Source organism: Mobula hypostoma, chromosome 3 (assembly GCF_963921235.1).
Source record: "Mobula hypostoma chromosome 3, sMobHyp1.1, whole genome shotgun sequence".
Lineage (NCBI taxonomy): Eukaryota > Metazoa > Chordata > Chondrichthyes > Myliobatiformes > Myliobatidae > Mobula > Mobula hypostoma.
Genome location: NC_086099.1, coordinates 17,722,413 through 17,866,591, shown reverse-complemented (window position 1 = coordinate 17,866,591; position 144,179 = coordinate 17,722,413). Strand labels below are relative to the sequence as shown.

The window sequence follows — 144,179 nt, the reverse complement described above, 5'->3', positions numbered from 1 at the left end:
CAGCAACGGGCTGAGCACACAGCCTTGGGGAGCGCCAGTTCTCAGCATAACGGGACAAGGGACGTTGCTGCCCACACGGACTGACTGTGGCCTTCCTGTTGAGAAGTCTAGTATCCAATTGGAGAGGAAGGTGTTGTGAGGGAGACCTCATTTTCCAGATGGAACTGGACAGTGTGAGGGCAGAGGCTGTTTTCTTTGTTTTGTGTCTGCTTGTGGGATGATGGATTTCAGGGTTGTATATTGCATACGTACTTTGACAACAAATGCACTCTGAATCTTTGAATCTTGAATCTTTAGAGAGTGAGCAGGAGAGAAAACAAACAAAAACTACAGAAATAAAACCAGTTAACCAGGGAGAATACAAACAGAAAGTAAAAAGGCACACAGATGACCTAAAAATGGAGGCCTACGGAGGAAGGTAGGGTTAGATTGATCTTCGAGAAGGTCAGCATAACATTGTGGGTCAAAGGGATGGATCTTGTCTTGTGTGCTCTATCTTCTTTGTTCATGTATGAAATATTGCAGATTCCACGGCAGCAGGATATTTCCACCTGGTCATTGTACTAGAGGGGACGGAAACTCTGAGACAATCTGACAGCAAGATGAATAACAACAAAAACGGTGCATGAAGAAAGTGATCGCCGACAGCCCCCTTGTCCTGAGCTACTGCAGGAATTTTGTGTTCTTATATTTGTTTTTCCCCCCTTTCTTCTGCTTCTCTCTTTCCCATCTGATTATCTTTGTGAAGTTTTCTTTTTGTCATTTTTCTGTGACTCTGCAAATGCTTCTTCTCAGATAATGCTATGAGCGGATGAAAAGTACAACTTTCAGCGGGGAAGTAAATGTAATCTCAACATTATGGGTTGATCAGCTGCTACAAATGTCATTTTCTGTGAATGCCACAGGCCAACTAAGATATTAAAAATGACGAATGATAAATGATAAATCCTGTAAGGAGCCAAACTTTAATAAATTGCTTCTATAACAATGTAAATACCGAATTGTCTGTAAGACCACAGACACAGGAGCAGAAATAGGCCATTCAGCCGACTGAACTTTACTGATGTATTATCCTTCTCAACCCCATTCTCCTGGCTTCTCTCCATAATCTTGGATACCCTTACCAGTCAAAAACCTATTAATCTCTGCTTTAAACAAATGTACTCAATGACTTGACTTCCACAGTCACCTGGGTCGATGAATTCCACAGAATTCACCACACTCCGGCTCAAAATTCTTTCTCATCTCTGTTCTAAAACAACATCCTTCTATCCTGAGGTTGTGCCCTCTGGTACTAGACTCTCCCACTATTGGAAACAGCTTCTCCACATCCTCTCTATCTAGACCTTTCAATATTCAGTAGGTTCCCCTTATTCTTCTGAACTCCAGTGAGTACAGGTCCAGAGCCATCAAATGCTCCTCATACAATAAATTTTTCATTTCAGGATCATTCTCATAAACTTCCTCAGGACTCTGTCCAATGCTAGCACATCCTTTCCTAGATATTGGGCCTAAAACTCCAAGTGTGTTCTGACCAATGCTTGATAAAGCTTCAGCATTGCTCCCTTGCTTTTATATTCTAGTCCTTTTGAAATGAATGCTTTCATTGCATTTCCCTTCCTCACCATTGACCCAACCTGCAAGTTAACCTTTAGAGAATCCTACACTGGGACTCCCAAGTAAATCTGTATCTTCAATTTCTGAATTTGTTCCCCATTCAGAAATGCACGACCATATACTTTTCTAAAATTGACTCCTTCTACCTTATGCCACAAACTTATCAAGCACCCCTTGTATATGTGCTTAAGAGCTTTGCACAGTACTATATAAGGAAGCTAGCTGTGCTGGTTGGAGGTCAATCAGTCACGTTCCAGGACATCACTGCAGGATGTCCTTAGGCCCGACTACCTTCATCTGCTTCTTCAATGACCCTCCTTCCATTGTAAGGTCAGCTTTGCTGATAGTCACTAAAACTAGACGTCTGTGGTGCCTGCACACTGCAGGACCTGGACGTCAGAGGCTGGAAAATGGCAAGTAACATTTACATCATCAAATAGCAGCTAATGACCGCTAAAACAGAATACAGACACTTAACAGCACCTGCCACATTTAATGGTAATACCATCACAGTGACTACTTGCTGGTGGCAAACAAAACACAGCAAACAATTAAATACTTTATTAATCACTCTTTTTCTGGTAAACAATCACTGCAAACAATAGCCTGTAACTTTCATTTCAGAGCTGAGCTTTTGTACCGCCTGTACCACCTGGCATTTTTGTGGTGTGTACTGAAGCCTTGGAGGAGCAGAATGGTTGTGGTGTGGTGTGACCAGGCCGAATCGAGGCGGCTTGGCCCAGGGAAGCGGGGAGTTGCTGGAGCAGGTTTGGAGGCTATTCGGTGCGGCAGAACTGAGACGAGGTGAGCACAGGTGAGACAGAGTTGAATTGGAGCCTGAGCCCGAGGCTGAGGTAGACCGAGATTTGATCACTTTGCACATCGGGGTGATTTGGAAAGGTTGGGTACAGGCTGGAGAGCCTATCGAGGCAGCAAGAGCCTGGGTCCGAGAGCAGGGCACGACTCGAGGTTTGGACGATTAAACGCAGGGGGCAGATTGAAAAAGTCGGGTTTTAGGGCCGGAGGCGATGGACAGCTTGCTCCTGCATGAAGTTTACTCACCCCCCCCATCCTGAACTGAGGCTGTGGCCTGCAACTAACAGGCTCCTGAATCAGCTGTGATGCCTGGCTTCATGTCTCAGTTTTGACTCACTGTGGCTCACTGTGGACTCACTTTCACGAACGTCAGTTCTGAATGCTATTTGTTTACTTTTATTATTTGCATGATTTATTTTTTTCTCTCTGCACACTGGTGTTTGTTTTTTTAATGGTTTCTATTGGGTTTTTTGTTTTGTGGCTGTCTGTAAGGAGATGAATCTCAAGGTTGTATAAAATATACATACTTTGATAACAAATGTACTTTGAACTTTGAACTTTGAGTCCTGGACAGTCAATTCTATGAAGGCCACTGTAGAGCAGCAATTCAGCTGGATCAGCTACCTAAGTACTGTTGCTATGAGAGCAGATCAAAGGTTGGGTATGTGCTGTGGGTGATTCATTTCTTGAAAGCCTGAGGTATTTCCACTATCTGCAAAGCATAAGTGAGGAGTATGACTCACGTCTATATATGCAGAGTGGACGGCATTCTAATTGGCTGCATCATGGCCTAGTACGGAAACACCAATGCCCAGGATCAGAAAAGCTGACAGAAAGTGGTGGATACAGTCGAGTCCATCATATAAGAACCCCCCCCACCCCCACCAATGTCCAGGCTATGCTCTCTTCTCCCTGCTACCATCAGGCAGGAGGTTATTCTTTGTTTGTAATACACGTAATGTTCTAGAGAAGCTCAGCAGGTCTACTCGTTGTTTGTGTTTAGTTTTTCAATGATTCTATTTCACTTCTTTGCTCTACTGTGAATGCCTGCAAGAAAATGAATCTCTATGTGGTGACATATAAGTTCAAAAGTTTGGAAGTTTGAAGTAAGTTTCTTATCATAGAATATATATGTTACCATATACAACCGTGAGATTCATTTTCTTGTGGATATTCACAGTAAATACAAAGAAACACAATAGAATCAATGAAAGACCATGCACAATAAGACGGGCAAACAACCAATGTGCAAAAGACAACAAACTGTGCAAATACAAAAATAATAATAATAAATAAATAAATAATATTGACAACATGGGATTGTCATGGTCATTGAAAGTGAGTTCATACATAGGTTATGTTCAGTTCAATGTTGGGATGAGTGAAGTTGAGTGAACATGTACATACTTGGATAATAAACTTACTTTGAACTTTGAAAAAAAACTAACGTAATATGCGAAATATTGAGAGAACTGAGGAACATTTGTGGTATTAGCATGTTCCTTGCTCGAGAAAGCAAAAATTGAAGATAAAAATACTCCGAATGCTACAGATTAATAAACTATTTCTCCCTGCCATAGACCCACTTTTGGGACAGGTTGTTGCCTAAGTTTCTTTCTAGTGTATTTCAAAATTCAGATTCAAGATTTATCATAATTAAGGAGATGCTTTGTTTAATATTGTACATTTGCAGCTCTTACTGGTTTCATCACTACCTGGTATGAAGGCTCCAAGAAAGAAGATACAGAGGGTTGTAGTGTGGTGACCCACTTTCTACACAAGCGAACCGGCTCACAAAATAGCCCGCACGTGGGGAAAGACTTTTGTAATGCACCTCTGACGTCATTTCTGCCCAGAGAGGGCTGGAAGGGAACTGCTTAAAAGTCAGTGCCGTGAAGTTTGAATGAACTAGTCTCGAGTGCGACTTACAGACTGTGTGTTGTTATTTCTAGCTCTGTGTGTAGCACATCACTACATTGGTGACCTCGACGGTCCAAACGGGATTTGGACCAAAGATGATTGACTCACACAGTTTCGCTAAAACTGCCAAGTTTCTGGACGCTGCGACCACTCGTGTGGTTTGACCAAGCAGAAGCCCAGTTCCGGATTCGGCAGATATCTTCGGATTGCACACGGTACTATTACATGGTGAGCTCCCTTGACCAGGAGACAGCCACACGTGTTGGGGATTTCATACAGGCACCCCCCCCCGCCGAAGAAGGCAAATACGCAGCATTCAAAGCGCTGCTCGTAGAGACCTTTGGCCTCTCACGGTGTGAGCGAGGTGCCCGCTTGCTGCACCTGGACGGTTTGGGAGACAGGCCGCCATCAGCATTAATGAACGAGATGCTGGCCCTGGCTGAAGGACATGAGCCCTGCCTCATGTTTGAGCAGGCGTTCCTAGAACAACTGCCCGGGGACATACATCTGCTGCTGGCCGACGCAGATTTCAGTGACCCCCGGAAGGTGGCAGCCCGGGCAGATGTGCTGCGGAAAGCCAAGAGGGAGAGTGGGGCGTCCGTCGGACAGATTACTAAGCCATGCGCCCAACAGCAGGCCAGACCAGGCCCGTCAACAGAGCGCACACAACCCAGAGGAAGGAGTGAGGAGGCCAATGAACAGTGGTGTTTCTACCACCAGTGGTGGGGCACAGAAGCCCGCCATTGTCGCGCGCCCTGCAAGTTCCCGGGAAACAACCAGGGCCAGCTGCTGCTAATGGCTACGGCAGCTGGCCACTAGGACAGCCTCCTGTACATTTGGGACAAACAGTTGAGACGACACTTCTTGGTCGACACTGGAGCGGAGATCAGCGTCTTACCCCCGACAGGGTATGACACCCGCAACAGGGTGACGGGACCCACCCTGAGGACCGCAAACGGCAGCCGATTTGGACCAATGGCACCCGCACAGTGCAGCTACAGCTCGGCGCCAGCTGGTTCACATGGGACTTCACACTAGCCGCCGTGGCCCAACCACTCCTGGGGGCGGACTTCTTGTGAGCCCACAGCCTGCTGGTCGACTTGCAAGGGAAAAGACTGGTCCATGCCAAGAGTTTCCAGACGTTCTCCCTGGGTGAAGCCAAGTTGCCAGCCCCACACCTGGACTCCATCACGCTGTCTGACAACGAATTCACCAGAATCCTGGCGGACTTTCCATCGGTTCTGGCACCGCAGTTCCCAGCAGCCATGCCCAGACACAGAGTACAGCACCATATTCCGACCCAGCGACCACCCCTCCATGCCCGCGCACGAAGGCTCCCCCCGGACAAGCTCCGCCTGGTGAAGGAGGAGTTCAAGAGGATGGAGGAATTGGGGATCGCACAGCGGTCCGACAGCCCATGGGCCTCCCCCTTGCACATGGTGCCCAAAGCAGCTGGGGGCTGGAGACCATGCGGCGACTACCGCAGACTGAATGAGGCTACAACTCCAGACCGCTACCCCGTGCCGCACATACAGGACTTTGCAGCAAACTTGCATGGGGCTAGCATCTTTTCCAAAGTAGACCTCATTCGAGGGTACTATCAAATTCCGGTACACCCTGAAGACATCCCCAAAACAGCACTCATCACCCTGTTCGGCCTGTTCGAATTCCTCCGTATACCGTTCGGCCTGAAGAATGTCACACAGACGTTCCAGCGACTAATGGATGTGGTGGGACGCCACCTGGACTTTGTGTTCATCTATTTGGACGACATCCTCATAGCCAGCAGTAGTCGGCAGGAGCATCTGTGCCACCTCCGCCAGCTCTACTCCCGCCTGAGTGATTTCGGCCTCACAATCAACCCGGCCAAATGCCAGTTCGGACTTGACACCATCGACTTCCTGGGCCACAGGATTACCAAAGACGGGGCAACACCTCTGCCCGCCAAGGTAGACGTGGTCCGCCATTTCACCCGGCCCAACACGATCAAAGGCCTGCGGGAGTTCGTGGGTATGGTGAACTTCTACCACCGCTTCCTCCCCTCAGCAGCCCGTATCATGCACCCTTTGTTCACCCTGATGTCAGGTAAAGGCAAGGACATTACTTGGGATGAAGAGGCTGCGACCGCTTTAGTTAAAGCCAAGGAAGCCTTGACAGACGCCGCAATGCCGGTGCACCCCAGAACGGACATTCCAACTGCCCTCACAGTGGACGCATCGAACACAGCAGTCGGTGGGGTGCTGGAGCAACTCATCGAGGGACACTGGCAACCCCTGGCGTTCTTCAGCAGGCACCTACGGCCACCCGAACTCAAGTACAGTGCCTTCGACGGGGAGCTATTGGCACTATGCCTGGCAATCCGGCATTTCAGGTACTTCTTAGAAGGCAAGCCATTCACCGCATTCACGGACCACAAACCGTTGACCTTCGCGTTCACGAAGGTGTCTGATCCCTGGTTGGCCCGTCAGCAGCGACATCTGTCCTACATCTCCGAGTACACGACGGACATCCAGCATGTCTTGGGAAAGGACAACGTCGTGGCGGAGGCACTCTCCAGACCAGCTATCCAGGCCCTGTCCCAGGGGGTGGACTATGCTGCACTGGCGGAGGTGCAGCAGGCAGACGACCAGATGCCCAGCTACAGGACCACAGTCTCGGGTTTGCAGCTGCAAGACTTCCCGGTAGGCCCAGGTGAGAGGACCCTCCTGTGTGACGTGGCTACCAGTCAACTTCGCCCCATCGTCCCAGCAGCTTGGCGGCAGCAAGTTTTCGACTCCATATACGGCTTGGCGCACCCATCTATCAGGACCACCGTCCGGATGGTCTTCAGCAAGTTCGTGTGGCACGGACTTCGCAAACAGGTCAGCGAATGGGCCAAAACGTGCGCACAGTGCCAAACGGCCAAGGTGCAGCGGCACACCAAAGCCCCACTGCAGCGGTTCGAACCGACCCGCCGGAGGTTTGACCACATTCATGTGGATATCGTGGGGCCCCTGCCAGTGTCATGAGGAGCGCGGTACCTCCTAACTATGGTAGACTGGTTCATGAGATGGCCAGAGGCGGTCCCGCTCAACGACACCACCTCCGAATCCTGCGCCCGAGCACTGATCGCAACCTGGGTAGCCCACTTCGGGATACCGGCCCACATTACCTCCGACAGGGGCGCCCAGTTCACCTCCAGCCTGTTGGGAACACAATAACACCACACAACTGCCTACCACCCACAGTCGAACGGACTAGTGGAATGCTTCCACCGTCACTTAAAGTCGGCTCTCATGGCCCACCTGAAAGGGGCGAACTGGGTGGACGAGCTTCCCTGGGTCCTGCTTGGAAACCGCACAGGGCCCAAAGAGGATCTGCACATCTCGTCGGCCGAGCTGGTGTACGGCGCACCCCTGGTCGTCCCAGGAGAGTTCATACCAGCCTCAAGGGGGCAAGAGGAAGAACCCACAGCAGTCCTGGACAGACTACGCGAAAGGCTTGGCAACCTGGCCCCCGTACCAATTTCAGAGCATGGACAGATCCTGACCTGCGTACCCAAAGACCTGCAGAACTGTGCCTGTATTTGTACGAAGGGGCGCACACCGAGCACTGCTACAGCGGCCGTATGAGGGGCCGTTCAAGGTGATCAGTAACAACGGGTCCACGTACGTTCTGGACATTGGGGGGAAAGAGAAGGGTTTCACGGTGGACCGACTCAAACCGGCCCATGTGGACTTGGCACAGCCGGTCGAGGCTTAGGCACCGCGGCGCAGGGGCAGACCGCCCAGACAGACACTGATCCAGACTGTGGACATTGGAGGTTGGGGGTGTATCGCCAGTTCTGGGGGGGGGGGCGGGTTATGTGGCGACCCACTTTCTACACAAGCGAACCGGCTCACAAAATAGCCCGCGTGTGGCGAGAGACTTTTGTAATGCACCTCTGACCGGAGAGGGCTGTAAGGGAACTGCTTGAAAGCCAGTGCCGCGAAGTTTGAATAAACTAGTCTCGAGTGTGACTTACAGACTGCGTGTCATTATTTCTAGCTCCGTGTGTAGCACATCGCTGCAGTAGACCCAGCCTGGACCTGATGAAATTTCAGTGGAAATGATACAAGCCCTGGAAGATCTGGGCATAGATATTCTTTCTGAACTGTTTAATGGCATATATGAGTCTGGTGTATTGCCTGATGATCTCTTGAAATCAGTATTTATAACTCTGCCAAAAATTCCTGGAACAATTGACTGCGAACATTATAAAACAATCAGTCTTATGAATCACATAATAAAGATTTTGTTGAGAGTTGTTCTGAGTTGAATTAAAACAAGTTAAGACCAGAAACTTCTAAACTGCAATATGGGTTCATTGAGGATAGAGGAACTAGGAACGCAGTTTTCATACTATGAATGCTTTCAGAAAGGGCAATTGAATATCAAAATGATGTTTTTTTATGTTTTATTGATTTCACTAAAGCATTCAACAAAGTGCATCATGAAAGATAATTTCAAATTCTTGCTAAACTAAACATTCAGGGAAGGGACCAACAACTGCTTCAAAATTTATATTGGAATCAAATGGCGGTGGTAAAAATTGATGATAATATAAGCAGTTGGACTAAAATTCAAAGAGGAGTTAGACAGGGATGCGTTGCCTCACTGGAATTGTTTAATATCTATAGTGAAATGATTCTCAGAGAAATAGAAGACCTAGATAGGATAAAAATTGGAGGTGTTAACATGAAACAATATAAGATATACAGACGATACCACCCTAATAGCAAGTGCTGCAGAAGACCTACAAATTCTCCTAGACAAAGTAGTACAAACAAGTGCAGATTTTGGTCTCACCGTCAACTGTAAAAAAACCATATGTATGGTAATATCAAAACAGCAGGATACTCCCAACTGCCAATTGTACATCGGTAACCAAGAGATTGAACAAAAGACCAGCTTTAATTACCTCGGTAGCTTTATATCACAAGATGCTAGAAGTAAAGTAGAAATATAAAGAAGAATTGCCATTGCCAACTTCCAAAAAATGGAACCCATTTTTACCAACAGACACATTTCTATAACAACAAGGCTTAGGTTACTAAAATGTTACATCCGGTCAATCTTGCTGTATGCTTCCGAAACATGAACTATAACACCAGAACTCCAAAGAAACTTAGAAGCAACAGAAATGTGGTTTCTTAGAAGAATGCTGAAAATATCATATAGAGATAGGGTAACTAATGAGACAGTACTCCAATGTGCCCATACAAAAAGATCTTTAATGAGAACATTAAATGAGAAGAAACTTAAATTCCTGGGCCATGTCATCAGAAAGGGAGAAATAGAATGCCTTACATTACAAGGCCGTATGCCTGGGAAACGCAGAAGAGGAAGGCAAAAAAGAAAATATATGGACACTGTGAAAGAACTAACAGATCTAAGTGTGTGAGATATCATTGACGCTGTGTGGGATCATTCGGTGTGGAAAGCCATGATCGCCCAAGTGTGTAACGCGCAAGCACGTGAAGAAGACGTAGACCCAGCCAGCTCCTTCACGGACGCAAGCTTCCCAACTATTGAGGATATCTTCAAGAGGCGGAGCCTCAAGAAGTCAGAATCCATCATTCAGGATCCTCAGTGTCCAGTATATGCCCTCTTCTTATTACTACCAGCAGGGAGGGGAACAGCAGCCTGGAGATCCACACTCAATGCTTCTTCCCCTCCACCATCAGATTTCTTAATGGTCCATGAACCCATGTACATTACCTCACCATTCTTCTTGAGCAATATTTATTTATTTATCTATTTACTCATTTATCAATCTATTTGTTTTTTATTGTAAATTATGGTAATTTTTATGTCATGCACTCTGGTGTTACCACAAAACTACAAATATCACACCATATTCAGTGTTAGTATTCCTCATTCTGACTTATTGTACATATACTGTATGCAGCAGACAGCACAGAAACAGGCCCTTCAACCCATTTGGTCCATGTTGAACCATTAAATTGCTGAGTCCCATCGACCTGCACCTGAACCATACCCTTCCATACCCCTACTATTCATGTACCTATCCAAATTTCTCTTAAATGTTGAAATCAAGCTCGCATTCATCACTTGCACTGGCAGCTCGTTCCACAGTCTCACAATCCTCATGCTCCTCTTACACTTTTCACCTTTCATCAGTAACCCATGACCCACTATGACCCATGATGTAGTTCCACCCAAACTCAGGGAAAAAGCCTGCTTGTGTTTTCTTTATTTATATCCCTCTAACATTTTGTATACCTTTTTCAAGTCTCCCCTCAATCTTTTATGTTCCAAGGAATAAAGTCCTAACCCACTCAATCTTTCCTTCTAACTCAGGTCCTCCAGTCCCAGCAACATGCTCGGAATTTTTCTCTGTACTCTTTCAAACTTATCTATATCTTTCTTGTATGTGGGTGACCAAAACCTGCATACTATACTCCACCAGGCCTCACCAATGTCTTATACAACATCAAAGTAACGTTCCATCTCCTGCACTCAATACTTTGGTTTATGAAGGCCAATATAGCTTATAAAGCTTTCTTTATGACCCTATCAAACTGTACCAGCACTTTCAATAAATTATGGACCTGTATTACCAGACCCCTTTGTTCTACCACACTCCTCAGTGCCCTACGGCTCACTGTGTAAGGCCTACCCTAGTTGGTCCTATCAAAGTGCAACACTACACATTTATATGTATTAAATTCCATCTGCCGTTTCTCTGTCTATTTTTCCAGCTGCTCCAGATGCCGCTGCAAGCTCTGATAGTCTTCCTCACTGTCCACCACATCTCCAATCTTGGTGTCGTCCGCAAATTTGCTGACCCAGTTAACCACATTATCACCCAGATCATTGATATAGGGAGTCTTCGATTGAAGTACTGTGCAGACGCAACAGAAGCGTACCCGTGTAGGTCCGATGAGGAGTTTTAAAATCCCTATCTCTATAAAAGAGAGGTACCGTCCAGCGGAGTGGTCATCATGGGAGCGATTGTCATTGGAGTAGTCTGAGTCAGAGTAGTAAGGCTTTGGCTCAACAGGGCTTCATTGAGATCGGGCGGTGGCAAGTTAAGTAGATAAGTATTTCTTATTTCTTTTTTTCTGAATTAACTCATGAGAGAATAGGGGGTACATCTGCAGAGGCAGTGTTCTGTTCTGAGTGACAGATGTGGGATTTCCAAGGGACTACTAGCTTGCTCGATGGCCACATCTGCACCAGGTGCACCAAGATGCAGTTCCTTAGAGACCATGTTGAGGAACTGGAGCTGCAGCTCGATGACCTTTGGCTTGTTAGGAAAAGTGAAGCAGTGATAGACAGGTGCCACAGGGAGGTAGTCACCACAAGGCTACAGGAGACAGATAAATGGGTAACTGTCCGGAAAGGGAAGGGGAACATCAGTGGAGAGCAACCCTGTGGCTGACCCCTCAACAATAAGTACTCCACTTCGAGTACTATTGGTGGGGGGAGAGACGTACTTAGGGAAGCAACAGTGACCTTGCCTCCGGCACTGAGTCTGGCCCTGTGGCTCAGAGGGTAAGGAATTGAAGAGGAGGGCAACAGTAATAGGGGACTCAATAGTTAGGGGGACAGACAGGCGATTCTGTGGATGCAAAAGGGAAACACAGATGGTAGTTTGCCTCCCAGGTGCCAGAGTCCGCGATGTTTCTAAATGCATTCACAATATTTGGAAAAGAAAGATTGAGCAGCCAGAAGTCGTGGTACATATTGGTAGCAACAACATGGGTAGAAAAAGGGAGGAGGTCCTGAAAATAGAATGCAGGGAGCTAGGAAGGAAGCTGAGAAGCACGACATCAAGGGTAGTAACCTCAGGATTGCTACCTGTGCCATACGACAGTGAGGACAGGAGTAGAATGAGGAGGCGGATAAATATGCGGCTGAAGGAATGGAGGAGGGGGAAGGGATTCAGATTTCTTGATCATTGAGACTTCTTCTGGGGCAGTTATGACGCGCACAGAAGAGACAGGTTGCACATAAATCTGAGCAGGACCAATATGCCTGCAGGCAAGTTTGCTAGAGACGCTGGGAGTGGTTTAAAATAATATGGCTTTGGGATGGGAACCAGTATGACAGAGCTGAGGATGATCCAGCAGGTTTACAAGTAGATGATGTAATATGTAATATGAATGTAAGGAAGGAGAAGCCAACGATTGGGTACAACTGCAGACAGAGCCAAGAGTTAAGTTGTACCACAGAGGTAAAATTCATAAAGGCGAAGAAGGTGGTGTTGTATTTAAGTGTGTGTAGCACTTGGGAAAAGGTGGACAATCTCACGGTGCAATTAGAGATGGGTCTGTATGATATTGTGGGCATCACTGAATTGTGGCAGAAAGTATGTCATAGTTGGGAGTTTAATATCAAAGGATATACTGTACTTTGTATCGAAAGGACAGGCAGAAAGGTGTAGGCGGTGGTGTGGCTCTGTTGATAAGAGATGGAGTTACACCTTTAGAAAGAGGTGACATAGGGTCAGAGAACGTTGAATCTTTGTGGGTGGAGTTAAGAAACTGCAAGGGTAAAAAAACCATCATCAGAATCATATATAGGTCTCCAAATAGTAGCCAGGATGTGGGGTTGAAATTGCAAAGGGAGCTGGAAAAGACATGTAATAAGTCTAATGACACAATTCTTTTTTTTTTTAACTTTACTTTTACTATTTTGCCAATAACAGAACAAACAGGATCAAAACAAACAGACAGACAGGGTCATCATAGGTGAAGTAAAATCCGTATCTTTAATAGAAAAAAATGAATAGCGAAATGGGTTACATTGCTGCATCAAGGTTAACCAAACTCTTATGTCCATAATTGTCCTTCAAAGTCTAGGGGACCTTAAGATCCATGATTTTAAAGTCCATTCTGCAGGTTCCCTCATAGGAAGAAATAAAACAAAATTCTTCAAACCAAATAAATGTACAGTGAAGAAGTCATTTCAGGTTCAAATAAAATTTTCCCAGTATCTTTCAGATTTTTTAGTGGCATGTCTCAGAGAGAAAGTCAAATTCCATAACATAAATTTCTTGAACTATTTCTATCCATTCCAGGACTGTAGGAGACTCTTTGCTTAGCCACTTCCTGGTAATCACTTTTTTACAGGCTGCTAGTAGTATTTGTAACAAGTATCTTTCATGCTTTTTGAGCCCATTTGGTACATTACCCAAATAAATAATGTTAAAGTCGAAATTAATCTCTGGGCTGATTTTTGACCTTATCTCTGTTGCCACATCTAACCAATAAGACAAAATCTTTGGACACTCCCAGAAAATATGAAAATGATCAGGCAACACATTCTCCAACATTGACCTTGTTCAGGTCTGTTACTTTGTAACTTCTTTATTTTTGGCATTATAAAAAATCTTAAGGTATTCTTCCAGGTGAATTCCCTCCACAGACCTGAACTGAGGGGCGGCGCTAAGGTGGTGCTAGCTGGTGCTATAGCCCAGCAGAAATTGCAATAGCACCAGCGTAGCACCACCAAGAAATTAACTGAAATTTCACATACAAGTTGCAGCTGCTTTGCTTTCTCTGTATAGTTTTGAATACAGCTTGTTTCTCCAGTTGATCTGGTGAAACAGCACCCCCAATTACCATAGCACCCATGCAGCAATAAAGTTATAAACTCTGTCAGGTCCACTCTACACTTCTGCTTATTCGTTCGTTGTTGCCGTTTCTGTCCTCTGATCGGTTAAGCTGATCTAAGATCACTTCAGGTGGTGATGTCACTCACTCTCATTCATGCGAGCGATTGATAGTATACATCCAGGCGCAGATCCATGGTCTCGCAAGACTAACAGATGACACACACACACACATATATTGTGCTTTTACAAGCTAGTGTGGGCCTGGCACGTGCATTATTTTGGCTGGCGTGAAAAATGGATCGATTTTTAATGAGAAAATGACCTCATCCAGGGGAATCAGTGGTGTCTCAGCCTGAGCCTGTCTTAGTTGAAAGTGACATGCAGAAAGGAGTAAGTGGGGATGAGGATGACATCAGATCATCGAAGGAGTGTGAGGGCGAAGTAGAGGAACAAGAAATAGAAGTAGAGGATTTGGAAGAGAACGTGGATGAAGCCGCTCTTAGTGCGAGTGGGAATACTGTTAGCGATGTTAGCCAGCAGCCTCAGGAAGGACCCCTTCAGCCAGCATTGAAAAAGTACCCTTCGCTGCTTGCAACAGGTTGGCAATCAGCAAAGGAGTTTTATTCGTGGCTGGTTTGACCTGTACTCCTGGCTGGGATATTCGATCACAAAAAATACTACATTCTGCTTCGCATGCGGGCATTTCCTGTGTGGAGGACATGGGCTCCATTCTGAGTCTACCTTCACTGTCACCGGTTACCGCAACTGGTGGAAAGCTACAACAGCTTTCAAAACCCACCATGTAAGTGCAGCTCATAAGTTTGCTATGGAGGCATGGGCCGAATTCAGATTGAGAAAGCAAGACAGTTCAAGATTGGGAGATATGCTTGACAAAGGACATGCAAAGGTTGTCCAAGAAAATCGTGAGTATATGAGAGCTGTGGTTGAGTCTCTGGCAAGGACAGACAGTGAATGACACAGTGGAATTTCTAGCTCTAATGAGACCCTACCGCGATGCATTTATAGATTTATACAAACTAATCTGCATATCAGTGACTCTACCTGTGACATCTGCCTCATGCGAACGGAGTTTCTCTTGCCTCAGACGCGTCAAAAACTACCTAAGGAATAGCAGCGGTGATGCTCAGAACAGCAACTTGGCTCTGTTGGCCATAAACAGCCGGAGGATCAAGGCACTTGACATCCAGAAAATCATTGATGCTTTTACCACCAATCACAACAAGAGACGGATTGTGTTTCTCTGAAAACATCAATGGTGAGTGCAGTTGATTTTTAAAAAAAATTTGGTCCAAGACTAATGCTGATTATTATTATTATTTTGTGGTAGATACCCCATAGTCCTTATGTTTCCTGCAAATCCTAAACTATTACATTTACTGCTACTAAACCTACTGGTTTTGCTTAGACTTCCAAGCGGTGATTCTGTTGATTTTTGTTTTAAATTCAGTAACCAAATTAATTGAGGTATTGCATGGTCAGAGTACGATTTGTCCAACTCCTGGTAAAGCCTTGCATCTGTTGTTTGCCTGATTTGACTTTAATAACGGTGTATCTTTTGGCATTGTCTGTCTATGTAATGCGAATAGCAGTAGAGATTGTGGGTTAGTGTTGTGTTTTTCAGTTGAAAAGCATGCATTTGACACTGATTGCGGGATTGGTGCGTGATTCTCGTTGTGCACTGTGGATTGGATGCTCTGTTGGTTTGTTTGTTTATGCTCTGTGTAGCCCGGGTTGTCTCTGATGCTGTTGACACTGTCACAGTTCACTTCTATGTTATATTTATCAATTGTTGTTGCTTGTGAATCAACAGAGGTGTTTATAGTAGGCACATAATGCTTGAAACTGACTTTTGAACGCCACGTGTTTGGCCTTGTGAATACATATTACCGTAGAGTACATCCCTCAGCACCATCACTGAATAATTCAGCCCCACTGTAGCACCAGCAAGAAAAAATCTCTGGCACTGCCACTGCCTGAACTTGAAGTAGTCGAATGTGTTCTGCATATGTTTAACCAATCATCTTCTGTCAATTTTATGTTGGCTTCTTTCTCCCATTTTGATTTGACATATATTGTGGAGAGACACCTGTTAGATTGTAAAATTGAGTAAATCCTGGTTACCAGCTTCTTCTTAATATTACCTTTATACACAACAATGAATATATATAGAACATAGAACATAGAATAGTACAGCACAGTACAGGCCCTTCAGCCCACAATGTTGTGCCGACCCTCGAACCCTGCCTCCCATATAAGCCCCCACCTTAAATTCCTCCATATACCTGTCTAGTAGTCTCTTAAACTTCACTAGTGTATCTGCCTCCACCACTGACTCAGGCAGTGCATTCCACACACCAACCACTCAGAGTAAAAAACCTTCCTCTAATATCCCCCTTGAACTTCCCACCCCTTACCTTAAAGCCATGTCCTCTTGTATTGAGCAGTGGTGCCCTGGGGAAGAGGCACTGGCTATCCCCTCTATCTATTCCTCTTATTATCTTGTACACCTCTATCATGTCTCCTCTCATCCTCCTTCTCTCCAAAGAGTAAAGCCCTAGCTCCCTTAATCTCTGATCATAATGCATACTTTCTAAACCAGGTAGCATCCTGGTAAATCTCCTCTGTACCCTTTCCAATGCTTCCACATCCTTCCTATAGTGAGGTGACCAGAACTGGACACAGTACTCCAAGTGTGGCCTAACCAGAGTTTTATAGTTTCATATTAATCAGACTTAATCCTTTCTCTCCAATAGTTTTAATATTTTTATTAAAATATTGTCTCAGTTGAAGATATCTAAAGAAATCTTGTTTCTCTAAGTGATACGTTTCTGTGAGTTGTTGAAAGGACTCCAAACCCTTAATGGAGGATATTGTACAGAATGAGGTGATTCCCTTGCTTGTCCAATGTGTAAATCTACCCTCCAATTGTGCTGGGAGGAATTCTGTGTCATGTGCCACCCAACATAGTATTCTTACATTTCTTTCAAATTTTGGGTCTTTAAATTCTTTATACCAGATGTTTAGAGGGACCGTTGTCCACTGAATCAGTTTATTGAAATGCTTCTTTTGGAGTGTTTTATCCCCCAGTGAAGATTGGAGAGGGACATTTATTAGACTTTGTTCTAAATCCTTCCACTTTGCCTCACAATTAGGGTCACACCAACAGACCAGACTGCGCAGCTGTGCTGTTCTATAATAGTCTTCAAAGCAAGGCACAGCAAATCCTCCTTTATCCTTATGCAGCTGTAATGTCTGAAATCTAATTCTTGGTTTCTGTTTTCCCCAAACAAATGCTGAAATCAATCTTTTCCATTCATTAAATTGCTTAAAAGGTACTTCAGCAGGCAATGATTGAAAAAGAAAGAACAATCTAGGTAATACATTCATCTTTATGGCTTCTATTCGATTATACATATTCATTGGCAGCAATGACCATCTATTTAAGTCTGCCTTAATGTCAGCTGTTATGGGAATATGATTATGTTCGTAGATAGTAGACAAGTCTTCAGGTATTTGCACTGCTAGGTATTTAATAATATTACTTTTCCATTTGAATTTACTCATTCTGTAAATGTTTTCTTATGGTTCATAATTAAAATTTAAAGTTTGGGTTTTATGTAAATTTAATTTAGAGCCAGAGTAGGAACCAAATTCTTTCAGCAGGGATAATAACTTGGGCAAACCTGCACTGGGACTGCTAAGAGTCATGAGAATGTCTTCCGCGTACAGTCAATTCTTATATTCTGTATCTCTGATCAGTACACCTGTTATAATCTTGTCTTCTCTAATTGCCAAACCAATGGCTCCAAAAAAAGAGTGGAAAGCATGGGGCTTAAGGGGCACCTTTGTTGACATCCCCTTTCAAGAAATATTGTTTTAGATAAATTCCCATTTATTTTAATTCTGGCTGTAGGGGAAGGATATAAAGATTTCAGACATCCAACTACCTGATTATTAAAGCCAAACCACTTAAGTACCAAGTAGAGATATTCCCATTGTACCCAGTCAAAGGCTTTTTCAGCATCAAGGCTAAGAACTACAGATTCCAGGTTATTTTTGCTTATATGGTCAATGAGATGGAGGGGCTGTCTCACATTGTCCTGGATTTGCCTACTTTTTACAAAACCTGTTTGATCTTTATCAATTAGATCTGGAATTATATTTTCCAATCTTGTTACTAATATTGATGCAAATAATCTATAATTATGTCTAGAACAGATATGGGCCTATACGAACTACGTTCTGTCCGATCATTACGAGGGGTCACAGTTTAAGGATAAAGGGGAAGCCTTTTAGGACCAAGATGAGGAAAAATTTCTTCACACAGAGAGTGGTGAACCTATGGAATTCTCTGCCACAGGAAACAGTTGAGGCCAGTTCATTGGCTATATTGAAGAGGGAGTTAGATATGGCCCTTGCGGCTAAAGGGATCATTGGGGTATGGAGAGAAGGCAGACACAGGGTTCTGAGTTGGATGATCAGCCATGATCATACTGAATGGTGGTGCAGGCTCGAAGGGCCAAATGGCCTACTCCTGCACCTATTTTCTATGTTTCTATAACCACTTTTAGGAACTACTGAAATTATTGCTTGATTCCAGGACAATGGAGTCTCCCCTCCTCCAAGAACATAATTAAAACATATTTAAAGTTTTGGTATTATTATCTCTCTGAAAGTTTTGTACCATTCTGCTGGATAGCTACCAGCACCTGAGATTTTATTTGTTTTTAATGCTGATATAGCCTTACCTATTTCTTCTTCTTTTATCTCCTGAGTTATTAGTTTATCTTGCTGCATTCCTACAGATGGTAGATCTAAGGACGTTAAGAATTTAGACACGTCTGCTAACTCTGCAGCTTTGGGTTGAGTGTATAACATTGTGTAGCGCGTTTTGAAAGATTTTTGGATGTGTTCCAATTTGTGAAGCATCTTATTAGAAACATAGAAACATAGAAAGATAGAAAATAGGTGCAGGAGTAGGCCATTCGGCCCCTCGAGCCTGCACCGCCATTTATTATGATCATGGCTGATCATCCAACTCAGAACCCAGCCTTCCCTCCATACCCCCTGACCCCTGTAGCCACAAGGGCCATATCTAACTCCCTCTTAAACATAGCCAATGAACTGGCCTCAACAGTTTGCTGTGGCAGAGAATTCCACAGATTCACCACTCTCTGTGTGAAGAAGTTTTTCCTAATCTCGGTCCTAAAAGGCTTCCCCTCTATCCTCAAACTGTGACCCCTCGTTCTGGACCTCCCCAAAATCGGGAACAATCTTCCCGCATCTAGCCTGTCCAATCCCTTTAGGATCTTATACGTTTCAATCAGATCCCCCCTCAATCTTCTAAATTCCAACGAGTACAAGCCCAGTTCATCCAGTCTTTCTTCATATGAAAGACCTGCCATCCCAGGAATCAATCTGGTGAACCTTCTTTGTACTCCCTCTATGGCAAAGATGTCTTTCCTCAGATTAGGAGACCAAAACTGCACACAATACTCCAGGTGTGGTCTCACCAAGGCCTTGTACAACTGCAGTAGTACCTCCCTGCTCCTGTACTCGAATCCTCTCGCTATAAATGCCAGCATACCATTCGCCTTTTTCACCGCCTGCTGTACCTGCATGCCCACTTTCAATGACTGGTGTATAATGACACCCAGGTCTCATTGCACCTCCCCTTTTCCTAATCGGCCACCATTCAGATAATAATTTGTTTTCCTATTTTTGCCACCAAAGTGGATAACTTCACATTTATCCACATTAAATTGCATCTGCCATGAGTTTGCCCACTCACCCAACCTATCCAAGTCACCCTGCATCCTCTTAGCATCCTCCTCACTGCTAACACTGCCACCCAGCTTCGTGTCATCTGCAAACTTGGAGATGCTGCATTTAATTCCCTCATCCAAGTCATTAATATATATTGTAAACAACTGGGGTCCCAGCACTGAGCCTTGCGGTACCCCACTAGTCACCGCCTGCCATTCTGAAAAGGTCCCGTTTATTCCCACTCTTTGCTTCCTGTCTGCTAACCAATTCTCCACCCACACCAATACCTTACCCCCAATACCGTGTGCTTTAAGTTTGCACACTAATCTCCTGTGTGGGACCTTGTCAAAAGCCTTTTGAAAATCCAAATATACCACATCCACTGGTTCTCCCCTATCCACTCTACTAGTTACATCCTCAAAAAATTCTATGAGATTCGTCAGACATGATTTTCCTTTCACAAATCCATGCTGACTTTGTCCGATCATTTCACCGCTTTCCAAATGTGCTGTTATCACATCCTTGATAACTGACTCCAGCAGTTTCCCCACCACCGACGTTAGGCTAACTGGCCTATAATTCCCCGGTTTCTCTCTCCCTCCTTTTTTAAAAAGTGGGGTTACATTAGCCACCCTCCAATCCTCAGGAACCAGTCCAGAATCTAACGAGTTTTGAAAAATTATCACTAATGCATCCACTATTTCTTGGGCTACTTCCTTAAGCACTCTGGGATGCAGACCATCTGGCCCTGGGGATTTATCTGCCTTCAATCCCTTCAATTTACCTAACACCACTTCCCTACTAACATGTATTTCACTCAGTTCCTCCATCTCACTGGACCCTCTGTCCCTTACTATTTCTGGAAGATTATTTATGTCCTCCTTAGTGAAGACAGAACCATTAGTCTGGGAGTCTTTCACCCTATGTATAGATCTCTCAGCCCGTTGTTTACAAATTCTCCATGCAAGTAATTTCTTAGATTTGGGACCATTCTCACAGAAATTTTGGTTAACAAACTTAGCTCTCTTTTCAACTTCACTTTCATAAATATTATTTAGTGTTCATTTTGTATCCAAAATTTGATTCAAGACATTACTGTCATTATACTCCATATGCTTACTCTCCAAAAATCGTAATTTTTCAATAACCATATAACCATATAACAATTACAGCATGGAAAAAGGCCATCTTGGCCCTTCTAGTCCGTGCCGAATCCTTGATTTGTTTCTCTTTTTCCTTTTTCTTCTGAGCTGACCACCTTATGAGTTTACCCCTAATAACAGCTTTTGCAGCATCCCACAGAGTGCTGGGGGACACCGTTCCATTATCATTATATATCATTTAATCTTCAAACTCTTTCCTTAGGTATTTTAAACATAAGGGATCATTCAAAAGACTAGTATTAAGTCTCCACAAGATATCTTGGGTTTGTTGTCTAAATGTAATGTTAAGTTTACCCCTGCGTGGTCAGAGATGTTTCTTACCCCCATATAACATTTTATAATCCTGGGTCATAAAAAAAATCTATTCTCGGGTACACGGAGTGGGGGTGAGAAAAAAAGGTGATCCGTCTATCAAGTGGATGTAACTCTCTGCATATATCTATCATGTCTATTTCTTTGAGCAGTTTCTTGACATGTAATGTTTCCGGGTTTATCTTTTTTGTTCTATTTGAGGAGTCCAGGGAAGGATGTAATTGAATATTCCAGTCCCCTCCCCCCCATGTATTACCACACCAGATGTTTCCATAGATATCATATGTCATGATTTTGTAATGAACCAGCAGCAAGACTTGACAAATTGAGTCAGGTTTTAATATTAAAACCACTATATTTATTTACATTTAATCAAAAATATAGAAAATTAAATAAACTATTTTCTTAAACAGAAGTTAACAGAGTTATGCGTCTATAGCTCCCTTACAGTCAATTTAACAAATCTTACTCAAGCACAGTCTTAAAGTGGCAGCCCAGAGCGTCCCAGTAATTCACAAAATAGGTGAAAGGAGAGACTTGTGGATTCACAATGCAGTGACGAGGCGATCACGGCGAATTTCAAAGATTCCACAGCTAGCGAACGAAGAAATTGTTACTGAAGATCCCCGCCGAGGAATATTGTTCCGAAGTCCACGAAGAGCAATCTTACAAACTGACTGTCACGAAATCCACAACCGTGGATCATACGAGGGACAGACCCGTCTCCACAATGCACAGTGTACTGCTGATTAACCCAATCCTTTGGGTTTGGGTAAGCATTAGATCCCTTCTTGACTCCTTCTCAGCACAGTGCCTACATTACTTTTATACCGTCGGCATATGTCATAAGGTAACGCTCACAGAAACGAAACTGTGGACCCTCAGTAAAACGAATCTGGGTACACATGATGCCCACAGTAAACGAAACTATGGACTCCCAGGAAAAGGAAACTGTGGACATCTAACACATATTAAAAACCTTCCTAATCAGCTGTTTATCATTTCCTGGTGGTCTGTAAACATTCAGTAGTGTAACTTCTTTATGATCAATAAAACCCTTCACCAGTAAATAACGCCCTTCTTTGTCTGTAATCTGCGAGGAAAACCGGAAATTTACTTTATTTGAGATTAATATTGCAACTCCCCTTCTGTTTCTCCTCTCAAAAGAAGAGTAATAAGGATTTTTAAATCCCATTTTGTGTAACTTCTCAAGTTCAATCTTTGAAAGATGAGTTTCTTGCCAAAAAAATTATATCTTGCTTTTCTCTCTTCATTTTAGCTATAACCTTACTCCTTTTGATTGGATTCTGTAACCCATTCACATTAAGGGTGATTACTCTGTATTTTTGATGCGGCATTCCACGCCAATAAAAAGGTTTATATAAATAGTTAAATATCCCTAGATGACCTAAACAAATGAACTTCAACAAACTAACATTTAACATATAAACAACACATACAACATCTGTGACTTCCATCTTTGAAGTTTAAACTAAACTTCTAAGTCAGGGGGGAAGCCCTTAAACCCGAAGGGGCCCCTCCTAGTGCAGGTTGATGCCTCTGAATAATTGAAATCAGGACAGTGCTCAAATAAAATACAAAATCAAACATCAGCTCCCAGGTTTGTGGTCAGTTATAGTAATAAAAGCTTACAGAGGGAAAATCGTTTGTTATATTTTTAAGTTCTTAGTACAAAGTTAATTACAGTTTGGTGTTAGGGTACATGTGCTTTTACCGACCTGACTGAAGGATATTTTATCACTATACTTTTGAGAACTCTCGTGCAGTATCTTTGTTGCTCCGACATTCCTTTAGCTTGTCCTGGATGCGTTTCAGACGTGTCTCTCGGTCCCGGCGGGATTTTGCACCACTTGTCTCCCAGGAAAGATGTCTTAGTTTTGCCATAGCTGTGCCTTCCGCAGGGGCCACGATTCCGGGACAGTCTGGGAAAAATCCCCCGTTCTTCAGGTCTTCCGTCGCCTCTGATGCGTTACTGTAGATGACTTGCCCAGTGTCAAAAAACACTCGAAGTTTCTCCGGGTAAAGAGTCTGGAACCAGAGCCCCTCTTCTTTAATCATCTTTCTGATGGTGGAGTAAGCCTTTCTTTTCATAAGTATTTTGGTCGGGTAGTCTTGATCAAAAAATAACCTTTTCCCATCGTAATAAATCTCTTGTTTTTTCCAAGCAGAGCGAAGCACCAACTCTTTAATTTTATACTCCAGAAAGTAGATGACCACGGACCTTGGGTCGGAACCTTGTGGTGGTTTGGATCCAAGAGATCAATGGCAGCGTTGTATACCGTGGGCGGCATTGGGAACGGACATCAGTGTTTTAATAAATTTTTCCAGACATTCCTGTATGTTGTCTCCTTCCGCCTCCTCGGAAATTCCATGGATACATATGTTATTCCTGCCTGAATGCGCCTCCAGGTCTGTTAGTCGAACTTGAATGATCTCCTGAAGTTCCAGTGTGTGGGAAAGAACCTCCCTGGCTTCGGCATTCCATTCCTTCACTTCTGCCGCCCTTTGCTCCATATCCTCAACTCTGCCCGTTATATCTTTTAAATCACCAACAATAGCATTCAGCTTCTGGTTAATTTCTTCTCTGAAATCCGCCAGTTCCTTCTTTAGAAAACCCAAGGTATCACTCAGTTATTTTTTCATATCTGAATGAAGCGTCTGTACTTTGGCCATGATGTTAGCATGAACAGCCTCCACATCCTCGTGTTCAGCTCGGTTGCTAGTGCTGTCGTCAGTGTCCTCATCGTCAGTCAGTATTTTATCGCTTGTCTTCAGGTTTTGTTGTGGTTTTCCTCTTGTCTTTCTTTTGTTTCCCCCTTTCATGCTACAAGACCCACTTTTCTATTTAAATAACCGTTCCTTATTTAGGGGGAAATAAGACCATCCGGGAGCCCTTACTGATTATGTTGCTGGCTGTATCTACGCCATACCGAAAGTCCCCGGGTAATGACACAACTCTAATGGGGAACTTCAATACACAAGGGGATTGGGAAAATCGGGTTGGTGTTGGATCGCAAGAGTGGGAACCTGTTGAATGCCTATGAGGTGGCTTTTCAAAGCAGCTTATGCTCAAGCCTACTAGAGGAAAGGCTATCTTAGATTGAGTATTGCAAAATTACCCAGATCTTATTCGTCAGCTTAATGTAAAGGAAACCTTAGGAGTCAATGATCACAATATGATTGAATTCATACTGCAGTTTGAGAGGGAGAAGCATAAGTCACATGTATCAGTATCACAATGGAATAAAGGGAGTTATAGAGGCATGAGAGAGGAGATCCCCCAGGTGGATTGGAGGGGATACTGGTGGGGTGATGGCCAGTAGAGGTGGCTGAAGTTTCTGGGAATAGTTCACAAGGCGTAGGATAGATATGTCCCATAGAAGAAGTTCTCAAACAGCAGGTTATTCAACTGTTGCTAGCAAGGGAAGTTAAGGACTGTATAAAAGCTAAGGAAAGGGCATATAAGGTAGCAAAAGTGAGTGGGAAGTTGGATGATTGGGAAGCTTTTAAAATCCAACAAAAAATAACTAAAAAGCTATAAGAAGGGAAAAGATGAAATATGGCAGCAAGCTAGTCAATAATATAAAGCAGGATACTGAAAGTTTTTTCAGTTATATAAAGAATAAAACAGAGGTGAGAGTTGGTATTGGACCACTGAAAATGATAGTGAGGTAGTAATGGGGGACAAAGAAATGGCAGATGAACTTAAGTACTTCGCTTCAGTCTTCACTGTAGAAGATACCAGCAGTGTGCCAGAGGTCTGTGAATGTCAGGGAGCAGGAATGAGTGCTATTGCTATTACAAAAAAAAAGTGTTAGGCAAACTGAAAGGGGGATAAATCATCTGAACCAGATGGACTACATCCCAGAGTACTGAAAGAGGTTGCTGAAGGGATAACAGATGCATTGGTCATGCTCTTTCCAGTATCACTTGATTCTGGCATGGTTCCGGAGAACTGGAAAATTGAAAATGTCACTCAATTCTTTAAGAAGGGAGGAAAACAAAAAAGAAGAAATTATAGGCCAGTTAGCCTAATTGGTTGGGAAAGTGTTGGAGTCCATTATTAAGGATGAAGTTTCAGGGTACTTGGAGACTAATGATAAAATCAGTCTAGTGGTTTCTGTGAAGAGAAATTTTGCCTGACAAATCTGTTAGAATTCTTTGATGAAGTAACAAGCTCAGTGGAGAAATTGTGGATATCACTTACTTAGATTTTCAGAAGTCTTTTGATAAAGTGCTTTACATAAGGCTGCTTAACAAGTTAAAATCCTATGGTGTTACAGGAAAGATACTGGCATGGTAGAGGAATGGCTGACAGGCAGGAGGCAGCAAGTGGGAATAAAAGGGGCCTTTTCTGGTTGGCTACCAGTCTCTAGTGGTTCTCCTCAGGGAGCCAGTATTGGGACCACTACTTTTCACATTGCTTTTCAATGATTTAGATAGTGGAATTGATGGCTTTGGAAGCAATGCCATTGCAGCAGGGCTTAAACAAATTGGAAGAATGGGCAAAAATGTGATAAATGGAATACAGTGTTGGGAAATGTATGATAATGCATTTTGGTAAAAGGAACAATGGTATGGACTATTACCTAAATGGGAAGAATGTTCAAACATCAGAGGTACAAGTGGACTTGTGCAAGACTCCCAGAAGGTTAATTCATAGGTTGAGTCTGTGGTAAAGAAGGCAAGTGCAATGTTGGCATTTATTTCAAGGGGAAATAGAACATAAAAACACAGAGATAATACTGAACCTTTATAAGACACTAGTCTGGCTGCACTTGGAGTATTGTCAACAATTTTGCGCTCCTTATCTCAGAAAGGAGGTTCACGAGGATGATTCCAGGAATGAAGTGGTTAATATATGAGGAGCCATTGGCAGCTTAGGTCTGTACTTATTGGAGTTTAGAAGAATGAGTGGGGGTCTCATTGAAACCCTCCGATGTTGAAAAAAAACACCTGTTGAATTTTGAAAGGGCTTGATAAGGTGGATGTGGAGAGGATGCTCCCTCTGTAGGGGATATCCAGAAGTAGGGGGCACAGCCTCAAAATGGAGGTGCGATCTTTTAGAACAGAAGTAAGGAGGAATTATTTTAGCCAAAGAATGGTGAATCTGTGGAATGCTGTGCCGCAGACTGTGGTGGAGGCCAAGTCCATGGGTATACCTAAAGCAGAAGTTGATAGTTTTCTGATTTGTTGGGGTATCAAGGGATATGGTGGTATGTGGTTGAATGGGATCCTGGATCAGCCGTGATGAAATGGCAGAACAGACTCAATGGGCTGAATTGCCTTATTCTGCTCCTGTGTCTTATGATCTTATGGCCTAATGACAAATACCAATGGACCCAGCACCTATCCCTGTGGCACTCCACTAGTCACAGGCTTCCAGTCAGAGAGGCAACTATCTACTACCACTCCTGCTTCTCCCGCAAAGCCAATCTCTAATCCAATTTACTTATCCAAGTCTTAATTACCAGTCATTTCCTTAGCATTTCTCCCAGTTGTCTACTATAAATTTGATGAATACTGTGGATAAACTCCAAGGCAATTTTCAACAAACTCTTCGCAACTACGGGTGTTAGTGGCATTGCTGTAATGATGCCTTGTTTTTACAGCTGTTCTGTGACCTCACAGTCAAAAAGGGAAAGAATAAAATGTCCTTCCTAGCTTGCGATGAAAATGTGATCTTTCTCCCAGCGTGTTGATTTCCAGATTTCCGCAGGCCAGCTGATTACATCATGATTTGCCGCCGGATTGTGTTTGAAGCATTGCATGTGGATTCAATTAAAGAACATCTGTTTTGTATTTCCCTTACAATTTCTGTTAGCGAATCTCAGTGGCCACTTTATTAGGTACCCCTGTACTTAATAAAATGGTTATTGAATGTATACTCATGGTCTTCTGCTGCTGTAGCCCATCTACTTCAAGGTCTGACGGGTGTGTGTTCAGAGATGTTCCACTGCACATCACTGTTGTAACACGTGGTTACTTGAGTTACTGTTGCCTTCCTGTCAGCTTGAATCAGTCTGGCTATTCTCATCTGACCTATCTCATCAAGTTTTTGCTGACAGAACTTCCACTCACTGGATGATTTTTTAAATTTTTTGCACCAATCTCTGTAAACTCCAGAGACTGTTGTGCATGAAAATCATAGAAGATCAGCAGTTTCTAATATATTCAAACCACCCCATCTGGCACCAATAATGATTCCACAGTCAAAGTTACTTAAATCTCATTCCTTCCCCATTTTGATGTTTGGTCTGAACAACAATTGAACTGCTTGACCATGTCTGCATGCTTTTATGCATTTTAAAACCATATAGTTGGCGGATGAGATATTTGCATTAATGAGGTGTACAGGTTCTATACCTAATAATGTGGCCACTGAGTGTATGCACTTTTTAAAATCTTGCACAAGAAGGCACTATCATAAAACTTAGTGTACTTTAGATTTGAAAATGTTGATAATGAATTATATTTTCTCAAGGCTAGTAATTTTCCAGCTACTTAGCAGGTAATTGCCAATTTGTGCTAAATCTTGGCTTGATGCTTCTTTGTCAGTTTTGTAAAATGAGATTTAATTCAGTTGAAAGTACTGTACTTCTTCCAACAGACTGCAAATTTTCTCAAAGTGTTCTTTAACAAAGGTCAACCCCACCACCTTCCATAATGAAAATCAGGCCAAGTGGTGTAGGGACTCAATGGGTCAGTCAGCATCTACGGAGGGAACACAGAACATATAACGCTAGAGCCTACAAGGTTGGGCTGACCTTTTAACCTATCGCAAGATCAATCTTTCCTCCCACTTAGCCATCCATTTTTCTTTTATCCATGTCCCTATCTAAGAGTCTCTTAAATGTCCTCAAAGTGTAAAAAATCTGCCTTTGACATCCACCCTATACTTTCCGCCAGTCATCTTAAAATGATGTCCTCTCTAATTAGCCATTTTCACCCTGGGTAAAAGACGCTGGCTGTCCACTTTATCTATGCCTCTTTATCATCTTGTACACCTACTACTACGTTGACTCAGGTCTAAGGGGCTGGCGTTGGGAATGACGACGGAATCTTCACTTCTCCCTCTCCCTCATCTGTGTATTCATCTTGTACACCCCAATCAAATTATCTCTCCTCCTCATTCACTCCAAAGAGTTAAGACCTGGCTTGCTCAACCTGTCCTCAATGTTCTCCAATCTGGGCACCATCCCGGTGAATCTGTTTTGCACCCTTTCTAAAGCTTCCACATCCTTCCTGTTATAAGCTTAGCAGACTCTCCCTTGAACTGAATCATCGACTGTGCATTTCCATCCACAGATGCTGCCTGACCCACTGAGTTCTTCCAGCATCTTGTTTCAGATTCCAGCATCCACATTCCATTGTGTCCCTGTCTATCATGAATCTCCTTTATTTCCTTTAGATGGAAGCAAGGGCACCAACTCCAGTAATGCTGTGGAACTGGCATCTCTCCAGCAATATCAGAAGTTGCCCAGTTCTGCCCATGAAGAACACACAGCAAAACCAATCCATCCAACTTCTGCAGTCTATAAATCATCAGCAGAGAAATGATGGAAGTGTTCATCAGTAGTGCATTTTAAAGGGACTTGTTTGTCAAGATTGTGCATGCCAATATTTCATTTGGGTTTTCGATGATTAGTTGGCTCATAAACAGTTTTCACCATTGGACAAAACATTGATAAAAGTGATAAATTCCTGGAATGAGGAGATGGAAGATAATGATGATGAAGGGATATAATGATGGAAGATGGAACATGCGAAAATAAATGTTGTGCCTTTAGAGCAAGAGTCCCCAACCCTTTTTATATCATGGAGCCTTACCATTAACTGAAGGGGCCATGCTCTGCATATTGGGAACCCCTGCTCCAGAGGATGAAAATGGGGAATTAGTAATGGCAAACAAGGAAATGGAAAAATCATTGAACAGGTGTTTTTTGTCTGTCTTCATGGCATAAGACTGAGACGACTTCCCAGGGCAGAAATGGCTAATATGAGAGGGAATAATTTTAATGAAAGGAAGTGCAGTGGGGGAGGAAGTCAGAGGTAGTTTTGTTTTGCACAGGGAGCAGTGGTAGCGGGAGGTACTTTAGGGACATTTCAGAGAATCTTAGGGGGTCACATGGATGCAAGAAAAATGGAGGCCTATGTGGGAAGGGAAGGTTTCAGCAGTAGGTGAATTGCAGTGGATTGCGGTTGTCCAGAAGACTGAAGTTGGTGTACGCCATGACCGTCCTCTCGAAGAACTTTGTGATAATGGATGTCAGTGCCATAGGGTTGTCGTCATTAGGCACATTAACTTGTTATTCTTAGGTAGCAGGAAGGTAGTGTTTTTCTTAATGCAGCTGGGAACAAGAGATTGAAGCAGGGAGAGATTAAAATTTCTGCAAATACCCTCAATAGCTGATCTGTGCAGGATGTAAGGACATGGCCAGGAACCTCCAAGTCAGATGCTTTCCAAATATTCACTCTCCGGAAGATTGACCTGACTTTTGTGATGGTGACTGTGGGTTCAGAGGCACTGGAGGATATTAGGGAGGGTGGTGACATTTTAATCCCCTTCTGCTCAAAACATGCATAAAATGTGTTAAGTTCGTTAGGAAGGGATGTATTGTACTGACCTTTGTAAAACACCATCTCATGAAGATGTCCTCAGTGGTGGGGAGGGTTGTCCCTGTAATGAAGTAGGCTAAATCTAGCTTGTGCTTTAGAGAGTCCACACCTGGCTCTGATGCTCTCCAGCGCACATATGTAGAAATGTTCAAGAGCCTTTTATGACATACCAAATCTCCTCAAACTTCTAATAACATACAGCTCTTCTTCTCCTCCCCCACCTTGCTCCATCTGCCCATCGTTCTTCACCCGTCCTCAGTCCATCTACTGATTCCTATCTCACGCCTCCCCTCCCCTCGTTTATTTTCCATCTCCACTCTCATGCAAGGTTTCAAACTGATACTTCGACCCCCATGCAGGATTTTGGTCTGCATTGCAGACAGCTCCTTTCCCCACCCCAGATGCTGCTGGACCCCCGAGTTCCTCCAGCTGCTCCCTTTGTGCAGATGTTCCCTACCAGGGGTCCACGGACCGTTCAGGCCCATGGCATGAAAAGGTTGGGAACTCCTGCTTTAGTGCAACATCTGACCTGATTCTTTATTGATGCAGTGATTTCAATTGACCTGCAGTTTATTCACATGTCCAAATAGAATTTCATTAACACATTGTTGAGACTAAAGTAACTGAATAAAAACGGTGTTAAATTATCATTTGTTAAAATTTTAAATTTTATGTATTGTCTTAATTTTGTAAGGTATTCTTCTGCAGAAATTACATCAATTGCAAATATTGTCAAATGTAATCTTTTACTGTGTATGAAGACATAACAGTGGCCACTTTATTAGGTACACCTGCTCATTAATGCAAATATCTAATCGGCCAATCTTGTGGCAACAACTCAATGCATAAAAGCATGCAGGCATGGTCAAAAGGTTCAGTTGTTGTGCAGACAAAACATCAGAATGGGGAAGATATGTGATCTACGCAAACATGAGGAAATCTGCAGATGCTGGAATTTCAAGCAACACACATCAAAATTGCTGTTGAACGCAGCAGGCCAGGCAGCATCTATAGGAAGAGGTACAGTCGACGTTTCAGGTCGAGACCCTTCGTCAGGACTAACAGAAAGACCTTTAAAGAGGTTGCAATGGGAACAAGGTGCGGTGAAGTCGAGACGGATGATGTCCCGTCCGCAGTTAGCAATAAAGAGATCCACAGCAGGCAGTAGATCAGAGCGGGGTGTCCATGAAGAGGAGGACGGTTGAAGGCAGGAGAAGGAGTCATTGGTGGGGGTGGGAGAGTCCTTGCCTAAGAAGTAGGCTCAAAGACGGAGCCGGCGGACTTTGAGCATGAAAATGATTGTTGATGCCAGATAGGGTGGTTTGAGTATCACAAAAACTGCTGATCTCCTGAGTTTTTCCTAAGAAGTCTCTAGAGCTTCCAGAGAATGGTGAGGAAAACAAAACAAAAACTTGAGTAAGTGGCAGTTCAGTGGGTGAAAACACTTGTTGATGAGAAAGTTTAGAGGAGAATGGTCAGACTGGGTCAGGCTGACAGGAAAGCGACAATAACTCAAATAACCATGTGCTACAACAGCAGTGTTCGGTAGAGCATCTCCAAATACATGAATAGTTGAACTTTGAAGTGGGTGGGGTACAGCAGCAGAAAGCCACAAGCATACACTCAGTGGCTGCTTTATTAAGTCCCCCTTGTACTTAACAAAGTGACTATAGAGTGCACGCTGGATGCCAGATTTAAGTTTTGAACTTTCCATGTGGATTTAAATTGTTGTCACACAAAATCAATCCAATACTTAGAACATAGAACAGTACAGCAAAGAACAGACCATTCGGCCCACAACGTAGTGCTGAAACAGTGAAAAAGCAAATCAAAACCACCCAAACACTAATCCCTCCTACCTACACAACGTCTATATGCTTCCATCTTCCCTACATCCATGTGCCTATCCAAACATCTCTAATGTATTTGCCTCTACCACCATATCAGGCAGCACATTCCAAGTATCCACCACCCTCTGAGTAAAAACCTTACCCCTCAAATCCCCCTTCAACTTACCCCTTCCCCACCTTCAATGCATGCCCTCTGAGTAGTAGACATTTCAACCCTGCGAAACAGATTTTCTCTGTCTACTCTATCTATGCTTCTGATACTCTTGTAAACCTCTATCAGATCTTGTGGCATGCAAGCCAAGCTATGAATTATGTTGATCATAAAAATACATTGGTCGTATGTCTGGCGAGTAATCAGAAACTGTCTTGTTAAAGACACATCGTAAAAAATGATACTCTGAAGACCAAATACTTCAAGGTTGGAGCACTGAAACTTTGAAAGCACTGCATCCATTGCTGAAAGAAAAGAATTGCTAGTTTAAGACAGAAATAATCCGAAAATTTATGTTTTGTGATCATGAGTCTTTGGGCTGCTCTTCCTCGAAGAACTTTGGAAGTTTTGGATGTTTTTTTTAAGATGAAGTAGATGGCTTCTTGATAGGTAATCAGAATCAGGTTTAATATCATTGGCTTTATGTTATGAAATTTGTTAACTTTGCCGCAGCAGTACATTGCAATACACGTTAATAGAGAGAAAAAGAAAACTGAATTAGAGTTTTTATATAATCATTAAATTAAATAAGTAGGGCAAAGAGTAGGAAATTAAAGAAGTAGTGAGGTAGTGTTAATGGGATTAATGTCCTTTCAGAAATCGGATAGCAGATGTTCCTGAAACACAGAGTGTATACCTTCAGGCTTCTCTGCTTCCTTCCTGAAGGTAGCAATGAGAAGAGGGCATGTCATGTTTAGTGGAGGTCCTTAATGATGGACGCTGCCTTTCTGAGGCACCATTCCTTGAAGATGTGCTAAATGCTACGGAGGCTGGAGCCCATGATGGAGCTGACTAAGTTTACAACGCTCTGCTGCTTACGTCAATCCTGTACAGTAACCGCATCCACCCCCCCCCCCCACCGGCACCTGCCCGTACTAGACACTGATGCAGCCAATTGGAATGCTCTCCACGGTACATCTGTAAAGTGTGATCAGTGACATACCAAACATACCAAATCTTGTCAAACTCTGAATGAAATCTAACCACTGTCTTGTCTTGTTTATAGCAGCATTGGTAAACTGGGTCCAGGTTCAGTCCTCAGAGATATTGACAGCAAGGAAGTTGAAACTGCTCACTCTCTCTGCTTTTGATCCCTCTAATGGTGCATGGAATACACTGCCTGAGTCAGTGGTGGAGGCAGATACACTAGTGAAATGTAAGAGACTACTAGACAGGTATATGGAGGAATTTAAGGTGGGGGGTTATATGGGAGGCAGGGTTTAAGGGTCAGCACAACATTGTGGGCCCAAGGGTCTGTACTGTTCTATGTTCTAATGCGGTGATAGATTACTGTGAGTGGGCAGGCGTGCAGAGTTGTGGCTACAGTCAGATTGGCTGTGATCTTGTATGGCTGAGCAGATATTCGGGCTGAGTGCCTACTCCTACTGTTTATTTGTAAGATTGTCTGCCCAAAGTACATGAGAACAGGACATTATAAGATTTATTGCTCTCTAATCCTTCAAGCATGTTACATTGAACACAGAATAAAGAACAGGATCAGACCCTTTTGGTCCATGATGTGTGTGCCAGACAATTTGGATCACATCTGTCTGTACTTGATCCATATTCCCTTGATCAGATGCCCGTTCATAAGTCTGGCTAAGTGCCTTTTAAATGCCATTGTCATGTCTCTTCAAACACTATCTCTGGCAGTGTGTTCCACGCAGGGTAGAACCAACCACAGGAATTCACCTCAGCTATCCTGATGGTAGTCTACACCCCACCTCAGGCAGATGAGAAGCCTTCACTTCACGTACTATATTCAGAGTATCATGTTGAGGTCTGGTCACCTCATTAAAGGATGGATCTGTGGAATCTTCAGAGAGACTGCAGAGGAGATTTACCAGGATGCTGCCTGGATTAGAGAACCTGTCCAATGAGGATAGACTGAGCAAGCTGGGGTTTTTCTTTTTGAAGTGAAAGAGGATCAGGTGACTTGACAGAGGTCTAATCTCTAATCTCTAGACCCACAGCTCTAATCTGCTAATTAAATTTGCCAATACACTACATTGATTGGCCTAAACTCAAACAATAATGAGGCAGCCTACAGAGAGGAAGTCATCACCCTGACACAGTGGTGTCAAGAAAACAACCTCTCCCTCAATGTCGCGAAAACAAAGGAGCTGGTTGTCGACTACAGGAGGAATGGAGACAGGCTAGCCCCTATTGACATCAATGGATCTGGGGTTGAGAGGGTGAACAGCTTCAAGTTCCACACCATAAACATCACCGTAGACCTCACGTAGTCTGTACATACTGGCTGCGTGGTGAAAAAAAGAACAACAGCACCTCTTTCACCTCAGACGGTTGAAGAAATTTGGTACGGGCCCCCAAATCCTAAGAACTTTCTACAGGGGCACAATTGAGAGTATCCTGACTGGCTGCATCACTGCCTGGTATGGGAACTGTACCTCCCTTAATCGCAGGACTCTGCAGAGAGTGATGCCCAGCGCATCTGCAGATATGAACTTCCCATGATTCAGGACATTTACAGACAGGTGTGAAAAAAGGGCCCAAAGGATCATTGTGGACCCGAGTCACCCCAACCACAAACTATTCCAGTTGCTACCATCCAGGAAATGGTACCGCAGCATAAAAGCCAGGACCAACAGGCTCCGGGACAGCTTCTTCCACCAGGCCATCAGACCGATTAACTCACGCTGATTTGAGTGTATTTCTATGCTACATTGACTGTTCTATTTATTATAAATTATTTTAAATTACTATGATTGCACATTACACATTTAGATGAAGACATAATGTAAAGATCTTTACTTCTCATGTATGTGAAAGATGTAAGAAATAAAGTCAATTCAATTCAGGGTATACAAGATGATAAGAGGCATAAATAGAGTTGTCAACCAGATACTTTTTCTCACAGTCTATGAGAGGGCGTCATTTTAAGATGATTGGTGGAAAATTATAGAGGGGAATGTCAGATGTAGGTTTATTACACAGAGAGATGCACAGGTATGTCCGAAATGTATCACCAGGGGTGGTGGTAGAGGCAGATACATTGGGGATATTTAAGAGGCTCTTGGATAGGCACATGGATGAAAGAAAAATGGACTATGTGGGAAAGAAAAATGGACTATGATGGCCTAGTGGAAGAAGCTGTCCTGGAGCCTGTTGGTCCTGGCTTTTATGTTGCAGTACCATTTCCCAGGTGGTAGCAACTGGAATAGATTGTGGTTGGGGTGACTTGGGTCCACAATAATCCTTCAGGCCCTTTTTACACACCTGTCCTTGTAAACATCCTGAATCATGGGAAGTTCACATCTACAGATGTGCTGGGCTAGTTTGATCTTGGAGTAGGTTAAAAGGTTGGCACAATATTATGGGCCAAAGGACCTGTAGTGTACTGTCCTGTTCTATATTCTGTTATATCTTCTGTTTTCCGCAGTTATTAGCTTTGAAGCAGAGTTAAGGTGGTGCCAAGCTGCTGCCTCTTCGAGCTCATTGGCAGAAACAGCTTAAATTTTCCTCTTTTTTCCTTTTCAAGACGGTTTGGGTTCTATCGAGGTCCTGTCGAACTGTTGGGTAAACGATAGTTTTTTTGACTGCAGGTCATGGTCTGTCTTTGGGTGATTTGTCAGTGCTTGGTGGTTGGTGGGCACTGAGGCTTTTTGCTGAAATGGGCCGGCAGGGGGAGGTTGATGATTTGATGCGTGTTGCTGCTTGTGTAGGGGAGGGGAGGGAGGGAGGGCGTTTGGGGTTCTAACATTCTTATGTTGCTCATTCTTCTGGGGTTCTTCCGTTTTTCGTGGTTGCTTGCGAAGACAAATATTTCAGGTTGTATATTGAACATCAGAACATAGGAACATAAGAAATAGAAGCAGGAGTAGGCTATTGTATACATTCTTTGATAATAAACGGGAACCATTTGAAATGGGATACACTTTATCATAGCTGATGACTTCAACCAGGCCAAGAGTGCATAACAAATTACTACCTGCATGTTGCCTGACTATGGAGCGAAATAAACAGTTGATATTTCAGGCTGAAACCTTTCATCAGGACTGGAAAAGAAGTCTAACCCTTGTTCTCCATATATTTGATTTTATTTATTGAGATACAGTGTGGAATAGGCCCTTCTGGCCCTTCGAGCCGAAACTTTAATCCGAGCCTAATCATGGGACAATTTACAATGACCAATTAACCTACCAACTGCTTTGTCTTTAAAAACCGAGCGTCTAGAGGAAACCCATGTGGTCATGGGGAGAACATACAAACTCCTTATAGGCAGTGGTGGGAATTGAACCTGGGCCGCTGGAATTACAGAGCATTGTGCTAACCACCATGTTACCATGCTGCTTGGCCTAACGAATTCCTCCAGCATTTTGTTTGTGTTGTTCATGACTAGAAGTTTTGGCAATAAATTTAAAAGCAGGGGCTGGAAGTCTGAAATTAAAACAAACTGTGCTGGAAGTCATCAGCAGTTAAGTGCCTTCTGTTAGAGAAAAGTAGGTTTTAAGGTTGATAATCTTTCACACAAACTGGGGAGGTGAGAAAATGAGTGAGTTTTAAATTGCAGTGTCTGTGAGAGGGTGAAATTGAAGGTTGCCCAGGTGACACATGACTGTTGCTGTAAGAAATGGCAGTGAAAGAAAAAAATATAAGCTAAAGATAAAACCACATGGTCACGGGAGAATGTACGAACTTCTTATAGACAGTGGTGGGAATTGAACCTCGATCATGATCAAAGAATCAAAGTACATTTATTATCAAAGTATGTTTGCAGTATACAACCCTGAAATTTGTCTTCCCCGCAGACAGACATGAAACAAAGAAAACCCTGGAACCCATTCAAAGAATAAACATCAAATGTCCCACATGCACAAAAAAAAGCAAATTGCGACAAAAAAACAAGTGAAAAACACGATATAAAACTCAAAATTGAAAGAGTCCAGGCATATTCAGTTCAACTCGGTGTTCATTATCTGCAGGCTGCCCCAATTCAAACTCGCTCAAAGTAGCAAGAACAAAAAGGAGTAGAAACCAGAAACACATCATTATGTGAACTACAGAGTCAAATCCACAAACCTTATTGATTAAACCTTGCCCAGAGCTCTGGCACCATACTCCGACGTAATCGTGGGAGAGAGAGACCATTCGAACACAGGGACCTTCCTTTGAAAGCAATCAGTGAGAGAGAGTGAGGGAAAGTCCCCTGCAGGCTCGTTCCACTGGCAGCAGTGAGCAAGAGGCTCTGAACCCCCTGCTTGCCTTCCACACTTACCTCGATGATTTTAATCTTCCTCGGCACTTTAGACCATAAGACATAGGAGGAGAATTAGGCCATTCAATCTGTCAGTCCGCTCCACCATTTCACCATGGCTGATCCCGGATCCTATTGAACCTCGTACACTTGCCTTCTCACTATATCCCTTGATACCCTGACCAATCAGGAATCTGTCAAATTCCACTTTGAATATACCGACAGACTTAGCCTCCACTGCAATCTGTGGTGGAGCACTCCACAGATTCACACTCTTTGACTACAAAAGATCCTCCTTACTTATGATCTAAAAGGTTGCCCCTCAATTTTAAGGCTGTGCCCTCTAATTCTGGTACCTCCGCCAGAGGAAACATCCTCTCCACATCTACCTTATCTAGCCCTTTCAACATTTGGTAGATTTCAATGAGATCTCCACACATTCTTCTAAATTCCAGTGAGTACAGGCCCGAAGCTGCCAAACACTCCTCATATGTTAACCCCTTCATTCCCGGAATCATCCTCATAACATTCCTCTGGACTTACCCCAATGACAACACATCCTTTCTGCTATGTGGGCCCAAATCTGTCGTCAATACTTCAAGTGCAGCCTGACAAGTGTCTTATAAAGCTTCAACATTATCTCCTTGTTTTTAACTTCTATTCTTATTGAAATAAATGCCAACATTGCAATTGTCTTCTTTACCACAGACTTGAACTGTGAACTAACCTCATGGGAGTCTTGCACGGGGACTCCTAAATCCCTTTGTACTTCTGATATTTGAATTTTCTCCCCATTTATACAATAGCCTGTACTATTGTTGCTTTTACCAAAATAAATTATCATACATTTCTCAGCACTGTATTCCATCTGCCACTTTTTTGGCCAATCTTCCAATTTATTTAAGTCCTGCTGTAATCGCATTGTTTCCTCAGCACTATCTGACCCCTCTGCCTATCTTTGTATCATTTTGCGTTACACTTTTTCCTTTGTAATAGCAATGGCATTCACTCCTGCTCCCAGATACTCACGGACCTCTGGCACACAGCTTGCTTCTTTCACAGTGAATACAGAAGCAAAGTACTTATTAAGTTCTTCTGCTATTTCTTTGTCCCCCATTACTACTTCACCAGCATTATTTTCCAATGGTCCAATATTAGCTCCCTTTTATTCTTTATATAACTGAAAAAGTATTTAGTATCCTGCTTTATATTATCAGTTAGTTTGCCCTCATATTTCACCTTTTCCCTTCTTAAAGCTTCTTTAGTTGCCTTTTGTTAAATTTTAAAAGCTTCCCAATGGACCAAATTCTCACTCACTTTTGCTACCTTATATGCCCTTTCCTTGGCTTTTATACAGTTTTTAACTTCCCTTGTCAGTCACGGTTGCCTAGCCCTGCTATTTGCAAATTCTGTGGTACGTATCTATCCTGCGCCTTGTGAACTATTCCCAGAAACTTCAGCCATCTCTGATCTGCTGTCATTCCTGCCAGTATCCCCCTCCAATCCAGCTGGGCAATCTCCCCTATAACATCTCTGTAACTCCCTTTATTCCATTGCAATACTGATACATGTGACTTAAGCTCCTCTTTCTCAAATTGAAGTAGGAATTCAATCATATTATGATCACTGCCTCCTAATGGTTCCTTCACATTAAGTTGACTAATAAAATCTGGGTTGTTACACAACACTCAATCTAATATAGCATTTCCCCGAGTAGGCTCAAGCACAATCTGCTCTAAAAAGCCATGTTGTAGGCATTGAATAAATTACCTCTCTTGCGATCCAACACCAAACTGATTTTCTCTTGCATATTGAAGTCTCCCATTACAATTGTGACATTACCTTTATTACATGCCCTTTCCAGCTGCTTTGCAAACTCAACCCCACATCTTGGCTACTATTTGGAGGCCTACATATGATTCTCATAATTTTTTTAACCCTTGTAGTTTCTTAACTTCACCCACAAAGAATGTACATTCTCTGACCCTAAGTCACCTCTTTCTAAAGATGTAATTCCATCTCTTACCAATAGAGCCACACCACCACCAATGCCTTTCTGCCTGTTCTTTTGATACAAAGTATATACTTTGATGTTAAACTCCTAACTATGACCTTCTTTCAGCCACGACTCAGTGATGCCGACAAATCTTAAATTGCGACGCGAGTTAGTTCACCTTATTCCAAAAGCTACATGCATTTAAATAGAGCACCTTCAGTCCAGTGTTCTTCACCATTATGAATTTTGCCTCTATGGTACAATTTAACTCTTTGCTCTGTCTGCAATTGTACCCAATCAGTCCGAGAAATACATCACCAAAATGTCGATCTCAGGAGCGGAACCACATTTGAAAGAAAAAGAAGGTGTAAAAGAAGTGAAAGAACTGGTTTCACGAACTGCCTGGAGGATGTTGCCTTTGGTGGCGTTGTTCGCCTGAGTCAACTCTTCTGTCAGTTTATCACCATTTTGTAAGGATTTCCTCAGCAGGGTAACAACTGCTCGTCTTTCACAAACACGATTAGAAACATAGAAACATAGTAAGCCTACAGCACAATACAGGCCCTTTGGTCCACCAAGTTGTGCCGAACATGTCCTTACCTTAGAAATTACCTAGGGTTACCCATAGCCCTCTAGTTTTCTAAGCTCCATGTACCTATCCAGGAGTCTCTTAAAAGACCCTATCATATCCGCCTCCACCACCGTCGCCGGCAGCCCGTTCCATACACTCACCACTCTCTGCGTAAAAAACTTACCCCTCACATTTCCTCTGTATCTACTTCCAAGCGCCTTAAAACTGTGCCCTCTCGTGTTAGCCATTTCAGACCTGGGAAACAGCTGACTATCCACACGATCAATGCCTCTCATCATCTTATACACTTCTATTAGATCACCTCTCATCCTCCGTCGCTCCAAGGAAAAAAGTCGAGTTCAATCAACCTATTCTCATAAGGCATGCTCCCCAATCCAGGCAACATCCTTGTAAAACTCCTCTGCACCCTTTCTATGGCTTCCACATCTTTCCTGTAGCGATGTGACCAGAACTGAGCACAGTACTCTAAGTGGGGTCTGACCAGGGTCCTATATAGCTGTAACATTACCTCTCGGCTCCTAAACTCAATCCCATGATTGATGAAGGCCAATGCACCGTATGCCTTTTTAACCACAGAGTCAACCTGCGTAGCAGCTTTGAGTGTCCTATGGACTTGGACCCCAAGATCCCTCTGATCCTCCACACTGACAAGAGTCTTACCATCAAAGCTATATTCTGCCATCATATTTGTCCAACCAAAACGAACCACCTCACACTTATCTGCATTGAACTCCATCTGCCACTTCTCAGCCCAGTTTTGCATCCTATCAATGTCCCACTGTAACCTCTGACAGTCCTCCACTGTATCCACAACACCCCTAACCTTTGTGTCATCAGCAAATTTACTAAACCATCCCTTCACTTCCTCATCCAGGTCATTTATAAAAATCATGAAGAAATCAGAACAGATCCCTGAGGCACACCACTTGTCACTCACCTCCATGCAGAATATGACCCTTCTACAACCACTCTTTGCCTTCTGTGGGGAAGCCAGTTCTGGATCCACAAAGCAATGTCCCCTTGGATCCCATACCTCCTTACTTTCTCAATAAGCCTTGCATGGCGTACCTTATCAAACGCTTGGTTAAATCCATATACACTACATCTACGGCTCTACCTTCAATGTGTTTAGTCACATCCTCAAAAAATTCAATCAGGCTCGTAAGGCACGACCTGCATTTGACAAAGCCATGCTGACAATTTCTAATCATATTATCTCCCTCCAAATGTTCATAAATCCTGCCTCTCAGGATCTTTTCCATTAACTTACCAAGCTGATCTTTCCAAATATTTTGTTAAATGTCATTTTTTTAAAACTCTGGAATGTATGCTGCATGTCAGATTTATCTCTGAGCCTTTCTGAATTATCTTCAGCAGATACAAATTGTTACGGCAGAATATCAGTCTAATGGTGATTGCATGCGAGTTGAGGAATCAAATATGTGTGTGTAGTAATCAATTGATCATACTGTATAATGCCATAAAATCACACCCAGTGACTTATAGTCCACAGCCTTCATGGGTCGGGAATTTTAAACATTGTCTGCTCTCAGGGTGAAGTTTCTTCTCATCTTTGCTCTGACTGGCCAAGGTATAATTTTTGTACTTGAGCCCCTTGTTCTAGACAGGTCAGACAGGATTAAAGATCAAAGGATGTAATGTTGAGACTTCATAAAGTACTGTTGAAGCCTCACTTGGAGTATTGTGGGCAGCTTTGGGCCCCTTATCTTAGAAGGGATGAGCTGAAACTGGAGAGGGTTTAAAGAAGTTCACAAATGTAGCCCCCTTCAGGGTCGCTCGGCTCGCTGTCGTCTAGGGAAACAGCCCTCGGCCCCAGCAAACTGGGTAATAGTTTGTGTCGATGCTGTGTGATGTACCCCACCCCGCCCAAATAACAGCCAATACACCAGATACAATTAAATGATTTACAGTTTATAGATATTACTGGAACTATATAATTAACAGAGAATAAAATATAAAAGGAAAATAAAAGGCGCCACACTTATTAAGTTCAATCTCTCGGTGCACAAAAATGTTGGAGCTCGGGACCCTTCTTCTTCACCCTGCGACCCCCTCGGACCACCTCAACTGGCCGCCTAGGACCAACAACGGTGGTCGACCAGACGCTCCAAATGAGTCCGTCTCCGTCTCCTCGCCGAACGCCCTCCTCGGGGTCCGACTCCGTTAGCGGACATCACAGCATCTGGTCCATTCTCTGTCTCGCTCTCCCGCCTTCTGCCCCAAAACTCCGCACATACACATCTCCCAGATACACCAAAATCATAACAACTATCCCAATTGGTTAATAGCACCCTGCTGTCTGCAGTAACCCAAACAAATGTCTAGCTGGAGACTTTCTCAGCATTTAACATAACAAAGAAGCATTTCCCAGTATAACATAACAAAGAAGCCATTTTAATTAGCCTACGCAGTAAAAGACGAAACCCCCTTATACAAAAATGATTCCAGGACTGAACGGCTTGTCGTATGAAGAGCGTTTGATGGCTCCGGGCCTATATTCACTAGAATTCAGAAGAACGATGGGTGACCTCATTGAAACCTGTCAGGTGGGGAAAGGCCTTGTTGAAGTGGATGTGGAGAGGATGCTTCCTATGGTTTTCTAGGACCAGAGGACACAGCCTCAGAATAGAGGGGAGAATGGAGATTTTAGAATGGAGATGAGGAGAAATTTCTTTAGCCAGAGCACAGTGAATCTGTGGAATTTGTTGCCACAGGCCGCTGTGGAGGCCAAGTCATTGGGTAGATCTAAGGTAGAAATTGATAGATTCTTGATTAGTCAGGGCATGAAGGAATATGGGGAGAAGGCAGGAGGTTGGGGTTGAGAGGAAAATTGGATCAGCTATGATAAAAAGGTGGAGCAGACTTAATAGGCCAAATGGCTTAATTTTGCTCTCATATTTTATGGTCTTATGGACTTAAAGATTTGTAATATGCACATTGAAAAACACAGTGAAATGAAGTGCTTTTTCGTCAAGTATCACCTAAGTCTGAACAGCCCACAAGTGCAGCTACAGAGTCACAGGGAGAATGGACAAATCCTTACCTACACTGGCGGGAATTATACCCAGATTGCTGGCACTATGAAACATCACGCTAGCCGCTATGCCAATATGCCATTTAAAACCAAATATCGTTGCTGCTTCTACCCTCTGAAGGTCCATAAAAATCCTGCGTGCATCAGTGACACCACCTGTTCTTCTCATTGGTACCATCAGGAAGGAGGTACAGAGTCCTAAAGGCACCACACAGTAATTCAGCAATGGCTTCTCTCAGTGTAGAGTGCCCTCCTGCTTCAAAACATCCACCACTGTTCCTGTACCTAAAAAGACCAACGTAATATGCCTAAACGACTGGCGTCCTGTCGCATTCCCCCCAATAATAAGCAAATGCTTTGAGAGGCTGGTCAAGGACTACATCTACAGCATGCTTCCACCCACTCTGGACCCCCTACAATTTGCCTACCGACACAACTGATCGACAGATGACACAATAGCCACAGCTCTACACATTGTCGTTAAACACCTGGAGAAGAGGGATGCTTATGTGAGAATGCTGTTCTTGGACTACAGTTCCGCATTCAACACCATAATTCCCTCCAGACTCGACAAGAAGCTCAGAGACCTCGGCCTTGACCCTGCTTTGTGCAGCTGGGTCCTGGACTTCCTGTCAGATCGCCGGCGGGAGTTAAGAGTGGGCTCCCTCACCTCTACCCCTCTGACCCTCAACACAGGAGCCCCTCAGGGCTGTGTCCTAGGTCCCCTCCTTTACTCTCTGTATACCCAAGGCTGTGTCACCACCCACAGCTCCAATCTGCTAATTAAATTTGCTGATGACACTACACTGATTGGCCTTATCTCAAATAATAATGAGACAGCCTACACAGAAGAAGTCAGCACCCTGACACAGTGGTGACAAGCAAACAACCTCTCCTCCAATGTCGCAAAAACAAAGGAGCTGGTTGTGGATTACAGGAGGAATGGAGACAGGATAACTCATATTGACATCAACAGATCTGGGGTTGAGAGGGTGAACAGCAGGATAGGCATGTCCCATAGAAGAATTTGCAAACAGCAGCTCTAGGCAACCGTGACTGACAAGGGAAGTTAAGAACTGCATAAAAGCCAAGCAAAGGGCATATAAGGTAGCAAAAGTGAGTGGGAAGTTGGACAATTGGGAAGCTTTTAAAATCCACAAAAGCAAATAAAAAAGCTACAAAAAGGAAAAGATGAAATATGAGGGCAAACTAGCCGATAATATAAAGCAGGATACTAAATATTTTTTCAGTTATATAAAGAATAAAAGGGAGCTAATACTGGACCACTGGAAAATAATTCTGGTGAGGTAGTAATGGGGGACAAAGAAATAGCAGAAGAACTTAATAAGTACTTTGCTTCTGTATTCACTGTGGAAGATGCAAGCTGTATGCCAGAGGTCCGTGAGTGTCAGGGAGCAGGAGTGAGTGCCATTGCTATTACAAAGGAAAAAATGCAAGGAAAACTGAATATCTTAAGGTGGATAAGTCACCTGGACCAGATGAACTACATCCAAGAGCCCTAAAAGGGGTTGCAAAGAGATAACATGCATTGGTCATGATCTTTCAAGTGGGAATAAAAGGGGTCTTTTCTGTTTGGCTGCCAGTGAGTAATGATGTTCCTCGGGATCAGTCATGATCCTTTTCACTTTGGTTAACAATGATTTAAATAGTGGAACTGATGTTTTGTGGCAATGTTTGTGAATGATATCAAAATAGGTGGAGGGTTAGGTAGTGCTGAGGAAGCAATGCGATTACAGCAGGACTTAGATAAATTGGAAGAATGGGCACAACAGCGCCTCTTTCACCTCAGATGGATGAAGAAGTTTGGTATCGGCCCCCGAATCCTAAGAACTTTCTGGAGGGCACAATTGAGAGCATCCTGACTGGCCGCATCACTACCTGGTATGGGAACTGTACTTCCCTCAATCGCAGGACTCTGCGGAGAGTGGTGTGGACAGCCCAGCACATCTGTAGATGTGAACTTCCCATGATTCAGGACATTTACAAAGGCAAGTGTGTAAAAAGGGCCTGGAGGCTCATTGGAGACCGGGTCACCCCAATCACAAACTGTTCCAGCTGCTACCATCCGGGAAACGGTACCGCAGCATAAAAGCCAGGACCAACAGGCTCCGGGACAGCTTCTTCCACCAGGCCATCAGACTGATTAATTCATGCTAACGCAACTGTATTTCTATGTTATATTGACTGTCCTGTTGTACATACTATTTATTATAAATTACTATAAATTGCACATTGCACATTTAGATGGAGATGTGACATAAAGATTTTTACTCCTCATGTATATGAAGGATGTAGGTAATAAAGTCAGTTCAATTCAATTCAATTCTTTACAGACTGTGGTGGAGACTAAGTCCATGGGTATATTTAAGGCAGAAGTTGATTGTTTCCTGATCGGTCAGGGCATCAAAGGATATGGCGAGAAGGCAGGTGTGTGGAGTTGAGTGGGATCTGGGATCAGCCATGATGGAATAGCAGAGCAGACTCAATGGGCTGAATGGCCTAATTCTGCTCCTATGTCTTATTGTCTCATGGTCTTATGATCTTCCCCTCTGCCATCCTATTTCTGAAAGAACATTAAATCCATGAACACTACCTCACTACTTTTGTATTTTTATTTTTGCACTTCTTATTTAATTTAACTATTTAAAATATATATTCTTACTGTAATTCACATTTTTCTCTATTATTATGTATTTCATTGTATTTCTGCCGCAAAGACAACAATCTTCTTGACATCTGCTGGAGATATTAAACCTGATTCTGATTCTTATTCATCTAAACTTAAGACGCCAGAGCCAGAGGACATATATTCAGGTCTGTTTCTCTTTCCACTGACATTGTCTGATCAGCAGCGTGTTCACAGAATTTTCAGCTTTTATTTGAAGTTTCTGGCATCTGCTACTTTTTGATTTTCATTTAAAATCTCTGAAAATGATGAAAAGATGGGTCCCAGAGAGCAGTATTTAACTCCTAACATAGAGTTACAATGTTTTGAGAGCATCCTTGAAGGTAAGGAACAAGTAATCATTTGTTATTGTTGATGGTAGAAAGGATGATAACTTACTGATTGCAGTCTTCTTACTCTACCCACATATAATTGCAATATTGCCACTTTTGATAAAGAGGAAACAAACCACACAATTGTTGTTGCTGTACTGAATTCATATGCTAATCTTAAGATATTATTGTCACCAGTAACCTCAGTCCTTTTATTCCCGAACAAGGCGGTATGAATTAGGATAGAAAATAAATTAACTGCATCAGCCTTCAAGGGTTTTGCAACTTGTGTGCTTCAATGATCCGGAGAACTATGCTGGCTGGAGTCAGGGTCTTGTACTTTGATTCTTGGTAGAGTCACCCATGCCAAACAGGTCAAGGTGTAGAGGCTGGGCCAAGGGTGGTCCACTCGTCCTCCAGGTTCAGGGGGTTCAGCTCAGGGCTAACAACTCTGACTGGTAAACCAAAACTGTTAAAGAAACAGCAAAGAAGAATCCTTCTACATCTGTGTGTGACACTGTTTCTGAGTCTCCACCCAGACTTTGCATGACTGACAGTAAATCAAGAGGAAGTTACTGACATGATGAAGAAAGCCATGAATGCTGCCAGAGATGGATGACTTTTATTGCTGCCCTAAATGCCAGAGGCATAACAGGAAAAAGAAGTCTCCAGCTAGGTCACAGCTCAGGGTGAGATAGTTTTCAGGGATTTTTTCTTAAATTCTTAGCTTAGGGACGGTTTTGGGGTTCAGAGAAGAGAGTTAGGGGTCATGTTAGGATTTAGCAGCATTGTTACAAATGTGGGGGATAGGAGAACAGGCCGGAATCCTAAGTCTAAATCCAAGCCTCTGCTCCGTGTTCAAATGACAGCAGCAAGAACTATGTGGAAGGCCTGGAGTTCAGGCCCACATCCAGGGTCCTCATTTGTCATTATCTGCGGGCCCTGGGCCAAAGATCGAAGGCTGAAGGTCGTTTGGAGGTCCTGGAGGTCGATGCAGCCTGCAAGTGGCACTATGCTTCCAGTGCCAACACACAATGTCCGCAACTTTTATTTAGAGATACAGAATGGTTACAGGCCCCTCTGGCCCAACAAGCTCACACTGCCCAATTACACCCATGTGACCAATTAGCCTGTATGCCTTTGGTATGTGGGAGGAAACCAGAGCACCTGAAGCAAACCCATGCAGTCACAATGAGAATTAAAAACTCCTACAGACAACAAAGGGAATTGAACTCTGATTGCTGATCAGTGGTGCTGAAAAGTGTTATGCTGCTACGTTGCCATGGCACCCACTTAGTAACTGAGCAACATATTAAAATTTACAGAAGGTGAACATTCAGTTTCTAATGGCAAATTATTTGTACTTGGTTAACCACTATCAAGTATCCCTGCAATGAGAAGTTCGAATAAATTCTTACTTATAATTTTTGGAGGACCAGAAGATGTTAATTGGTCATGGGTGTAGTAAAGAGAGATTTAAGATAAAAGTATTTATAATAAATATGGCATGTTGAATATTTTCACACTGTATTTCCAGCAGTGATTCAATTCTCCGTTCTCCGTTCTTCTGTTGTAAGTGTTTGGGAAAATCCTGGAGTTATGTGAATGTAGCAGATAATGATTCAAACAAGAACCAGGCTTCTTACTGCAAATGTAACTAAGTTCAGGAAGCTTGCAATTTAGTCTTCAGTCTTTTTCTGGTGGTTGCAAGCAGTAAATTGAAGTTAAAAGCACAGGTTGCTCCACAGACAAAAAGATTGCATATTTAAGAGCCAAACGTTAAAACAATGGGATTGTGTCAAGTGGATTGCATCAAACCAGGCAACATGGCCAAATTATTTGCACCATTATGACTTAACTAAAAGCTGGCAGACCAAATGAATATTGTCACTTAGCATATCAAACATGGTCACAGGTATAGGCAATCAATAGGTTTTGAGTACTTTCCATACTTGTGTACTCAGAGACAGCCCTGACAACATTAATTTTGGGTGTGTGTCTCTCTGTTGTCAAAAGGATTTTAATTCCACGTCCCATTCCCATTCTGATATGTCTATCCACGGCCTCTTCTACTGTAAAGATGAAGCCACATTCAGGTTGGAAGAACAACACCTTATATTCCGTCTGGGTAGCCTCCAACCTGATGGCATGAACATTGACTTCTCAAACTTCCGCTACTGCCCCACCTCCCCCTCATACCCCATTCATTATTTATTTATTTATATACACCCATTCTTTTTCTCTCTCTCCTTTTTCTCCCCCTGTCCCTCTCACTATACCCCTTGCCCATCCTCTGGGCTTCCCCCCTCCCCCTTTTCTTTCTCCCTGGGCCTCCTGTCCCATGATCCTCTCATATTCCTTTTGCCAACCAACTGTCCAGCTCTTGGCTCCATCCCTCCCCCTCCTGTCTTCTCCTATCATTTCAGATCTCCCCCTCCCCCTCCCACTTTCAAATCTCTTACTATCTCTTCTTTCAGTTAGTCCTGTCGAACGGTCTTGGCCCGAAATGTTGACTGTACCTCTTCCTAGAGATGCTGCCTGGCCTGCTGCGTTCACCAGCAACTTTGATGTGTGTTGTTCAGAATATTTGTGCTAACTAGTTTTTTCCAAAGGTGCTTGGACCTTCGGAAGCATTTTATCAAATTACAATGTACTTCCACTATGTATCTCAAAGGAACCATTTTCAACCCAAAGTATTGAAGTAAATAATGTCATTGTAACATTTGAAATTGTATTGAATCACCTACTGTTACCTTTGATCTTCAGAGTATAAAAATGTGATGAACCTTTAGGTTTGCGGGCCTAATGGAGGAATGGAGACAGGCTCGGCCTGATCAACATCAATGGGTCTGCAGCTGAGAGGGTGAGTAGTTTCAGGTTCCTCGGTATATACATCACTGATGATCTCACCTGGACTGTACGCACTGGCTACGTGGCAAAAAAAGCACAACAGAGTCTCTTCCACCTCAGGCGGCTGAAGAAGTTCCGTATGGGCCCCCAAATCCTCAAGACCTTCTACAGGGGCACCATAGAGAGCATCCTGACTGGCTATATCACTGCCTGGTGCAGGAACTGCACCAACCTTGATCGCTGGGCATAGCAGAGAGTGGTACAGACAGCCCAGCGCATATGTGAAGTTCCCTCCATTGAGGACATTTATAGCAACAGGTGCAGATCGTAGGCCTGGAAGATCATCGGGGACACCAGTCACCTCAGCTGCTCCCATCTGGCGAATGCTACCGCAGCATTAAAGCCAGTACCAACAGGCTATGGGACAGCTTTTCTCTACAAGCTATTAGTCTTTTACATTCATATGTCTGCACATCGCAATAGAGTCATAACACAAAGATTTTTACTCCCTCACATTGTGGGATGGATGTAAGATTTAAATAAATTCTAAATTCTCTACCGAGAGTGTCTCCAGAATGAATCCTGCTTGTTGTGATGAAAAAAGATTCCTATGTCACCAACTTTCGTGTCTCTCAAGTAATTTCAATTACAGTCCCAACAGTTAGGTAGTGGACATCAGGAAGTCCAAGAAATCGATTGTGGGCTTCATGAAGGAAACACCCATTGTGGTGGTGGGGGGTGGGGTCTGTGATGGAAAGAGTGAGCAGCATTAAGTTCCTTGGTGTCAAATTCTCAGAAGTTCTATTCTGGGCCTAAAGCATCGTGCAATCATGAAGAAAGCACACTAGTGGCTTTACTTCATGAGGAGCTTGAGGAGATTTGGTATGTTACCGAAGTCTCTGACAAATTTCTACAGCAGTAGGCTGGAGATCATTCTGGACTATTTGTATATCCCGTGGTGTTGAGGCCCCAATGTGCAGAGGGTTGTAGACTTAACTAGCACCATCAGGAGTACAATCCTCCCCTTCCTTGAGGACATCTTCAAGGAGAGGTGTCTCAGGAAGCCAGCATCCATCATTAAAGACCCCCATTATCCAGGACATGTCCTTTTCACATTGCTATCACCAAGGAGAAGGTACAGAAGCCTAAAGACTCACACTGAATGTTTAAGAAACTGCTTCTTTCCCTCTGCCATCAGATTTCTGAATGATCTATGAACACTACCTCAATATTCTTCTTTTGAACGGTATACTTGTTTCATAACATATTACAGTTTTTTATATTTTGCACTGATACTGCTAAAGTCAACACATTACATGATATATGTTGGAGATAATAAATCTGATTCTGATCAAACGTAATCCTCCAGGAGGACCACAATCTTGTCGTAGGGTTTCGGAGGCTTGCGTGCCTCAATGACTCGGAGAGCTGCATTGGCTGGAGTCAGGGCCTTGTGGCTTTGATTCTTGGTAGAGTCACCCATGCCAAACTGGTCAAAGAGTAGAGGCCAGACCAAGAGTGGTCTACTGGTCCTCCAGGTTCAAGGGTCAGTTCAGGGCTAGCAACCCTGACTGTTTAAAAAACTTTTTTTACAAAAGCCGCAATGAGGATGGAAGATCTTCATTGCTGCCCGAGGCACAGGGCGTAACGGGTAGTAAGTATGTAAGTGATTAAACATAACAGAATGGCAATGGAAAACTTATCCCTGGATTTGTTAGCTCCATCTGATTTCTGTTTCTTGATCGGGTATCTCCTCAATGAGTTGGAAGGATACAACTCAAAGGTTCCACTGTTCATTCTACATACTTGAAATTAATGTGGTTAGAAAATTCAATGGTATTGTTTCTTTTGGAAGCACGAGAGCCTGACTCTTAATAATGTCTTGCTGTTGCTCTGAAAGCTTGGATCTGGTTATTATATATGACTATTGTTATGTCCATAATATAATACCTATAATAAAAGGTTACCACAGATAGTGAGGAAAATTTATCCTACCACTCTCCAGCTGAAATTCTTTTCTGTTCCAGAGATCCATTAAAACCTTTAATGCACTTTCAGTATGTGGGAACTATTTCACAATTATTTCCCTTAATCATTTCTCATCTGGATTTTGCGTTTTGAATTTAAACATTGGACACCTGATATCTTTAAATTAGGTGATGAACTTGTCCAGCGTAGATAACTTCGCTCATCTCTACACTGAACTGACTCCACAGCCTATTAACTCACTTTCAAGGAGTCTACAACTCACGTGCTTGATATACATTTTTTTTATTAGTTGCACGCTTTGTCGTCTTTTGCACGTTGGATGTGTATTGTGCAGAGTTTTTAATTGACTCTAATGCATTTCTTTATTTTTCTGTAAATGCCTGAAAAAAATGAATATCATGGCATATACAGTGCCTACTTCAATAATAAATTTACTTTCAACTTTGAACTTTCACTTTTAGGCCTATATCTCTATTTTGCAATGCTCTAGACTTATTTTTCAATTGCCTTTCCATCTCTTTACAAAGATATTTCAGCTACACATAATAGCTTGTGCATTATACAGTCACCTTAGCAAAAGACTTATTAATGTGATTAATAATTGGAGAGTTATTGTCAATGCGCACTGACACAGACCAGATAGCCTATTTTGTTTGTGTTGGTCATTAAGTAACTATTAGTTCCATTTTCCAGCACTCAGCTTGTACTCATCTATACCATACTATTCAGTTTTACATCTATTTACTTCTGAAATATCTTGGAAGTATCCGCCTTCACCACTGTTGCAGACAGCACATTCCAGATTGTTAATACCCTCGGGAGCAGGAGTTCAACGTTCAAATTTCAAAGTTCACTTATTATTGAAGTGTGTATACATTATACAATCTTGACATTCACCTTCTAACAGGCAGCCACAAGACAAAGAAAGCCAAAAGAACCCAATGAGAAAAAAGACCATTCAACGCCCAATGTACAGAGAAAAGAAAAACAAATCATGCAAACGATAAGCGTAAGTAAATAGCATTCTAAGCTGAAGTCCACAAAGAGAGTCTGTTCACAGACCTTTCATTCAGAGCGTACCCAAGTGATCATTGTGCAGCAGCGAGCTGAACCAACCCATACCTCGCCTCGGGTCCCGACACCCTGATATTTTCAATTTGGCCCGGTGCCTAACTCGTCATCCAAGCATTGGGTTCAGTTGTTTCGATATGCTCCGGGGCCTGGACCTTGCAGCCTAGATTTGGCCTGTACTGGCCCATAGGTCAATTGAACCAGGGGTCTTCCTCGCTCTCGGCAAGGAAGGTTCCCAGTCTTTTTTATGCCATGGACAAATAACCATTAGGCAAGGGGACTGTGAATCCCAGGTTGCGAACCCCTGCTCTATATAATTTTTTTTCTCAAATTTCCTAGAAGTCCCCTACTCCTTACCTTACAGTCCAAAATATCATCTGCTCATTCCCCTCTATAGATGCTTCCTGAACCGTTGAGCTCCTCCAGCATTTTGTGTACGTTACTCTGGATTTCAGCATCTGCAGTACCTCTTCTGTTTATGACTTCTTACAGCGTCACCTTCAGACTGCACACAGTAATTAATTTGTAAACAACTTCATTTTACTAATCATTTGCCTTCGTTCAGTGAGGCATAAAGCTGTGAAAATCAGTGGATAACCTGAATAAATGGGTGAAGGGTGCTATGATGGTGTAGCGGTTAGCGTGGCGCTATTACAGCTTTGGGCATTGGAGTTCGGAGTTCAATTCCTATGTCATCTGTAAGGAGTTTGTATGTTCCTTGCTGTGAACGCATTTCCTGTGGGTGCTCTAGCTCTTTCTACATTCCAAAGACATACCAGTTAGTAGGTTAATTAATCATTGTAAATTGTCCTGTGATTAGGCTGGGATTGGTGCGTGGTCAAGTAGTTAAGACGTCGGTCGAGTGATCTGAAGGTCGCTAGTTCGCGCCTCAGCTGAGACAGCATGTTGTGTCCTTGAGCAAGGCACTTAACCACACATTGCTCTGCGACGACACCGGTGCCAAGCTGTATCGGCCCTAGTGCCCTTCCCTTGGACAACATCGGTGGTGTGGAGAGGGGAGACTTGCAGCATGGGTTACTGCCGGTCTTCCATACAACCTTGCCCAGGCCTGTGCCCTGGAAACCTTCCAAGGCGCAGATCCATGGTCTCACGAGACTAGCGGATGCCTATTATTAAGTCTGGGATTAAATTCATGGATTGCTGGTGCAGCTCGCAGGGCTGGCAGGGCCTGTCCATGCTGTATCTCGGAATAACTAAATATATAAGAGGCTTTATTACACCATAGCAGACCCATGACCACCAGGTAAATGTTTAGATGTCTTTGTTCTTCCAAGACATAGCTAGTAAAGAGAGCATTATGATTATCTCCTGATTGCTTTTGAGAGGGTGGAAATGAGCTGCTTTCTAGTTGGTTCCCAGGTTTTGTAGGCAGCCATCGATCCTAGGGGATCATGGGTTTGTGCCTCTGGTGGACTGTGTCCTCTCCAGGGTGGGAAGAGTTGAAGAACCAGATGTTGCTCATGCAACGGGATCTCCCTCTCCACATCACTGATGTAGTCCAAGGGAAGGGCAAGCGCCGATACAGCTTGGCACCGGTGTCGTCACAGAGGTTGCCAGAGTGAAGTTGTAAACAACATCAAACTGCCTCAGGGACCCCGGCTCCGGATTTCTTCCTCGGGGTTTACTCCCAAAGCCTTTCCCAAGTGGGGGTATGGCCGCAAGGCAGCGGAGGTTTAAAATCAGAGTTCTCCCTCTCCTAGGCAGGCTGCCAAGGCTGATGAGCCCCAGCTACCCGAAGCAACTGGTTTTGAGGTGCCAGTGCCCCTTCTCTTGTCAGTAGAAACAGTTCCTCCCAGCCTAGTAGCTAAGCCACACACGAAGGCCAAGAGTTGGACTTGGTTGTCAGAGGCTGTTAGTGATGCTCGCCATTTGGAGCACTTTATAGGAAGTGGGAGCTTATCCGCACCACCAGCCCCGGCTATGACAACCTTAGGAATCTTAGGTTTTGACACGGTGATGAAGAACAGACAGCAGCAGGAGGTCACGGTAGCATAACACTCTTACAGCGCCAGTGACCTGGGTTCAATTCCTGTCGCTGTCTGTAAGGAATTTGTATGCTCTCCTTGTGACCATGTGGATGTCCTCCTGACACCCCAGTTTCCTCCCACATTCCAAAGAAGTACGGGTTAGTAGGTTGATTACCCTTGGGTATACTTTGTCAGTGCAGGCTCATGTGTTGGAAGGGTCTGTTTCTGTGCTGTAACTTTAAATAAAAGTAGACAAATAAATAAATAAATTGCGAGTCTGACTGGTTAGAGGTTCAAGGAGGAATTTGTAGGAGATGCCATTTCTACATGCCTGCAGCCAAGGTCTTTTTAAATAATGCAGATAATAGAGTATAGAGCATAGAACACTAAGTTCTCAAAAGCCCTGCTTGTGTTTCAAGTCCTATGCTCTGCTCTCTCACCTCCAAAAAAAGGGGCTGCTCATGATTTTTGAAGCTCGCAGTGGTATCTCAAGCCTCCTCTGGGAGTTTATGATAATTGGTCTGAGGAGCCATTACCTTTGATAGTTTCTTCAACAACTGCTCCCAAGTGGAAAGACCATGAGACATAGGAGCAGAATTAGACCATTCAGCCCATCGAGTCTTCTCTGCTGTTCCATCATGGTTAATCCATTTCTCTCTCAACTCCATTCCTCTGCCTTCTCCCCATAACCTTTCACACCCTGACTATCCACCTCTGCCTTAAACTCACCCAATGATTTGGCCTCCAAAGATGGCGGTGGCAATGAATTCCACAGACTCACCACTCTCTGGCTAAAGAAATTCCATCTCATCTCCATTCTAAATTCTATCCTGAGGCTGTGCCCTCCAGTTCTCGACTCTCCCACCATAGGAAACATCCTCTCTACATCCACTCTATCTAGGCCTTCCAACATTCGATATGTTTCAATGTAATTCGCCTACAGCTCTCACAGCATCTGACAGGAAACATTTCACGATTCATTCATTATTGCTCCGTCAAAATCTCGGAACTCTCAACCGACAACACAATAAATCTTAACTATCACCTTCACAACATTGACTCCAATGGGATTAAAGGTTAAGTGGACACTTAGTGCTCACTCTGCCAATGGCAACCACTGGCAATGTGTGAACAAAAGAAAAACAAATACTTACTGTTTGAGTGGTAATTTGACAGTAATTAGAAGATTATAAAGCTAACAGGAAGGATCTTAAAAAGGAAATTAGGAGAGCCAGAAGGGGCCATGAAAAGGCCTTGGCAGACAGGATGAAGGAAAATCCCAAGGCATTCTATAAGTATGTGAAGAGCAAGAGGATAAGACGTGAAAGAATAGGACCTATCTATCAAGTGTGACAGTGGGAAAGTGTGTCTGGAACCGGAGGAAATAGCAGAGGTACTTAATGAATACTTTACTTCAGTATTCACTATGGAAAAGGATCTTGGTGATTGTAGTGATGACTTGCAGCAGACTGAAAAGCTTGAGCATGTAGATATTAAGAAAGAGGATGTGCTGGAACTTTTGGAAAGCATCAAGTTGGATAAGTTGCCGGGACTGGATGAGATGTGCCCCAGACGAGGGAGGAGATTGCTGAGCCTCTGGCAATGATCTTTGCATCATCAGTGGGGATAGGTGAGGTTCCAGAGGATTAGAGGGTTGCGGATGTTGTTCCTTTATTCAAGAAAGGGAGTAGAGATAGCCCAAGAAATTATAGACCAGTGAGTCTTACTTCAGTGGTTGGTAAGTTGATGGAGAAGATCCTGAGAGGCAGGATTTAAGAACATTTGGAGAGGTATAATATGACTAGGAATAGTCAGCATGGCTTTGTCAAAGGCAGGTCCTACTTTATGAGAGGTCTCGGCCCGAAACGTCGACTGTACTTCTTCCTAGAGATGCTGCCTGGCCTGTTGAATTCACCAGCAACTTTGATGTGTGTTGCTCCTGCCTTATGAGCCTGATTGAATTTTTTGAGAATGTGACTAAACACATTGATGAAGGAAGAGCAGTAGATGTAGTGTATATGGATTTCAGCAAGGCATTTGATAAGGTACCACATGCAAGGCTTATTGAGAAAGTAAGGAGGCATGGGATCCAAGGGAACATTGCTTTGTGGATCCAGAACTGGCTTGCCCACAGAAGGCAAAGAGTGGTTGTAGAAGGGTCATATTCTGCACGGAGGTCGGTGACCAGTGGTATGTCTTAGGGATCTGTTCTGGGACCCTTACTCTTCATGATTTTTATAAATGACCTGGATGAGGAAGTAGAGGGATGGGTTAGTAAATTTGCTGATGACACAAAGGTTGGAGGTGTTGTGGATAGTGTGGAGGGCTGTCAGAGGTTACAGCGGGACATTGATAGGATGCAAAACTGGGCTGAGAAGTGGCAGATGGAGTTCAACCCAGGTAAGTGTGAAGTGGTTCATTTTGGTAGGTCAATTATGATGACAGAATATAGTATTAATGGTAAGACTCTTGTCAGTGTGGAGGATCAGAGGGTTCTTGTGGTCCGAGTCCATAGGACGCTTAAAGCAGCTGCGCAGGTAGACTCTGTGGTTAAGAAGGCGTACAGTGTATTGGCCTTCATCAATCATGAAATTGAATTTAGGACTTGAGAGGTAATGTTGCAGCTATATAGGACCCTGGTAAGACCCCACTTGGAGTACTGTGCTCAGTTCTGGTTGCCTCACTACAGGAAGGATGTGGAAGCCATAGAAAGGGTGCACAGGAGATTTACAAGGATGTTGCCTGGATTGGGGGGCATGCCTTATGAGAATAGGTTGAGTGAACTCAGTCTTTTCTCCTTGGAGCGATGGAGGATGAGAGGTGACCTAGAGGTGTATAAGATGATGAGAGGCATTGACCGTGTGGATAGTCAGAGGCTTTTTCCCAGGGTCGAAATGGTTGCCACAAGAGGACACAGGTTTAAGGTGCTGGGGATCAGGTCCAGAGGAGGTGTCAGGGGTAAGTTTTTTACACAGAGAGTGGTGAGTGTGTGGAATGGGCTGCCGGCAACGGTGGTGGAGGCGGATACGATAGGGTCTTTTAAGAGACTTTTGGATAGGTACATGGAGCTTAGTAAAATAGAGGGCTATGGGTAAGCCTAGTAATTTCTAAGGTAGGGACATGTTTGGCACAACTTTGTGGGCCGAAGGGCCCGTATTGTGCTGTAGGTTGTCTATGTAACTAAGAGTTATTATGCTGTTAAGCAGATACTTTAGCTTGAATAGACAAGCTGTGATGAATTTTGAAGTGCTAGTTGTTTATCCATCTGCAAGTTTTGAAACGTTTCCCATAGTACCAGAGTTTAGGACCAGAGGACGCAGCCTCGGGATGCCCATATAGAACAGAAATAGCAGGGATTTCGGGATTTCTTTAGCCAGAGCCAAATCATTGGTTATACTTATAGCAGGGGCTGACAGATTGTTACATAGTAAGATTGTCAAAGCTTACGGGGAGAAGGCAGGAGAATGAGGTTGAGAAGGATAGTAAATCAACCGTAATGGAACAGTGGAGTATACTCAATGGGCTGTATTGCCTAATTATGTTCCTTTGTCTTATGGTCTTATGATCTAGCATAGAAAATTATTCTCCCCTCCAATGAAAACACAGACTGCAACATCTCTCTATTTCTAGATAAGTGTCACTTTGCTTAAAGCATTTTGATCTCGTCACAAAATGCATCTTCACAGATGAACTCCCATGCAAGAGTCAATCGTGTTCGCACTTTGCTTGCTATTCAACATTCGTGATTGCAAAACACTCAATTTTCCAGAACAGAATGCAATGCACATTGCAAGTTGGTATATTGCACCAACTTGGGCATTCAACTAATGTGCAAAAGACAACAAACTGTGCAAATTCTAAAGATAAATAATAATGATAAATAAAAAGCAATAAATATCGAGAACATGAGGTGAAGAGTCCATCAAAGTTTCAATGATGAGGCAAGTAATGTTGAGTGAAGTTATCTCCTTTGGTTCAAGAGCCTGATGGTTGAGGGGTAATAACTGCTTCTGAACCTGGTGGTGTGAGTCAGGAGGCTCCTTTACCTTCTACCTGATGGCAGCAGTGAGAAGAGAGCATGGCCTTGGTGCCGGGGGGTCCCTGATGATGGATGTTGTTTTCCTGCGACAAAGTTTTATGTAGTTGTGCTCGTTAGTGGGGGAGACTTTATCCATGATGGACTGGGCCGCTTCCATGAGTTTTTTTCAGGATTTTCCATTCAAGGGCATTGATGTTTCCATACCAGGCCATGATGCAGCCAGTCAGTATACTCTCCACCACACATCTATAGAAGTTTGTCAAACCTATAGATGTCATGCTGAATCTTTGCAAACTCCTGAGGAAGTAGAGGCACTGCTGTGCTTCCCTCATAATTGCATGTGTGTGCTGGGCCCAGGACAGATCTAGTGAAATAATAACACTGAAGAATTTAAAATTGCTGACTCGCTCCACCTTTGATTCTCTGATAAGGATAGGTTTCCTCCTCCTGAATTCAATAATCAGCTCCTTGGTCTTGCTGACATTGACTGAGAGGTTGTTGTTGTGGCTCCACTCAGACAGATTTCCAATCTCACTCCTATATGCTAATTCGTTACCACCTTTGATTGGGCCTACAACAGTGGAGTCATCGGCAAACTTGAATATGGTATTGGAGCTGGTGCTTAGCCACACAATCTTAAGTATAAAGCGAGTACAGCAGGGCGGTAAGCACGCAGCCTTGTAGTACACCTGTGCTGATGGAGACCTTACAGGAGATGTTTTTGCCAATCCTAACCAACTGGGGTCTGCAGGTGAAGAAATAAGGGGTACCATTGCATAAGGAGGTATTGAGGACAAAGTCTTGAAGCTTGTTGATTAGTTCTGAGGGGATGATAGTATTGAATACTGAGCTGTAGTCAATAAAGAACTTCCTGATGTATACCCCTTTGCTGTTCACATGTTCATGGTTGAATGAAGAGCCAATGAGATGGCATCTGCTGTGGACCTGGTGCACCAATGGGCAAATTGGTCTCAGACAGGAATTGATGTGTTTCATCACCAGCCTCTCAAAACGTTTCTCACTGGGGATGTATGTGATGCAGGACAATAATCACTGAGGCAGGTCACCATGTTTTTCTTAGGTATGGGTATAATTGAGCCCTGATAGATACCTCAGACTGCCGAAGTAAGAGGTTAAAGGTCTTAGTGAACACTCCAGCCAGTTGATCAGCATGGGTCTTTAGTACTTGGCCAAGTACCCCATTCTGGCTGAATGCTTTGCCTGGGTTCATCCTCCTGAAGGCTGTTCGCACGTCGGCCTCAGAAACTGAAATCACAGGATTGTCGGCGGCTGTGGGAGTTCGTGATGGTTCCTCCATGTTCTGACAGTCAAAGTGAGCATAGAAGGCATTGAGCTCCTCTGGAAGCGAAGCCCTGTTGTCGCCTTTGTAAGTTACTCAGTGAATGCTCGTTGGCGGAGAAATCGAAGAAGCTGGACTTGGTGCGGACCGTGTTGCTGCCTGCTACAAAGCGATGTCGGAGTTGGTGTGCAAAGCTGGTGTGCAGTCTAACAGTGAGTGATTGCCTTGGTCAATTTTCTTTGTGATCGCTGGACACTGTTGAACATTCATAGTGCGGAATTCTGTGATTCCGGTCTGATTTATTGGGGGAATTGTTGGTGGGAGAGCTGCGTGGCCCCGACTGTAGTGAGGACAAGACCTCAAGCAGTGGTGTTGCTTGTTTACAGCCGCCCTGGAGAGAAGTGTCAGAGTCAGTGCTGGAGGCAGTGTTCATTCAGCAGAAGACAAGCTGTATTGTGTTAGACCGCAGACTGCTGCAACATTCATGGACTCAGGGACTTGGATTATATTTTTTTGTGTGACTGTATTTTACTGCTATCTTATATGTGCTATGTGTGACCTGTGCAGTGTATGACTGTTGGTACTGTGCTTTGTACCTTGACCCCTGAGCAACACTATTTCTTCTGGCTATATTCATGGGCATTCGTGTATAGTTGAACGACAATTAAACTTGACAGCATGAATGGCACCTCCCAGATTTTACAGGTGAGCAGTTCCTGAGGAGAATCAGTTACTGCTGCTGGCCAAAATTAAATTGCCACTGACAAAGTAAAGAAGGGATTCCATTCACAGTGGGTTGGCAGGATTTATCACAGCTGACTTGTACTGTAACAAAATTGATAATATCAACTGCTTTTAATAATTTCAAGGTGAATTTTGATGAAAATGCAAATAGGATCGATTATTTGTCAAGTTCTTTTCTTCCTAAAAATTTGTTTCTATTGCTCTTTTCTCAAAATGTTCCTGTACCTTCCTGTACCTTATTTTAGAGGCACAGAATGGTAGGAGGCCCTTCCATCTCAAAGAGTCTGCATCACCTAACAAGACCAATGTGACCAATTAACTTACCAAGCTGTATGACTGGAATGTAGGAGGAAACCGGAACACCTGGGGGAAACCCAAACAGTCATGGGCAGATCAGACAGAGATAGAATTGAACCCAGGTCACTGGCACTGCAATAGCATTACAGTACCATAAAAACTACCAAAACCCAGGAGTGAACAAAAAATCTTTAGTTCGTCAGTTCAATGCTCTCCCAACTGATCTATTTCAGCTCCAGATTATGATGATTTTTCCCAGTCTGGACCAGGCACGATAAATGATTAATCAAAGGACAGTCAGTCTTATTTCCGCAAGGCTTGGTATTTTACTATTTGACCACTGAAGAACTGCAGAAATATTGGAAATGTTAATGCTGGATATTGCCCCATTTCTCCTGATCAAAATGTCTGCAAATCTGAAAATGTAGATCTGTTTTGCAATGCACAATACCTACATGGTCATATGTAGATAAGAGAGTGCATGTAATCATTCATATGTATTGTCACATGACTGGCAACAATTAATATAGAATTGAGTCAAGTTTTATAAACAAACATAAACATTTATTAATTCTGCTCAACAATAGCGAAAAGTATTCAAATGACTAACTTAACTGGAAGTTAACTGCTATACGGCAACTCTGGAACAGTTCTTAAAATGGTAAATTTGAAAACAGTCTTAAAGTGGTCAATTTGAACACAGTCTTAAAATGGTAAATTCGAAAGTCCAAGTGATTTACACAGTCAATAAGGAGAGACTTCTCTGGAAATGGATTTCTTCAAAGACGTGATGTTACTGCTGATTCTGTCCAAAGGATTTCACGATGAAGGAGATAAAACGGCTTAAAGGAACTGACCTTTTTCTGGTGAGTTAACACTGCACAAACTTCCCTGCTCTTGCAGGAGTTATCTCAGATGCAGGTCATTATTTCTGAAAGAAGATTCCATGAGGTTGATCCTTTATAAAACCGGTGAACGACACCAACTTTATTCGGTCCTTCAGGTTCCCATACTTTAGTAAGGTCTTCACTCTCCAATACTACTGTAAAGGTAAATCAAAGAAACCAAACAAAACTGACACCGATTGGTGAAACTGCCGGCACAACGATTTTACCTTACAATAGAAAGTAGAACTCCATTTTAAAACTGAACTGCGTCATGAGACGAATACGCAGCATAACAGAGTAACTGACAAACTCAACTAAACTAAACTGCTTAACAACGGGTTTCCCGGTTTATACCTGTTGAGAACATGTCATCACGTGACCTCACATCGGTGGGAAAATTACATCATGTGACCTCACACTGGTGGGAAATTACCTCACCATCACAAGACCATTACATCATGCTCACAAGATACTCAATTACATCATGGTCATAAGACAGTCACAAGATACCCACGAGGTATGTAACAGTATGCGTGTGTGTTTGCTTAATTACATGTCATGGGAATGCATAAATGCATTATGAAAGGTCTATGCAACAGCGATGAGTCTCCAGTTTTTTTCTGCATTCCCTTACCAGTAGAGCAGAATTTCAACATTAACAGTAGCTATACTCTAAAGCTGCCAGAACAGAATACACATCATAATATATCAATCACTCCTTCAAGCTCTATGTCCAGAGCTGGACAGACCAGTAGAAGCTCTCCAAACACATGGGAGCGGCAAGTCACCACCACTCTACTTGAAAAGAATTCATGCACAGGCATCTTCCACTCAGTACCTAGTAAGTCATCCTCACCCCGGGTGATTACCTGAGAAGCAGCAGCAGAGATGATGAAAAAGACAGTAAGCAGATAGGCTCTGAAACAGAAGCCTATTTCCATTTTGTTCCTGCTCTGAGCCAGGCCTGGCTAAGAAGTGTGGAATCGAAACCTGGCAAATTCCAATAGGAAGGAAAGATATTTGGCTCGAACTGAAATAATTCTGCAGCTCTTAGCAGCCTCTACCAGCTGGCCAGAGGGAAAAAACCTGGAAGCTCCCAAAAGGAACAAATCTCCCATCTTGCATGTGTCCAGGACAGAGGAGACGGTAGAAAAATGTCATTGCAGACTCCATCCACCCAGCAAGCTGCCTTTTCCAAAAGCTCCCTCCTGGAAAGCATGACAGGGTTATTAAAACAAAAACTTCACACCATCTTAAAAGCTTCTTCCCCCGGGCAGTTAATCTGATCAACCATTCTAGTTAGCACCCCTCTTTCTATTACCCCTATCACTGCACTACATGTAAACACTTTAAACCACTTTTTATAATGCTGGTTACATTGCAAATGCATGCTAGTAATTATGTATTTATGCACATTCATACTTCAACCTTTAACTTTATTTTCATAATTCTTCATAAATGTTTAATGTTGTTGATTGTTGCAAGTTGTGCCAAGACACCAAAGCAAATTCCTAATAGATATAAGTGGCGAATAAAGATGATCCTAAGGTCCCAAGATGAATTATTGACTGTGAGATTCAGAAGGAGGGAACTAATAAAAGATGGAATCATACTAATTTATTCTCAAAATTCAAAGTACATTTATTATCGAAGTTTGTATACAGTATACAGCCTTGAAGGGAGCCACGAAACAAAGAAACACCATAGAATCTGAATAAACTCTTCTCGGGCTTTCAGGCGGGTACAGGCATTGATTTTAATGACATTCGATGACAAACTCTGCCATCTTCATCAGGGATGATGCCTGGGCATGTCCAGTCTGGTGCTATTTATACTTCTGCCATCGATCCCTCCTGATTGGTTAGTCCTCATCCAATCAGATTTCTGCTGTCTCACCTTGTTCACAATTGAATTCCAGTTCTGACTCAGAGCAAGACCGTCAACTTTGTTAAAATTCTTTCCCTCTAGTTTTATTGCAATGGCTTACTTCGCCAGGTGGTCCCAAAAGCCATTGGCACGGCACAGTAGTTTTATGCCGTCGAAGTCAGTCCTATAGCTGTTGTGCATGTAATGTTCTGCTACTGTTGTTTTCTCCGGGTAACCAAAACAGAAACACCTCCTGTGCTCCTTGATGCAGGCTTCCACCGTGCATCCTGTCTGGCAATATACCCACTGCTCCGCATTCACAGGAAGTCCTGTCAACGCCAGCCGTCCTGAGTTGCAGGTCATCTTTGACCCTGCATAAGCTGTGATTTGAGCTCCTTTATGGTTTGTGGATGGTATTAATTCAGTACTTCTTCAGGATGCTGGCGATCCTTCCAGAAACTGTGGAAATGTAAGGGAGACAGGCGGTGGTGGCAGGTTCCTCCTCATTGTTAGGTTTCCTTGTTTTTCCATCGGCCCTTTTCACAAAGGTGAAGGTTTCACTCCAAGTATGATCTGGAATTTGATTGTAAACAAGGGGGTACAGCAGAAACCTGATTGGATGAGGACTAACCAATCAGGAGGGATAGACGATGGGAGAATAAATCCCATCAGATGAGGCATGCGAAGGCATCATCCATGATGAAGATGGCAGATTTTGTCATTGAAACATCAAATAAAATCGATACCTTTACCTGGTTGGAAGCTCAAGAAGAGTTTATTCATCATTTATGCCAGGAAAGTACTAGATCCATTTTCGCCATATAACCTGTTTAAAGAAACCTCCCCAGACGACAAGACCATCAAATGTGCAGAAAAATGAACAAATCATGCAAACAACAAAAAGTGAACAAGTAACCCACAGAACATTAAACATCAAACTGCAGAATCCCCAGAAGTGAGTACACAGTCAGGAGCTGCCAAGGTGAGTGAAGCTGGTCCAGGAGCCGATGGCCTCAGTCACAGCCACTGGGTGACTCAGTTCAGCACTGTGTCAATGGTCACAAACTTCAGCTGCAAATCCAGCTCTGCGCCGAAGCGAAGGCACCAAAATAGATTGAGAAAATATGTGTCACCATTTAAAATAGGAAAGAGGGTCACAAATTTTGGGGTGTCCTGTTCAGTGAGAATTCGATGGAATGGTTGTTACACCACTCGGTGTTATCAAAATGATGACAAACCCTTTGGCTCTCGTTTGCATCTTTTCAGAAAATAACAAGTGATCAATAAATGCTAGTAGTCAGCTTGTCAGGTACAGTGAGTATCTTGACAGACACCTCAAAGACTTAGCGACAAATGTTTTCTTAAATTGGGGCATCATTGGGAAATGGAATTGCTAAGGTAATAAGTAACTGGAACCAGTTAGGGGCATAGAGTCTTAGAAGAGTACAGCACAGAAACAGGCCCCTTGGCCCATCCAGTGTGTGCTAAGCTACTTAAATTGCGTACTCCCATCAACCCTGTATCAGGACCAAAGCCCTCCATACCCCTACCATCCATGTACCTATTCAAACTTCTCTTCAATATTGAAATAGAACTCACACCTGCTCGTTAATGCAAATATCTAATTAGACAAACATGTGGCAGCAACTTAATGCATAAAAGCATGTAGACATAGTCAAGAGGTTCAGTTATTGCTCAGACCAAACATCAGAATGGGGAAGAAATGTGATTGAAATGACTTTGATTGTTGGTGCCAGATGGGGTGGTTTGAGTATCTCAAAAATTGCTGATCTCTTGGGATTTTCATGCACTACAGTCTCCAGAATATTCAGAGAGTGGTGCGAAAAGCAAATAAAAATCTTGTGAGCAGCAGTTCTGTGGGCAAACATGCCTTGGTAATGAGAGAGGCCAGAGGAAGAATAGTTGGTTCAAACTGACAGGAAGGTGATAGTAACTCAAATAATCGCACCTTACAACAGTGACATGCAGAAGTGTATCTCTGAACACACATCTTGTTGAACCTTGAAGTGGATGGACTACAGCAGCAGAAGACCACGAACACACACTTAGTGGCATCCAATAAAGTGGCCACTAAGTGTATTTTCTATGTTTTTTTGATTGACACAAGAAAAACTAGGAGCTTCACTTCATGATTGTTTGCAAGTTGCTTTGCAAGCACTTACTTCTGCATGAAAAGATGAATTTTAAACACAAAGGATAACATTATGTAGCTTTTATTGGAGCAGTTTAGAAAACATGTTTTTAAAAAGGGAGTGCCTTTTCATCAGACAATTTGTTGTGAAAAGCATTGATGAAATGACAAAAAGGAAGAAGAGGTAACAAATCATACCCTTATGAGAAACATCTTACAAAATGACAGTTTTAAAGTTCATCTATTCCATATTGACATGCCTAGTAAGAATTTATTTCACACTATGCATTAAGAACCACACCAGGACTGGAGTCAGCTACCAGTGTTAATTATTTAGTATTAGAGTCACAGATTCATAGAAAAGTACAGCACAGAAACAGGCCCTTCAGCCCATATACAGTAGTCCCACCTGAACCATTTAAACTGTCTGCTCCTATTGACCTGCACCAAGACCACAGCCCTCCATCCATGTACCTCTCCAAACTTCTCTTAAGCATTGAAATCGAACTCACATGCACCACTTGCACTGGTAGCTCACCCCTCATTCTCATGACCCTCTGAGTGAAGAAGTTTCCCCTCATGTTCTCCTTAAACTTCTCACCTTTCACCCTTAAACCATGACCTCTAGTTGTAGTCCCACCCAAACTCAGTGGAAAAAGCCTGCTTGCATTTACCTGATCTATACCCCTCATAATTTTGTATAGCCTATCAATTCTGCTCTCAATCTTCTACATTCCAGGGAATAAAGTTAGAGTATATATAAAGATTAAATAACCTGTTTAATCTTTCCATAAAATTCAGGTCCTTCTGACCGGGCAATATCATTGTAAATTTTTTCTGCACTCCTTCATCCTTATTTACACCTTTCCTGCAGGTAGGTGACCAAAATTGCACACAGTACTCCAAATTGGGCCTCACCAATGTCTTATATCTATCAAATGGTGAAAGGCCTTGTTAGAGTGGATGTGGAAAGGATGATTCCTTTGATAGGAGAGTCTAAGACCAAAGGACACAGCCTCAGAATGGAGATGAGGAGGAATTTCTTTAGCTAGAGAGTGGTGCATGTGTGGAATTATTTGCCACAGACAGCTGTGGAGGCCAAGTCTTCATGTATAATTAAGGCAGTGGTTGATAGATTCTTCATTGGTCAGGGCAAGAAGGGATACGGTGAGAAGGCAAGAGATTGTGGCTGAGAGGGAAACTGGATCAGCCGTGATGGAATGGTGGAGCAGAATCAAAGGGCCATAGATAGACATCCTGACACCAGATCTATGGTGGGAAGTGTAGAATAAACAGTTCAGCCAGTTGCCAAGTGAAGCAGCAGGGAGCTTCGAGCTGGGACTGGAAATCCTTGTGTGTGATTACTGAGAAGACAAGTGGACAGCTGGTAGGATGGCTACAAGAACTGGACCACTGATGTACACAGTGGATGTTGGAGATCAGACATGGAAACATTACGTGGACGAGATACTGGATGCTCAACTGAAGAGCATACTCGAGTTGACTCCATCCAACAAGACACTTTACAGTTACTGGACTTACCTCCCAATGATGATGTTACTGATGGCAACAGGCCACCAGAAACCAAAAATGTTGTCTTAGACAAGACACTCACCAAACCTGGTGCCACTCCACAGCTCCAGAAAGAAACAGAGCTCCACCCAACAGACTGAACTTTTAGAGCTGTGATGTTAGTTATGGACTGTTATTGTGAAAGCATGTTTATTTGGAATATGGGTTTATGAAAGGGAAGTTGAATGCTTTGTGCATATACAGTTTATGTTGCATTAGTCTAAAGGGGGAGGAATGTAATGTATGGATCTATTTCTTTTACAACAATGATTCCACCCCCACCCCCAGCACTACATATTGATCTGTTGTCTGCACATACACTATTGTATACACATGTGCATTGTTCTCTCTCTCACGGAAATATAATTATACTAGTTAAAGCCATCTCTCGTGTGCATCACACATCAAAGTTGCTGGTGAAAGCAGCAGGCCAGGCAGCATCTGTAGGAAGAGGTGCAGTCGACGTTTCAGGCCGAGACCCTTCGTCAGGACTAACTGAAGGAAGAGTGAGTAAGGGATTTGAAAGTTGGAGGGGGAGGGGGAGATCCAAAATGATAGGAGAAGGCAGGAGGGGGAGGGATAGAGCCAAGAGCTGGACAGGTGATAGGCAAAAGGGGATACGAGAGGATCATGGGACAGGAGGTCCGGGAAGAAAGACAAAGGGGGGGGAACCCAGAGGATGGGCAAGAGGTATATTCAGAGGGACAGAGGGAGAAAAAGGAGAGTGAGAGAAAGAATGTGTGCATAAAAATAAGTAACAGATGGGGTACGAGGGGGAGGTGGGGCCTTAGCGGAAGTTAGAGAAGTCGATGTTCATGCCATCAGGTTGGAGGCTGTTAGAGAAGTCGATGTTCATGCCTTTATTTAATTGACATGTAGCTGTGCACAGACACAATATACAGAACTGTGTAAAACTCTAAGTCACATATATATAGCTAGAGAGTGTAAGACTTTTGCACAGTACTGTGGTAATTTTATATGTGGCATTGAACTTCTGTACTTTTCATGACAGATGTGAGTGATGATAAACCTGATTCTAATATGGGTCTCTACTGTGGACTGAGAGTGGGAAGGTGAATCATACCTGGGAAAAGGGGAAGGGAGAAGGGAAAAAGCGGGAAGCACCAGAGAACCATTCGGTAATGATCAATAAACCAATTGTTTGGAACTAAATAACCTTGTCTGGTGTCTCAGGACTGGGTGTGTCTGCACCTGTGCCAACCCCCTGCCCTGGCACTTCTTCTCCGCCACCTGTCCCACACCCCTCCCACTGCTTTCCACTTGCACCAGTCCCAATAGCTTTTGCTCCCACCAGATTAACAAACTTACTCTCCTCTTCACTTTGACAAATACAGTAAGTTGCATAAATCTTAGGCCCCCTAGCTATATATATGTATGTGATAATAAATATACTTTGAACTTTGACTCTAGTAAATAAAAATGAGGCCACTTGCACAAAAGTGGGCGGAAAGAGACAATGAAAATGTTTTCAGTTCTTATCTGACAGGATCTGGATTCAAAATTCCAGAGTCATTGTCACCTTACGAGCCGGTAGAAATATTCTCTTCCTTTTCCTGTGAAGTTGTATAAGTGTCTGCACCTGAACGCAAATCTCAATCGTTATTGAGGAGCAGACATATCCTAATATAGCTCCCAAACATTTCCAAAATTAAACTTTATAGGTGCAAGGAATTCAAATTGCAATTTAGTTCTCATTGACTAAAAATGTTCTGTCTTTTTCTATATATAACATAATGTCTGGTTTTGTAATGAGTCACTGACTGGCAAAGGTCTCTGAATTCCACACCAGTTCAATGTCATTAATTATATGAAATGAAGTGAAAACAGGAATTGAATATTTCTTCTCTCCATTATACAAGCCATTTTAATGCAAAGCCTTTTCAGAAAAGTCAAGATTTCTAACAATCAATTAGAGGATTGAATATTATAGGTTATTGCAAATTTCATCATTTACCTTTGAAATACGTAATTTGGTTGATAAATTTCCTGTACATTTAATAGCTGCTAAAAAGTCAACCATGCATTTCCCACTTTGGGAATTGCCTGATATGATTACCACATGCTTCCATTTAGGAAAGTTCCACATTAGTCACAACTTCTTACTCTTGACAGAATTTTTCATACTTGAACAGAAACAGACTTATTCCAAGAGTTATATGAAAAACTAACACCGAAGAAGTGACACAAGGGAGCTATCAATTATGGATTGACATAATCCATGAAAGTTTACCTCCTTGTTTGAATCTGTTATACTAATGAAGAAGTCACACTTCATTTGAGTAATGTGAACCATTTTTCTACATACTTTTTACTGATCACAGCTGAGAGATTATATCACTGGCCAGTCTCAGCTTCCTGTACCAGGGGCTGACAGGAGTATAAAGCTGTGTGCCTGGTGCGGAACTCATAGGGATTGTATTTGTCTGGAGGATAGAACTGGCACCTTGCTGCTGGTTCCAACCTATAGAATATGCCACTGAAGTCTTTTGAATGCTGGTCCCTGCTCTTTTTCCTCTTCCTTCCATTTTGCCTATGCCAAGAAGAATACTCGGAGGTGAGCGTGAACGTTATTGCAAACTTGACAAAAGTAGTTGAGAACAATGACACTTCCAGGTATTTAAAGAGCCAACAGACCGAAGCTAAGAACCACCCAAATCGGGTAGATTCCAGACCATCAGCAGCTGCCAAGACAGAAAAAAAACAAAAAAAGCCGAAAAGAAAAAAAATTCAAACTAAGGTGATAGAACAGCCAACTTCTGTTAGCATCCAGGTACTCAGATATAATTTTATGTGCAAAGATAGTTGCAAGCCTGAGGCCATTTGATTTTGCCTTGCTTAAACTGAAATGCATTGAATTTTAGGATAACAAATGTTAGTCGAAATTTTGTTAACACTTGCCTTTCCTGTATCCTGAATTTCCACAAAGACTTTTGCTCAGAAAAAAAGCATTATCTTTGTATATTACTTGCTTTATGGCTGCTTGCTAGATTGCTTATAAAGTCAAATAAAATAATTAATGAAATAAAATACTGATTAGATTGAATAGTCATTTAAACTTTAATTAATTCTTTATAGTAGTACAATTTGAGTGCATACTTTTCCTATTTGGGGCAGTGAAATATTAAAGATATTTTTACTCCTAACTACTCTGTTAAATATGTTATGCTTGCTCATGAGGTCAATTTCTGAAATTTTGCTAAATGTTTGAATTAAAATTAATTATCTATTCCCATCTTCAGTTTGAAACAGTTTATATGATGAAGTGTAATATTTGTTTAATCAAATCAAACTATAATCAGACAATGAATACTTCAAAAAATGGTACAGGTATCAAACGCTGCTATACCAGTTCTTAAAGGGTTCAGCTATGTTGCTGTCTAATATTTTTTCTTATTTAAGTTGTTTTAACCGCATTTTTAAAAGATAATAATGCAATGATTTAGCGCACAAGGGTCTCTGTTGAGCGGTGATTCCTGCAAACACTGTTTAATTGTTAAGATGTAAAATATGCAAATTGTATAGCTGACAAATTACACAGATATATTACCATTGGCCAACATGATCTTGTCTTAGTAAAATATAATAGCACTTCATTAAATAAAATATTATTCCAATCCTAGTCTTCAGCATGAACCTACATATAAAATATTGAATTGAATCAATATGCTACTTTGCCCAAGAAGGTCAAACAATTCTGAGAAAGGCCATTCTGCTGCTTTTAAATGTATTGGAGCTATTTCTATTTCATGTTACAATGTAACATTTTGATGTTGCTTCGTATTCTTTGACACTTATCCTCTTGAAGTCAATATAATTCCCACTAAAGGAGTGTAATTCAATTGGCTATATCATTTAATCAAGGTAATATTTTTCCTATGAGTATTATCGTCACAATGATTGCAGAATTTTAATTACTCCCTAAATGCAACGAAGATAACATTAAATATGGCGTCACTGATGTTGTCTTCTTATTTGTAAATAAAAATTGGTTTAAATATCTGTCATAAGTTTATCCGATGTGAGATGACAATGAAGAGAAACTAATGTAATTGTGAACCCTTAATGCATTCAATTGATTTGTCAGATGTCTCTTACACTGACAGATATATTGATAGAGTCATAGAGTTTTACACCATTGAATTGGGCCACTTGGCCCATCACATAGTTGTTGACTATCACACTTACCTATAAGACCATAAAGCCATAAGACATAGGAGCAGAATTAGGTCATTTGGCACATCGAGTCTCCTCTGTCATTTGATCATGGCTAATCTATGCATTATCCCTTTCAACCCTATTCTCCTGCTTTCTCCCCATAACCTTTGACACCTTTACTAATCAAGAACCTATTAACCTTTGGTTTAAATATACCCAATGACTTGGCCTCCACCACTGTACTTGGCAATGAAGTCCACAGATTCACCACTCTCTGGCTAAAGAAATTCTTTTTCATCTCTGTTCTAAAGAGATGTCCTTCCACCATGAGGCTATGCCTTCTGCTTCTAAACTCTGCCACTATTGGGACATCCTCTGCATGTCCAGTCCACTGATCCCACTGCCCTACATTAATTCCATATCCCTCTATGCCCTGTTCGTCTGAGTAGTGGTCCATAAACCTTGCTTGGGGAAAGTAACTGCTTTTAGGCCTGGTGGTCCTGGTGTAGATGTTACGCAGCCTCCTCCCTGATGGGAATTAAATGTCAAACAATGTACAGAAAGGGAAACAGCGGGAAAACAAGTTTGGATTAAGACCCAGACAAAGAATGAAAAAAAAAGATTAAATCAAGGACATCTCCAAGGCACAACCCCTGACAAAATAGTGACGTTCATCATTAAGAACCCTCTTCACCGAGGACTCTCTCACGGTGGTGTCTGAAAAGAGGATGCTGTCTAAGTTGCATGCCATCTTGGTCAATGTCTCCCATCCACTACCTAATGTACTGGGTGGGCACAGGAGTACATTCAGCCAGAGACTCATTCCACCGAGATGCAGCACATAGGAAGTCATTCCTGCCTGTGGCCATCAAACTTTACAACTCCTCCCTTGGAGGGTCAGACACCCTGAGCCAATAGTCTGGTCCTGGACTTATTCCATAATTTACTGGCATAATTTACATATTACTATTTAACTATTTATGGTTCTATTACTATTTATTATTTATGGTGCAACTGTGATGAAAACCAATTTCCCCCGGGATCAATAAAGTATGATTATGGCTATGACTATGACTATGCCCTCTTCTCATTGCTACTAACAGGTAAGGAGCTACAGGAACCTGAAGGTGCACATTCACCAATTTAGGAACAGCTTCTTCCCCTTTGCCATCAGTTTTCTGAATGGATATTGGACACGTGAACACTATCTTGCTACTTTTTTTTCTCTCTTTCTGCACTAACTTAATTTAGTATTTGAAAATATATACCTACATATATTCTTCTTATGGTAATTTACAATTTTTATTATTGTGTATTGCAATGTACTGCTGCCACATAACAACAAATTTCATGACATATTCGGTGATATTAAACCTTGATTCTGAGTCAGATTTATGATTTTTTAATTTCATTCACAGCAGAATGAAAATTCACACTTTGAACTGTTCACATTCTGAGGCTCTGTGGTTAAATGAACATTGACTTTGAAAGGGCACTTACAGAATTATCTACAGGTGTTAACTGTTTTTGTGGCAAACTGAAGGTGTAAACGTAGTAAAGTGCTAAAACAAATGAAGTCAGCAAATGTTTGAAATGCTTAGATCAGAGAGCACCTGAGAGAAATTGAGTCAATGTTGAGGTCAATGACCTTTGAAATTCCTGGGAAGGCATAAAGGCAAGTTGGCATTAATATAACACAAGCAGCAAGCCAATAGCAGGGCAGTATCCTTTTACTTGTCACAAGTTGCTGGCCAACTTATACATTCACACAAGCAAATATTGCTCCTACACTGTTTTTGCAGCAAATTCTGGCAATGTGCATTAACACACCGACATACACTCAGTTTATAGTCAACTTTTCCACTTTATTTTACTCATAATGTCACAGCAGCTGTGGCTCGATGCTGTCATCCATAACTGGAGCAAATATCAATTACAATATTTTTTAACATTGAACAGTCAAGTACATGAACATAGCTCAGGTTTAAATCTGCATTCTCCCAGCCATTTAGTCAGCTTAATTTAATAAATAAATCTGGCAGCTTCTGCACTCAGCTTTTTATGGCAGAATACTGACAGAATTTCAGTGAATTAAATATATTTCATGCCTTGGCAGGGTGAGGGAAAAAACAAGTCATCATTGCTTGTCATGTCATACATTTGTCATAGCTGGGACTAAGCATTTGCTCCTTTCTGTTATCACTGGAACTGCACACTGTTCTAAGAGGAGCAAAGAAAATACCCCACACACTTCTGCTGCTGTAGTCCGTCCCCTTCAAGCTTTGACAAGTTGTGCGTTCAGAGATGCTCTTTTGCACGCCGTTGTTGTAAGGTGTGGTTATTTGAGTTACTGTCACCTTCCTGCCTGCTTGACCAAGTCTGGCCATTCCCTTCTGACATCTCTGAATACTGAGACATTTTGGCCCACAGAAATGCATCTCACTGGATGTTTTCTTTTTGTCTTTCATACCATTCTCTGCAAACTCTAGAGACTATTGGGTGTGAAAATCCCAGGAGATCAGCAGTTTTTGAGATAATTAAACCACCCCATCCGGGATCAACAATCATTTCACGGTCAAAGCCAGTTAGATCACATTTCTTCCCCATTCTGATGTTTAGTCTGAACAATATCATAACCATCTGCCAATGTCTGCATGCTTGTATGCAATGAGTGGCTGCCACATGATTGGCCGATTAGCTACTTGCACTAACGAGCAGTTGTACAGGTGCATCTAATACAGTGGCTGCTGAGAGTTGATACAAATTAGGAGGAGGCTACTCAGCCCCTCAGCCCTGTTCCAGCATTTAATAAAACCATAGAATGCTAGTAATATCAACTCTTCATTCCTGCCAGTAATCTTTCTCCCCTTCACTTCTTAACAATTTATCAACTTTTCCTTAAAATATTGAAAAACTCTGCTTCCACTGCCCTCTGATGAATTGTTCCAAGAGTCTTCTGAGAGAAAAGAATTCACTTTAACTCTATCTTCACAGAACACCCTGCATTTTGAATTGTGTCATAAGACCATATGACATAGAAGCAGAAGTAGACCATTCCGTCCACTGAGTTTTCTCCACCATTCTATCATGGCTGATTTATTTCCCCTCTCAACCCCATTCTCCTTCCTGCCTTCTCCCCATAACCTATAACACCCTTACTAATCAAGGGCTTATCTACCTTTGCTTTAAATGACTTGACCTCCACAGTTATTTGTGGTAATGAATTCCACAGATTCACCACCTTCTGGCGAAAGAGATTCCTCCTTATCTCTATTCTAACAGGCAACCTACTGTTCTGAGGCTGTGCCCTCTGGTCCTAGGTCACTATAAGAAACATCCTCTCCACATCCACTCTATTCTATATTTCAATATTCGATGGGTTTCAATGCGAACTCCTCTCATTCTTCTGAACTCCAGCAAGTACTGACCCAGAATTATCAAACACTTCATCTAATTCTAGACTTGGTCTTTGTCAGTATAACATAGTGTTGATGCAACTCACCAGCATGATCAATCACCAAGAGATATAATGCACTTCCTCGAGAAACACAATAAAACAAATCATAATACAGAAACTTGTTATCCTAAAATAAGATCAGTTGTCTAGTGTGATGCTTGTACCATTAATTTAAGCTGTTGCTGAAGTAAACTTGCAAATTAAAAATGAATTTTCTCTTTTTGAGGAACAACATGAGGTTGTGGATAGGCCTTCTCATTTAGAATGTAGCCATTGCTGTTACCGAGGAGAGCCTGGTCCTCGGGGTTGGCCTGGTCCCCCTGGTCAGTCTGGAATTCCAGGTGAGTTCTTCGCTCCACCTTATTCAGTAGTTACTTCCATTTCTTTGACTTGCTTTTCTTTTGAAGTTAATTATTCTTGGGAGTGTGAGTTGGGCATCATCTTCCTGGAGACACTTGACCTGGAGTTTTAAACCAAGTGATTATTCTTTATAACATAGAATATTGAGGCATGGAGTTGGTAGTGTAATGTTAGATAATGTAAGATGCTGCAGGCCTGTTTCCCTTGTCTGGTGGTGAGACAGATGCTGTGAGAGCTGTGTAGCCTCAGTTGGGGTGAGGACTAGGCCTCAAGCTGCGAGCTTGCCTGCTGCTGCAGTCCGGGCGAGGAGACGCCGGAAGCGATGTATCGTGGCATCTGTGCTCAGTTGGGGGCTGACTGGTCCCATCAGTGCTGCCCTCCAGTGCTCTATTGGTCGAATGACAGGCTGGATTGCTGGGAACTGCCCCATCAATTTGTTGGTCATGTCACTCAGGCTCTTGGACTACATACATATTTTGAATGTACTGAGTATGTTTTGCACCTTGGCCCCAGAAAAATGCTGTTTTGTTTGGCTGTATCCATGTATGGTTGAATGATAATTAAACTTGATTTGATTTGATTTGAGCAGACCATCACAGGAACAGTCCCTTCAGCTATAGACTTATTTAATGTCCTCAGATTCCTAACTAAACTAATCCCTCTTGCCCACACAATGTCCATATCCTTCCATATCCAGAGGGAGACATAAGTAACTTTGAATTACTTGGCATTACCATATCAGAGGATATGTCTTTGGACAAGCATGTAAGTATCATCAGAAAGAAGGCATGGCAAAGCCTCTACTTTTTTATAAGTCTGCATAGATTCTGCACATCATCTAAAACTTTCACAGACTTCTATAGGTGCACAGTGCAAAGTGTCCTGACTGGTTGCATCATGGCCTGGTATAGCAACACTAATGTCCAAAAGTGGAAAATTCTACTGAAAGGGGTGGACAAACCCCAACCTATCACAGGCAACACTGAGCAAATTTACAAGCAACGAGAAAGCAGCATCCACTACCATGGACCCTCATCATCCAGCTTAGAAGGCACATGGAGTTTAGAAAAAAAGGTGGTTCAAAAAATAGAGGGCTATGCGGAAGGGAAATCCCAGGCAGATTCTCTTACAGGGTCGGCACAACATTGTGGGCCGAAGAGCCTGTAATGTGCTGTAGATTTCTATGTTTCTAAGTTTCTATGTTTTATTCCTACTATCTTTGAGCAGGAGGTACAGGAGCCTTAGTATGCTCACCACCAAGTTCGGGGACAGTTATTACCTTACAGCCTGAGCTGGCATGCATAACTTAATTCACCTCAAGTCTGAACTGATTCCACAATGTACAGACTTGTTTTCGAGGACTCTACAAGACATGTTCTCACTACTTATCTGTCGATCGATCTATTTATTTATCTATCTATTTATTTGCTTATTTATTTTTATTTATGGCACAATTTGTCTTCTTTTTCACTTTGCTTTCTTTGTCAGTCTTTCTTAGTATATAGTTTTCATAAATTTTATTGTATTTCTTTAATTCCCTGTAAATGCCTACAAGAAAATGGATCTCAAGGTATTGTATGGTGATGTATAGATACTTCGACAATAAGCTTACTTTGACTTTGATAAATCTACTTTGACTTTGAGATCCTGCATATTCATATGTCTATCCAAAAGCTTCTTGAACAGCTCCATCGTATTTGCTCCAGGTTCTTAAACACCCCTATTGGCAGTCACCATTCAAACTGAACGTTCAACTACTACAAGAATGCTTGTAGTGGTTGAACAAGATGGAGCAGCCTCATAATCTTACAAGCATTCAAGGAAGGACAACACATACCGGCCTTGCCAGCAATACCCACAACCTAAAAGTGAATAAAAATTTTAAAAGGAAATAAAGTTACACAGTGTCAGCTGAGTATTTGACTGAGAGAATTTGATTGCATTTGTTAGCTTGTAGGTAGGTCAATGTGAAGTAAGAATTATACTTTATTTCTTTCTTTAGACAAGATGGAGAGTCTGATATATGCAATTTGTTTTAACAAATATTTTCAAGGTAATATTCACGCCTATCGTCTTTCTGTCCAATTTAAAGAAACTGCGCAGTGGCATTGAAATTAATCAGATATTTTAAAAAATAATAACAGGTACCATGTATTTACAGAATGCAAACATTATTGAAAACATGCACAACTTCTGACATTTGTTAAAAAAGTAGACTGAACCTTTTGCATTTTAGTACTTACATGACTAGACAGATAATCCATAGACCTAGGCTAATAGTCTAGACATAGCATGAAATTGAATCTTGCAAAGCTTGCAATGGTAAATTGAGGATCTGAACTTAGTTTACAAAATTGGGAGGAAAAGCTAGTACAGGTAAAAGTAACCACAAAGCTGTCAAATACAATGTAAAATCCTGTAGGATTATGAAAGTTCTTCCAGAATGTAAACTTCCACTCTTACCCACTCTGAATTGTCTGTATTAACACTTCCTTACCAAATGTAGCTGACTTTTAACTGCCTTATGAAATGGCTAAGTGGCTTAGTAAATGCCTTCTGAAATGACCGGGTAGATGTAGAAAGAAGATTTGCTCAACCACGGATGGACATAAAACACTTGTCCTGTCAGCAACACCATCCATGAATTGAATTTCTACTTTAATTAGCACTAATTTATCCTGCTTGAATTAACTTTTATCTTAACGTATACAAGTTGGAAGTATTTGACAACTGTTATTACTGGTAATCTGACCTTTGATTATCAAAACAGATTGGAGTGGGCTGTTCTCTTAAACAAAGTAATACACAGTTTGGTGTTCTATGTTCCCTTCACATTGGGTGATAAAGAAATGAAGAGTTATGTAGGAGGGAAGAATTAGGTTGATCTTGTAGTGAGTTAACAAGTCAGCAGAACACCATGGGCCAAAAGGCCTGTAATGTTCTATGTTTTATGTTCTCATAATTTTATGGTCAATGTTCCTGCATTTTTCATACTGGACTGCACAAGGATAAATGGAATTGGAATTAATTTATTATTGTCACATGTACTGAGATACAGTGAAAAGCTGGACTTGCATACTGTTTATACAGATCAATTCGTTACACAGTGCATCGAGCTGGAACAAGGTAAACCAATAACAGAGTGCAGAATAAAGTGCAACAACTACAGAGAAGGTGCAGTGCAGGAAAACAATAAGTTGCAATATTATTGTGAGGTAAAATGTGAGGTCAACAGTCTGTCTTATCGTACGAGGAAACCATTTAATACTCTTATAAAAACAGGTAGGAGCTGCCCTTGAGCCCGATGGTATGTGCTTTCAGGTTTTTGTATCTTTTCTGCTTGATGGAAAGGGGAGAAGGGAAAATGTCCACAGTGGGTAGGGTTAAAGTTCAGGGTCTGTGAGTCTTCGAGTCTACTGGGGAAGTCGGAGGCCTGGTGTCTGCGCGTCCACATGCTCAGTGGGGTTGGGGGTTGGATGTGAAGGAGGAAAGGGGCTTGTTTTGCTGTTGTTGTTCATTGTTGTTCTGCCAAGCATTTATTCAACAGTACAGCGCACAGTAGGCCCTTCTGGCCCTTTGAGCCACACCACCCAGCAGCCCCACAACTCCGATTAACCCAAACCTAATCATGCGTCAATTTACAACGACCAATTAACCTACCTGGTATGTCTTTGGGCTGTCGGAGAAAACCAGAGCACCCGGGGAAAACCCATGCATTCCACAGAGAGGACATATAGGGACTCCTTACAGAACAGTGCTGGAATTGAATTCCGAATTCCACAACACCCCGAGCTGGAATAACGTTGTACTAATCACTATGCTACCATGGCGCAGCGTGGCATGCTACATGTTATGTTCTGTAGCTCCAAAACATAAAACTAACTGAAAGAAAGCACAGAGCCAGGAATAACAACAGTTCACTTCAGTTTTTCTGTTTAGTGAGGCACTCACTTACGATGTGGTGGCGTGATAATGTATGCCATTCACGTATCTTTACATATAAACTGTAAAGAATTATTTTTACAAAGAATGCTTTATCAAACAACATATTTACAATATTACTGAAATATTAAACACACAACACTATGTTGGCAACGGAATGTGTGGCGACACTTGCAGGGATGTAGGACCATAAGACATAGGAACAGAATTAGGCCATTCAGTCCATCGAGTCTGCGCTGACATTCCATCATGGCTGATCCCAGATCCCCCTCAATCTCATACACCTGCCTTCTCGCCATATCCTATGATGCCCTGACTGATCGGGAAATGATTAATTTCCACCTTAAATATACCCATGGACTTGGCCTCCTCTGCAGTCTGTGGCAGAGCATTCCACAGATTCACTGCTCTCTGGCTAAAAAAAGTTCTTCCTTACCTCTGTTCTAAAAGGTTACCCCTCAATTTTGAGGCTGTGCCCTTTAGTTCTGGATATCCCCACCACAGGAAACATCCTCCACACACCCACCCTACCTAGTCCTTTCAACATTCAGGAGGTTTCAATGAGATCCCTCCTGCATTCTTCTAAACTCTAGTGAGTACAGGCCCAAAGCTGCCAAACGCTCCTCATATATTAACCCCTTCATTCCTGGAATCATCCTCGTGTATCTCCTCTGGACTCTCTCCAATGACAACACATCCTTTCTGAGATATGGTGCCCAAAACTGTTGACAATACTCCAAGTGCAGCCTGACTTGTGTCATATAAAGGCTCAACATTATCTCCTTGATGTTATATTTTATTCCCCTTGAAATAAATGCCAACATTGAATTTGCCTTCTTTACCACAGTCTCAACCGGTAGATTAACCTTTTGTGAGTCTTGTACGAGGACGCCTAAGTCCCTCTGCACCTCTGATGTTTGAAACCTCTCCCCATTATAATAGTCCACTCCATTGTTCCTTTACCAAAGTGCATTATCATACATTTCCCAACACTGTATTCCATCTGCCACTTTTTTGCCCATTCTTCCAATTTGCCTAAGTCCTGCTGCAATTGCATTGCTTCATCAGCAATACCTACCCCTCCATCTATCATTGTATCACCCACAAACTTTGACACAAGGCTATCAATTTTATTACCTAAATCATTGACAAGCAATGAGAAAAGTAGTGGTCCTAATACTAACCCCCAAGGAACACCACTACTCACTGGCAGCCAATCAGAAAAAGCCCCTTTTATTCCCACTTGCTGCCTCCTGCCTGTCAGCCATTCCGCTATCCATGCCAGTATATTTCCTGTAACACCATAGGATTTTATCTTGTTAAGCAGTCTCATGTGTGGCACCTTATCACATGCCTTCTGAAAATCCAAGTAAATGGCAACCACTGCCTCTCCTTTGTCCACCCTGCTTAGTATTTCCTCAAAGGCAAGATTTCCCTTTACAGAAACCAAGCTGATGTGACTTATTTTATCATTAGTTTCGAAGTACCCTCAAAACCTCATCCTTAATAATAGACTCCAACTCTTTCCCAACATTGATGTTAGGCTAATTAGCCATTAATTTCCTTTCTTTTGCTGTCCTCCCTTCTCAAAGTGTGGAGTGACATCTGAAATCCTCCAGTTCTCTGGGGCCATGCCAGAATCTAGTGATACTTGAAAGGTCATGACAAATGCATCTGTTATCTCTTCAGCAACCTCTCTTAGGACTCTGGGATGTAGTCCACCTGGCCCACCTGACTTATCCACCTGAAGATCTTTGGAGTTTGCCTAGCACATTTTCCTTTGTAATAGCAATGGCACTTACTCTTGCTCCCTGACACTCTTGGAGCACTGGCATACTGCTATTATCTTCCACAGTGAAGACAGATGCAAAGTACCCATTAAGTTCATTTGACATTTCTTTGTCCCCCATACTACCTCACCGGCATCATTTTCCAGTGGTCCAATATCAGCTCTCGCCTCCTTTTTACTCTTTATATAACTAAAAACTTTTGGTATCCTGCTTGATATTATTGGCTAGTCTGCCCTCATATTTCATCTTTTCCCTTCTTATAGCTTTTTAGTTGCCTTTTTTTTTGGATTTTAAAAGCTTCCCAATCATCCAACTTTCCACTCACTTTTGCTACCTTATATGCCCTTTCCTTGGCTTTTATACAGTTCTTAGCTTCCCTTGTCAGCCATGGTTGCCTACTCCTGCCATTTGAGAACTTCTTCTGTGAGGCAAATCTATCCTGCACTTGTGAACGATTTCCAGAAACTTCAGCATCTCTGCTCTGCTGTCATCCCAGCCAATATCCTCCTCCAATCCACCTGGGCAAGCTCCTCTCTCATGTCTCTGTAATTCACTTTATTCCATTGTGATACTGATACATCCTGAGGCTGTGTTGGCTGTCAACGCAAACACTTCATTTCCGTATATGCTTTGATGTACATGTGATAAGTAAATGAATCTGAACCTGAGTCACCAACTTTGGAAATTGTGTTCAAGCATCTGAAGAAAATCTGTAACCAAAACGATGATCATGATACAAAATCAATACTATAAAGGCTAGAAACTTGAAATATGCAGAAAATACTCAGCTTAATACTCAGGTGAATTGATTATGGGGAGCAAGGACATGGCAGACCAATTGAATAATTACTTTGGTTCTGTCTTCACTAAGGAGGACATAAATAATCTTCCAGAAATAGTAGGGGACAGAGGGTCCAGTGAGATGGAGGAACTGAGCGAAATACATGTTAGTAGGGAAGTGGTGTTAGGTAAATTGAAGGGATTGAAGGCAGATAAATCCCCAGGGCCAGATGGTCTGCATCCTAGAGTGCTTAAGGAAGTAGCCTAAGAAATAGTGGATGCATTAGTGATAATTTTTCAAAACTCGTTAGATTGTGGACTAGTTCCTGAGGATTGGAGGGTGGCTAATGTAACTCCACTTTTTAAAAAAGGAAGGAGAGAGAAACCGGGAAATTATAGACCGGTTAGCCTAACGTCGGTGGTGGGGAAACTGCTGGAGTCAGTTATCAAGGATGTGATAACAGCACATTTGGAAAGCGGTGAAATGATTGGACAAAGTCAGCATGGATTTGTGAAAGGAAAATCATGTCTGACGAATCTCATAGAATTTTTTGAGGATGTAACTAGTAGAGTGGATAGGGGAGAACCAGTGGATGTGGTATATTTGGATTTTCAAAAGGCTTTTGACAAGGTCCCACACAGGAGATTAGTGTGCAAACTTAAAGCACACGGTATTGGGGGTAAGGTATTGGTGTGGGTGGAGAATTGGTTAGCAGACAGGAAGCAAAGAGTGGGAATAAACGGGACCTTTTCAGAATGGCAGGCGGTGACTAGTGGGGTACCGCAAGGCTCAGTGCTGGGACCCCAGTTGTTTACAATATATATTAATGACTTGGATGAGGGAATTAAATGCAGCATCTCCAAGTTTGCGGATGACACGAAGCTGGGTGGCAGTGTTAGCTGTGAGGAGGATGCAGGGTGACTTGGATAGGTTGGGTGAGTGGGCAAATTCATGGCAGATGCAATTTAATGTGGATAAATGTGAAGTTATCCACTTTGGTGGCAAAAATAGGAAAACAGATTATTATCTGAATGGTGGCCGATTAGGAAAAGGGGAGGTGCAACGAGACCTGGGTGTCATTATACACCAGTCATTGAAAGTGGGCATGCAGGTACAGCAGGCGGTGAAAAAGGCGAATGGTATGCTGGCATTTATAGCGAGAGGATTCGAGTACAGGAGCAGGGAGGTACTACTGCAGTTGTACAAGGCCTTGGTGAACCACACCTGGAGTATTGTGTGCAGTTTTGGTCCCCTAATCTGAGGAAAGACATCTTTGCCATAGAGGGAGTACAAAGAAGGTTCACCAGATTGATTCCTGGGATGGCAGGACTTTCATATGAAGAAAGACTGGATGAACTGGGCTTGTACTCGTTGGAATTTAGAAGATTGAGGGGGGATCTGATTGAAACATATAAGATCCTAAAGGGATTGGACAGGCTAGATGCAGGAAGATTGTTCCCGATGTTGGGGAAGTCCAGAACGAGGGGCCACAGTTTGAGGATAGAGGGGAAGCCTTTTAGGACCGAGATTAGGAAAAACTTCTTCACACAGAGAGTGGTGAATCTGTGGAATTCTCTGCCACAGGAAACAGTTGAGGCCAGTTCATTGGCTATATTTAAGAGGGAGTTAGATATGGCCCTTGTGGCTACGGGGATCAGGGGGTATGGAGGGAAGGCTGGGGCGGGGTTCTGAGTTGGATGATGAGCCATGATCATAATAAATGACGGTGCAGGCTCGAAGGGCCGAATGGCCTACTCCTGCACCTATTTTCTATGTTTCTATGTTAACAGGCCGCGTCAGCAGAGAGAGAAAAACAGGGTAACTTTTTCAGGTTGGAGAGTAAATGGTTAAATTCAAATGATAATTCACTGAAGATGACTAAGTAACCATTGGACTATTGCAAAAAATCAGCTATCTGTAAAGAACCAATTGCAGCCCGTTGCTCGTTTCCGTTCCTGTTGACTGCAACACAGGAGATGTGTGTAAATCTGGCCTCGTGCTCTTCTCTTGGACTCACCATTGAATCCAAGGGGTATTTAATAGCTTGCAGAGTGGTGGAACCTTTTGGTTTTCTAGCACACACAACTGGCATGTCCAAGCAAGATCCCATTGATCTGAAAACGGAGTCCAACTTTTAATTAATAAGCACGTAAGATATTGAAAAATGCTTTACTGTTTTATAATGAGCTTAAAATGTTTTGATCACCAGCAGTTTTGTGTGATTTTAAATAAATACATCATTTTAAAAGTTTGTTATCAACACTTCAAAATATTTTAAGTATGTCTGGTCTGCGGAGATATTTGGAAGCATTGAAAAGACCCTTTAAAACCAGGGCTGGGTCGGGAGCTTCTGCAGAGACAGCACAAGGTGTGGCTTGAGATCTCAGAAGGATATTGGCTAATTTCTTTTGGTCTGGCCCAAGTGTGATCCCAGACTTACTCATAATTGACCTATAGTATGGCCTGGTAAACTATTTTTCTCATGGATCTGTTAGGGATGGACAATAAAACTGAAAGTGCCAGCAATTTATGCATTTTGTAATGAGTAAACTAAAGTAATAATGTAGGAAGAGCCATTTGCAGCATTCCATTTATGTGTAATAACCCAGACACAGATGCTCTCGAGAAAATGACAGTGTTGTTGAGTTGGAGTACTATCTGTGTGAATGGGAGGGAGGGAGGGAGGAAAGGGGCTTGTTCTGCTACTGTTGTTTTATTGTTTGTTGCATTCTGTTTTATTGTGGTCTGTGTTGTTCTGTGGAGCACTGTGCACATGCTACGTTGGCAACCCTCGTGGGTTTTCCTCGGTACTACATTAGGTGCGTTGGTTATTAATGCAAACGATGCATTTCACTGTATGTTAACGTACACGTGATAAATAAATCTGAATCTAAATCTGAACCGGAAGGCTTTGAAGCCTCTGACAGAATCAGAGCAGGAAGCCCAAGGCACATTTTCAAAGGAATTTTAAAGATTACCTATCAAAAAAATGTCTTTGCAGGTTTCCTATTAAGAATTCTGTAATTACAGATTCCAGCATTTTGTAGTATGATCTGTAAAACATGGATCGCTCAAAAAGGATTTCGACAAACACTTTCAATTTTGAACTTGATGGAAAATAATGTGCAGGGCATGAGGAAAAGAAATACAAACTTAAAATTATGGGAAAATTCAGCAGATCAGTCATTATCTGTAAAAAGTGTAACAGTCAACTGTCGAAGGTGGGGACACTCACCAAAGATAATAAGTGGTTCTCTTTTCTTTGATTCTGGTCAACTTGCTGAATTTTTTTCCCCCCAGCCGTTTCTGTTTTAGCTTCAGAATTCCAACATCTGAGTTTCTGTTTTTATTTTGAAAAATAATGCTCTTCTAATGTAATCAAGTTACTTTGTTGTGAAGGTGATCGAAATTGTACATGATACCTCAGATATGGTCTCATTGGAGAGACACGGTAGCATAGATGTTAACATAGCATCATTATAGTGACTCGGGTACAATACCGGCCGTTGTTTATAAGGAGTTTGTATGTTCTCCCTGTGACCAGGTTGGTGTCCTCCGAGTGCTCCAACCAACCCTATGTCTTAAAGATGTACAGATTACAAGGTTATTTGGTCACCTGGATGTAATTAGGTGGTGTGGACTCCTTGGGTCGAAGGGCTTCTTGCTGTGCTGCATCTCTAAATAAAAAATAAAATCTAGAGCCAATATAAAGATGGTAAGGAACACACATAAAAGTTGCTGGTGAACGCAGCAGGCCAGGTAGCATCTCTAGGAAGAGGTACAGTCGACGTTTCAGGCCGAGACCCTTCATCAGGACTAACTGAAGGAAGAGCTAGTAAGAGATTTGAAAGTGGGAGGGGGAGGGGGAGATCCAAAATGATAGGAGAAGACAGGAGGGGGAGGGATGGAGTCAAGAGCTGGACAGTTGATTAGCAAAAGGGATATGAGAGGATCATGGGACAGGAGGCCCAGGGAAAAGGAAAAAGGGGAGGGGGGAAAACCCAGAGGATGGGCAAGGGGTATAGTCAGAGGGACAGAGGGAGAAAAAGGAGAGAGAGAGAAAGAACATGTGTATATAAATAAATAAAGGGTGGGGTACGAGGGGGAGGTGGGGCATTAGCGGAAGTTAGAGAAGTCAATGTTCATGCAAGGATGGTAAGGCACATTTTTTGGTTGGTGGGGTGGAGATATGTCTTTACCAAAGGAGGTGTAAGGTGCTCCTTCCTTTTGTCAGCCTGTAGGTCACAGGTCATCCTTAGGCAAGGTGCCTTACCTGCGTAGTGCCCCCCCACCCCCCAAACCCGGTCAGAGTCACGTGAAGCCGTGGGAGCTGGTGCATGTCGCAAGTCCTGGTTATGTGACCACTGATGCCAGGCAGACAAACTCTGAAGAGTATTGATAATGGCTGGGGACACCCATCTTGTAAAGTCACCGCCCCAGAAGAAGGCAATGGCAAACCGCTTCTGTAGAAAAATTTGTCAAGACTGTCATGGTCATGGCAAGTGAAAAGAGTAAGAACAGCCGTGTGAGGAGGGCCTTCTCCACAAGCAACGATCAGATTAAAGACAAATGGACGACCATGATCACCCACGTCAGACGACACAGCACATAATGATGATGATGATGAGGGCACTTTTTTTACACAGGAGTTCAAATCCTCCGGGAACATGCTATTTTCTTCACTATATTAAATCTATCACACGTAGTGAGTTACAGTGAAAAACTTGTCTGGCATACCCTCCAAGCAGATCAATTCATTACAACAGTGCATTGAAGTATACGAGGTAAAACAATAATTGAGTGTGGAATAGAGTGGTACAGTGTAGAGAAAGTATAGTGCACATGGACAATAAGTTACAAGGTCACAACAAGGTAGATTGTGAGGTCAAGAATCCATGCTATCGTACTAGGGAACCATTTCGTAAGACTGGAACTGAATTTGGGACTGAATTTGGCTAGCTGGCTCATCAAATATTCTCCACTATTCAATCATTATCCCTTGCAAACCCACGCTTCTGGCTTCTCCCCCTAACTTCTGACACCAACCACCAAGTAACCTTGTATCCAGTTGGCTTGTTCACCCTGGATCCCATGTGATCTCACCCACCAGACCAGCCCGTTGCGTGGGACATTGTCAGAGGCCTTGCTAATGTCGTGTGGACTATGTCTACTGCCTTGCTTTCGTCAATCCTCTTGGTCACCTCTTCAAAAGAGTCAATCAAATTCATGAGGCGTGGTTTTCCATATTGATGAACCTTTCTTGGTTCTTGTGGTTCATTTCCACAACGGGTGATTATCAATGAAATCATACATAGTTTAGTATTTCAATCTTGTGGGATACTTACACCAGTGTCATTTTTCATTACTATTCTACAAATTCACGAATAAGTAAAACAATGATTACTGGAGCACAATTTCCTGAATTAATAGGAAACCATGGAAACAATGGAAATAATGGTCTCCCAGGACGAGAAGGAACAAAAGGAGACCAAGGAAACAAAGGTGACATGGGACCCCGAGGAGAGCGAGGAATTCAAGGAATTAAAGGAGAGAAGGGACAAGCTGGAATTCCTTCCGAACTCAAGGTAAGAATATTAATAGTGTGTTTGCAACAGCAAACTGTTTTACAATGCATTGTGTAAAACATATGCAAAATAAATCAGTCCATAAACAGCTTTAAAGGGCTCTACTATCAGAAAAGGAGCATCTGGTTCACAAATAAAAGTTCTCAGTTAAATTGCTCAAACCCCTGGTAATAATAGTCATTTATGTGAACGAAGGTTTGGGAGCTGAAACCTTTTACAAGGTATTGTACAAGCAATCCTTCTTTTCATAGTCATAGAATCATAGAACAGTACAGCACAGGAAAAGGGCCGTTGACCCTTCTAGTCCATGCTGAACTCTTAATCTGCACCCAGACAATAGCCCTCCATACCCTTCCCATCTATGTACCCATACGAATTTCTCTTAAATGTTGAGATCGACCCTGCATCCATCACTTGCACTAACAGCTCATTTCACACGCTCACCATTCTCTGAGTGAAGACATTCTCCACATGTTCCCTTTAAACATTTCCCCTCTCACCCTTAGTTCATGACCTCTAGTTTTAGTCTCACCCAATCTCAACAGAAAAAGATTGCTTGCATTTACCCTATCTATACCCCTCATAATCTTATATATCTCTGTCATATCTCGCCTAATTCTCCTGTGCTCTAGGGAATTAAGTTCTAACCTATTCAACTTTTCCTGTAGCTCAGGCCCTCAAGTCCTGGCAACATCTTTGTGAATTTCCTCTGCACTTTTTCAATTTTATTGACTTCTTTCCTGTGGATAGGTGACCGGAACTGCACACAATACTCCAAATTAAGCCTCACCAATGTCTATAAGACCATAAGACATAGGAGCAGAATTAGGCCATTCAGTTTGCTGCACCATGACTGATCCACTCAGCCCCACACTCACGCCTTCTCGCCATGTCCTTTGATGCCCTGACCAATCAAGAAATGATCAACTTCTGCCTTAAGTATACGCACGGCCTTAGCCTCCACCACAGTCTGTGGCAGAGCATTCCACAGATTTACTACGTTCTGGCTAAAAAAATCCCTGCCTACCTCTGTTCTAAAAGGTCGCCACTCAGTTTTGAGGTTGTGCCTTCTAGTTCTGGATACACCCTCCATCGGAACCATCCTCCCAACATCCACCTTATCTAGTCCTTTCAACATTCAGTAGGATTCAATGAGATCCCCACGCATTTTTCTGAATTTCCGTGAGTACAGGCCCAAAGCTGCCAAATGCTCCTCATATGTTAACTCCTTCATTCCCGGAATCATCTCGTGAATCTCCTCTGGACTCTCTCCAATGACAACACATCCTTTCTGAGATGGGGGGCCCAAAGCTGTTGCCAATACTCCAAGTGCAGCCTGACTAGTATCTTATAAAGGCTCAGCATTATCTCCTTGAAATAAATGCCAACATTGCATTTGCCTTCTTCACCACAGACTCAATATGTGAATTAACCTTCTGGAAGTCTTGCACAAGGACTCACAAGTCCCTCTGCATCTCTGATGTTTGAACTTTCTCCTCATTTAGATAATAGTCTGCCTGTTGTTCCTTTTACCAAAATGTATTATCTGACATTTCCCAACACTGTATTCCATCTGCCACTTTTTTCCCCATTCTTCCAATTTGTCTAAGTTCTGCTGCAATTGCATTGCTTCCTCAGCACTACCTACCCCTCCTCCTATCTTTGTATCATCTGCAAACTTTGCCATAAGGCCATCAATTCTATTATCTAGATAATCGTCAAACAATGTGAAAAGTAATGGTCCCAATACTGACCCCTGAGGTAGACCACTAGTCGCTGGCAGCCAATCAGAAAAGGCCCCTTCTAATCTCATTTGTTGCCTCCTGCCTGTCAGCCAGTCTGCTATCCATGCCAGTATCTTTCCTATAACACCATAGGATTTTATCTTGTTAAGCAGCCTTATGTGAGGCACCTTATCAAATGCCTTCTGAAAATCCAAGTAAATGGTACCCATTGCCTCTCCTATGTCCACCCTGCTTGTTAATCCCTCAACGAATTCTAACAGATTTGTCAGGCAAGTTTTTCCTTTACAGAAATCATGCTGACTTTGATTTATCTTATCATTAGTCTTCATGTACCCTGAAACCTCATTCTTAATTATAGACTCCAACACTTTCCCAGCCTCTGAGGTTAGGCTAACTGGTCTATAATTAACTCTTTTTTGTCTTCCTCCCTTCTTAAATAATGTCTGACATCTGTAAACTTCCAGCCCTCCGGGACCATGCCAGAATCAAGTGAGTCCTGAAAGACCATGACCAATGCATGTGTTATCTCTTCAGCAACCTCTCTCGGGACTCTGGGATGTAGTCGATCTGGTCCAGGTGACTTATCCACCTTAAGACCTTTGGAGTTTCCTTTGTAATAGCAATGGCACTCACTCCTGCTCCCTGACACTCATGGACCACTGGCACACTGCTTGTGTCTTTCATGTGAAGACAGATGCAAAGTGTCCATTAAGTTCATCTGACATTTCTTTGTCCCCCATGCTACCTCACCAGCATCATTTTCCAGTGGTTCAATATCAATTTTCACTTCGCTTTTACTGTTTATATAACTGAAAAAACTTCTGGTATTTTGCTTTATATTATTGGCTAGTCTGCTCTCATATTTCCTCCTTTCCCTTCTTATAGCTTTTTTAGTTGTCTTTTGTTGTATTTTAAAAGCTTCCCAATCATCCAACTTCCCACTCAATTTTGCTACCTTATAGAAACATAGAAACATAGAAAATAGGTGCAGGAGTAGGCCATTCGGCCCTTCGAGCCTGCACCGCCATTTATTATGATCATGGCTGATCATCCAACTCAGAACCCAGCCTTCCCTCCATACCCCCTGACCCCTGTAGCCACAAGGGCCATATCTAACTTCCTTTTAAACATAGCTAATGAACTGGCCTCAACAGTTTGCTGTGGCAGAGAATTCCACAGATTCACCACTCTCTGTGTGAAGAAGTTTTTCCTAACCTCGGTCCTAAAAGGCTTCCCCTCTATCCTCAAACTGTGACCCCTCGTTCTAGACCTCCCCAACATCGGGAACAATCTTCCTGCATCTAGCCTGTCCAATCCCTTTAGGATCTTATACGTTTCAATCAGATCCCCCCTCAATCTTCTAAATTCCAACGAGTACAAGCCCAGTTCATCCAGTCTTTCTTCATATGAAAGACCTGCCATCCCAGGAATCAATCTGGTGAACCTTCTTTGTACTCCCTCTATGGCAAAGATGTCTTTCCTCAGATTAGGGGACCAAAACTGCACACAATACTCCAGGTGTGGTCTCACCAAGGCCTTGTACAACTGCAGTAGTACCTCCCTGCTCCTGTACTCGAATCCTCTCGCTATAAATGCCAGCATACCGTTCGCCTTTTTCACCGCCTGCTGTACCTGCATGCCCACTTTCAATGACTGGTGTATAATGACACCCAGGTCTCGTTGCACCTCCCCTTTTCCTAATCGGCCACCATTCAGATAATAATCTGTTTTCCTATTTTTGCCACCAAAGTGGATAACTTCACATTTATCCACATTAAATTGCATCTGCCATGAGTTTGCCCACTCACCCAACCTATCCAAGTCACCCTGCATCCTCTTAGCATCCTCCTCACTGCTAACACTGCCACCCAGCTTCGTGTCATCCGCAAACTTGGAGATGCTGCATTTAATTCCCTCATCCAAGTCATTAATATATATTGTAAACAACTGGGGTCCCAGCACTGAGCCTTGCGGTACCCCACTAGTCACCGCCTGCCATTCTGAAAAGGTCCCGTTTATTCCCACTCTTTGCTTCCTGTCTGCTAACCAATTCTCCACCCACACCAATACCTTACCCCCAATACCGTGTGCTTTAAGTTTGCACACTAATCTCCTATGTGGGACCTTGTCAAAAGCCTTTTGAAAATCCAAATATACCACATCCACTGGTTCTCCCCTATCCACTCTACTAGTTACATCCTCAAAAAATTCTATGAGATTCGTCAGACATGATTTTCCTTTCACAAATCCATGCTGACTTTGTCCGATCATTTCACCGCTTTCCAAATGTGCTGTTATCACATCCTTGATAACTGACTCCAGCAGTTTCCCCACCACCGACGTTAGGCTAACCGGCCTATAATTCCCCGGTTTCTCTCTCCCTCCTTTTTTAAAAAGTGGGGTTACATTAGCCACCCTCCAATCCTCAGGAACTAGTCCAGAATCTAACGAGTTTTGAAAAATTATCACTAATGCATCCACTATTTCTTGGGCCACTTCCTTAAGCACTCTGGGATGCAGACCATCTGGCCCTGGGGATTTATCTGCCTTCAATCCCTTCAATTTACCTAACACCACTTCCCTACTAACATGTATTTCGCTCAGTTCCTCCATCTCACTGGACCCTCTGTCCCTTACTATTTCTGGAAGATTATTTATGTCCTCCTTAGTGAAGACAGAACCAAAGTAATTATTCAATTGGTCTGCCATGTCCTTGCTCCCCATAATCAATTCACCTGTTTCTGTTTGCAGGGGACCTACATTTGTCTTTATCAGTCTTTTCCTTTTTACATATCTATAAAAGCTTTTACAGTCCGTTTTTATGTTCTCTGCCAGTTTTCTCTCATAATCTTTTTTCCCCTTCCTAATTAAGCCCTTTGTCCTCCTCTGCTGAACTCTGAATTTCTCCCAGTCCTCAGGTGAGCCACTTTCTCTGGCTAATTTGTATGCTACTTCTTTGGAATTGATACTATCCCTAATTTCTCTTGTCAGCCACGGGTGCACTACCTTCCTTGATTTATTCTTTTGCCAAACTGGGATGAACAATTGTTGTAGTTCATCCATGCAACCTTTAAATGCCTGCCATTGCATATCCACCGTCAATCCTTGAAGTGTCATTTGCCAGTCTATCTTAGCTAATTCATGTCTCATACCTTCAAAGTTACCCCTCTTTAAGTTCAGAACCTTTGTTTCTGAATTAACTACGTCACTCTCCATGTTAATGAAGAATTCCACCATATTATGGTCACTCTTACCCAAGGGGCCTCTCACGACAAGATCGCTAATTAACCCTTCCTCATTGCTCAAAACCCAGTCCAGAATAGCCTGCTCTCTAGTCGGTTCCTCGACATGTTGGTTCAAAAAACCATCCCGCATACATTCCAAGAAATCCTCTTCCTCAGCACCTTTACCAATTTGGTTCACCCAGTCTACATGTAGATTGAAGTCACCCATTATAACTGCTGTTCCTTTATTGCACACATTTCTAATTTCCTGTTTAATACCATCTCCGACCTCACTACTACTGTTAGGTGGCCTGTACACAACTCCCACCAGCGTCTTCTGCCCCTTAGTGTTACGCAGCTCTACCCATATCGATTCCACATCTTCCCGGCTTATGTCCTTCCTTTCTATTGCGTTAATCTCTTTTTTAACCAGCAACGCCACCCCAGCTCCCCTTCCTTCGTGTCTATCCCTCCTGAATATTGAATATCCCTGAACGTTGAGCTCCCATCCCTGGTCACCCTGGAGCCATGTCTCTGTGATCCCAACTATATCATAATCATTAATAACAATCTGCACTTTCAATTCATCCACCTTATTACGAATGCTCCTTGCATTGACACATAAAGCCTTCAGGCACTCTTTTACAACTCTCTTAGCCCTTTTTAATGCTTGCCCTGGATTTGTCGGCCTGCCACTTTTACTTTTCCCCTTTGTACTTTTTGCTTCTACGCTCACTTTACACCCCTCTGTCTCTCTGCACTGGTTCCCATCCCTCTGTTGTGAACTAACCTCCTCACACCTAGCCGCTTTAATTTGATTCCCACCCCCCAACCATTCTAGTTTAAAGTCACCTCAGTAGCCCCCGCTAATCTCCCTGCCAGGATATTGGTCCCCCGAGGATTTAAGTGTAACCCGTCCTTTTTGTACAGGTCACACCTGCGCCAAAAGAGGTCCTAATGATCCAAAAACTTGAATCCCTGCCCCCTGCTCCAATCCCTCAGCCACGCATTTATCCTCCACCTCATCGCATTCCTACTCTCACTGTCGCGTGATATATGCCCTTTCCTTGGCTTTTATACAGTTCTTAACTTCCTTTGTCAGTCACGGTTGCCTACCCCTGCCACTTAAAAACCTCTTCCTCTGTGGGACCTATCTATCCTGTGCCAGAAACTTCAGCCATCTCTATTCCGCCATCAGCCCCACCAGTACCCCCCTCAAATCCATCTGGGCAAGCTCCTCTCTCATGACACTGTAATTCCCTGGTTTCCATTGTAATACTGATAAACATGACTTATGCTTCTGTCTTTCAAATTGCAGTATGAATTCAATCATATTTTGATCACTGTCTCCTAAGAGTTCCTTTACGTTAAGCTCCCTCATAAGATCTGGGTTATTACACAATATCCAATATAAGATAGCCCTTTCCTGAATAGGCTCAAGCCAAAGCTGTTCTAAAAACCTACCTCGTATGCATTCAACAAATACCCTCTCTTACGATCCAACACCAACCTGATTTTCCCGATTCCCTTGCATATTGAAGTCCCCTGTAACAATTGTGTCATTATCCTTATTACATGCCTTTTCCGGCTCCCTTTGCAATCTCAACCCCATATCTTGGCTACTATTTGGAGGCCTATATATGATTCCCCTAATGCTTTTTTTACCCTTGCTATTTCTTAACTCCACCCACAAAGATTTTCCTTTCAGTTCAAAGTATATCGTTTGATGTTAAGCTCCCAACTAAGGCCTTCTTTCAGCCACGACTCAGCGATGCCCACAATGTCATACTGACCAATCTCTAACTGTGCAACGAGTTTGTCCACCTTATTCTGAATGCTACACACATTTAAATACAGTACCTTCAGTCCTGTGTTCTTCACCTGCCCCAGAAGAGGTCCCATTTATCTGGAAATCTGAGACCCTGTCCCCTGCTCCAATTCTTCAGCCACGCATTTATCTGCCACCTCAATCTATTCCTATCCTCACTGTCGAGTGACACAGGCGGCAATCCCAAGATTACTACCCTTGAGGTCATTCTTCTTGGCTTCCTTCCTAACTCTCTATATTCTATTTTCTGGACCTCTTTTCTTTTTCCTGCTATGTTGTTGGTACCAATATGTATCACGACTTCTGGCTGCTCTCCATCTTTTTTCAGGATATTGCTGATGCGTCCGAAAACATCTTGGACCCTGCATCTAGGAGGCAAACTACCATCCGTGTTTCCTTTTTGCAAGCATAGAATTGCCTATCTGTCCCCCGACTATTGAGTGCCCTGCTACTATCATTCTCTTCAGTTCTTTACCATTCTGAGCCACAGGGCCAGACTCAGTGCCAGAGGTTTGGCCGCTGTTGCTTCCCCCAAGTAGGTTGTTCCCACCAGTGCTCAAAATGGAGTACCTATAGTTGAGGGGGATTGCCACAGGGGTGCTCTCCACTATCTGACATTCCCCTTTCCCTCTCCTGACAGTCACCCATCTATTTCTTCCTGTAGCCTTGGGGTGATTACCTCCCTGTAGCTCCTGTCTATCACTGCCCAACAAGCCAAAGTGCATCGAGCCACAGTTCCATTAAGACTTCAACATAACAACCAACTCCTGTACTCAATACATTGACTTATGAAGGTCTATGTGTCCAAAGCTCTCTTTATGACCCTATCTACCTCTGATGCCACTTTCAAGGAATTATGTATATGTCTTCCCAGATCCCTGCATTCTACTGCACACTTATTTTAAGGACTCTACAACTCATGAACTCAATATTTGTTGCTTATTTATTTATTATTATTTATTTCCATTTCTCTTTGTATTTGCAGTTTGTTGTCTTTTGTATATTGGTTATTTGCCTGACTCTGTTCTGTGAGGTTTTTCATTGATTCTATTGTGTTTCTTTCTATTTACTAGTAAGGAGGCATGGGATCCAAGGAGAACTTGCTTTGTGGAACCAGAATTGGCTTGCCCACAGATAGCAAAGGGTGATTGTAGATTGTTCGTATTCTACATGACAGTTAGTGACCAGTGGTGTTCTGTAGGGATCTGTTCTGGGATCCCTCCTCTTTGTGATTTTTATAAATAACCTGGATGAGAAAGTAGAAGAATGGGTTAGTAAGTTTGCTGATGACACAAAGGCTCTTTCAAGAGCCTCTTAGGTAAGTACATAGAGCTTAGAAAATAGAGGGCTATGCACTAGGGGAATTCTAGGCAGTTTCTAGAGTAGGTTACATGGTCGGCACAACATTGTGGGCCAAAGGACCTGTAATGTGCTGTAGATTTCTATGTTTTATGTTCTACTATGAATGTCAGCAAAGAAATGAATCCTTAGCGTAGTACATGGTAACCTATATGTACTTAAATTTACTTTGAACTTTGAACTTTGAACTCAGTGGCCAATGGCTCTATGTGTAAGTCCTACCTGGTTTGTCCTCCCAAAGGACAACGTCTCACACTTGTCTGCTGGCCATTTTTCAGCCCATTTTTCCAGCTAGTCTTGATTCCACTGAAAACTTTCATAGCCATCTTCCCTGTCCATTACGTCCCAAATGTTGGTATCATCTGCAATTTGCAATATATATTTTTATGCCAATGTACATTCAGTCCAAATACATGCCATGGGAGCAGGTCGCCTGGTCGTATGAGCAGCAAATACATATTACCAGTCCTGATTATGCGACCACTGATGCCAGGCAGACAGTCTCTGAAGAGTAGTGATAATGGCTGGGGTCACCCGTCTTGTAAAGACTCTGCCCAGAAGAAGGCAATGGGAAACCACTTCTGCAGAATAATTTGCCAACAACAATCATGATCATGGAAAGACCGTGATCTCTCATGTCATACAACATGGCACAAACAAACGAGAGTAACTGACAACCCTCAGCCTTAGCAATCTTAATGACTTTAAAAACAGTGTAATTTTATTTAATATACTGTTCTCACTTTAATTAATTATTTTATGTTTCCATAGGTTGCTTTTATGGCTTCCATGGCAACCCATTTCACAAACCAGAACAGTGGTATCATCTTCAGCAGTGTGGAGACCAATGTTGGCAGCTATTTTGATGTCATGACGGGAAGATTTAGTGCACCTATAGCAGGTAAGTTGATGATATAAAGAAATACAATAAAATTTTAGAAAAAAATATATATAAGAATCAGGTTTATTATTACTGACCTACAGTCACTGTCCACTTTATTAGGTACACCTGTACATCTTCTCCTTAATCCAAATATCTAATCTGCCATTTATGTGGCAGCAACTCAATGTACAAAAGCATACAGACATGGTTAAGAGGTCCAGTTGTTGTTCAGACCCAACAACAGAATGGAGAAGAAATATGATTGTTGGTGGCTTTGTGACAAAGTTTGTGGATGATGCAAAGACAGGTGGAGGGGTAGGCACTGCTGAGGAAGCAATGTGATTGCAGCAGGACTTAGACAAACCGGAAGAATGGGCAAGAAAGTAGCAGATGGAATAGAGTGTTGGGAAATGTATGATGATGTATTTTGGTAAAAGGAACAATAGTGCAGACTATATTCCAAACGAAGAGGAAATTGAAAAATTAGAGGTGCAAAGGGACTTAGGAATCCTCATGCAAGATTCCCAGAAGGTTAATTTACAGGTTGAGTCTTTGGTAAAGAAAGCAAATGCAATATTGGCATTTATTTTGAGGGAATAGAATATAAAAACAAGGAGAAAATGCTGAAGCTTTATAAGATACTAGTTAGGTTGCACTTAGAGTATTGCCAACAGTTTTGGGCCCTTTTTCTCAGAAAGGATGTATTGCCATTGGAGAGAGTCAAGAGGAGGTTCACAAGATGATTCCAGGAATGAAGAGGTTAATATATGAGGAGCGTTTGGCAGCTTTAGGTCTGTACTCACTAGAATGTAGAAGAATGCTTGGGGATCTCATTGAAACCTACCAAATGTTGAAAGGACTAGTTAAGGTGGATGTGGAGAGGATGTTTCCTCTGGTGGGGATATCCAGAACTTGAGGCACAGCCTCAAAATTGAAGGGTGAGCTTTTAGAACAGAAGTAAAGAGGAATATTTCTTAGCCAAAGAGTAGTGAATCTATGGAATGCTGTGCCACAGACTGCAGTGGAGGCCAAGTCCATGGTTATGTTCAAAACAGAAGTCGACAGTTTTCCTGATTGGTTGGGGCATCAAAGGATATGGTGAGAGGTCAAGTGTATGGGGTTGCATGGGATCCAGATTTCAGCTATGATGAAATAGCAGAGCTACTTGATGGGTTGAATGGCCTAAGTCTGCTCCTATGTCTTATGGTCTTCTGGCCTTATCATCTTTCCTGTCTGTTATTTTTTCAAAGAATTCCAGCAGATTTGTGAGGCAATATTTTCCCTTGAGGAGACCATACTGACAACAGCCTATTTTATGATATGCCTTCAAGTACCCTGAGACCTCATCCTTAGTAATCGACTTCAACATCTTCCCAACCACTGAGGTCAGACTACCTGGCCAGTAGTTTCCTTTCTTCTGCCTCTCTCCCTTCTTGAAGAGTGGAATGATATTTGCAAATTTCCAGCCTTCTGGAACCATTCCAGAATGTAGTGATTCTAGAAGAATCATTACTAATGCCTCCACAATCTCTTCAGCCACCTCTTTCAGAACTCTGGGGTGTACACTATCTGGTCCAGGTGACTTATCTACCTTCAGACCTTTCAGTTTCCCAAGAACACTTTCTCTCGTTATAGTAACTTCACACACTTCATGACCCCTGATACATGGAACTTCCACCATACTGCTAGCGTCTTCCACAGTGAAGAATGATGCAAAATACTTATTCAGTTCCTCCACCATTTCCTTGTCCTCCATTGCTACCTCTGCAGCATCATTTTCCAGCAATCTGATATCCACTCTCGCCTCTCTTTTACACTTTACGTAACTGAAGAAATTTTTGGTACCCTCTATATTAGCTGGCTTACTTTCATATTCCATTTTTACCTTCTTAATGACTTTTTTTGTTGCCTTCTGTTGTTTTTAAAAGCTTCCCAATCCCCTAAAGTTCTGCTATTTTTTGCTCTATTTTATGTCTGTTCTTTGGCTTTATGGTGACTTTGATAGCCATGGTTGTGTCATCTTTCCTTCAGAATATTTCTCCCTCTTTGGGATGTATATTCCCTGTGCTTTCAGAAATTTCAGCCTTTGCTGCTCTGACATCATCCTTGTTCTTTTCAATAGGTTTCAATAGATACTTTTAACATCAGAGAAATGTATGCTCTATATATGCTTTCTGAGAGGCGGGACTGCGCAGGCGTGTGACGTCGGGCAGTGCAGCGCGGCAGATTTAAAAGGGCAGACATCCTGCTTCGGGTTTGATTCGAAGAAGGAGTCTGAGAGTCTGAGTGGGAATGCCGAGAAAGAGAATTTTGAAATTTTCGTTATTTTTTTTTCTCCAACGGCTTTCTGAGAGGCGGGACTGCGCAGGCGTGTGACGTCGGGCAGTGCAGCGCGGCAGATTTAAAAGGAACAAAGCCTCGTAGAGCGGGCAGCGTAGTTTGCGGGCGGCGGAGTGAGCCGGGAGCAGAGTGAAGGCTTAAGGGCTTCGGCTCACCGGGCTTAGGCGGAAGCGGGCGAGGCGAGGAAGGTTTGACATTCATTTTCTGTTGCTATTTGAGGAGAGGGGCATTATGACTGTGAGGGCAGTTTGCTGTTCTCGGTGTCGGATGTGGGAGGCCCTGGAGTCTCCAAGCCTCCCGGACGTCTACATCTGCGCCAAGTGCATCGAGATGCAGCTCCTAAGGGACCGCGTTACGGAACTGGAGCTGCAGCTCGATGACCTTCGTCTGGTCAGGGAGAGTGAGGAGGTGATAGAGAGGAGTGGAAGGCAGGTGGTCACGCCGGGGCCACGGGAGGCAGACAAGTGGGTCACGGTTAGGAGGGGGAAGGGGAAAAGTCAGGTGATGGGGAGTACCCCGGTGGCTGTGCCCCTTAACAACAGGTACTCCTGTTTGAGTACTGTTGGGGGGGACAGCTTACCCGGGGGAAGCGACAGTGGCCGTGCCTCCGGCACAGAGTCTGGCCCTGTAGCTCAGAAGGGTAGGGCAAGGAAGAGGAGGGCAGTTGTGATAGGGGACTCGATAGTAAGGGGGTCAGATAGGCGATTCTGTGGACGCAGTCCAGAGACCCGGATGGTAGTTTGCCTCCCTGGTGCCAGGGTCCGGGATATTTCTGATCGTGTCCAAGATATCCTGAAGTGGGAGGGTGAGGAGCCAGAGGTCGTGGTACATATAGGTACCAATGACATAGGTAGGAAAAGGGATGAGGTCCTGAAAGGAGAATATAGGGAGCAAGGAAGGGAGTTGAGAAAAAGGACCGCAAAGGTAGTAATCTCGGGATTACTGCCTGTGCCACGCGACAGTGAGAGTAGGAATGCGATGAGGTGGAGGATAAATGCGTGGCTGAGGGATTGGAGCAGGGGGCAGGGATTCAAGTTTTTGGATCATTGGGACCTCTTTTGGCGCAGGCGTGACCTGTACAAAAAGGACGGGTTACACTTGAATCCTAGAGGGACCAATATCCTGGCAGGGAGATTAGCGGGGGCTACTGAGGTGACTTTAAACTAGAATGGTTGGGGGGTGGGAATCAAATTAAAGAGGCTAGGCGTGAGGAGGTTAGTTCACAACAGAGGGATGGGAACCAGTGCAGAGAGACAGAGGGGTGTAAAGTGAGGGTAGAAGCAAAAAGTACCAAGGAGAAAAGTAAAAGTGGCAGGCCGACAAATCCAGGGCAAGCATTAAAAAGGGCCACTTTTCAACATAATTGTATAAGGGCTAAGAGAGTTGTAAAAGAGCGCCTGAAGGCTTTATGTGTCAATGCAAGGAGCATTCGTAATAAGGTGGATGAATTGAAAGTGCAGGTTGTTATTAATGATTATGATATAGTTGGGATCACAGAGACATGGCTCCAGGGTGACCAGGGATGGGAGCTCAACGTTCAGGGATATTCAATATTCAGGAGGGATAGACATGAAGGAAGAGGAGGTGGGGTGGCGTTGCTGGTTAAAGAAGAGATTAACGCAATAGAAAGGAAGGACATAAGCCGGGAAGATGTGGAATCGATATGGGTAGAGCTGCGTAACATTAAGGGGCAGAAGACGCTGGTGGGAGTTGTGTACAGGCCACCTAACAGTAGTAGTGAGGTCGGAGATGGTATTAAACAGGAAATTAGAAATGTGTGCAATAAAGGAACAGCAGTTATAATGGGTGACTTCAATCTACATGTAGACTGGTTGAACCAAATTGGTAAAGGTGCTGAGGAAAAGGATTTCTTGGAATGTATGCGGGATGGTTTTTTGAACCAACATGTCGAGGAACCAACTACAGAGCAGGCTATTCTGGACTGGGTTTTGAGCAATGAGGAAGGGTTCATTAGCAATCTTGTCGTGAGAGGCCCCTTGGGTAAGAGTGACCATAATATGGTGGAATTCTTCATTAAGATGGAGAGTGACATAGTTAATTCAGAAACAAAGGTTCTGAACATAAAGATGGGTAACTTTGAAGGTATGAGACGTGAATTAGCTAAGATAGACTGGCAAATGACACTTAAAGGATTGACGGTGGATATGCAATGGCAAGCATTTAAAGGTTGCATGGATGAACTACAACAATTGTTCATCCCAGTTTGGCAAAAGAATAAATCAAGGAAGGTAGTGCACCCGTGGCTGACAAGAGAAATTAGGGATAGTATCAATTCCAAAGAAGAAGCATACAAATTAGCCAGAGAAAGTGGCTCACCTGAGGACTGGGAGAAATTCAGAGTTCAGCAGAGGAGGACAAAGGGCTTAATTAGGAAGGGGAAAAAAGATTATGAGAGAAAACTGGCAGGGAACATAAAAACGGACTGTAAAAGCTTTTATAGATATGTAAAAAGGAAAAGACTGGTAAAGACAAATGTAGGTCCCCTGCAGACAGAAACAGGTGAATTGATTATGGGGAGCAAGGACATGGCAGACCAATTGAATAACTACTTTGGTTCTGTCTTCACTAAGGAGGACATAAGTAATCTTCCAGAAATAGTAAGGGACAGAGGGTCCAGTGAGATGGAGGAACTGAGCGAAATACATGTTAGTAGGGAAGTGGTGTTAGGTAAATTGAAGGGATTGAAGGCAGATAAATCCCCAGGGCCAGATGGTCTGCATCCTAGAGTGCTTAAGGAAGTAACCCAAGAAATAGTGGATGCATTAGTGATAATTTTTCAGAACTCGTTAGATTCTGGACTAGTTCCTGAGGATTGGAGGGTGGCTAATGTAACGCCACTTTTTAAAAAAGGAGGGAGAGAGAAACCGGGGAATTATAGACCGGTTAGCCTAACGTAGGTGGTGGGGAAACTGCTGGAGTCAGTTATCAAGGATGTGATAACAGCACATTTGGAAAGCGGTGAAATGATCGGACAAAGTCAGCATGGATTTGTGAAAGGAAGATCATGTCTGACGAATCTCATAGAATTTTTTGAGGATGTAACTAGTAGAGTGGATAGGGGAGAACCAGTGGATGTGGTATATTTGGATTTTCAAAAGGCTTTTGACAAGGTCCCACACAGGAGATTAGTGTGCAAACTTAAAGCACACGGTATTGGGGGTAAGGTATTGGTGTGGGTGGAGAATTGGTTAGTAGACAGGAAGCAAAGAGTGGGAATAAACGGGACCTTTTCAGAATGGCAGGCGGTGACTAGTGGGGTACCGCAAGGCTCAGTGCTGGGACCCCAGTTGTTTACAATATATATTAATGACTTGGATGAGGGAATTAAATGCAGCATCTTCAAGTTTGCGGATGACACGAAGCTGGGTGGCAGTGTTAGCAGTGAGGAGGATGCTAAGAGGATGCAGAGTGACTTGGATAGGTTGGGTGAGTGGGCAAACTCATGGCAGATGCAATTTAATGTGGATAAATGTGAAGTTATCCACTTTGGTGGCAAAAATAGGAAAACAGATTATTATCTGAATGGTGGCCGATTAGGAAAAGGGGAGGTGCAACGAGACCTGGGTGTCATTATACACCAGTCATTGAAAGTGGGCATGCAGGTACAGCAGGCGGTGAAAAAGGCGAATGGTATGCTGGCATTTATAGCGAGAGGATTCGAGTACAGGAGCAGGGAGGTACTACTGCAGTTGTACAAGGCCTTGGTGAGACCACACCTGGAGTATTGTGTGCAGTTTTGGTCCCCTAATCTGAGGAAAGACATCTTTGCCATAGAGGGAGTACAAAGAAGGTTCACCAGATTGATTCCTGGGATGGCAGGACTTTCATATGAAGAAAGACTGGATGAACTGGGCTTGTACTCGTTGGAATTTAGAAGATTGAGGGGGGATCTGATTGAAACGTATAAGATCCTAAAGGGATTGGACAGGCTAGATGCAGGAAGATTGTTCCCGATGTTGGGGAAGTCCAGAACGAGGGGTCACAGTTTGAGGATAGAGGGGAAGCCTTTCAGGACCGAGATTAGGAAAAACTTCTTCACACAGAGAGTGGTGAATCTGTGGAATTCTCTGCCACAGGAAACTGTTGAGGCCAGTTCATTGGCTATGTTTAAGAGGGAGTTAGATATGGCCCTTGTGGCTACAGGGGTCAGGGGGTATGGAGGGAAGGCTGGGGCAGGGTTCTGAGTTGGATGATCAGCCATGATCATAATAAATGGCGGTGCAGGCTCGAAGGGCCGAATGGCCTACTCCTGCACCTATTTTCTATGTTTCTATGTTTCTATGTTTCTATATATCCTGAAATTCTTTTTCTTCACAAACATCCACAAAAACAGAGGAGTGCCCAAAGAATGAATGACAGTTAACCATTAGAACTCCAAAGCTCCCCCCAGCTCCCCCCTCCCACGCACAAGCGACAAACCCTCCCACCCCCATCAGCAAAAAAGCATCAGCACCAAGTGTGTAGCAAAGCATCAATAAAGACACAGACTTGCAGTATCCCAAAGACTACACGTTCACCTGGTAATTCGACACACTGCAGGCTCTCTCTCTCCCTAACAAGGGGAAAAAAGGTGTCCCCCTATCACAGAGAGAGGGAAGACATAACAAACAACTCGCAGATTTATGATGTTAAAAGTCTGTTGCGACTCTTTTTCTGAGCTCTATGCCCAGAGAGTTGACTCTGAGCCTCAAGTCTCTGAATACACAGCCGACAGCTAACCCGCTACTCCCGATGTTCCATGTTCTCCCGCGATGCCTTTGTCAGGGACACCAGCCTAGAATCAGCACGGCCCCAGGGCCATAAAAACCTGACACCCAGAAGGCACATTAGTCTTCTGGGCTGCATCCTTGGGATATCAAAAAGCGGCCGGTTTTGAGGCCCTGAGAGTGGGTCCCATTCCTGCAAAGGACTGAAGTCAGAGTGAACTCCAGGTCAGGATCTTCAAAAGAACCTTGAAAAAAAAAGATATCAAAAATAGAATAGAGTTGCTCCAAACATGCAAGTAAACATGCTGTTTAGTGCCATCATAACTTCGCTCCGCCCTTCAATCAATTCTGGCCAACTTCTCTCATGCCTCCGTAATTCCCCTTACTCCACAGTAATACTGATAGATCTGGCTTTAGCTTCTCCTTCTCAAATTTCAGGTTAAATCTGGTCATATTATGATCACTTACTCCAAAGGGTTTTACCTTAAGCTCTCTAATCAGTTCTGGTTCATTGCACATCACCCAATCCAGAATAACTGATCCTTTAATGGGTTCAATCATGAGTTGCTCTAAAAAGCCATCTCGTAGGCACTCTAGTTCTCTCTCCTGGAATGCAACACCAACCTGATTTTCCCAATCTACCTGTGTATTGAAGTGCCCCATGACTATTGTTACGTTGCCCTTTTGACATGCATTTTCTATCTCCCATTGTAATTTGTAGGCCACATCCTTACTACTGTTTGGGGGTCTGTATATAACTCCCATCAGGGGTTTTTCCCCCTACAGTTCCTTAGCTCTATCCACAATGATTCAACACCTTCTGACCCTATGTCACCACTTTCTAATTATTTGATTTAATTTTTTACCAACAGAGCAACGCCACCCCCTCTGCCTTCCTGCCTGTCCTTTCGATACAACGTGTATCCTTGGACGTTAAGCTCCCAGCTGCAATCTTGCAGCCATGATTCAGTGACGCCTCCAACATCATTCCTGCTGATCTGCAACTGTGCTGCAAGTTCATTGACCTTATTCTGTATACCGTGCACATTCCGATACCACAACATTAGTCTTGTATTTACCCTTTTCGACTTTGTCTGCTCATCTTGTTGACTGTAACCTTGCCCAATTAACAGCCCCTCCTCACTACACGTTTCCAATGTTTGTGAACCAGCTACCTCATCTTCAGCATTATTATCCGCCTATCCGACGATACCTGTTGCATTGAAATACTGGCAGCTCAGGACACTAGTCACACCATGCTCAACCTTTTCATTCCTACCTTTGTCTCGAGTCTTACCAACACCTGCTTCCACTAACTGTTCTGGCAATCTGGTTCCCATCTCGCTGCAACTGTAGTTTAAACCTCGCCGTGCAGCATTAACAAACCTTCCCTGTCGGGTATTAGTCCCCCTCCAGTTCAGGTGTCATCCGTCCCTTCTGTACAGGTCCCACCTTCCTTGGAAGAGAGACCAGTGATCCAAAAATCTTTTGCCCTCCCTCCTACAGCAACTCCTTAGCTACATATTAAACCATATAATCTTCCTAGTTCTGGCCTCACTAGAACATGGCATGGGTAGCAATCCTGAGATTACAGCCCTGGAGGTCTCGCTTGTGTCTTAGCACCTAACTCCCTGAATTCCCTATGCAGACGTTCATGACTTGTCCTATACATGTCATGGACCATGATTTCCAGCTGTTGACCCTCCCACTTAAGGATACTGAGGACTCGATACGAGATTTCCCAGATCGTGGCACCTGGGAGATAACATACCATTCGGAAACAAGAGAAAATCTCCAGATGCTGGAAATCTGAGCAACACACACAAAATGCTGGAGGAGCTCAGCAGGCCAGGCAGCATTTACGGAAAAATGAACAGTCAATGTGTCCTGCCGAAGGGTTTCGGCCCAAAACGTTGACAGTGCTTTTTCCCATAGATGCTGCCTGGCCTAATGAGTTCCTCCAGCATTTTGTGTGTACAAATCTTGTTCTTGCCCACAGAACCTCCTGTCCATTCCCAAACTAACAAATCCCTTCTCACCACAGCATGCCTCCTCTTCCCCTTTCCATTCTGAGTCACAGAGACAGACTCTGTGCCAGAGACCCAACCACTGTGACTTTCCTCTGTTAGTCTATCACTCCCGACAGTATCCAAAGTGTCATACCTGTTGTTGAGGGGGATGGTCACAGAGCTGATCTGCACTGGTTCCTTAATGTCTTTCCCCTTCCTGACTGTCATCCAGTTTCCTGTGTCCTGCACCTTGGGTGTAACTACTTCTCTATGTGTCTTATCACACCTTCACCCTCCCAAATGATCTGGTGTTCATCCAGTTCCAGCTTCAACTCCTTAACACGGTTTGTTAAAAGCTGCAGCTGGATGCACTTCTCACTGTTGTAGTTGTCAGGTTCACCAGAAGTCTCCCTGCCTTTCCACTTCCTGGCAAGAGGAGCATTTAACTATCCTGCCTGGCATCTCTACTCTCCAAGCTGAGCAGATATAAAGAAGGGAATGAAAAAAAAAGAGCTTTTCTTTCCTTTGCTTTCTCTGAGTGAAGCCTCTCTTCTCTGAAGCCTCAAAGAACTAAAGCCTTAAGATCACCATTATGTCAACTCAGACATCGGCCGCTGCACTTGCCCCTGCCTTCCTTTAATTTGCTTTTGCTAATCAATTGCAAACGGCGACTGGTTGCTGGTCAAAGCTCTATTACGCTGCTGCGACTCGTTGCTGCCTTTTATCCTCGGACAGTGGACGTGATTGAAATCCACTCCTCTCTAATGTCCTGATGTCTGGATCGGCAGTTGTTCAAAGCTCTATTCTACCCATACTTATTCTACCGTCAACTACCCATCCTTATCAATCCCATTTAGTAACACTTAACTTGTAGCCTTCCGTGCCCTGGCCATTCAAAGCTCATTGAGAGACTTCTGAGATGTTGCTTCTACTGCCGTCTCAATCTTTACTGATTGATTTGACATTGAATGTGTCATTTTACTTTTCCAACCAAGCCACATTTCCCAAAAAGCTTCAGATATTTAGATAATTGGAGATTCTATGTCTGGGAGAAATTTTTGATTGGAACAATGGACCATTTTGTTTCCCTATATTTGTGGAGGTTTAGCAGAACTGGGGAGGAGGGATCTCATTGTAACCTGTTGAATATTGAAAGGCCTACAGACAGTGGATGCACTTCCTACAGTGGGGGAGTCCAGGACCAGAGGGCACAGTCTCCGAATAGAAGGAAGTTCTTTTAAAATAGAGATAAGGAGGAATTTCTTTAGCCAAAGAGTGTGGTGAAACTGTGGAATTCATTTCCTCAGATGGCTGCGGAGGCCAAGTCTTTGGGCATCTTTAAAGCAGAGGTTGATAAGTTCTTGATTAGTAAGGGCATCAGAAGGCATGAGAATGGGGTTGAGACGGGTAATAAATCAGCCATAATTGAATAGTGGAGCAGATTCAATTGACCACTTTCTTCTCCTTTGTCTTATGGAACTCGATGTAATGACCCAAATGCTGTTGAGGAAGTTACATCTATTAACTGTATATGTTCATGACGATGATTAACGGTAAAACCATGGAAATGGGAGCTGGTCTCAGCCTGAAACCTCCACTCTTTATCCTCCTGCATAGATGTAGCCTGACTTTCTGAGTCCCTCCATTATTCTCTGATGTCTCCTGAGTGTCCAGCTGCATGTCAATACTATTAAGTGTCACAATATCTAATCTAGGAACATCTAGAGCAACCCATTGGAACAATGGTCTAGGCACAGAAGAGAGCTCTCAGATGCATTTTGTTGGATCTGGAAGTGCAGTCCCAAGAGGTTCCCAGGAGAGTCTGCTCACTGCTTGATCACTTTTAAACTTTAACATGACATGCGTGGAGCATTCCCAAGGAGTTTGAGTTATTGTATGTTGCTCGTTGTTGGATATTGCTGACTGTCACTTGGGCATTAATTTTTGAAGGCAAAAGATTGTTGCAGACGTGAGTTACAGCAAGCTACAACGTCTATGGAAAACATCCCTCGATGATTATTTGTTGTCTGAACTGCTCCCTCGTGATTCTATAAATATCCTCCAAGCCACTTGATCTTGGAACTGATAACCTGCAGATTCTATATGAAGCTTTCATGAATCATAATCAGATTGTACTCCTGGTCTCTACTTTCTATGAAGTTCTAGCGAATGTCAAAGTGTATTTTTAATGGTAATTGCTGCACAATATCACACTTGTGGGAAATTATATTTTTTACTTTTTTTATTAGAGCAGGGGTTTCCAACCTGGGGTCCACAGACCCCTTGGTTAATGGTAAGGCTCCATGGCATAAAAAGGGTTGGGAACCCCTGATTTAGGGATGCAGCAGAGTAACAGGTCCCTCCAGCCCAACGAGCCACCACCCCAATGACCAAATAACCTACTAACCCAAACGTCTAAAGAATGTGGGAGGAAACTGGAGCACCTGGAACAAACCCACGAGGTCATGGGGAGAACATACAAACTCTTTAAAGACAGTGGCGGGAATCAAAGCCAGGTTGCTGGCTTTCTAATAGTATTACACTAACTGCTATGCCACCATTTCAGTCTAGCAGGAGATTTCTGATGACTGGACTCACTAGGGTCTGGAAGTCATTCATAAAGACTGTAATCCTGTTCTGCCAACTCTTGTTCGCAAGCTTTGGTATCAACACAACACCATGGGTCAAAGGGCTCCTACTGTTCCATGGTTTCTGTTCTATTCAGATACCAACAAACATAGAAACATAGAAAAGCTACAGCACAATACAGGCCCTTCAGCCCACAATGCTGTGCTGAACATAGACTTACTTCAGAAATTACCTCAGGCTACCCATAGCTCTCTAGTTTTTCTAAGCTCCATGTAACTATCCAGGAGTCTCTTAAAAGACCCTATTGTTTCCGCCTCCATCACCGTTGCCGGCAGCCCATCCCACACACTCACCACTCTCTGCGTAAAAAACTTACCCCGGCATCTCCCTTGTACCTTAAAACTGTGTCCTCTCGTGTTAGCCCTTATAAGACTATAATAATATGCCTTTTATATCACCATTTAGGATATACCACGGGAACTAGCAGGCAGCACAATAGCATAATGGTTAGGATAACAGTTACAGAATGAGTGACCCAGTTTCAATTCCCACTGCTGCCTGTAAGGAGTTTTTACGTTCTCCCTGTGACTGTATGGGTTTCCTCCAGGTGCTCTGGTTTCCTCCCACATTCCAAAGATGGGTGGTTTAGTAGGTTAATTGGTCACAGGGGCACAAGCTTGTAGGTCCAGAAAGGCCTGTTACTGTAGTGTATCTCTAAAATAAAATAATTATAACATTACACAAGACAAATATGTTGTTGGATTCTTGAGAGAAATCAGTAATTTAAATGACTGGTGAGAATGATGGTAAAATGATTCTTACATAAAGGGGAATGGTGAGAATCAGCATCTGTGGTGCCCATAACCCTATGTGTCTATACTGGAGAAGCTGGGAGTCGGTATCTGTGAAACTGGGGAGAGACAGTATATATGGGGCCTATACCCAGGGAGAGTTACTGCACATTCACAGTCAATTCATGTGTGTCAGTGATGGTCCCAACAGATTGTAACAGATCTTTGCTTGTGGAAATGCCCCTGATGATGGCAGTGCTCTGGAAGGAGAGAAGGGTTGGCTATCAAACGTTGGTGTTGTTTCATAACACATCGGGGCAGTATGGTAGTGTAGTGGTCAACACAAAGCTTTCCAGCACCAGCAATCACTGATCGGGGTGCAATTTCCACTGCCACCTGTAAGGAATTTTTACCTTCTCCCTGTGACCGTGTGGGTTTCCTCCAGGTGCTCCGGTTTCCTCCCACAGTCCAAAGATGGGTGGTTAGGTTTAAGGTTAGTCAGCTGTTGGCACGCTACATTTGGAGCCAGAAGCGTGGTGATACTTACGGGCTGCCCCCAGCACATTCTCAGTCTGTGCTGGTTATTGACACAAACTACATGCCGGTGTTTCAACGTGTGACAAATCAAGCTAACCTTTTTTAAATTGTGGCAGTGGGGAGAGAACTGGAGACTGAGTGGAGAGAATAGGGGCAGGTGTTCAGGAAATCGGTTCAAACTTTGTGTATGCAATGCAAGAAAGAGTACGAATAATTCACAAAAGAACATTCCGCAGCTTATAACACAGGTGTTGATCTTTTCCCCTGACAGCTGCATTATATCAGAAGTCGGGCTGTTCTTACATAAAGAATCTCTCTCCTGTACTGGCTGACTCCTTCTCACATATTGCTTTTACCTAACTCTTCTTCTATATAAAATTGAACATAGAACATACAGTGCAGTAAAAGCCCTTCAGCCCAGAGTGCTGTGCAGACCCTGTAACCTGCTCCAAGATCAGTCCAACCCTTCCCTTTTTCATAGTCCTCCATTCTTTCTTCATCCATGTACCTATCCAAGAGTCTCTTTAAGCGCCCTTGGGGTACCTGCGTCTACCACCACAGCTGGTAGCACGTACCACACACGCACCACTCTCTGTGTAAAACTCTCCCCCTGTACTTTCCTCCAATCGCTTCTTCCTCATATTAGCCATATCCAACCTGGAAAAAAGTCTCTGGCTGTCCGGGACACATGCTTTTTCCTCAAGCTTCCCAACTATATTACATATACATCTTCCTTACTGTCTTGTTTGAGTTAAGCAATGACAAATAGTGCTCCAGTGAATCCCCCAAATGAATTTTGTAAATTAATATTTGCTTCTCCTTAATCTGTGCAGCAGTGCATGTGTGCAAAAATTGCAAAATAACTGAATAAAATGATTCATATCACATTTTTTGAGCTATCATTCAATCTCTAGTTGTTCCATTCTTAACCACAAACAACTGAATAATGTTTCGGTCTGAGAGGTTTTTGGGATGAATATGATTTGAGATGGCAATTTGGAAATTGATTACGTGTGATGAGTTGTACAAGATTGGGCAGACAGGATGTCAACATTAATAAGGTTTGGAGTTAAATTGCCACGATCCTATTCTCTGCCGGCAAATTGCGCCTGCTGGTAATTCTCTATGGGTTAGGTCCATTCTGTGTAATACAATGCACTTTTTGTATAAATCTTTATGTTTCCTTCATCTCTCTCTATTTTTTAAGCATCGATTGCTTCTCCTCAGTAAACCATGCTGTTTCTCAATCTTTTATCGCATTATCTACATTGTTCCCACTTATAAACCATAGGTGAGGACTCAATTGGAATACTGTGAGCAGTTTTGGGCCTCTTATCTAAGAAATGATGTGCTGACGCTGGAGAGGGTTCATAGGAGGTTCACGGAAATGATTCCAGGATTGAACAACTTGTCATGTGAAGAGATTTTGAAGGCTCTGGGACGGTATTCACAGGAATTCAGAAGAGTGAGGAGTGACCTATTGAAATCTTATCAAATGCTGAAAGGCCTTGATAGAGTGGATGTGGAGAGGATATTTCCTGTGGTGGGAGAGTCTAGGATCAGACGACACAGCCTCAGAATAGAGGGCCGTCCTTTTAGAATGGAGATGAGGAGGAATTTTTTTAGCCTGGAGGTGGTAAATCTGTGGAATTCATTCGTGTAGGTGGCTGTGGAGGCCATGTCATTTAAGGCAGAGGCTGATAGATTCTTGATTGGTCAAGGCATGAAGGGATACGGGAAGAAGGCAAGAGATTGGGGCTGAGAGGAATAAAGGATCAGCCATCATGAGATGGTGGAGCAGATGTGCCAAATGGTCTAAATCTGCTCCTGTGTCTTATGGTCTTATGGCCTTATTTTCCAGTGAATACACAATATGTTCAATGGTTCATCTTTAGCTCCCCTCTCCCTTCTGAAAAGCACCACAGGGCTATTAAAACAAATACTTTCTATAATCTTAAAAGTTTCTTCCCCCAGGCCAGGGTTTCCAAACTTGTTTATGCCATGGACCAATATCGCTAAGGAAGGAATCAGCGGACCCCAGGTTGGGAACCCCTGGTTGAGGCAGTTACTCTGATCAATCATTCTAGTTAGCCTGCTCGCCACACCCCTCTATCTATGACCAACTTCACTGCATTGTGAACAATTTAAATCACCTTATAATGATGGTATTTATGTATTTCTGCATTTTATTCCCTATCCATACTTCAACCTCTAACGTATTTTATATGACTTTGTTCTTTATAATCGTTGAATCTTGTTGAATGTTGCACCAACACACCAATGCAAATTCCTAATAAATGTGAATAAAATTGATCTTTGATACTTAATCCTTAATGCTTATAATTAAGAACTAACCCACCTACCAAACATCTGTCACATTGTTATATACAACTAAAAAGGGTGTTTCTTTCCATTTATATTGCTTCTTCATAATTGTGCTCTCCAGTGGTGAATATTATTTCTATTGATTACGTGTCACATGGCTTTCAGTAAAGAGGTTAAGAGAATTATTATTACATGTACCTTTCAGGTATTAATCATCAGTGTGAATAAAATCAAAATAATTCCAAAGAGGGGTACAGATAGAGTAAATGCAAGCAGGCTTTTTCCACTGAATATGGGTGGGACTACAGCCAGAGGTTATGGGTTAAGGGTGAAAGGTGAAAAGTTTAAGGGGAACATGAAGGGAGGGTGGTGAGAGTGTAAAACGAGCTGCCAATGCATGTGAGCTTGACTTCAATGTTTAAGAGAAGTTTGGTAGGTACATGGATGGCAGGGATATGGAGAGCTATTCACCACTCTGGCTCACTTCTTACCCCTTCTCTTCTCCTCACTTGCCCATCACCTCCCACTGGTGCACCTCCCCTTCCCTTTCTCTCATGGTCCACTCTCCTCTCCTATCAGATTCCTTCTTCTTCAACCCTTTACCTGTTCCACCTATCACATCTCAGCCTCTCACTTCATCCCCTCTCTCCCACCCACCTTCCTTCCCCACCCATATCTTCACCTATCACCTTCTAGCTTGTACTCTTTCAACATTAATGGTTTATTCTTCTCCACAGATGCTGCCTGACCTGCTGAGTTTCTCCAGCATTTTGTACGTGTTACTAAGAACCTAGCATGTGGGTTTTCAGATATGCTCTTTCATGCACTTTTTCCGACTCATTTAATGATCTTATTTGTCAGTTCCACAGGAACATGAGTCAAATTTAGCCACAGGTATCCTGTGAGCTCTGTCTGTCTTCCTTAAGTGATGAAAATTGGCCTAAGCATTGACCAGCTGTTATCTGAAAACGTCTTTACCCTCTGAATGACACAATAATAACTTCAGTTAGGACTCTGTCCAGCTCATTCTTAATGGCATAAAGAGAGTCAACACTCACCACACAAGTTTGCACTGTAGTCCAAGTGTTCTTGGTATCTGGAAAAATACATAGGTGTCAACTGGGACTCATTTGGAAACACCAAGATTGTCTGTTCAGTCAATTCTATAGACTTGAGCACAAGAAGTAAGATACTGTAACACAGATGTTCCTGCAGCATTCTGTGTGTGATGCTCACAAAATGAAGATCATTTTGCAGATCAAAATGGAGCATTGTAACAATGAAGAACTTATTTATCTTCATAAGAAAAAATAATGAGATATCTGTTAACATCCAAAAAGAAAGGCTTCAATCTTCTCTACTTTTCTGAGCAGCTGCTTCTGGTATACTGTATCTGAGTGTGATTACTTTGAAAATAATCTTACCTATGTGGTGTCCTGTCAATCAAACTTACATTACTCTTTAGTTAAGAAGATATGACACATAAAAATGAAGTCAGAATTAAGAAAGATGATCACTTAAGATTCGTTATTTCTTACTTTATTAAAAAAGAATTGTAAAAACGATAAATGAATAGAAATTTATTAAAGTTTAAAATATATGAACAGACCAATTTATTTTGCAGGAGTGTATTTCTTTATTTTCAACATGATGAAGCATGAAGATGTAGAAGAGACAACGGTCTACCTAATGCACAATGGAAATGCCATCATTACCATGTATAGGTATGAAAGCAAAACTCATAATTTCAATTAATTTTAATACCTAATTTTAAATCCAATTATGTACATTTTCCAGGTCCTCTGCAGAGCTTCCTGTATGAGGTAACTCTTTTGCTTCCCTATACTAAATGTGTGTGCAGATAAATAGAACTCCAACAGTAATTGCATTAAGTGTCTAATTGCATCCTTCTTATTCTGCAAGGCTCAGAGTGATACCTAACTAGAGAAAATAGGTCAATGTTTTTCAATTTGCTCTTGCTACAGAATATGTACAAAATCTGCTGTGGAGGAGGGCTAAGCTGCTCTCAATAAGCATCATATATTTTTACATTGAAATAAATTGCAGAATATACAGACCCTTAATATGGTATCATAATTGGCTCAGTTCATAATTTGGACCATAACTGTATTTGTACAGTCTGAACATTCTCTATGAAGTTCAATGGTGATTTAGTAAAATATAAGTTCAAGTACATTCTTTTAATTTCAGATTTTAGAACATAGAACATAGAATAGTTCGGCACAGGAACAACTCATTTGGCCCATAATGTTGTGCTAAACCAACTGAAAAACAAACCAAAGATAACCAAAACACTAATCCATATGTCCATATCCCTCCATTTTCCTTACATCGATGTGCCTGTCCAAATCTCTCATAAAACCTCTATGTATTTTCCTCTACCGCCATACCAGGCAATGCATTCCAGGCATCCTCCATTCTCTGAGTGGAAAACTTGCCCCTCACATCCCCCTTGAACCTGCTCCTCTCTCCTTCAATGCATGCCCTCTGGTATTAGACACTTTTAGCCAGGGAGACAGATACTCTCTATCCATTATTTACGCCTCCTGTAAACCTCTATCAGATATCCCCTCAGCTTCCAGAGCTCCAGAGAAAACAACCCAAGTTTATCCAGCTTCTCATGATAGCATATGCCCCCTAAACCAGGCAGCATCTTGGTAAACCTCTTCTGCACCCTCACCAAAGCCTCAATAACCCTCCCATAGTGGGGCAGCCAGAACTGTACACAATACTCCAGACGTGGCCTAACCAGAGTTTTATAAAGTTGCGACATAACCTCCTGACTTTTGAACTCAATGCCTTAACTAATAAAAAGGACAAGCATTCCATAAGCCTTCTTAACCACCTTATTGACCTGTGTAGCCACTTTTAAGGAGCTATGAACTTGGATCGCAAGGTCTCTCTGCTCAGCAAAGCTGTTAAGGATCTTGCCCTTAACAGGTACTGTCTCCCTGCATTTGCAACACCTCACCTTTATCTGGGTTAAACTCCATATGCCATTTCTCAGCCCATTTTGTTTTTACCTTAATTTCTAACGAATTGAATCTCAGAAATTTTGAAGGTGGTTTCAGGTTCCATGTTTTATCAATACTAGATCAGCTTTATGCCATTTTTATTGACTTTTGGAAGTCAACTTAATTAACAATTTCCAGTTGCAGAAGCACTAGAGTCATACAGTCAGAGAACACTTCAGCATAGAAATGGGCCTTTCAGCCCAGTTAGTCCATGCTGAACTATTATTGTGCCTGGTCCCAACGACCTGCACCTGGACCATTGCCCTCCACACCCTTCCCATCCATGTACCTATCCAAATTCCTCCTAACTATTGAAATCAAACCCGTATCCACCAGTTCTGCTGGAGGCTTGTTGCACACTCCCACTACCCTCTGAGTGAAGAAGTTCCCTCTTATGTTTCCCCTAAATATTTCATCTTTCACTCTTAACCCATGATCTCTAGCTCTAGAGTTACCCAACCTCAGTGGAAAAAGCCTGCTTGTATTTACCCTATCTATACCCCTCATAATGTTGTATATTTCAGTTAAATTTCCCTCATTCTCCTATGCTGTAGGGAATAAACTCCTAACCTATTCAAACTTGCCCTGTAATTCAGATCTTACAATTCAGACAATTGCATAATCGAGCAGATTGGGGATGAAGGTAAGACTAGTAATGGAGAAGAGTTAACAATATAAGAAAAAAAAAGCAGTGATAAATAAATGAATGTGAATCTGAAGAAATAACGTAATACCACGACATCCCTCATTACCTCCTAAAATATTTCATTACCTCTGTTAATATAAAACAATCTCTGCAATGAAAGTTTCTAAGTGCAGAAATGTGACAATGACCAGATAACCAGGAGGGTCTTGGTCTGAAACGTCGACTCTTTATTCCTTTCCATAGATTCTGCCTGACCTGTTGACCTGTGTGTTATTCTGGATTTACAGCATCTGCAGAATCTCTTGTTTTTATGGCTTCTTTTGTCTTGATCTCCCACAGCTTTTCAAATAGAACAGCATCTCCTAATTTTGGTACAAATTTGTGGTCACAAATCCATTTGTGCCATACTTTTCCAAATCTGTCAATCCAAGGACTTCCTTTCTGTTCGGGGTTATTTAACAATTTCCAGTTGCGGAAGCACTAGGGTCATCGAGTCAGAGAACACCACAGCGTAGAAACGGGCCTTTCAGCCCAGCTAGTCCATACTGAACTATTATTGTGCCTGGTCCCGTCGACCTGCACCTGGACCATTGCCCTCCACACCCTTCCCATCCACGTACCTATCCAAATTCCTATACATTTGGCAGGAAGATTGCCATTGTGGTCTTTGAGAGGACTAGAATATGAACACAAGGATGTAATGCCAAGGCTTTATAAGATGTTAGACAGACAATATCTGGAATATTGTGAACAGTAATGGGCACCATATCTGTTTGCAAGAAAAAATGTGCAGGCATTGGAGAGGGTCTGGAAGAGGTTTACAAAAAAGATTCTGGAAATGATTCTAGTATGTATGAGGAACATTTGATGTAACTGAGCCTGTACTTTCTGGATTCTAGAAGAATGAAAGGGATCTCATTGAAATCTATCGAAAATTGTAAGGCTTAGTCGGAATGGGAGGTGCTAGGACCAGAGGGCACACCTCAGAGTACAAGGATGATCCAGTGAGGAGGAATTTCTTTAGCCAGATGGTGGTGAATCTGTGGAATTCATTGTCACAGACAGCCATGGAGGTCAAGTCATTTGGTATATTTAAAGTGAAGACTGATACATTCTTGATTAGTAAGAACATCAAATTTTACAGGGAGAAGACAGGAGAATGGGGTTGAGATGAAAAATAAACCGGCCATGGTGGAATGACAGAGTAGACTCGATGAGCTGATTGGCCAATTTTTCTCTCATGTCTTCTGGTTTTATGTTTTTTAATAAAATATAACATTGTTGATGTATCATTTTTCCCTTTCAGTTCGGAATCCAAAGGCAAACATGATACTGCAGGAAACAGTGGAGTTCTGAAACTTGGTACAGGAGATGAAGTGTGGCTGCGAATGGGGAATGGAGCACTGCATGGAGACCACCAAAGATATTGCACATTTTCTGGTTTCCTCCTCTTCGAGAGTATCTAAAAACCTTGATTATTAATGTTGATCCTTAATAATGTGCACAGAATGTAATAAAGAAATCTGAGCGTGTTGCTATGCTATGGCCTACTCAGAGAGGGAAGAGTTCCTTCATTTCTTCTGTGTTTGGCCTTGCAGCAAATGTTTTCAGTATTTTGTTCAAAGCTACTCCTATCCTATGGGAAATTTGTGTATTTACTTCATGCTGGCAAGGATTTCCTTTTGCATTTCAATTCAAAATGTTCCCCTTCTGGAGCAGTTTTGAAGTAATGTAAAAGAATATGTACATTTAAGTCACATTTGAAGACAATAAAGCCAAAAAGCATGGAAGCAGAATTGGATCACTCGGACCATCAAATCTGCTCTGCCATTCCATCATGGCCGTTTTATTATCCCTCTCAACCTCATTCTTCTGCCTTCTCCCTGTAACCCTTGACAACCTTACTAATCAAGAACCTTTCAAACTCTGCTTTAAATATACTACCTGACTTGGTCTTCGAAACCATTTATGGCAATGGATTCCACAGATTCACCATCGTCTGGCTAAAGAAATTCCTTCTCATATCCGTTTTAAAGGGACTTCCTTGTATTCTGAGGCAGTAGACCCTGGTCCTAGACTCCCCCACTATTGGAAGCATCCTTTCCACATCCACTCTAAATAAACCTGTTAATATTCAATCTGCTTCAATGATATCCCCTCTTATTCTTCTAAACCAGTGATTTCAGGGCCAGAACCATCAAATGCTCTTCATACTTTAACCCTTTCATTCCCAGGATAATTTTCATGAACATCCTCTGGACTCTCTCCAATACCAGCACATCCTTTCTCCGATAGGTGCCGTATATTGTAGATAAATACTCAGTCTAAGAGCTGTACTGTGCTTTGCATATTAATAAGTGGGCAAAGCCCAGAAGAAATACATCTATTCCTTAATTCCTTCTGCTCCCATTGTCATTTCATGATCAACCAAAATATTGAGGGAATATAGTATAGCAAGTTGCATATTAATATCTTGATTCCTGGCAACAAATAAGAGCATCACCATTTTACATAGAACAATATAGCATAGTACAAACTCTTTGGCCCACGAAGTTGTGCTGATCTTTAACCTACTCGCAGATTAATCTAACCCTTCCCTCCTACGTAACCTTCTATTTTTCTTTCATCCATGTGCCTATCTAAGAGTTTCTTAAATGTACCTAATGTGTCTGCCTTTACCACCACTGCTGGCAGGGCATTCCACGTACACATCACTCTCTGTATAAACTTCATACCTCTGACACCCCCTCCCTATACTTTCCTCCAATCACCTCAAAATTATGCCCCCCCTGTATTGGCCATTTCTGCTCTTGGAAAAGTCTGTGGCTAGCCATTCAATCTATGACTCTTATCATCTTGTACACCTCTCTCGCTACCTCTCATTACCTTTCACTCAAAAGAGAAAAGCCACATCTAGCTCAGCCTATCTTCCTATGTGCTCTAGTCCAGGCAAATCCTTGTAAATCTCCTCTGCACCCTCACTAAAGCTTTCACATCCTTCCTTTCATGAGTATATGATTTTAAATATGACCACATGTTGGAGAAGTCCAGAAATATGTCTATTACTGCATTATCTCAAAAAAAAAATCAGAGGTAGGAACAAGAATATTTCATTTCTAAAAAACAATCTTGAAATAACAATGACAGATTATTAAGTCTTGGCATTAACTAAATGCATAAATTTTAAGTAATGGTTATATTGTTATTGTCAGGCTCTTGTCATTTGTCTATAGAGTTAATTATTTTAGGGGTAACATTTGAAAAACAGAAATATAGCCTTATATTGCAGTTTAATTTACAAGTGACAAGTATATCTGCTGATGACATCCTAATGTGCATTTGGTTTCTGTTTGCTGAGACAGGAATTGTACAGTGCCAGCAAATGAATCTAAAGGCAGGATGATACTGGCTTTTAAATAATCATCAGTTCTGTTGCTACCATTCTTGCTGATTTGTAATATTCTTTATCTTCTATCAAGTCACAACATTTATTATTTAGTTATTTAGTTGTTCTAATTATTCTTTCTTGGCCCTTATGTGCTCTGGTGACGTTGCAGTCTGCTTTTCCTGAAGCTCTTGGCATGTCAGACTTGTGTCTGCCATGTGGTTTCAGATCATAAGAGATAGGAGCAGAATTAGGCTATTTGGCCCATCGAGTCTGTTCCACCATTCAGCCATGGCTGGTTTATGTTCTCTCTCAATCCCATTCTCCTACCTTCTCCCCATAACCATTGATACCCTTACCAATCAAGAACAAATCAATCTCCGCTGTAAATATATCCAATGACTTTGCTTCCATAGCTGCCTGGGGCGATGAATCCCACAGGTTCAGTGCCCTTGACCTAAAGAAATTCCTCCTCATCTCTGTTCTAAAGGAATTCTGAAGCTGTGCCCTCTAGTCATGGATGTAGAAAATTTTCTCTCCACACTAGTCTACCTAGATCTTTCAATATTTGGTACATTTCAATAAGACCATACACCACCCCGCCCCCCACCCCCGCATCCTTTTAAACTCCTGCAAAGACAGACCCAGAGCCATCAAATGTTGGGGAAGGAATGTCGAGGATGAAATGTTCCTCATACATTAACCCATTCATTCTTGGGATCGTTCTTGTAAACCTCTTCAATGCCAACACACTTTTCCTTAGATATGGGTGCCAAGACTGCTCACAATATTCCAAATGTGGTCTGACCCACACCTTCTAAAGCTTCAGCATTCTATCCTTGCTTTTATGTTCTAGTCCTCTGGAAATGATTACTCACATTGCATTGGCCTACCTTACTACCGACTCAACATGCAAGCTAACATTTGAGGAATCCTTCACTAGGACTCCCACTTCCTCTGCATCTCCAATTTCTGAATTTACTCCCCATTTAGAAAATAGTCTTCACCTTTATTCCCTCTACCAAAGTTCATAACCAGACACTTCACTATGCTGTATATAATTTGCCACTTCCTTGCCCATTCTCCAATACTGTTCAAGTCCTTCACAGGTTCTGCTTCCTCAACACTGCCTGCCCCTCCACCTATCTGTAAATCTGGCCACAAAGCCATCAATTCCATCATCCACATCATTGCCATATCACATTAAAAGAAGCTGCCCCGACACACCAACCCCTGCTGAAAACCACTCATCATCATTACTATGTGCCATTAGGAATGATGTGGACGATCATGGTCTTTCCATAACCATGATTGTTCTTGGCAAATTTTTCTACTGAAGTCATTTGCCATTGCCTTCTTCTGGACAGTGATTTACAAGACGGGTGATCCCAGCCATTATCAATACTTTTCAGAGATTGTCTGCCTGGCATCTGTGGTTGCACAACCAGGAATTGTGATGTGCACCAGCTGCTTATATGATCGTCCACCAACTGCTCCCATAGCTTCACGTAACCCTGGTCAGGGAGGAGGGGCTAAACAGGTGCTACACTTTGCCCAAGGATGACCTGCAGACCAGTGGAGAGAAGGAGTGCCTTACACCTCCTTTGGTAGAAATGTATGTGAAACTACTGCTGGTGCCAGTATCCCATGAATACAAACCCATTTCTCCCACAGTAATCTTTGATCCAGACATTTAACTCCTCAAACTAAACTTGTGCAGTATTTAAAATGCCTCTAAATTTGATGCTCACATTTTTTGAATGAAGTTTCAAAATTGAGTCCTAAGGGGAGAAACAAAAAAATATACATTTTCAAAGGAGAGAAGACAGTTTTTCTTGATGTCCTGGTCCACATTAATCTTTTATACAGTATAATGATAATAAAATAGATATCCTGCTTTAGCACAAAGAGCTCTTGCTATGGGCGATTGATTTTGGCCTTTCCTATTTCATGCCAATGGCCAATCATCAAATTTACTGTAGGAGATACAATGCATTTGCAGTCATCCTGAAAAACTCCGTCTATGGCTCTATAGATTCTATATATATGCAAATCTTCTTTTACTGGTGACTGAAAGGATGCATTTCTATTAGAGAGAGAGGAAAAAATCTTGCATTAAAATGTTCTCTTCATCATGTTGCGGTGTGAAAAGGCAGGGGATCATCATTATCTTCCTCTTCTCTTCCTCCTCTTCATCTTCCTTGTGTTGGTTTCTGAACTGAGGTGAATATTAGAACCATAGTCTCTTCCACAGCTGATGATGAGGGGAATGGTTAGAGTTAGGTATTTTGAGAAGAGGTGTACTCTTTCCATTTTTATCCCAAAGTTCTCAGTCCCTTTCAAAAAGCTTCTTGTCATGGTCCCAGCTGAACAGCAGCAGGCATCCAAGTTCTGATGCTCTCGTTCCCTGGAGTATGATTATATACTGCTGTCCCTTTAAGACTTGGGCTGCCAATTATTGCCTGCCACATTCCTTCATGGAAAGTCTGTACTTAACGGCCACTTGCTAAGCACGCAGTGCTTAATTGTAGGAGTTCCATTTCTAGTACTACTGCTTGTAATTTTGTGTTGGGTTTTGTTCGTGTCATCTGGTTTACTTCGAGTCTGAGTGTATTCTTGACCTTCCTTTGCACTTGGGTTCACCACCATCCATAGTTCTCCTGTTACATTTCTTCTCCACTTTGAAAAGTTATGGGCCAGAAATTCCCAGACATCAGTGGGGATGTTCAAGGAGGCTTTGAGTGTATCCTTGAATCTTTTCTTCCCTCCACCTGGTTGTCACTTCTAATGGCAAATCTTGGAACAGAGTGTCGATTTCTGAAATCTAGTGTCAGACACTTTACACCTTATTGTACTCTCTGTGGCTGTTACGCTTCGTTCTGCATTCTGTTGTTCCACCTTGTATGAAGTCAATGCATAATGTAACAATTGTGTCTATCTGAACAGTACGCAAGGCAACCTTTTCATTCTGCCTCAGTGTATGAGACAATAATAAACTAATTTCAATTCCAATTCTGGTTTAGTATGTCAAATGCTTTGCATGTGAATGAAAACTGCAGAGAGTTGTGGACACAATTCAGCACATCATAGGAACAAGCTTCCACTCTGTCTAAAGTTCTCACAGACTCAGTAAAGCACTCAGCATCATCAAAGACCCCACCTACCCCAAACACTCTCTCTTCTCCCCTTGCCCATCAGGCAGAAGATACAAAAGCCTGAAAGCACGCACCAACAGGCTGAAGGTCATCTTCTATATCTCTATTATCAGACTCCTGAAAGGATCTCTTGTGTGATAAGATGGACACTTGGCCTCACTGTTTACCTTATGACTTTTGAAAGGAAGCTCTCCAAGTACGCAGGACTGGTCAGCAACTGTCAGCAGGCTGGATGGAGAGTGAGGTATCTCCCAGTGGAGGTTGGTTGTAGGGGATTCGTAGCCCATTCTTTAGTTAGAGCCTTCAGCAATTTGGGCATCGAGGGAGAGAGGGAGAGGAGAGCCATCCGCAGTACCACTGATGTGGCAGAGAGGGCCTCAAGATGGCTGTGGCTCAAAAGAGGGGAGCCATGGAATCATAAGTAGCTAGCCATCTGGACACAAGCTGGGGTCTGATCAGCCCCGGCTGGGTCACCTGGAGGAGGTTGTATGATGTTGAAAGACCCGAAACACCCGATGATTCCAGGAACATCACTGAAGATGTGTCCAGAAGCATCAATAGATGTCTGTGCACAGTATATATTTTAAAAAAAGTGAGGTAGTATCCAAGGGTTCAACATCCAGTTAGGAATCAGATGGCAGAGGGGAAGAAGCTGTTCCTGAACTGCTGAGTGTGTGTCTTCAGGCTTCTGTACCTCCTACCTGATGGTAACAGTGAGAAAAGGGCATGTCCTGGGTGTTGGATGTCCTTAGTAGTGGACGCTGCCTTGAAGATGTGCTGGGTACTTTGTAGGTTAGTACCCAAAATGGAGCCGACTAAATTTACAATATGTTGGGACCAGGTTAGATCCTCAGAGATCTTGACACCCAGGAACTTGAAACTGCTCACTCTCTCCACTTCTGATCCCTCTATGAGAATTGGTATGTGTTCCTTTGTCTTACCCTTCCTGAAGTCCACAATCAGCTCTTTCATCTTACTGACGTTGAGTGCCAGGTTGTTGCTGCGGCACCACTCCACTAGTTGGCATATCTCACTCCTGTACACCCTCTCGTCACCACCTGAGATTCTACCAACAATGATTGTATCGTCAGTAAATTTATAGATGGTATTTGAGCTATGTCTAGCCACACAGTCATGTATATTTACAGAGTAGAACAGTAGGCTAAGCACACACCCCTGAGGTGCGCCAGTGTTGATCGTCAGCGAGGAGGATATTTTATCACCTATCCGCACAGATTGTGGTCTTCTGATTAGGTAGCTGAGGATCCAATTACAGAGGGAGGTACAGAGGCCCAGGTTCTGCAACTTCTCAATCAGGATTGTGGGAATTATGGTATTAAATGCTGAGCTATAGTTGATGAACAGCATCCTGACATAGATGTTTGTGTTGTCTAGGTGGTCTAAAGCCATGTGGAGAGCCATTGAGATTGCGTCTGCCATTGGTCTATTGTGGCGATAGGCAAATTGCAATGGATCCAGATCCTTGTTGAGGCAGGAGATCAGTCTAGTCATGACCAACCTCTCAAAGCATTTCATCACTGTAGATGTGAGTGCTACCAGGTGATAGTCATTAAGGCAGCTCACTTTTTTCTTCTTAGGCACTTGTATAATTGTTGCCTTTTTGAAGCAAGTGGGAACTTCCGCAGTGAGAGGTTGAAGATATCCTTGAATACTCCCACTAGTTGGTTGGCACCGGTTTTCAGAGCCTTACCAGGTACTCCGTCGGAACCTTTTGCCTTGTGAGGGTTCACTCTCTTTAAAGACAGCCTAACATCAGCCTCTGAGACAGAGATCACAGGGTCATCAGGTGCTGTAGTTGTGTTCTCCCTTTCAAAGCGGGCATAAAAGGTGTTGAGTTCATCTGGTAGTGAACGATCAATGCCATTCATGCTATTGGGTTTTGCTTTGTAGGAAGAATGTCTTGTAAGCCCTGCCAGAGTTGTCGTGCATCTGATATCATCCTCAACATCATTCAAAATTGCCTCTTCACCCTTGAATTAGCCCTCCTCAGATGATATCTGGTTTTCTGGTACAGGCCTGGATCGTCAGTCTTGAATGCCACAGATCTAGCCTTCAAGCAGATGACGTACCTCCTCGTTCATCCACAGCTTTTGGTTTGGGAACATACAGTAAGTCTTTGTGGGCACACACTCATCCACACAGGTTTTAATGAAGTTGGTAACAACTGCAGCATACTCATCCAGATTCGAAGATAAAACCCTGAATACAGTCAAAGCAGTTCTGTAGGCAATCCTGAGCTTCCCTTGTCCATACCTTCTTGGTCCTCACTACTGGTGCTGCAGTCTTCTGTCTCTGCCTATACTCAGGGAGTAGAAGTACAGCCAGGCGATCAGACTTCCCAAAGTGAGGGCGTGGAATAGCACAATAGGCTTTCTTGATGGTGGTGTAACAATTGTTTCCTCTGGTATTGAAAGTAGTCTGTTGATGGTTATTGCTTAGTGATTTTTTCGGACTCCCGAAACAATGGTGAAGGCGTTAGGGTGCGCTGTTTCATGCATGCTTATCCCATTGCTCAGATCATCTAAAGCCTGATTGACATTGGCCTGAGGTGGAATGTATACTGCTACCAAAATGACCCCAGAGAACTCCCATGGTAGGTAAAAAGGACAGCACTTAACTGCTAGATATTCCAGGTCTGGTGAGCAGAATTGGGACAGCACTGATATATTAGTGCACCAAGAAGAGTTGATCATGAGGCATACTCCTCCACCTCTGCTTTTGAGAGACTCTATAGATCTATCCTGACAGTGTGTAGTAAACCTGTCGATCTGAATCCCTGCATCCAGTATGGAAAGGGTTAACCAGGATTCTGTGAAACAAAGGACATATGTGGTCCAAATGTCCCTCTGATTCAGCACCCCAGCTCTGATATCATCAATTTAATTCACCAGAGACCGCACATTTGCCAGCTTTAATCCACATTGTTATTGTTTTGCCTTATTCCAGCTCAGTGCACTATGTAATAATTTGATCCAGATGAACAGCATGCCAGACAAGCTTTCACTGTTTCTTGGTATATGTAACAATTATAAAACAATATCAATACCAAGATCATAACGAGGTGAAATGGGAGTTGAGAAGTCCATCAAGGAAACCATTCAATAGTTTTATAAAAGTAGGGTGAAAGCTGTCAATGAGCCTTCAAGCTGTTTGTGTTAGCCTTCCCACTTGATCTCCACTGTCTTCCCCTACTCCACTGTAAAAAATCACGCATGAGGATCTCTATGCTATGTGGTGAGGAATTCTTTTAAGATCAGTGTAGAAGTTCCTTATTGGCCTCATCTGTAATTTCCAGTATCCAGACTTATGCACCGCCGACTATAGTTCGTCGGTTCCACATCAGATTGAGCTGGACAGTTGTAAGGTGTTAACTCTGCAGAGGAGACAGTGATATTGTGAACCTTAATGATGGAGCTCAAACCAGGGAGAAAACAGACCTGCATCTACCTCTGGATTGCGGTGACAGCTTCTGTCGTATCCTCGCATTATTTTCAATATTCGGTGAAGAGGGCAAATGGCATGCTTGCCATTATTAGATGAAACATAAGTTCAAGGATCAGGAAGTCATTTGCAACTTTAGAAAACTCGAATTCAGTGGCCTCTGGGGCGTGGTATTTTATTCTGTTTTCACTGTTGTAGGAAGGATGTCAAGACGTTGGAGAAGGTAGAGGTTTGGTTCACCAGGAAGTTGCCTGGTTTAGAAAGCATAAGCAATAAGAAGAGGTTGGACAAACATTTGGGTTGATTTCTCTGGAACAGCAGAGGCTGAGGGTAGAGCTCATAAAAGTTTATTAAATTGTGAAAAGGCATAGATAGACAACTGGTTTGTTTTCCCAGGATCAAAATGTCTAATAATAGATGGCATGCATGATCTCCCTCCTGGCACTTATCCTTGTAAGCAGAACAAGTGCTACACATGCCCTTACACTTCCTCCCTCACCACCATTCAGGGCCCCAGACAGTCCTTCCAGGTGAGGTGACTCTTCACCTGTGAGTCAGCTAGGGTGATATACTGCATCCGGTGCTCCCGATGTGGCCTTCTATATTTTGGCGAGACCCCACGCAGACTGGGAGATCGTTTTGCTGAACACCTACACTCTGACCGCCAGAGAAAGCAGGATCTCCCAGTGGCCACACATTTTAATTCCACGTCCCATTCCCATTCTGATATGTCTACCCACGGCCTCCTCTACCGTAAAGATGAAGCTACACTCAGGTTGGAGGAACGACACCTTATATTCCGTCTGGGTAGCCTCCAACCTGATGGCATGAACATTGACTTCTCTAACTTCCGCTAATGCCCCACCTCCCCCTCGTACCCCATCCGTTATTTATTTATATACACACATTCTTTCTCTTACTCTCCTTTTTCTCCCTCTGTCCCTCTCACTATAACCCTTGCCCATTCTCTGGGCTTTTCCCCCCGTCCCCCTTTTCTTTCTCCCTAGGCCTCCTGTCCCATGATCCTCTCATATCCCTTTTGCCAATCACCTGTCCAGCTCTTGGCTCCATCCCTCCCCCTCCTGTCTTCTCCTATCATTTTGGATCTCCCCCTCCCCCTCTCCCTCCCACTTTCAAATCTCTTACTAACTCTTCCTTCAGTTAGTCTGACGAAGGGTCTCGGCCTGAAACGTCGACTGTACCTCTTCCTAGAGATGCTGCCTGGCCTGCTGCGTTCACCAGCAACTTTGATGTGTGTTGCTTGAATTTCCAGTATCTGCAGAATTCCTCGGGCATGCATTTAAGGTTTGAAGGTGAAAGTTCAAAGGAGACTTTTCACAAAAGTGGTTGGTGTATGGATAGTGCTGCCAGGGGTGGTGATTGGGGGAGATATGATAGACACATTTAAGAGGCTCTAAGAAAGGCATATGAATTGCAGAGAATGGATGGATATTGACTATATGCAGACAAGTGTCATTGTCTTGACTTGTCTGGCACAACACCATGGGCCATAGAGCCTACTCTTGTGTCGTTCTGCTCTGTATTCTGCATTCTATTTGGAGGATAAATTGATTGCATGCCTGACTATCATTCAAATTCAGATTCATTTTTATTTATCACATCAAAACATGCAGTGAAATGCGCCATTTGCATTAACAACCAACACAACCTATGAATATGCTGAGGGCAGCCGGCAAATGTCACCACACATTCCGTTGGGCCTGTGTGGGGGGCTAGAGGGCATTGGGCTCCGAGGTTTTTAAAGCACCAGAACTGGTCAGAATCAGCATCAGAATCAGGCTTATTATCACCTGCATGTGACATGAAATTTGTTAACTTAGCAGCAGCAGTTCAATGTAATACATAATCCAGCAGAGAGAGAAAAAAATAAATAAAATAAAACATAATAATAAACAAGTAAATCAATTACGTATATTGAATAGGTTAATAAAAATGTGCAAAAACAGAAATATTGTATATTGAAAAAAGTGAGGTCATGTCCAAAGCTTCAAAGTCCATTTAGGAATCCGATGGCAGAGGGGAAGTAGCTGTTCCTGAATCACTGAGTGTGTTCTTTTAGGCTTCTGTACCTCTTACCTGATGGTAATGGTGAGAAAAGGGCATGTCCTGGGTGCTGGAAGTCTTTAATAATGGACACTGTCTTTCTGAGACACTGTTCCCTAAAGATGTCTTGGGTACTTTGTAGGCTAGTGTCCAAGATGGAGCTGACTAGACTTACAACCTTCTGCAGCTTCTTTCGGTCCTGTGCAGCAGCCCCTCCATACCAGACAGTGATGCAGCCTGTCAGAATGCTCTCCAAAGTACAACTATAGAAGTTTTTGAGTGTATTTGTTGACATGCCAAATTGCTTCAAACTCCTAATAAAGTATAGCTGCTGTCTTGCCTTCTTTATGACTACATCAATATGTTGGGACCAGGTTAGATCCTCAGAGATCTTGATACCCAGGAACTTGAAGCTGCTCACTCTCTCCACTTCTGATTCCGCTTTCAGGATTGGTCTGTGTTCCTTTGTCTTACCCTTCCTGAAGTCCACAATCAGCTCTTTCGTCTTGACGTTGAATGCCAGGTTGTTGCTATGGCACCATTCCACTAGTTGCTATATCTCACTCCTGTACGCTCTCTCGTCACCACCTGAGATTCTACCAACAATAGTTGTACCATCAGCAAATTTGTAGATGGTATTTGAGCTATGCCTAGCCGCACAGTCATGTGTATACACAGAGTAGAGCAGTGGGCTAAGCACATACCCCTGAGGTGCGCCAGAGTTGATCGTCAGTGAGGAGGATATGTTATCACCAATCCGCACAGACTGTGGTCTTCTGGTTAGGAGGTCGTGGATCCAATTGCAGAGGGAGGTACAGAGGCCCGGGTTCTGCAACTTCTCAATCAGGATTGTGGGAATGGTGGTATTAAATGCTGAGCTATAGTTGATGAACAGCATCCTAACATAGGTGTTTGTGTTGTCCAGGTGGTCTGAGGCTGTGTGAAGAGGCATGGAGATTGTGTCTGCCATTGTGACAATAGGCAAATTGCAATGGGTCCAGGTCCTTGCTGAGGCAGGAGTTCAGTCTAGTCATAACCAACCTCTCAAAAGCATTTCATCACTGTCGATGTGAGTGCTACCAGGAGATAGTCATTAAGGCAGCTCTCGTTATTCTTCTTTGGCACTGGTATAATTGTTGCCTTTTTGAAGCAAGTGGGAACTTCTGCCTATAACAGTGAGAGGTTGAAAATGTCCTTGAATGCTCCCGCCAGTTGGTTGGCACAGGTTTTCAGAGCCTTACCAGATACTCCATTGGGACCTTCTGCCTTGCGAGGGTTCACTCTCTTTAAAGACAGTCTAACATCGGCCTCTGAGACAGAGGTCACAGGGTCATCAGGTGCTGTAGTTGTGCTCTCCCTTTCAAAGCGGGCATAGAAGGTGTTGAGTTCATCTGGTAGTGAAGCATCGCTGCCATTCATACTATTGGGTTTCGCTTTGCAGGAAGTGATGTCTTGCAGTCCCTGCCAGAGTTGTCGTGCATCCGATGTCGCCTCCAACCTCATTCAAAATTGTCTCTTCGCCCTTGAAATAGCTGTCCACAAATCATACCTGGTTTTCTGGTACGGGCCTGGTTGTCAGACTTGAATGCCACAGATCTAGAATTCAGCAGATGACATACATCCGGGTTCATCCATGGCTTTTGGTTTGGGAATGTACAGTAAGTCTTTGTATGCACACACTCATCCACATAGGTTTTAGTGAAGTTGGTAACAACTGCAGCATACTCATCTGGGTTCAAATGTGAATCCTTGAATACAGTCCAGTCCACTGATTCAAAGCAGTCCTGTAGGTGCTCCTGTGCTTCCCTTGTCCATACCTTCTTGGTCCTCACAGCTGGTGCTGTGATCTTCAGTCTCTGCCTATACTCAGGGAGTAGAAATACAGCCAGGTGATCAGACTTCCCGAAGTGAGGGGGTGGAATAGCACGGTAGGCATTCTTGATGGTGGTGTAGCAATGGTCCAGTGTGTTGTTTCCTCTGATATTGCAAGTGGTCTGCTGATGGTACTTGCTTAGTGATTTTTTCAGACTGGCCTTGTTAAAATCTCCCAAAATGATGGTGAGGGCATTAGGATGCGCTGTTTCGTGCATGTTGATCCCATTGTTCAGATCATCTAAAACCTGCTCGACATTGGCCTGAGGTGGAATGTAAACTGCTACCAGAATGACCCCAGAGAACTCCTGTAATAAGTAAAAAGGACGACACTTTACTGCTAGATATTCCAGTTCTGGTGAACAGAATTGGGACAGCATTGATATATTCGTGCATCAAGAAGAATTGGTTAATTGATGTTTAGCTGGAGTCGTTAATCATTTAGAGTTCCTTGTGTTTTCCTTGAGCGACTCGCTCTCCGTAATGCAGTCTCCCAGGGCTTTCTGTTTAAACTTGTTAGGATTATTTTGCTGTGCTCAGGGATTCCACATGATTTGTATTATTTAGGTGGATGCCTGGTTAGCGCTAATCAAGGGGTCCTAGTTTTGAGAAGGTTATGTCTCACGGTGTCGCATGGCCGAGCTACCGATGTTCTGTTGCAATCCTTATGAATAAACTCTGGTCACTGTCTTTACATGGGAGTGTGCCTTTCTTCTAGACTTGAGTTCTGACATTGCCAACGCACACCATGCCGCATAGTTTTCCCACGACACTCAGCAGATCAACACTGAACACAACAAACAACCAGACAGCAGCAAAACAAGACCCCATTTCTCCCTCCCACTTTCACTACTTTGGTCGAATCATTTCTTGTTAAACCTGAGAAGACGTAACCCTGACCTGAGCTCTGAAGGATCTATCAAACGTTTCTGAGAATCTGTTGCCCATTTTATTTCTTTATTAGTCTGAGTTTACTGCCTCATGAGCATGATTCCAATTTGATGGAAGCAAACAGAAAAGAATCATGAAGAATGCCAAGGAAAATTATCTAACTTAAACTGAAATGCTGGCATTTGATTTGAAGATGCGGTCTGATTCTTTATTATTTCATTATCTTTATTATTTTATATTATGAATACCCAGGTCTTGTGTAATGTGATACTAGTCCTGATGCCCCCTGCTGCCATACACCAAGCAGAAATCCTTGATTTCCGAGGAGGCGTTTGACAGAATTGAATGGAAATATTTATTTAATGTGCTTGAGAGATTCAACTTTAGCCCAAAATTTATTTCTTGGATTGAATTGATATATCATTCACCTTTGGCTTCCGTAGTTACCAATAATCAGAGATCCTCCTTTTTTAGGCTTTTCAGAGGTACTAGACAGGTTTGCCCGTTAAGTCCATTGTTATTTGATATAGCTTTGGAATCCTTGGTAATTGCCTTTCGTGATTCATCCAATATATTTGGAATTACTCGTGGGAAGGAGACACATAATGTATCATTGTATGCAGATGAGTTGTTACTATATATCTCTAACCCGAAATCCATCGCAGCAGTTTTATCACTACTAGCTCAGTTTAGCAGTTTTTCTGGTTATAAACTAAATCTTAATAAGAGTGAGCTTTTTCCATTAAATATGCAGGTTCCAATTTATAGACAACTACCATTTGAATTAATTACTGATTATTTCACTTATTTGGGTGTCAAAATTACCAAAAAAATATAAAGATCCATTTAAAGTTAACTTTCTACCCTTAATTGACTATGTTAAACAATTGTTTACTAAATGGTCCCCACTGTCCTTATTTATCATTGATTGGTCAAATTAATGCTATTAAAATGACTGTTCTACCTAAATTTCCGTATTTATTTCAAATGGTACGCATTTTTATCTCTAAATCCTTTTTTTGATATTATTGATTCTAAAATTTCTTCATATATATGGCAGAATAAAAATCCTAAATTGAGTAAGAAATATCTACAGAAATCAAAAAAGGACGGTGGTTTAGCATTGCTGAATTTTAGATTTTGTTATTGGGCAATTAATATCTGATATTTAATGTTTTGGACGCAAGATTGGATTGAAATTCATTGTTCACCAGGGGTGAACCTGGAGGGCGAGTCTGTGAAGGGGTTCTCATTAGTTTCTATTTTAGGAGCTTCGCTCTCCTTTGCATTAATCAAACTGAATAAATGAATAATTAATCCAATAATTAAACATACAATACGAATATGGTTTCAATTTCGCAAAGTTTTTAGATTGAGTGAATTTATTTTATCTAGTCCTATTATATCTAATTTTTTTTCAACCTTCTAGAATTGATCAAGCTTTTTCCTTATGGAAAACGAGGGGAATAGCATGTTTTTGTGATTTATCTATGGATAATTGTTTCATGTCCTTTGAACAATTAACTAATAAATATAAGTTGCCTAGATCACATTTTTTTAGATATCTGCAGATTAGAAGTTTTTTGAATGGTATTTTACCTAACTTTCCACTATTTCATCCAACTGATATTACAGAAAAAAAATTTAGGTTTAAATCCCTATCAGAAGCGCTTAATAGCAGTTTTGTATGATTTAATTACAAAAATACATCTAGGTACATCTGATAAAATAAAAAATGAATGGAAAAGAGAACTTCAGGTATCTTTACCTATAGAGAAATGGGAGAAAATTCTTCAACTGGTTAATACTTCCTCGATGTGTGCTAGACATACAGTGATACGATTTTAAATAGTCCATAGGGCTCATATGTCTAAGGATAAATTAACTCGTTTTCACCAACATACAAATCCTGTGTGTGACAGATGTAATTCTGAGGTGGCCTCTCTGACACATATGTTTTGGTCTTGCCCACTTTTGGATAAGTATTGGAAAAATATTTTTGATATTATTTCAACAAGTTTTGCGTATTAGTTTAAAACCTCACCCTATTACTGCAATTTTTGGATTACCAGTGACAGATGTTGGTCATTTATCCGTTTCAGCTTGTCGTTTGATTGGATTTGTTACACTAATAGCTAAAAGGTCCATCTTACTTAAATGGAAAGATTCTGATCCTCCTACTACTTTTCAATGTTTTTCTCAAACTATATTTATGCTTAAACCTGGAAAAAAATTAGGTGTGGTACAATTGATTCTTCAGTTAAATTTGAAGAAACCTGGAGACCATTTATTCAACATTTTCATATGATATAAGTTGTCCCTTCCACAACCCTTTTTTAAAAATAATCTTTTGTTTATCTATGGAGGAGCGGAGTTAATGACAAATAATGTTCTTATCTGAAGGAATAGAACATCCCAGTTTTGTTTTGTTTGTTTTAGTTTTGGGGGGCTCTTTATAAAATTCTTTTTTCATGTTCAATTGCTTAGAGATTGGGAGGCTTGAATTATATATTTTACTCGAATTATGTTTGTATATGTTAACCATTATCAATGTTATACCGATCTCTCTGTATCATTGATATTGTTATGTATATTAATCTGAAACTTAATAAAAAGAATGAAAAGAAAGAAAGAAATCTTCGATTAAATAAAATCAGAAAGATTGTCATCAGGTTACTTAATTAAGTCCTCTATCCCCCACTCTAGACAATTACCTCTTCTAACCTGCCTATCACCTCCCCCTGGGTCCCCCCCCTCCTTCCCTTTCTCCTATGGTCCGCTCTCCTCTCCTATTAGATTCCTTCATTTCCAGCCTTTCACCTTTCTGACCCAACTGACTTCACCTATCACCTTCTAGTTATCCTGTTCTCCTCCCCGCACCCCCCCCCCCACCACTTTTTCATTGTCCCCGAAGAAGGGTCTCGGGTCAAAATGTCAACTGTTTATTCAATTCCATAGATGCTGCCTGACTTGCTGAGTTACTCCAGCATTTTGTGTGTGTGCCATTTTGAGGGCTCCAATTTGGAGACACACTTTGCCCTAAAACATCCCAACTAACTTCACCATGAAAAAGTTTACAGATGACATTTGTCATGCTGTACTGTTATTCTTCCTCATCTTATTGACCTGCACCAAGACCATACCCCTCCATACCCTACCCATCCAAATTCAAATATTTCTTAAGTGTTGAAATTGAACCCACATCCATTACTTCCAGCAGCTGAAAACTCTCACCACCCTCTGAGTAAAGAAGATCCCCCTCATGTTCTCTTTAAACATTTCACCTTTCACTCTTAACCTGTGACCTCTAGCTCTAGTCTCACCCAACCTCAGTAGGAAAAGTCTGCTTGCATTTACCCTATCTATACCCCTCGTAATTTTGTATACCTCTATCAGGATCAGAATCAGGTTTACTATCACCTGCATTTGCCATCCAGTGCAATACATGATAATATTGAAAAAAAAAGTAAAAATAGATCAAATCTCCACTCATTCTCCTATTCTCTAGGTGGGAGATCTTGACCTGTAACTCTCAGAAGAGTGAATAGAATCACTGAAGCCATGCTAAGATTATTCCCATTTATTAGTTACTTGAAGATTTTCTAACTTCCAAAAGCACCCGTTAGAAATATTGGAAGGTACTTTGGTTAACGTGACCAGTGCATCATCCTTTTCCCATGGACCTACATTTGAACTGCCAAGCTTTGATGGAAAGAATGTTTGACAATGAGTGGGATTACCTTATCCTTAAAATTATGCAGTAGGAGGCTATTTGGCCCATTGGGTTCATGCTAGCTCAGAGGGAAACAAGCCTATTAGCCTCACTACCCTATGTACCACTGTAAGATTTTTCTCACTTGTGCCAGTCAGTTCCCCCTTTGACATGTTTAAACTAAGACCTGACTAAAGGGGAATCTGCACAATCCAGTCAATCTAGCTGGTCAATTGCTGACATATCAAAAACATTCTGGTGGCATGAATATCGATTTCTCCTTCTGGTGAGCAAATCCATCCCCCCCACCTCTATTCTGATCTTTTACTTTGTTACAAGTATCACCCCCTGTGATAATGATCAGTGAGGCACAGAGGATGTGTATTTACCAACAAGCAGCTTGTATTGTTTCAACTAAAAAGCACGTGGGTTTACAAACTATCTACTTGCGTGCACCTTACTAGAATCCCTAACGCTCCATGTACAGTCAATGAAAAGCAAAGGTATTACCTGGGAAAGCAGTCTACACTGGCCAAGCATTCCTCATGGTCCCGATCCCTGTGTGTCCATGGCATCCTCCTTATCCACAGTGGTTGGTCCCTGGTTGCTGGAGAGTTATTGCCCCTGCATATTTGAAGCTCCTGACTCTTATAGTGTTTGTCATCAATTGAACAATTGGATCTCCAACTGATTGGCTTAAGGTCACCTGTCTTACCTGGGTCACCTTCTTATTGGTCATTGTACAGGGCTACAACCAACATTGTTTCATGGTTCTACCTACCACAGACTTGTGTTTTTGTGTCTATCAACTCTGACTGGTCCAGACTAGTTAAATGAGGCAACCCAGACAAAGTCTAATGAGGTCTGGTTTGCCTCATTTTTTCAGAATAAGTAAATGGGGCAGGCATTATTTTTCTAGTCACCCACTGGTTAAAAAGGTCTCAGACTGTTACCTTTTAAGTCGTAGAGATATGGTGAAATTTACAAGACTTAGGTTGGGGCATTGTGGGCTAAACTATTACTTAAACATAATAGGAAAACATCCTACTGGATTATGTGACTGTGGTAGTTCAGAGACAGTCCAGCATGTTTTGCTGAGCTGTAATCGATACAAAATTGAAAGAAGCATGCTGTTCAAGAGGCTATCTGGCTTAAATATATTTTGGTTTTCTATTCAATCTTTGTTTGGCCATTGAGAGAATCAACATCTGACTGAAGAGTCTATCATTCTGTTTATAGGTGAGACTAGGTTGTATTCGAGAACTTGAGTTCCTTGAAGTTCTATAATTAATTATAAATCCTGCGGAGGGCTGTAATACGCCTAAATGCATCTAAACAGGAAGAAGAAGAAGAAGAAGAAGAAGTAGTAAAATACAGGTAGGTCTGGAATTTTACAGAATAAGTAGCTACTCCTCCAAGAATAGTCTCGGGCTGCGTCCACACTATTAAAACGGGTATTTGGGCGAATTGCCTCCTACTGCGCATGCGCAGGACTCATCTACAGAAAACAAGCGAAGAGGAAACGGTATACTTGGTGCACGTTTGTCCAGTTACAGACTAGGAAAACTTAAAAGGAAATTGCCAAACGACGGACAGCTGTTGGCTCTTGCGCAGGTGGACTTAAAATTAAAAAAACAAATACTGGAGCGTCTGGAGGCAACCGACAGGGAGTTCACAGACAGTATGACCCGGCTGATGACGAACATTGAAAAACTGACTAACTCTGTTGCAGAGGGATTTGCAGTGATGAGGAATATGATGGCTCCCCCACCCCAAGTACCCAGTACACCGCCACAATACCAGTCTCACAGCCACTACAATAGCTACACATACGGACACGCAGACCCCCGGGTGGCCCCACCAACATCTTCCCCACTCCCCCAGAGGGATCACCCTGGAAACATTTCCTACAGCCATAATCTCTTCACCGATGAAAGGGATGACAGGTTTTTTAAAACCTCCGGTTACCCCGTACACACTACAATGCCCAACCGGCGTTTTCAGATTTAAACACTCTGGAGAGCGTTTTAGAGAAGCTCCGTTTTCGGGGGAGGAAAACGCCATTTCAGTATGGATGGAGGGTCAAAACGAAGAGAAAAAGCTTTGGTTACAGATTTATCCAGTCTAGTGTGGACATAGCCTCGGATTTAATGGGTCATCACCTGAATTTCCTGGTGTCCACATTCAATTACTGTACTCTGGGAGCAAGAATCAGTTCAGAGTCCACAAAATGGAGGGAAACAAAGACAACTGGTTTTGATTAAACTGTAGTTTCTTCTGGCCAACAACTTCTTCTCACCTGTCTATTACTTTCCCTTGGGTCCCCTCCTCCTTCCCTTTCTCCTATTGTCCACTCTCCTCTCCAATCAGACTCCTTCTTCTCCAGTCCTTGACCTTTCCGTCCACCTGGCTTCAGCTATCACCTTCCAGCTAGCCTCCTTCCCCCCCCCCACCTTTTTATTATGGTATCTTTACTCTTCCTTCTCAGTCCAGAAGAAGGCTCCCAACCCGAAACATTGACCTGTTTACTCTTTTCCATGGATGCTTGCTTACCTGCAGAGTTCCACCAGTGTTCTATGCGTGTGTTGCTTTGTGCTCCTTGGTCTTTTTTTGTGTTTTTGCACCATTCTCTGTAAACTCTAGAGACTGTTGTGTGTAAACATTCCAGGAGATCAACAGCCCCTGAGATACTCAAAGCACCCCATCTGGCACCAACAACTTTTCTACGGTCAAAGTGACTCAGAACATATTTCTTCCTCATTTATTCTTCAGTCCTGATGAAGGATCTTGGCCTGAAATGTTGACAGTTTACTCTTTTGCATAGATGCTGCAGAGTTCCTCCAGAGTATTGTGTGTCATGCTTATGTAATGCCCTAGTTCATATTTTTTACTGTTATGCTGTATGTATTTCATTTTGTGCTGTTCTGTAAGAGCAGCTTGCTCTGCTTTCATCCTGTTTGGGTTATTGTTGAAGATAAGGGATGATATGGAATGTGTGCCATCCAATTAGGGAGAAGTTTTTCTTGGTGAGGGAAAATAAGGTTGGTCTTGGGCTTTTGTTCGAGAGGAGATGAAGAAAGAAGATGCTGGGGAGAACCGGTTGTAGCATACGATCCAGTGAGAGATTGGTTTGTTCGAGTTGGATTGTGAGCAACATTCAGAAGGTGGTGTGTGCTTTCACATTGACCGAGGGTCCAATGCGTGAATGATAGAGAAGTTCAAGATGAGCCCTAACTTGTGCAAACTTGACTGTTTAATTAGAATGGGCCCTTTTCTTTTTGTTATTCTTTGCTAACCCTTCAGTTAAGATTCCTTTAACCACATGCTGTCTGTTATTTCGTGGCATTAATATGTAACAGGGTAGCAAATGACACAGCATCCACACAAATGAGGTTTGGGGTGGGATCCAGTGCGCCTCAATCTCTAAAGTTTGGCAGGCCCGGAGGTTGTCTTTCCTAGACGTAAGCAGCCAAGGAAACCGGCGGGTATCCTCGCATACGGATATCGACCATGTTCCCTGCCATTGTCCAATCTTCCGAGGAACTAATAAACTAGTGCACAATGCTTTCTAAAGGATCAGACTCTTAAACTACAACAATCACAGATTAATAGCAGAATAAGAAGGAAACATAAAAAATGGTTTTCATAGATCTCTGGGCTCAAGTGTAATGTCTGCATAATAACATGACACTTCAAAGCATGTATGAGAAGCTATTTGAGGATTTCAAGGATTCAATAAGTGTTATTGAATGCAACTTTTTCTTTGTTTGATCCCATGTGAATTAAATAAAATGTATTTATCATTCAAATCTGGTGTATCTGTGATTGTAATAGGAAGTTTCTTTCCCTGTGTGAGTTTTTATGAATTGCTTTTTCCCTTTCGTGCATCATCTGACCTTTTTGGAATTTCAGACTGTAATGATGTGACTGCAGAAGTAGGAATTGCAGTGATTGTAAGATAAAATAACTGTGTTCAGGGGCATGGAGAAAACATTACAACGTGTTAAACTATGACTTACAAATTCCATTTAATTAGTTACATGCAATTATGCGATGGAATTGTTGGCCAGAAAGAACAAAATCTGCAAATCAGTGAACAAGAATGAGATCTTCTCCTCATTCTTCTAGACAATAGCGAGTACAGGGCCAGAGCCATCAAGGCGGAGCAAAAATGATTGGCCAAATGGCCTAACTTTACTCCAATGTCTTATAGCCTTATGGTCCTACATCATGTCCAAGATCCACATAACTATCAGGGACTTGAAAGAAAAAGCAGATTTGTTTGAAAATTATCCAAAGAAGGAGTCCAACACTCGAACTGCTAGGCTCACTCCAGGCTCTTGCCTGAGCACGTCCTCCACGAGCCCGGGGCCATCCTGCATCATACTGCTTCAGCATTGGAGAAGATTGTGTTGGCACGTGGCTAAGTAGTTAAGGCGTCGGTCTAGTGATCTGAAGGTTGCTAGTTTGAGCCTCAGCTGAGGCAGCATGTTGAGTCCTTGAGCAAGGCACTTAACCACACATTGCTCTGCGACAACACCGGTGCCAAGCTGTATCGGCCCTAGTGCCCTTCCCTTGGATAAGATCAGTGGCATGGAGAGGGGAGACTTGCAGCATGGGCAACTGCCAGTCTTCCATACAACCTTGCCCAGGCCTGCACCCTGGAAACCTTCCAAGGCGCAAATTCATGGTCTCATAAGACTAACGGATGCCTATTATTGGAGAAAAGCAGCTGGATCACAATCAATAGTCTTGTTGGCCAGTGGACCTTCCAAAAGATGAGGCATGGAAAACCCTTGTGTAAAACCTTTTGAGGATTTAGGCAATTGTACTCTCTCAAATTGATCCAGTTTCATTCCACCAGCAGCTTTAATCTTTGGGTATCCCCTACTTGGTTAGGTAATGATAAGTGTTCTTTGCTAATGCTATTATGTTTGTATAGTTATTACTATTTGTGCAAATTTCACCCAATATAGATTAGAGGCAATGAAGTGTGAAGGTGCATTGACAGCAGAAGTGAATAAAGAATGAATCAGAATTAGGCTTATTATCACTGTTATATGTCTCTTTCTCTTGATGGAGAGTGAGAGCCTATCGGGGTTGGGGAGGGGCGGGCTGGTTTGAGATTGTAACATCGGACCAGTGAGCTGCTGGTCTCCCAGTCTTCCTGTGCAGCAGCAACCTCTCTCTCCCTCATTAGTGAGAAAGAGCTTGTTGAGATACTGAAGTGGAGGGATGGGCTGTAGTTTTTGAAGGACTCTACATCAAGGTCTCTCTTGGGGGGCTTTTGCTATTGTTTGCATGGTGGGAGTGTTGCTCTGCTGTTGCAAGTGGGGGGAGAGGGAGGGGTCAGGGTTGAAACTACTGCTGCTGCTTGTGGGTGGGAGGAGGAGGAGGGACTTTTGGGTTCTCATATTACTATCATTCATTCTTTGGGGATTTTGTGCCATGGATGTGTCAGCGTAGAATATGAATTTCAGGCTGTATACTGTTTGCATTCTCTGATATTAAATTGAAACTCTTGAACCATTTCGGTGGGCATGTTAGTGCCCATGATGGAGTTGGCTGAGTTTACAACTTCCAACCCTGTGAAGTGGCCCCTAATACCAGCTGATGATACCAATAGTCAGAATGCTCTTTACAGTACATCAATAGAAATTTGCTGGAGTCTTTGGTGACAAACCAAATCTCCTCAAACTCCTAATGAAATATAGCTGCTGGCATGCCTTCAAAATTGCGTCAATATATTGGGCCCAGAATTGATCTTTAAACATGTTGACACCCAGCATGTTAAGGACTTATCATTGCTTCAGAAGATATTGACAGTACCTCAACATATCAATGGGAAGCTGCAAACCAAAATGATAAAAAGAAATCCTTGTCCAGCTTCTGACAATGTAAGCATTCAATATGAGAACAAAGCAGCGGATCACAAGCAATAAGAAAATGATGTATTGAGACTGAGTTCTGCAGGTGAAGTAAACACGGCTGACGTGTTAGAGTGAGTTTTTGAGTAGATGATTCATTTATACTTAAATGACTCTGGCCATCAGTCTTCTATTTGACAAAGTACTGTGGATTGAGTTCATAACAATGCATTTCCTGAAAGCTGTGAATACCAAACACTGCTGACGCTGTAGTTTGACTAGATGCTGTAGTTTCGAAGACAGTATTATCTATACTTTATAAATATGAATTGTCCTCTATGTTAGCACATAAAATACCAAATAAATATATTGTGGATTTAACTTGCATTCCTAAAGGCTGTGGGTACCAATCCAGACATGTTGGTGTCAGGAGGAAAGGATGAGGTCAGAAGGTGTGATGTTTTGTTTGTAGCTTCAAAAGGAAGCATTGTCCATGCATTGTCTATATTTTGTAAATAGGGATTGCCCTTCGTGTTTAGAATATAAATATCGAGCCCACATTGGGCTAGCCGACTTTCCACCGAAAGCGCCTCCGTCCGTATGATGCCTGCTGTACCTTGTGTCGAATAAAGAAGCTGCTTTGTATCTACCAGTGACTCTGTCTCTCCAGTGATTTCATCCACGCTACAACATTTGGTGTCAGGAGTGGGATACCTTCGTGACCCGTTGTGTGGCCAGCGTTCCTAGCAGTCGAGGTTGGTGAGTACTTTTCTAAAATAACACTCACACTTGGATCTGTTCGGTCGAAGATACACGGGAACACGAGGTATCACGAACGTGGAGAGCTGAACAGGTAGATATAAAAGTGGTGTGTGCATGTGCATGTGTGTTTATGTAAGTGAGGAAACTTTGCATGTTAACTTGGTTAACTTGGTGAGATGGAGCCACCAGTTGCGAAGGGTGGTACCGACGGTACGGTTCGATATGCCAGAGGAGGGGCCTGTATACTCGTTCAGGGAGCTGCATTTTAGTGTACGCGTTTGCAAGTATGATGCAAAGGAATACAGCAGGCATCATGAGTTCTGGTACTCAAAAGCGGCAGATTGTGGAATACATACTCTACCGTTTTAAGTATGTACTGTTTAACTGCTACCTGTCTATGATATTTTGCGTAGTGTGGGAATTACTATGGAGATATCTCAGGGAGAGGTCTTACCCAGAGAGATCTACCAGAATGGCACCTATTGAGGTCAGGCAACGTCAGGTTGAGAACCCTGATGATCCGAGCCAGCCCTTGACCTTGATTACGACTATTCATAAGCCCTTCACCCCCGGGGAGAAACAGAGCATCTTGTCTGAGTTGCCCTCACTTAAAGTCGCATGTGGGAATTCAGAATTCTGGCGCAAGCTCGAGGAAATGGTTGAAATTCACCAGATGCACTCTAAAGATATTGGTGAAAGCCAAATGCCCGAGGAATATGTGGAATATGTGGGATAGGATGGCCCAGGGGGTGTGGGATGATACATGGGCAACTACCAGGAGCTCCAGTAGTGAAGAAAGATATTGCTCTTTTAAAGGGGAAGTGAGGCAGCGGCTGGGGTGAGGTGAGAGTAGCTGGGGAACGATAATGGCAGTGACCCAGAGGGCTGACGAGACAGCCATGGATTATGCAGAATGTAAATATCAAGCATATGAGGAGTATTCTGGGTTGGATAATCCATGGAGGGATGACCCAGTCTTCCTAAAAACACTGAAGGAAGGCCTGAGCTCAGCCCACCAGGAAGTTTTAGATTTAGGCATAACAGTGGGGTCCAACTACTCTGTGGTAGATTTGTGGGCCAGTGAGATAGACCAAAGAAAAGGCAAGAGAAATCCCAGCTGCTGTGATGTCCCGGAGAGTTTGTTTTGCTTGCCAGCAGTCAGGGCACCTAGCAAAGGACTGTCGGACCAGGTATAAGACAGTGAAGGAGTTGATATGCTACAGCTGTGGCCTTTCAGGACATGGCTGGAGACAGTGTCCAAAAGGGAGGGGGAAAACCCAGACGAAGGTCACGGCACACACCCAGTCACTCACCCCATCGGCAACCAGTCTGACTGTCGATCAGATCAAAGAGTTAGTAACAGAGCCTCTTAGAGCAGGAAGAGATGTGGCAGCAGGCTCTATCCACGCCCCTCTGCTGACTGATCCTGTGGCTCCTCCCACAGACCCCTGAATAAAGGCAATTGTGTCACTGCTCCTCCCTCAGTCCAGGACAGATACTCAGCATGGACGTTGGTCCATTTACAGTTAATAAAAGCCTTTCAGTATTTACTCTACTTCCAGTCTTTTGGAGTAATTGATAGTGCATCAGGGGAGTGCAGCTTCGAGTTTATTTCTGGGTATGTCCAAATATTGAGGGCACTATCCTTGGAATAGACATCCTAAGGCAAGCAGGAGCTGTTATAGATTCAGGAAAGGGAGAAATAATATGGACAGGTCAGGTGCAGCCAACGCACACAACCAACAGAATACACAACCTGCTTAGTATAGTCGCAGCTGCCCCGATCATCAGAGACTGCAGCCCGGATGGTGTCTATGGGTTACCTTGTCAGCAGTTCCCAGCAGTGTGGGCTGCACACAAGCAAGATTGTGGTCGAGTAAAGATAGACCCAGTTAAAATAGAAGAGGGTCTGTATAAACCCCCGAAGCAGGACCCTATACAAACTGACACACTGACCGTTGCTCAGGGTATAATGAAGGAACAAAAACACCAGGGGATACTCAGAGAGACTGCGGCCACCCCAGAACAGCAAGTTTTCCCAGTTCCTCCAAGGGCAGACATTACTGTGAATAAGGCAGCAAGGGAGCAAGAGGCAACTGAAATTGCAAGTGTGCAGGAGGAAATGACAGAAGTCAGCTTAGTAAAATTATATGAAGAGGTAGAGGCAGAAGAGAAGGGAAACTGGAGGAGAAAAGGAGCAAAGGAGGGACCAGATGGGTTCTGGACACACGGGGAGGAAAGAGGCGCGGTGGCCCCACCCTGTATTAGACAGATACTACTAAAGTTTTATCATGGGGCGATGCATCAGGGAAGGCAGAGCATGATCACAACCCTCCGGCAGGACTGGTGGTGGCCAGGGATGGGCGGGGATGTTGAGAAATTCTGCCGCCATTGTATCATTTGTGCCCAGCATAACCCTGGTAAGGGCAGAAGGCTACAGCTGGCAAATCTGCCTCGGCCGAGGGGACCCTGGGAAAACATCAAGATAGACTTCACAGGGCCCCTGCCAAAAAGCCAGGGGAAAAGCTACTGTCTAGTAATTATGGATCACTTCACCCGGTGGGTAGAGGCTTTCCCAAGACTGCACCGCCCGCACTGCTGCATGGATCCTAGTTCAGGAAATCCTCCCAAGGTGGGGAACCCCAGTTCAGGTGGATTCAGATCAGGGAGCACATTTCATAGCGAAAGTGATGAAGGAAATGTGTCGACTGCTAGGGATTCGACAACGGTTCCACGTACCCTACCACCCCCAGAGTTCAAGGGTGGTAGAAAGGATGAACCGAACAATCAAGAATGCGTTAGCCAAACCTATAGCTGAGACAGGAAAGACATGGGTTGATGTATTACCAGGAATCTTGATGAGATTGCATGCAACCCCGAATCGCACGTTGGGCCTCAGCCCCTACGAATTATTGATGGGGCGAGCAATGTGACTCCCTTATGGGGTAATTACAGGTTGCAGGGAGCCTGGGGCTTACAGCGATAGAATGACCCAATATGTGAAAGACCTTTGTAACCAATTTAAAGTGCTGAAGGACTGAGCAAAACAACAGCAGCGAATCGCTGATCAGAGAGAGCCAAAGGGAAAGGGGATAGTCCTTCCACAGCCCGGCGACCAAGTTATGGTGAGGGTGCTGCCAGAAAGGCCAGGGTTTGTCCCCAGGTAGATTGGACCACAGACGGTACTCTTAACGAATGATACGTGTGTCTGTGTGCAGACTTGGCGAGGCAGCCACTGGAAACACTGGACTCAGGTTAAAGCATACAACTCACCCACTTGTTGCTCCCACAGACAGAGCCGGGGATCAAGTGCATCCAGTAACTGTGTCATTTCAGAGACCCTAACAGAGGACCACCAGCTGGCCATGCCAGACCCGACCACAGCTGATGAAAACATATTCGGAGGGAATGCGAAAGCAGGAAACATCGAGAGCGTGGCAGAAGACACTGAGAGTGTGTTGGAAAACCATGAATAGCCTACTAAAATGTGATGGTGATGGTACTCTGTAAAGAAGGCTGGTTGCTGAAGGTAGATGATTAATTTTATAGCATAGTATGGAAAATTTATTGGGAAATAGACGGGGAGGGATTTTTAAGTTAAAACAGAGACGGCAAGTTCCACCACTTCAATGGCATTTCAGACTGCACACCGCATCTGAAAGCAGTCACCCCCCAGTCTGAGGAGCTGGGCCCTTTTCAGCAGTTGGGCCAGTGATCGACCGGACAGTTGGAAGGGTGTGTCACCGGGGACAGGTCCTTGCAGACATTTACGTAGAGGCCACCCCAACCCCTTCCTGTACATCGATGAGAGAGCCCGTGGGTGCTCCTGGAAGGAGAGCTTCAGCGACCAGAGGATAAAGGGCTGAAGACAAAGGAATGTGATTAAACTGCAGTCAGCCTGCAGGGAATTGCGTCAATATGTTGGGCCCAGAATAGACCTTTAAACATGTTGACACCCAGAAGATTAAGGACTCATCATTGCTTCAGAAGATATTGACGGTACCTCAACAAATCAAAGAGAAGCTGCAAACCAAAATGATAAAAAAATCCTGGTCCAGCTTCTGACAATGTAAGCATTCAATATGAGAACCAAGCAGCCGATCACAAGCAATAAGAAAATGTATTGAGACTGATCTCTGCAGGTGAAGTAAACATGGCTGACGCATGACAACTTGGCAGCAATCCTACGTTGTTAGGTAACACAGGTGACAGTTTCAAGACTTATAAAGCTACTTGTCAAAATAAATGGGTCAAAATATTCCATTATGCTTGGGAGACTGGCAGGAAGAATATTTTGGTGCTTGAAGATCTGTTTTCTTATTAACT

General features: G+C 42.8%; 1 protein-coding gene across 2 annotated transcripts; it reads left to right on the top strand.

Annotated features, from left to right (window-relative positions):
* The first annotated feature begins 68,942 nt into the window (after positions 1-68,942).
* On the top strand, positions 68,943-121,074 carry LOC134343356 (complement C1q tumor necrosis factor-related protein 3-like). 2 transcript variants are annotated; one of them, XM_063042056.1, is made up of 6 exons: positions 68,943-69,129; positions 74,414-74,528; positions 86,491-86,645; positions 95,573-95,702; positions 112,627-112,726; positions 115,990-121,074. In XM_063042056.1, exons 1-6 carry the CDS (start codon positions 69,046-69,048, stop codon positions 116,147-116,149), a joined length of 744 nt encoding a protein of 247 aa, XP_062898126.1. In that variant the 5' UTR covers positions 68,943-69,045; the 3' UTR covers positions 116,150-121,074. The 2 variants fall into 2 exon arrangements, with proteins under 2 accessions (XP_062898126.1, XP_062898125.1); XM_063042055.1 differs by having other exon boundaries at positions 68,943-69,345.
* The last annotated feature ends 23,105 nt before the right edge of the window (positions 121,075-144,179 follow it).

Coding starts and splice junctions, on each gene's coding strand:
- LOC134343356 (XM_063042055.1), top strand. CDS start 69,046: ATGCCACTGAAGTCTTTTGAATGCTGGTCCCTGCTCTTTTTCCTCTTC. Junction 74,529..86,490: donor TGGTCAGTCTGGAATTCCAG/GTGAGTTCTTCG, acceptor CTGAATTAATAG/GAAACCATGGAAACAATGGA. Junction 95,703..112,626: donor ATTTAGTGCACCTATAGCAG/GTAAGTTGATGA, acceptor TTTATTTTGCAG/GAGTGTATTTCTTTATTTTC.